Source organism: Coregonus clupeaformis, chromosome 35, assembly GCF_020615455.1.
Source record: "Coregonus clupeaformis isolate EN_2021a chromosome 35, ASM2061545v1, whole genome shotgun sequence".
Taxonomy (NCBI): Eukaryota; Metazoa; Chordata; class Actinopteri; order Salmoniformes; family Salmonidae; genus Coregonus; species Coregonus clupeaformis.
In genome coordinates, this window is record NC_059226.1 from 7585024 (window position 1) to 7729202 (window position 144179).

At 42.1% G+C, this 144179-nt stretch overlaps 5 protein-coding genes across 5 annotated transcripts in view; 3 read left to right on the plus strand and 2 right to left on the minus strand.

The window, feature by feature from the left end:
• The window catches only part of LOC121550607 (beta-1,3-N-acetylglucosaminyltransferase lunatic fringe-like), a 7946-nt gene extending 3413 nt beyond the window's left edge, over positions 1-4533 (plus strand). The window contains exons 2-7 of the mRNA XM_041862934.1: positions 1486-1534; positions 1831-1933; positions 2050-2203; positions 2321-2572; positions 2684-2769; positions 2915-4533. Coding sequence (XP_041718868.1) covers positions 1486-1534; positions 1831-1933; positions 2050-2203; positions 2321-2572; positions 2684-2769; positions 2915-2981 — 711 coding nt within the window. The 3' untranslated portion in view covers positions 2982-4533. The remainder of the gene's footprint in view (positions 1-1485; positions 1535-1830; positions 1934-2049; positions 2204-2320; positions 2573-2683; positions 2770-2914) is intronic.
• Positions 4534-18289: 13756 nt separating this feature from the next.
• LOC121550608 (protein tweety homolog 3) lies at positions 18290-73881 on the minus strand. The gene is made up of 14 exons (XM_041862935.2): positions 72790-73881; positions 55660-55829; positions 49269-49380; positions 48804-49024; positions 47199-47294; positions 41356-41428; positions 40676-40751; positions 36396-36451; positions 35252-35344; positions 34187-34279; positions 30517-30653; positions 28565-28741; positions 27825-27903; positions 18290-21942 (listed from the first exon to the last, which is right to left on the minus strand). The coding sequence occupies exons 1-14, from the start codon at positions 72913-72915 to the stop codon at positions 21772-21774; spliced, it is 1680 nt and encodes a 559-aa protein (XP_041718869.2). The 5' UTR covers positions 72916-73881; the 3' UTR covers positions 18290-21771.
• A 719-nt stretch (positions 73882-74600) lies between these two features.
• Positions 74601-101271, plus strand: LOC121550609 (sorting nexin-8-like). Its single transcript, XM_041862937.2, has 13 exons — positions 74601-74635; positions 89584-89711; positions 90417-90546; positions 95102-95292; positions 95771-95891; positions 96775-96911; positions 97031-97111; positions 97213-97373; positions 97632-97761; positions 97863-97931; positions 98141-98290; positions 98873-99022; positions 99232-101271. The coding sequence occupies exons 1-13, from the start codon at positions 74614-74616 to the stop codon at positions 99319-99321; spliced, it is 1560 nt and encodes a 519-aa protein (XP_041718871.2). The 5' UTR covers positions 74601-74613; the 3' UTR covers positions 99322-101271.
• Positions 101272-101375: 104 nt separating this feature from the next.
• LOC121550611 (7,8-dihydro-8-oxoguanine triphosphatase) lies at positions 101376-102846 on the minus strand. Its single transcript, XM_041862940.2, has 4 exons — positions 102682-102846; positions 102260-102416; positions 101842-101987; positions 101376-101639 (listed from the first exon to the last, which is right to left on the minus strand). The coding sequence occupies exons 2-4, from the start codon at positions 102409-102411 to the stop codon at positions 101467-101469; spliced, it is 471 nt and encodes a 156-aa protein (XP_041718874.1). The 5' UTR covers positions 102412-102416; positions 102682-102846; the 3' UTR covers positions 101376-101466.
• Positions 102847-103528: 682 nt separating this feature from the next.
• LOC121550610 (rRNA methyltransferase 2, mitochondrial-like) lies at positions 103529-117465 on the plus strand. The gene is made up of 2 exons (XM_041862938.2): positions 103529-103888; positions 115715-117465. The coding sequence occupies exons 1-2, from the start codon at positions 103588-103590 to the stop codon at positions 116140-116142; spliced, it is 729 nt and encodes a 242-aa protein (XP_041718872.2). The 5' UTR covers positions 103529-103587; the 3' UTR covers positions 116143-117465.
• The last annotated feature ends 26714 nt before the right edge of the window (positions 117466-144179 follow it).

Consider the following 144179-nt stretch of genomic DNA (forward strand, 5'->3'; position numbering starts at 1 on the left):
CAAAAGCCATTTAGCCCTTTGGAGACTTCTCTTTAGTTAACTGCTGCAGCTGTATGCAAATGCCAGCAAACATATTTAGAATTTACCCAGTGGAGGACTTTAACCAGAATGAAAACACCCGGCATTGTTCTATTGAAGAGGGCCAGCGTATGGGGTGGTGAGAGACAGGGGGAAACAGGGGATGGGTGTGGGGGTGAATGACCACACACAGATTTCGATTTACTAATCAGCAGTGAGATCCCCCCTCTCCCCCCTCCATCAGACCCTTTCAGTCAGTACCCGGGCTGCTCTGGCAGCTGCCTCAGTGATTAGGCTGTCCATTCAGCGGGACTTAAAGCAAACAGCGCCAGCCTCTGATCCCCTTACCAGTGAAACCACCACCCTTCCTTAAACAAACACAGGCCCAGGGCCCCGCAGCATCCATCGCACAACATCTGCTCCCAGTTTGTTGTGCAAACAAATCAGATAAAGCTTTGGCACCGATGGCAGATAGTACTGAACTGTAGAAATTGGAGTGTAGTTATTAGAAAAGTGAATGTCTTTGCCTTATCGCCCTCTGGCATGAAGTCAGCCAGCCCCACTGTTGAGATCCAGATCTCAGATGGCTGTTGCTGCTCAGCAGTCAGTGGCGGCAATCAATTAGTGGGAGTGTGGGGTTGGTTCAGTTGGGCTGAGTGGGCGCTGCTACCTGGCGTGTTGGGGCACGCGGCGGAGATAAGGCAGGTGCTGTCTCACCTGAGGGGAAGAGTAAACTGGCAACGGCAGACACACACAGGGCATGGGGGTGGGGGCCCTTTCATCAGCCCTGTTTGACTGACTGAGGGAGGGCTGCCTAGCACCTGCTAAACCCTACCCACCATAAAACAACTCCTAATCCATACCTGCTCTTTTAAGTGTGCCACTGAGGCTGCCTTTTGTTGTTAACTAAACACCAGCCTGCAGTATTTTAACCTTGACAGCTTTATTCTTTGGCTGCTAAGACCTTACTCTGTGCCACACAGGTGGTGCTGAAATTATTATTGGTGATGTCCCCAATGATATCTGTATGATGTGGCCGTCCATGATGTTTGTATTTCTATTCAACATGTTGGAGCTAGGGAGTGGGTCTTAAGGGTGTTGGGGGTCAGTGGTGGTGGGGGTTGAGGGGTTAGGTGTGGGGGTAGATGGTTGCCTCCCTCTTTGTTCTATGTCTGAGATGCTTTTGGGGGGCCTGCACAGTTGCCATGGAGAGAGGGGAACATCGCACAAGAGGCCTTTATTAGAGCGTGGCTTGTTTAACTCCATGTGTTTTCCACATGCATAAAAGACTGCTGATAGATGGTCATCACATTGAAGTAGATGTATGGTGACCAAGGACATCAGACATACTGTAGTTTGGAGTCAAGTTGATTCTTGTGCCACCATTTGTTCTGTGAGGGGCTTTGATTTCCTGGATTTCTTCTCCGACAACGTGAGCTGATGTATTTTCCATCTTTGTCTTTTCAGACTTACATCTTCACAGACGGAGAAGAGGAGGAGCTGAAGAAGAAAATGGGTGAGTTTGGGATTTTTCTGAAGCATTTTAGTTCTAATTTTATATTTATCTTAACCTGAACAGTAGCTGGGATTAGTTAACCATTAAATGTCCAGATTTGATAGTGTGAGAAACCAAGCCCCTATTTTAATCCTCATGGAAATTGTTGCTTTGAGCTCCTGACACTAGTCTTAGTGTCAGATGGTGTTAAGCTGTGTGAAAAAGGCTCTAACAGCGCTATAGTTCCAATTATTTGCATTAGCTAGCCAGTAAGATACTAGTTTAACTCACCATCTCCTCCCTCATTGTTCCTACAGGGAGTCACGCCATCAACACCAACTGTTCAGCAGCACACAGCCGCCAAGCTCTATCCTGCAAGATGGCTGTGGAGTACGACAAGTTCATTGAGTCTGGGAAAAAGTACGAGTCTATTTAAAGTGATGAATTTACCCAGGTTCTATGTCATTCTAGATTTGATAGGGATTATAGTTCTGATTGAAATATTATAACGCTTTAACACTGTTTTCCCCTCTTAGGTGGTTTTGTCACGTGGATGATGATAACTACGTTAACATGAGGACTCTGGTGAAGCTGCTGTCCCACTATCCCCACACCCAGGACATGTACATTGGCAAGCCCAGCCTGGACCGGCCCATCGAGGCCACAGAGAGGCTAGGAGACAACAAGATGGTAGGTGGACTCCTGGCCTGTGACAACTTTCCAATTGGTTATTAAAAGTTTGAGATTCTTCAGAAGGGTTGCATTACAACAACCTAACATGCTTTCTGTCTTTTTTTCTCTCTCCAGAGACCAGTAAACTTCTGGTTTGCTACTGGGGGAGCCGGCTTCTGTGTGAGTCGAGGTCTGGCTTTGAAGATGAGCCCATGGGCCAGTGGCGGCCATTTTATGAACACGGCAGAGAAGATTCGTCTGCCTGATGACTGCACCATCGGTTACATCATCGAGTCGGTGCTGGGGGTGCCTCTGACCCGCAGCAACCTCTTCCACTCCCACCTGGAGAACCTGCAACAGGTGTCCAGATCTGAACTTCACAAACAGGTGAGATATGAACGTGTGTCAGTCCGTTTCACTGTGAGAATAGAGTTTCAGCATTTATCAGAACTTATTGGGCAGGGTTGCTAATTTCTTTCCCGTATTTGCTTATTCCAGATCACATTGAGTTATGGAATGTTTGAGAACAAGAGGAACATCATTAATATGAAAGGGGCTTTCCCTGTGGAGGAGGACCCATCAAGGTGAGACATTACCCTCTGCATGACTACTAATACAGAAATGGAGATCCTACTCTACTTTAACTATCTTGACTGTAAAGATGGTATATATTTTTTCTCTGTTAATCTAACCTCCATGTCTCTCTCTCTCTCTCCCCTTGTGTTCCAGGTTTAAGTCTGTGCACTGTTTGCTGTACCCAGACACCGCCTGGTGCCCGCCTCAGGTTGCCTACTAGGTGACTGGCTCCTTTGGTATCCTCGTCCCCGCCGTGCCTCGGTATCTGAAAGGCTGGTGGGGACCCGTGTTTGGTATTGGACTGTGATGTCACTGTATTTTTGTTGCAGTGGCACACGGACTCTGATAGTTTTTCTGGGCTGCTGTGCGGCCCGCCTAGGGACATTTCCTTCCTGTGTGGTGTCTTGGCTTCCTCCCTGGCATAGGGGCAGAGGAGCCTGGCAGGCATTTAGTGCGATGGAGCTTTCTGCATTATGGCTTTGCAGGCAATCAGATGTGCTTTGTGTTTTAAATGTTGCTTGTAAATGTATTTGCAATTCTTATAGAATGTACTACTTATATATCCAAGCCTTTTGCCAGCTTTACATTATTAATTTGTTGAATTTCCATTGAATTGTTTGCCTTATTGTTCAATTCCTTTTTGTTTCTTCTGGATTTTGGAAGCCATTCAAGGTGATCCTTTTAGGTTCTATTGAAATAATCAGATGGTCAGAATTTCTGAGATTGTGGAGGAAATGGGTTTTCATTTTGGGCTTTTTGGTTGTTGTTTATTTTTGCTTGTTCATTTCAGAAGACTCCGGACAAAAACAATAATATGAAGATATTTTGGTGCTTTTTGTTAATGATTTGTCAGTGTTATTACTAATATGATTAGAGCTGGCAGTAGGCAGTTTTCCAAATGTACCCTCAGGTTATAAAATCTGAGGTATATCAGGAATAAGCACTTTTTCCCTTATTGATAGTTTTTAAATGAATTAATTGACAGAATTGACATCCTTAGATATGTTTCACAGCTGTGTCAAAAACAACGGATGTAATGACAACCCCAAAAATATCAATATCTCTAGATTTGATTGTATTTAATAACATTCCTTGCATTTGATAGAATCAGGGAACATAATATATAGCAAAGATATTGATTTTTAATGTTACAATCAACTGTTGATTTGCTTGAAGATGTTCTTGTTTAAAAATTGCACAGCTGGGTTTCAAATGGACTTTTGCTTGCTCTTGTAAAGTAGCTCAATTACCTCCAACTCTTCCACTGAGAGTTTATATTTACCTTTTAGATTACCACCAACACATGTTATACTCTGATACTTTTTGCACAAAATGGATTGATGCAGAGCCATTTATACTAATCTACCTTATTCCTCAGTGAGTATGTGGGTTGGTTTTGTATTGAGCTTTGCAAGAGCAACACCAGTGTTTACACACAGAGGTGTTCTTCCTCTGTAAATGACCCATATTGGGTAGGATTGTATATGTTGATTAAAAGCAGTATTTGTGTACTGTGCCTTTTTGTTGAAATGCTAAATGTGTATATTGATGATTAGAATGTAAATGCTTTTGATGACCTTGACATGTTTTTTACTGCTTGTTGTAACTGCTCTAAATGGCTGTTATTTATTCTCCAGTATCTGGATGGTTCTAATGTTCTATTTCAAATGTTTGCTTCTCAGGGATTATGATCAAACCCTGATGTTATTACCACAGGAAACACTGTGGTGCCTGAACATGATGCTTTGAAATAAAGTTGGATAACTGCTGAGAAACATAACAATCTTTGTTTCGTATTTTGTTTTCTATTGCATTCCATTCATAGCATGAGATTACAGATGATCTACTTCTACATAAAGGTTAGAATGGAATAAGCCATGTCCTTGTATCTTACAGATAGTGTGTGAACAAAATATAAGCCTATTCAATCAGGAAATAGGATGACCTTCAACTTGTCATGCTTTTATATGTCACTTTTTAATTAGAGGGCACACCGAGGCATGGCATAAAAACTATCATTGTGAACTCTGTCATCTCTCACAACCATGCCAAAGAAAAGGGCTAAATAGAAATGTAAATGCCCAAGTGCTTATTTACTCTCTCTAAAGCTCTGTGCTTTAAATGCTAAAGCATTTAGGCAAACATCTCCCAGTGAGTCTGAATGTTGGCCCAGGGTGTAAATTATAATGCTAATGGGACACACTTAAAAGCGACAACTCGGTCAGACTTTATTTATTGTTCTACAACACTGGGTATGGGAAAGGACATTGTTGCAATCGAAAGGATTGCGAGAAAATAAACAGAGAACCGCAGTGTGGAACCGCAGTTCTCCATGTGTCACAATATTAATTTGACTGAAGTTGTGATCAGACGTGACATTTCTGTGTCTGACAGATGGAGCCAATGCTTTTCTTCAAACATTAGAATTCTATGCAAAAGATGAGGGAGGAAATCGTACAGTGTGACACAGAGCCTTAAGAAAACATTTTGGCAATGATGAATTGTGGGTAACACATTGTGTATCCCCTATTGTCCCCCTCTTACTGTACATAAACAGTAGCCCTGCCTGATCTGAAATATATTCGACCCAATTAACGTCCATCACTCAGTCAATGCAGTCTCACCTATAACAGCTCAGAAAAACTTCTCAGAAGTTTTAATCACTAGGTTTTGAAATTACTGACCAAGGTAATGTTTGTGTAACTGTGTGTCAGACCAGACTTTAGAGCCAAAGTTGTAGGAGATCACATTACACTTCAATTAAGGATTTGTTATTCATATAAAACCTTTGTTTTTCTAAGTGAAAGATCAAACTGCTGTCGGTGCCGAAAAAGACGTTATTATGAGGACACATCCGCGACTTACCACTTAATTGTATAAGAGTTTATATACTTTAGCCATTTTTCTGCAGTTCACATGGGTCCAGTGCCAGTAAATAACCCCTTCCTTCCTCTGGTTTACAGTCTGGATACAGTTTTACCCAACCAATAGCCACTGGTTAAATGGATAAGGTTACTAGTGATGGCTTTAACATACCCGTGTCATATAATATATTTCACTCTCATTTCAAACCTCCATAAAGATTGGGGGGGCAGTTATAATTTCATGTGTCACTGGAGAGGAGAGAACAGAGAGAGAGAGAGAGCTTGATGACAGATGTCTGTTTGAAACTGAGCTTCAGACACATTAAGGGCCTGTAACTTTTCCCACTACATCTCACCAAGCCAATCTATGATTATGGCCTTGTGGTCTGGATGTTTCTCTGGTCATTTGTCTCACATGCTCAGCTTCATTGATGGGTCCTTTATCCCTTGTTTACATTAAATGTTTTCTAAATGGACAAATTACTGTAAATGTAAAGTGGCTGAGTCAAAATATTAAAATGCTTTGAGAGATAGGCTACAGTCCCACTGAATGGAAGTCCTGAGAGCGTGAGACAGGCAACCATAGACATGTATTTACAGACACATAGCAGGTGACAGATGACAGACAGAAATACATGTAACTGGTGAGATGGTTATCAGAGAGCAACAACAGGATGCTACAGCCCTGTAACCTCATCTCTTCTGGTGACTAGACATAATGTTGAAATAGAACCGGGGATGTTGTTGTGCCTCATCCTGTTATCACTGATAAAGAATGTAGGAACCAAACCAGTCCACTATCCAAATTCAGTTTTTAAATGAAGAATTGTCTGCATAGTTGGTGTTGTTTCTCCACACACTGATGCCAGTCGACACTCGATCTCCAGTCTTCCTTGTGTTAGCTTCTCCAGAATCGTGCCAGTCAAACTGTCTGCCCTCACCCTCCCTGTACTTGTGGCTTTAACCCTGGGAGTCAGTCATTATGAATAGCTGATGTATCTTGTCTGTCTGTCTGCTCTGCCACAATATTAATGATAGTCAGTTCTGAGAACTCCCAAGTGGCAGTTGACATGAATTCATAAGTACTTTAAACACACATTTACTTAAGGTTTATATTTGTTTTGACTGGTTCCCCTCCACTTCAGAGGCTGCAGACAGTTCCGCCTTTTCCCAGACGGTCCATTTAATGGGTGCTTCCTGTCTGAAAAAGCTCACAACCTACTTGAGAATGTGTAGGCCAATAATAGAACAAGTAGGATTTCAAACATTACAACTATATTTAAATCATGAAATCCAAAAATCATGTTCTGCAATGTAAAGGACAGAACAACTGGTGCCTTGATAATCAAAAGCAAACCTGTTAAAACACTTGAGGTAAGGTAGTTGCATTGTGACTCACTGACTCATTTGGTGAACACATTCAACAGTTAACCCAACTATCATTTTATCTAAAGGGAAGGAAGTGTCAGAGCTGACTATAGATGGTGATGACATGGAACTGTCTGTCCCCTGCTAAGACAAACAAACACTGCAACACCTTGGAGAATCTCTAGCCTCATAGGTGTTACTTCTAGCACCTCCCTGCTCGCTGTTGGTTCAAACGTGTCAAACTACACACGAAAATTATGTTTTAGTAGGGAGGTCTGCCTTTTTTTCATTCATACCTGCTGTTTCCACATCATTTCAAAGAAATTACCTTGAACCAACGTGGAATAGACGTTGAATTGACGTCTGTACCCAGTGGGTATTATTTACATGTATATGTCAATTAATAAATGACTGTCTGACAATGGAATGGCCTTTGGCAGTGGTGGTGTGGATTAGGAAACTCCTGCAGTGATGGTCATGGTGAATCGTGGCACAAGGCTAAAATCTGGCGAGGTATGGAAGGCGTCCAACGTTGAAACAACTGCCAGGAGACGAACATTCCACAGCGCACCGGGGATTACGGAGACACTGGTGACTCGCACGCTGTCACCGTGACTTTCCCCTGCAGATCAATTAACAGCCCACGGTGTCTGTAGGATTAGAAGCTGCTGGAGTGGCGGGACGGTTCTGCATTGCCCCACTGGGAGGGAGCACTCACAGCAACTGGCTGAGGGCTTCATCCGCTTCCTCAACATGTACTCAAAGGCTGGGAAGGCTGTCTTTACCATAATCCATGTATCACATATCTCTAGAAGTGAGAACTTGCTTGAACTTCAGAGTGGCCATTATTTGTGAAGACATTGTCCTTGAACAGACTATAGTGAAGATCCAGCTTTAGAGGGGTGCTATAGGCTCCTCCCAGACCAGTCCATCCATATACCGTAGCCTCTTGTAAGGTCCATTGGGTAAGGTAATACATGAGGGACCTTCTACAGTGTCCCACAGCAGGTAAAACACTTCCTGTGTGTTCAGCCAATAGCTTGATCTCACCCATCCATTCCACACTGACTCGGAATGGCTGTGCCTGTAACTCATTATGATCATTGAATTATTTGATCTGTGCTGGGCAATTAATTCCTGTTGACACAAGCTGTAATTGAATTATCCATCAACAGTCTTATAGTGACAATGATAATCTACTCAAACACTTTCCATGACATTGTCTTAATTGAATCATTTTAATTATCTGCATTTTAATTATCTGAAAACACCCACTTATTATTTCATCAAAGACATGAAAGACTGTCAAGATCTTGAAGATCATACATTGTGCTCCCACCTATTCCTCACTCATATACAGTGGGGGAAAAAAGTATTTAGTCAGCCACCAATTGTGCAAGTTCTCCCACTTAAAAAGATGAGAGAGGTCTGTAATTTTCATCATAGGTACATGTCAACTATGACAGACAAATTGAGATTTTTTTTCTCCAGAAAATCACATTGTAGGATTTTTTATGAATTTATTTGCAAATTATGGTGGAAAATAAGTATTTGGTCACCTACAAACAAGCAAGATTTCTGGCTCTCACAGACCTGTAACTTCTTCTTTAAGAGGCTCCTCTGTCCTCCACTCGTTACCTGTATTAATGGCACCTGTTTGAACTTGTTATCAGTATAAAAGACACCTGTCCACAACCTCAAACAGTCACACTCCAAACTCCACTACTATACAAAATTGTAGACCTGCACCAGGCTGGGAAGACTGAATCTGCAATAGGTAAGCAGCTTGGTTTGAAGAAATCAACTGTGGGAGCAATTATTAGGAAATGGAAGACATACAAGACCACTGATAATCTCCCTCGATCTGGGGCTCCACGCAAGATCTCACCCCGTGGGGTCAAAATGATCACAAGAACGGTGAGCAAAAATCCCAGAACCACACGGGGGGACCTAGTGAATGACCTGCAGAGAGCTGGGACCAAAGTAAAAAAGCCTACCATCAGTAACACACTACGCCGCCAGGGACTCAAATCCTGCTTAAGCCAGTACATGTCCAGGCCCGTCTGAAGTTTGCTAGAGTGCATTTGGATGATCCAGAAGAGGATTGGGAGAATGTCATATGGTCAGATGAAACCAAAATATAACTTTTTGGTAAAAACTCAACTCGTCGTGTTTGGAGGACAAAGAATGCTGAGTTGCATCCAAAGAACACCATACCTACTGTGAAGCATGGGGGTGGAAACATCATACTTTGGGGCTGTTTTTCTGCAAAGGGACCAGGACGACTGATCTGTGTAAAGGAAAGAATGAATGGGGCCATGTATCGTGAGATTTTGAGTGAAAACCTCCTTCCATCAGCAAGGGCATTGAAGATGAAACGTGGCAGGGTCTTTCAGCATGACAATGATCCCAAACACACCGCCCGGGCAACGAAGGAGTGGCTTCGTAAGAAGCATTTCAAGGTCTTGGAGTGGCCTAGCCAGTCTCCAGATCTCAACCCCATAGAAAATCTTTGGAGGGAGTTGAAAGTCCGTGTTGCCCAGCGACAGCCCCAAAACATCACTGCTCTAGAGGAGATCTGCATGGAGGAATGGGCCAAAATACCAGCACCTTGTGAAGACTTACAGAAAACGTTTGACCTGTGTCATTGCCAACAAAGGGTATATAACAAAGTATTGAGAAACTTTTGTTATTGACCAAATACTTATTTTCCACCATAATTTGCAAATAAATTCATTAAAAATCCTACAATGTGATTTTCTGGAGAAAAAAAATCTCATTTTGTCTGTCATAGTTGACGTGTGTACCTATGATGAAAATTACAGGCCTCTCATCTTTTTAAGTGGGAGAACTTGCACAATTGGTGGCTGACTAAATACTTTTTTTCCCCACTGTACCATTGCTGCCCCAGGCCCAAAGTACTTTCTTACACTTACAGAAACATACACTGAGTATACAAACCTTCTCTTTCCATTACATAGACTGACCAGGTGAATCCAGGTGAAAGTTACGATCCCTTATTAATGTCACTTGTTAAATCCACTTCAATCAGTGTAGATGAAGGGGAGGAGACAGGTTAAAGAATGATTTTTAAGCCTTGAGACAATTGAGACATGGATTGTGCATGTGCGCCATTCAGAGGGTGAATGGGCAAGACAAAATATTTAAGTGCCTTTGAACGGGGTATGGTAGTAGGTGCCAGTCGCACCAGTTTGTGTCAAGAACTACAACACTGCTAGGTTTTTCCACGCTCAACAGTTTCCCATGTGTATCAAGAATGGTCCACCACCCAAAGGACATCCAGCTAACTTGACACAACTGTGGGAAGCATTGGAGTCAACATGGGCCAGCATCCCTGTGGAATGGTTTTGACACCTTGTAGAGTTCATTCACTGACGAATTGAGGCTGTTCTGAGGGCAAAGGGGGGAGGGGTGCAACTCAATATTAGGAAGGTGTTCCTAATGTTTGGTATACTCAGTGTATAAGGGAGCTCCATTGTGAGGGAGGAAAGCTAACTCCATTATACTTGGGGAACAAGGATTAGTTTGTGAAGTCAATACTGTACGCCCTGAGGTTTAATACTTTTCCCACTCCAGTGTTCTACAGTGATAACATTGGCACCTGCAGGGCTGTTGAGTGATGCTTGGGCCCACACCCTCTGTGTTAACATCATAACGGTAACAGCAGAGGAGATCAGTATTTAAATCTTGATGCTGCTATCAGATATGCAAATATCACCGTCAGCGCTTACACCCCAAGTTGTATCGCATAAGACTTGCTGGATGTGGAGTTCTGTTGGGGAGATGAAGACTGACCATCATTACCAGTTGAACACTAGGTTGACACGCCTATAGTCATTTGACCTCCATTACAACACATTCTTAAATGTACACATGGAAGGAGGCCTATTCTTATAACACCAAATAGATATTTTGCAGAGATATGCAAGAAAGGTTGATTTGATTGTGGATGCAACACAATAGAACACTTATTTTACACATTTAGGGAAATAGTCCTAACTTAGGGACTCAAGCACATATTGAACTGAAGAAATCTATTTTCTTGTGTAAGTGTCCTGGGGTGTGCGAGACACAAGCTTTTGCATGGAATGCAAATCAGGATGCAAATTAATTTTCCAGACAGACAGCACCTTCTCCAGATCTCTGCCCCAGACACTCAGAGAGATATGACTCCACGCTACGAGCGTTGACTGAAGCTTGGTTACTGGCATGTTTTATTTTTATTTTATTTTTATTTTATTTCACCTTTATTTAACCAGGTAAGCCAGTTGAGAACAAGTTCTCATTTACAACTGCGACCTGGCCAAGATAAAGCAAAGCAGTGCGATAAAAACAACAACACAGAGTTACATATGGGGTAAAAAAAAACATAAAGTCAAAAATACAACAGAAAATATATATATACAGTGTGTGCAAATGTAGCAAGTTATGGAGGTAAGGCATGTGTGCCTCATAGCCACCTGTCTGGAGATTTTCAGTTAAATACAGTATAGTACAGCTATTGCATAACATTGTTTATTCATAATAACCTATACCAAATCCAAATAATGCATCTGTAATCCAGGATTACTGTTATAGGTGTGCCACACTTCAAATGGGGCTCAATTCAATCATTACATTGCAGTATTTATGTATTAGGCCTAAGAACCAACCAGCAAAAAAAAACAACCAGCAACAAGACAATCGCCACCACAGAGGAAGACCAGTTCTTTGTACCGAGATACAAGTCACCCTGCCTTCTAACGCAATAGCTCTTTCTGTAAATGACATTTCCAGCCATTGTTGCTTCTACAGGAGGAATGTGGAAACATTCACGGCAAGTGTGGCAAACTAATGTGAAAATGTACCTTGTTACCTCAAGACATTTGTTTTGCAGAGGAGGCAAGACGCCCCTCAAAGCCTAGGAATGAAAAGGGATACGGTAGGACACAGTGAGAGGGAGAAGTTAACTACCCTGCACCAATACCAATGCTTGCTTCTGAAAATGACTGGTTTTCCACACAGCCATGGAATAAAAGGTTAGGGAGGGGGCAACAGGGTAGCTCCAGCAATCCCTCATTCCCCCTCCTGGTGTGTGTGGGATGTGTTTAAAAGAGCTGCTGGGGTGTGAGTAACACAGACACACCCCCCCAGGATACAGCTGCCTCTCTCTTTTGAGTCCAGCCACAAAGGAGAGACAAGCAACACACCCTGTCTCCTTGACTCCCAGGCACCCCCCCATTACTGTAACTACAATGTGCCTGGTAGGACGTCCCTCCAGTCAAAGATGCCCAGAGACCTGCATTCACTGCTCTTTGCCTGGGTCAGTCCCACAGGACACTACTGTACATTATGTTAAAAAAGGGTGAATCAGAATACACTGAGAAATCCTCTAGAATTAGACTTTTCTTTACAGAAGTTAAAATGGATGACAATTTAGAGAGGCATCTACACTAATAGGCTTCTTCCGTCTGGTCTGTCATGCAGCTGCTTTGAGTCCTGGAGAGATAGCTAGGGTTAGAATCCTCCAGAGGAGAGAGAGCTGTGCTAGTGTAGGAGTACCTGGCAGCGCGCCCAGGCCCGATTCAGGAAGTGTCTGCTGGGGGTCAGAGGGCCCTGGCACCATCTCGCCCCGCTCCGCTATTCAGCCCTCCACCTCAATGCATTAGCAATGCATTCCTCCAATCCAACAATGGGGAGTAATTCAATTTCCTCAAGTAAGACTGTGTGAAATTTCATTAGCGCGCTCCTTCTTGCTGAATACATTTCCGGTACATTTGTGAAAAACCTGGCTGCATCTTCAGGAGAAACAATACTCTATTTAAACACCGTTCTGCTTTGTTTCTTACTTCTCAGTCAAACTGAAACTTTGAGAAGCAGGGAAGGAAGGAGGTAGACGTGATTGCTATATTCATTTGTTATAAGATAAGAATATTGAATTAGAAAAAGTTTAATTTGTTTAGATTATTTTTTCCATTGAATATCGTAAGCATCATTAACCATTTATTTATAATACCAAAATAATAGATTCTGATAGGCACGGTTGTCTCCATGCCGACTTAAAGTATATCATAAAGGGCTGCGGTGTAAAGTACTTAAGTAGTACTTTCAAGTATTTTTACTTAAGTCGTTTTTTTGGGTATCTGTACTTAACTATTTATATGTTTGACAACTTTTACTTTTACTTCACTACATTCCTAAAGAAAATGATGTACTTTTTACTCCATACATTTTCCCTGACACCCAAAAGTACTCGTTACATTTTGAACGCTTAGCAGGACAGACAATTGTTCAATTCGCACACTTATCAAGAGAACATCCCTGGTCATCCCTACTGCCTCTGATCTGGCGGACTCACTAAACACAAATGCTTTGTTTTTAAATGAAGTCCGAGTGTTGGAGTGTGCCCCTGGCTATCCGTAAATCAAATAAAAAAGAGACAATTGTGCCGTCTGGTTCTCTTAATATAAGGAATTTTTAATTATTAGTACTTTTACTTTTGATACTTAAGTATATTTAAAACCAAATACAGTGGCTTGCGAAAGTACTAAATTCTCATACTTGAGTGAAAGTAAAGATAACTTAAATGGAAAATGACTCCAGTAAAAGTGAAAGTCACCCAGTAAAATACAAACGTTACTTGAGTAAAAGTACAGTGCCTTGCAAAAGTATTCACCCCCCTTGGCATTTTTCCTATTTTGTTGCCTTACAACCTGGAATTAAAATGGATTTTTGGAGGGTTTGTATGATTTGATTTACACAACACTTTGAAGATGCAAAATATTTTTTATTACGAAACAAACAAGAAATATGACAAAAAAACAGAACTTGAGCGTGCATAACTATTCACCTTTCCAAAGTCAATACTTTGTAGAGCCACCTTTTGCAGCAATTCCAGCTGCAAGTCTCTTGGGGTATGTGTCTATAAGCTTGGCACATCTAGCCACTGGGATTTTTGCCCATTCTTCAAGGCAAAACTGCTCCAGCTCCTTCAAGTTGGATGGGTTCCGCTGGTGTACAGCAATCTTTAATATCACAGATTCTCAATTGGATTGAGGTCTGGGCTTTGACTAGGCCATTCCAAGACATTTAAATGTTTCCCCTTAAACCACTCAAGTGTTGCTTTAGCAGTATGCTTAGGGTCATTGTCCTGCTGGAAGGTGAACCTCCGTCCAAGTCTCAAATCTCTGGAAGACTGAAACAGGTTTCCCTCAAGAATTTCCCTGTATTTAGCGCCATCCATCATTCCTTCAATTCTGACCAGTTTCCCAGTCCCTGCTGATGAAAAACATCCACCCAGCATGATGCTGCCATCACCATGCTTCACTGTGGGGATAATAATATATAATAATATGCCATTTAGCAGACACTTTTATCCAAAGCGACTTACAGTCATGCATGCATACATTTTTGTGTATGGGTGGTCCCGGGGATCGAACCAACTACCCTGGCGTTACAAGCGCCGTGCTCTACCAGCTGAGCTACAGATGGTGTTCTTGGGGTGATGAGAGGTGTTGGGTTTGCGCCAGACATAGCGTTTTCCTTGATGGCCAAAAAGCTCAATTTTAGTCTCATCTGACCAGAGTACCTTCTTCCATATGTTTGGGGAGTCTCCCAAATGGCTTTTGGTGAACACCAAACGGGTTTGCTTATTTTTTTCTGACCACTCTTCCGTAAAGCCCAGCTCTGTGGAGTGTATGGCTTAAAGTGGTCCTATGGACAGATACTCCAATCTCCGCTGTGGAGCTTTGCAGCTCCTTCAGGGTTATCTTTGGTCTCTTCGTTGCCTCTCTGATTAATGCCCTCCTTGCCTGGTCTGTGAGTTTTGGTGGGCGGCCCTCTCTTGGCAGGTTTGTTGTGGTGCCATATTCTTTCAATTTTTAAATAATGGATTTAATGGTGCTCCGTGGGATGTTCAAAGTTTCTGATATTTTTTATAACCCAACCCTGATCTGTACTTCTCCACAACTTTGTCCCTGACCTGTTTGGAGAGCTCCTTGGTCTTCATGGTGCCGCTTGCTTGGTGGTGCCCCTTGCTTAGTGGTGTTGTAGACTCTGGGGCCTTTCAGAACAGGTGTATATACAGTGGGGAGAACAAGTATTTGATACACTGCCGATTTTGCATGTTTTTCTACTTACAAAGAATGTAGAGGTCTGTAATTTTTATCATAGGTACACTTCAACTGTGAGAGACGGAATCTAAAACAAAAATCCAGAAAATCACATTGTATGATTTTTAAGTAATTAATTTGCATTTTATTGCATGACATAAGTATTTGATACATCAGAAAAGCAGAACTTAATATTTGGTACAGAAACCTTTGTTTGCAATTACAGAGATCATACGTTTCCTGTGGGTCTTGACCAGGTTTGCACACACTGCAGCAGGGATTTTGGCCCACTCCTCCATACAGACCTTCTCCAGATCCTTTCGGGGCTGTCACTGGGCAATACGGACTTTCAGCTCCCTCCAAATATTTTCTATTGGGTTCAGGTCTGGAGACTGGCTAGGCCACTCCAGGACCTTGAGATGCTTCTTACGGAGCCACTCCTTAGTTGCCCTGGCTGTGTGTTTTGGGTCGTTGTCATGCTGGAAGACCCAGCCACGACCCATCTTCAATGCTCTTACTGAGGGAAGGAGGTTGTTGGCCAAGATCTTGCGATACATGGCCCCATCCATCCTCCCCTCAATACGGTGCAGTCGTCCTGTCCCCTTTGCAGAAAAGCATCCCCAAAGAATGATGTTTCCACCTCCATGGTTCACGGTTGGGATGGTGTTCTTGGGGTTGTACTCATCCTTCTTCTTACTCCAAACACGGCGAGTGGAGTTTAGACCAAAAAGCTCTATTTTTGTCTCATCAGACCACATTACCTTCTCCCATTCCTCCTCTGGATCATCCAGATGGTCATTGGCAAACTTCAGACGGGCCTGGGCATGCGCTGGCTTGAGCAGGGGGACCTTGCGTGCGCTGCAGGATTTTAATCCATGACGGCGTAGTGTGTTACTAATGGTTTTCTTTGAGACTGTGGTCCCAGCTCTCTTCAGGTCATTGACCAGGCCCTGCCGTGTAGTTCTGGGCTGATCCCTCACCTTCCTCATGATCATTGATGCCCCACGAGGTGAGATCTTGCATGGAGCCCCAGACCGAGGGTGATTGACCGTCATCTTGAACTTCTTCCATTTTCTAATAATTTTCTAATAACAGTTGTTGCCTTCTCACCAAGCTGCTTGCCTATTGTCCTGTAGCCCATCCCAGCCTTGTGCAGGTCTACAATTTTATCCCTGATGTCCTTACACAGCTCTCTGGTCTTAGCCATTGTGGAGAGGTTGGAGTCTGTTTGATTGAGTGTGTGGACAGGTGTCTTTTATACAGGTAACAAGTTCAAACAGGTGCAGTTAATACAGGTAATGAGTGGAGAACAGGAGGGCTTCTTAAAGAAAAACTAACAGGTCTGTGAGAATTCTTACTGGTTGGTAGGTGATCAAACACTTATGTCATGCAATAAAATGCAAATTAATTACTTAAAAATCATACAATGTGATTTTCTGGATTTTTGTTTTAGATTCCGTCTCTCACAGTTGAAGTGTACCTATGATAAAAAATTACAGACCTCTATATGCTTTCTAAGTAGGAAAACCTGCAAAATCGGCAGTGTATCAAATACTTGTTCTCCCCACTGTATACTGAGATCATGTGACACTTAGATTGCACACAGGTGGACTTTATTTAACTAATTATGTGACTTCTGAAGGTAATTGGTTGCACCAGATCTTATTTAGGGGCTTCATAGCAAAGGGGGTGAATACATATGCACGCACCACTTTTCCGTTATTTATTTTTTTGAATTTTTTGAAACAATGATTTTTTTTATTTATTTCACTTCACCAATTTGGACTATTTTGTGTATGTCCATTACATGAAATCCATTTAAATTACAGGTTGTAATGCAACAAAATAGGAAAAACAACAAGGGGGATGAATACTTTTGCAAGGCACTGTACTTTTACTCAAGTAATGTTTGTATTTTACTGGGTGACTCACTTTTACTGGAGTCATTTTCCATTTAAGTTATCTTTACTTTCACTCAAGTATGAGAATTTAGTACTTTTTCCACCACTGATAAAGGGTTACCAAGAAGTTGACGTCCGGTGTGAGATACTAACTGGACCATCCAGACTGATGACAGTGCATTGAGTGGCCAGAAGGAATGCACAGCTGCTGAGTTCAACTACTTCTCCAGCTGTTCACTTATCATCATCCTACTATCCAGGAAGAAATGTTGACCAATTTTCTTTGTTAATACCATGTTGGAAGAACACATCACAACTGATTTGATTTAAAAGGATTTGTTGGACATTTCTGTAATGTTTGTTAAATTAATGTATTGTATAGGCTGAGTTCCTTACATTATATTTGTAGTAAAATGGGATGAACAAAATAACAGGATTAAATGTACTTTGGCTCATGATCTTTCAGGATCGAGGGACCATTCAATCTTCATTCATCCATGTCCCCATCCCATCCCTCCAACCCCCCTAGACTAGACTGGACGCCAGACTTGGAGAGACAGCAGCTGCCTGACGGTCTGCCCTACAGGAAGGAGACAATGCTGGACGTCTGTCCTGTTTGTGACACTGACCTCTCGCCTGCCGTCAGCCCAGTGAGGTCACACACACACAACACAACCTTTCTCCTCCAGTCAACAGGACATCCAAGCCTTTCTATCTGCAGACTTCAGAGAACAATAGCACATCCCAGAAATAGACAAATACATTTGAGCTATATTACTGCCTGCAACAAAGCCTGATGTGTTGAATATCAATATATTTGTATCAACAAACAACCATCACCTCAGAGTACTATAGCACAGATACATTTACTGAGACACACTGTGCAGTTCTGCTGCTACCCAGTGTTACTAGTCACAATGTCAGCCAAGTGGGGCAAGCAATCTGTTATCTTTGTTTACATTTACATTTTAGTCATTTAGCAGACGCTCTTATCCAGAACGACTTACATGAGCAATTAGGGTTAAGTGCCTTGCTTAAGGGCACATCGACAGATTTTTCACCTAGTCGGCTCGGGGATTAGAACCAGCGACCTTTCGGTTACAGGCACAACGCTCTTACCCACTACGCTAACTGCTGCTTTTGTTGTACCGTTGATAGCAGCACATAGCCTAGATTATTTTACAGTGGAAGCATAAATTAAAATCAAACTCTCGTATAAATCATGCATTTCTGTCCATTTGGAACAGTTATGATCAACATTCTCTATGTAAAGACAAGTCAGGGTTCAACAGTTAAGGTTGGTTTATTTTCAAAACACTGAGTTCAAGATCAATAAAACCACAGGTTTAACATGTACAATATTTTAGTAATTGCTTTAAAATAATATAAAAACAATGAGTAAATCTACAGTGAAATGTTATCAAAACAAAGCAATGAAAGACAAAAACTAAATCGTATTCACATAATTAAAAAAAAACATTTTGTGTTTGCTACACACCGTAATATATGCAATGAACACTAAAAAGAATCAATGGTAAATTACTTTTTTTTTTTTATGAAGCAAAGAGATTTCATCACAATGAGAAAGGAAATGTCAACTTCACCAGCTCATTTAGCAAACATGTTTTAAAGGGATACTTCAGGATTTTGGCATTTAAGCCCTTTATCTACTTCCCCAGAGTCAGATGAACTCGTGGATACTATTTTTATGTCTCTGCGTACAGTTTGAAGGACGTTTCTAACTAGCATTAGCACCATTGCTAGTAGATACCATACACTTCCACTCATTGCACTATCGCTAGTTAGCATTGGCTTGCGAAACTACCTATAACTCATACTGAATGCAGAGACATACAAATGGTGGTCCATTAGTTCATCTGACTCTGGGGAAGTAGATAAAGGGCTTAATTGCCAAAATCCCAAAGTAGCCCTTTAAAGTCTGTACATTGGTCTAGCATTACAACATTAACAAAGAGAATATGACTACTCCAAAACAGTAAAAATGCATCATCAAGTTCAAAATGTAGGGCTCATTTTCCTCATTGGGTTGCTCAGGCAACCACAGTGCTGTGAACTGTACAAACAGGCCTTAGTGAGACATAAAAAATATAATAGTAAAGGTAAGGTGTTGTGTTTGGTTATTGGCACAGTCTGAAGAAAGAAACACACCTCTCATTGATTACAATGCAGAACGAAGTGGCGCCAAGAGAAGCGTCAGTAGCAACAATGTACAACAATATTTCACTATACATTTGAAGGGTCACCATGCTTTAGGAGTCCACAGAAACGTAGGATGCTCTTACTGAAAAGGTGAATGGTACAAATGAACCCGTGTCACTACAGCATTTCTTCAATTTACCAATTGTGAAACAACTCCCGCAGTTTTCATTTTTTCTCCAAGAGTTCTTTATGCTAAAACACATCTTTGTGACAATGAAATGCTGGTACATTAGGATGTACATTTTGCAGTTCTCTTGGCTGTTGTAACATGCATAACTGTACACTAGAACACATTTATTCCACACCTCGAGAGGAAATACATACTGATTAATGTACACAGCCTCCAGACACTCTGGATGTAATGTGATGTTACAGTCTGTGACTATATCCATAGGGTTCAGTAGAGGAGAACGTTGCGAGGCGGTCGGAGATAGGAGTGGACTAGCTGCTGCTGTCCAGATCTGTTGGGAGGACAGGAGACGGCAAGCAAACACAACGACCACTGTACGCAGAGGAACACCAACACTAGCACAAGATATTTGGCTAATAGAACAGCACTGCAAATTATATTTTGAATGAGTCTTATAATGGTGGAGGAAAACTTCTGTTTAGTTTAGTTTTGTCTCTCAGCAATCAGGAACCAGTCCTCAGCTGTCTGTTGAAAAAACGCTTGTGCTTCCGTTAGTTTAAAAATGTTTCCTTTCCCTTGTCTGAATAGTCTTCTGTTTGGGAACAAAACCTTACCATAGACATCTGAACATTTTGCTAAGCATATTCTCAATTGACCAAACTCTTCAATGTAATGAGAATTACAGTACTGATAATAGCAGTCTGTGGTATTGATGAGAGGACAGTGGGTCCCACCATTTACAGCTCCTCTTCTTTAGTGACCTTTATCAGTCTTTTCAGCTCACATCATCCAAGAGCAGACACTGGAATCGCAAATGAACTCCAGTTTTTCACAGCAAAACTCTCCAGTTCAAAATCCATGTAGCTTCAGTCATTTTTCTGGAATAGTGGCATACTGCATTACTCCAATGGAAAACCTCCCTCTGGGGGGGAACAACAGCCACAAGCATGCAGGTCAGGACTAATATAAGAGTTAAGAGCTCCCAGTCTTTTCCAGTCATAGACCTACTACTATAAGACATTATGAAACAAGATAACTGAGATTTAAGACAAATGCAATAACAAGCTGATGTCTACCTAGATAAGAAATAAGTAGTCTCAGCTTGTTAGGCAGTAGTAATGATATGTCAATGTGATCTCGTCAGACACGTATTAAGAGACAGGATAATACAACTGATGTTAATTCTTGGATCAGGCGTTCTACTGGTCGTGTTGCAAGTCCTCCAGATAACAGGATTACATGAGGAACTGAGATGTTCCACTGTTATGAAGAACACTCACACGGAATGCTTGAGAAACACTGGTCTTTAAGACATATCATTGCCTTAGTATTGTTGCGCTACATCCAACCTTTGAGGAACTGTGCCTGCATCACAACTTGCTATGACAGAGGCCTAGTTCTGGAAAGGGTGTGAGGGAACAGTAGTTTCTAGGCCTTTCCACTGCTCTCTGTGTAAGGCATTGCTCAACATCTCCTACAGCAATGAGAGAGAGAGTACAGTACGTAGCAACATATTGAACAAAATCACTATCGATAGTTAGAAGTGCTAGCCTAGACATTCCCATAACTCTCTCAGTCCTCACCAAAGCAATGGCAGTTTAGTTTCATTATCTATTCAGGTGTTCTCTCCTTCACTACATTCACAGCACCATAAATAGCAGTTTTTGCAGTTGTAAAGATGGACATTTGATTGTGGATATCTCCTTCATACAATATCAAACACAGGGAGACCCCAAAAGTGGGAGAAAAATAAAAGCTTGTTGTTTGAGCAATATATCCTCACATTAGACATTATCACTCAGTTCAAGATGATATTTGGTGGACTGAGCAGACAGAGGAGTGGAAAAGGAGCAGAGATCCTTCATGAAGAGCTGGAGGCCAGTTGCTTCATTAGTCTCTATTGTCTCTGGGCCACATGAGGATGGCCCAGCACAGAGACGAGGCGGTGGTAGGGGGTAGCAGGGGAACAAGGGCCACCACTCAGTCAGTCCAATAGCAGCCAATGACAGCAATCACACGATGCTGAAAATAACCTCCTCCTGGCCCTCACAATGCACTGGCTAGCTGCTCCGCTCTGTGTGGCCCAGCCCAGACTGACCATCTGGAAACATCATGAAAGAGCCTCCGGAACACATTGTAATGACGACAGCACTATTTACATGATGCGTCTGCCTTGCATGTCCCTTTCTAAGCTCTGATATCAAGCACACTTCAAATACATAGTTGGCTCCGATGTTTGAAGTTGTTGCTGGGGGAGAGGGCTAGTAAGGGTGAAAAGGAAAGCAGATCTGGACTGTAGACTGGATGGGAATGGAGATGATGTCCCAGAAATGTTGAAGGGCATTGGAAAAGAGGTTCCAGAGGCTAGGTGGTTCCACGCTGGTGTGTCTGTAGGTGGGTCACGCCCCGGTGTTGTCTAGAGCTGTGCTGTAGGGTGAAGTGGTGGGCGGTGTGGAGTGTGCTGTCGTGAGTGGTGTGCCGAGTCGTGTTCTTGGTGCTGTGATGGGTGCTGTGGAGGTATGGGTGTGGAGGTACTGGGACCAGGGCCACTGTTGGCCAGGTACTTGGCCCTCATGCTGGAGGTGTACTGTTGAGAGAAAGAGAAAAGTAGGCGTAACAAAACAGCATGGGATGACCCATGTATACACAGATAAAGAATTACAGTTTTCATCCAATAGAGAACTACAGTGCCTTCGGAAAGTATTCAGACCCCTTGACCTTTTCAACATTGTTAGGTTACAGCCTTATTCTAAAATTGATTAAATTGTTTTTTCCCCCTCATCAATCTACACACAATACCCCATAATGACAAAGCAAAAACAGGTTTTTAGAACTTTTTGCTAATTTATATATATATATAATAAAGAAACATCACATTTACATTAGTATTCAGACCCTTTACTCAGTACTTTGTTGAAGCACCTTTGGCAGCAATTACAGCCTCGAGTCTTCTTGGGTATGACGCTACAAGCTTGGCACACCTGTATTTGGGGAGTTTCTCCCATTCTTCTCTGCAGATCCTCTCAAGCTCTGCCAGGTTGGATGGGGAGCGTTGCTGCACAGCTATTTTCAGGTCTCTCCAGAGATGTTCGATCGGGTTCAAGTCTGGGCTCTGGATGGGCCACTCAAGTACATTCAGAGACTTGTCCCGAAGCCACACCTGCGTTGTCTTGGCTGTGTGCTTAGGGTCGTTGTCCTGTTGAAAGGTCAACCTTCGCCCCAGTCTGAGGTCCTGAGTGCTCTGGAGCAGGTTTTCATCAAGGATCTCTCTGTACTTTGCTCAGTTCATCTTTGCCTCAATCCTGACTAGTCTCCCAGTCCCTGCCGCTGAAAAACACCCCCACAGCATGATGCTGCCACCACCATGCTTACCCGTAAGGATGGTGCCAGGTTTCCTCCAGATGTGACGCTTGGCATTCAGGCCAAAGAGTTGAATCTTGGTTTCATCAGACCAGAGAATTTTGTTTCTCATGGTCTGAGTCTTTAGGTGCCTTTTGGCAAACTCCAAGCGGGCTGTCATGTGCCTTTTACTGAGGAGTGGCTTCCGTCTGGCCACTCTACCATAAAGGCCTGATTGGTGGAGTGCTGCAGAGATGGTTGTCCTTCTGGAAGGTTCTCCCATCTCCACAGAGGAACTCTGGAGCTCTGTCAGAGTGACCATCGGGTTCTTGGTCACCTCGCTAACCTTATCCCCCGATTGATCAGTTTGGCCAGGCGGCCAGCTCTAGGATGAGTCTTAGTGGTTCCAAACTTCTCCCATTTAAAAATGATGGAGGCCACTGTGTTCTTGGGGACCTTCAATGTTGCAGAGATTTTTTGGTACCCTTCCCCAGATCTGTGCCTCGGCATAATCCTGTCTCTGAGCTCTACGGACAATTCCTTCGACCTCATGGCTTGTTTTTTGCTCTGACATGCACTGTCAACTGTGGGACCTTATATAGACAGGTTTGTGCCTTTCCAAATCATGTCCAATCAATTGAATTTACCACAGGTGTTCTCCAATGAAGTTGTAGAAACATCTCAAGGATGATCAATAGAAACAGGATGCACCTGAACTCAATTTTGAGTCTCATAGTAAAGCGTCTGAATACTTATGTAAATAAGGTATTTCTGTAAAAAAAATATATATAATCTAAAAACCCGTTTTCGCTTTGTGATTATGGGGTATTGTGTGTAGATTGGTGAGGATTTTATTTTTTAAAATCCATTTTAGAATAAGGCTGTAATGTAACAAAATGTGGAAAAAGTCAAGGGGTCTGAATACTTTCCGAAGGCACTGTATAAAAATAGTTACGATAGTGGTGTATATTTTATATTTGCTATGTTTGAAAGTGCAGGTGTTTGCCCTGACATCAATGTAAAAAGCTTAGAACAACAAAAACAGGTCACCTTAACAAATCAATAGAGAGGGTTTGGCTGTGAGGGCTTGAGAATGAACAAGCCTCACACATCACATATGACAGCACCAACACAGAGAAAAACATTCAGGGTCCGATTCTGACGATGCAGAAAAATTAGGTACTAGTGTGAAAAAAAAAGAAGAAGTAAAAACTCGTAGGACCATTCGTTTTAAATTCAGTAACTGTGCAGAGTCCATGCGGAATACAGCGCTGCGGTTTTGCATTGTGGGAATGCCACCCTGGGAGTCATTTGGACAGCCTATTGTGGACACCTAGGATCAGCAGTAGGTTCAGAATATCTCAGATTCCCCTACCCTCAGATTTGACTCTGAACAATCTGTGTGTGAGATCAGAAATCTAACTGCTTGGTGCATAAAATCAAGTTTCAGTCTGCATTTTGGTTGGCAATGGCAAAAATGAATTGCATATTCAGTCTGTGATGGGAGGTAAACCTGAACTACAGATCATTTTGTCCCTCAACTGCCTTACCTGTATACAATTTGGAATTCTACCAGGTAGAGATAGAGATATATATATATATATATATATATATACACACACACACAGTATATATATATCTACTGTATCTATCTATCTATTGTATCTATCTATTGTATTTATATATCTATTGTATCTATTTATCTACTGTATCCATCTATCTATCTACTGTATCCATCTATTTATCTATTGTATCTATCTATTGTATACAGTGGGGAGAACAAGTATTTCATACACTGCTGATTTTGCAGGTTTTCCTACCTACAAAGCACGTAGAGGTCTGTAATTTTTATCATAGGTACACTTCAACTGTGAGAGACGGAATCCAGAAAATCACATTGTATGACTTTTAAGTAATTAATTTGCATTTTATTGCATGACATAATTATTTGATCACCTACCAACCAGTAAGAATTCCGGCTCTCACAGACCTGTTCGTTTTTCTTTAAGAAGCCCTCCTGTTCTCTACTCATTACCTGTATTAACTGCACCTGTTTGAACTCGTTACCTGTATAAAAGACACCTGTCCACACACTCAATCAAACAGACTCCAACCTCTCCACAATGGCCAAGACCAGAGAGCTGTGTAAGGACATCAGGGATAAAATTGTAGACCTGCACAAGGCTGGGATGGGCTACATGACAATAGGCAAGCATCTTGGTGAGAAGGCAACAACTCTTGGCGCAATAATTAGAAAATGGAAGAAGTTCAAGATGACGGTCAATCATCCTCGGTCTGGGGCTCCATGCAAGATCTCACCTCGTGGGGCATCAATGAGCATGAGGAAGGTGAGGGATCAGCCCAGAACTACACGGCAGGACCTGGTCAATGACCTGAAGAGAGCTGGGACCACAGTCTCAAAGAAAACCATTAGTAACACACTACGCCGTCATGGATTAAAATCCTGCAGCGCACGCAAGGTCCCCCTGCTCAAGCCAGCGCATGTCCAGGCCCGTCTGAAGTTTGCCAATGACCATCTGGATGATCCAGAGGAGAAATGGGAGAAGGTCATGTGGTCTGATGAGACAAAAATAGAACTTTTTGGTCTAAACTCCACTTGCCGTGTTTGGAGGAAGAAGAAGGATGAGTACAACCCCAAGAACACCATCCCAACCGTGAAGCATGGAGGTGGAAACATCATTCTTTGGGGATGCTTTTCTGCAAAGGGAACAGGACGACTGCACCGTATTGAGGGGAGGATGGATGGGGCCATGTATCGCGAGATCTTGGCCAACAACGTCCTTCCCTCAGTAAGAGCATTGAAGATGGGTCGTGGCTGGGTCTTCCAGCATGACAACGACCCGAAACACACAGCCAGGGCAACTAAGGAGTGGCTCCGTAAGAAGCATCTCAAGGTCCTGGAGTGGCCTAGCCAGTCTCCAGACCTGAACCCAATAGAAAATCTTTGGAGGGAGCTGAAAGTCCGTATTGCCCAGCAACAGCCCCGAAACCTGAAGGATCTGGAGAAGGTCTGTATGGAGGAGTGGGCCAAAATCCCTGCTGCAGTGTGTGCAAACCTGGTCAAGACCTACAGAAAACGTATGATCTCTGTAATTGCAAACAAAGGTTTCTGTACCAAATATTAAGTTCTGCTTTTCTGATGTATCAAATACTTATGTCATGCAATAAAATGCAAATTAATTATTTAAAAATCATACAATGTGATTTTCTGGATTTTAGATTTTAGATTCCGTCTCTCACAGATGAAGTGTACCTATGATAAAAATTACAGACCTCTACATGCTTTGTAAGTAGGAAAACCTGCAAAATCGGCAGTGTATCAAATACTTGTTCTCCCCACTGTATATCTATTGTATCTATCTATCGTGTATATATAGTATGTTTCTACATGGGAAAGTAAGGGCTTATCATACTGTACTTAGAGATAATAAACCATACTGGCATTGGGTTGGGTTGTCACATCTGTATACATTACAACATATTTATTGCAAAGGAGCAGATAAAACCAGGTGCACTTGCAGTACATACTCTGTGAAAGGATATGTGACAGGTTTACAGAACTAAAGCTCCTAACACCTTATTCCACTCGCCTATAGCTCCTATATAATATATATGCCATTTAGCTGATGCTTTTATCCAAAGTGATTTGCAGTCATGCGTGCATCCATTTTTAGTGTGGGCGGCCCCAGTGGGAATCGAACCCACGATCCTAAGCGTTGCAAGCGCCATGCTCGGCCAACTGGATATAACCACACGTTATATCCTGCACACAGTTGTGCTGAAAAGTGGCCTTGCCAGATCAACATGATTTTCAATGGGAGTCTCTTAGACTTAGTGGTAAAGTGAGGTGGAGACCATCCCACTCCACACTCAGGAGCCATTCTACCCGCTATACTGTACATCTATGAGCTCTGAAGGCCAGGAGAGAGAGGCAGAGACATAGGTGGAACAACTTGACAATAGCAGAAGGATGTTCTGGCTCACAGAAGAACTCAAGACTTCCAAAATGAACTAGTACAGGTTCTGGACCAGTGGAATGTTCTAGCAACAAACTGCCCAGATCTATCAACAACTGGATAAAGTTGTTCTCTTCTACAGTAATTAACTTGTTCCTTTTTCAAAACCGTCAATCCCTAAAGAAGTCCACTGTGATGTAATTCACACAGTAATAACTCCTTTCCCTGTTTCAGGTGGAAAGGGGAATGCAACACTTAGTCTAAAGGGCTCGGAACAAAACGGAATGCAACGCAGTACGTGAATGTCGTTTTTTGTCGGATGTAGGCTTAAATGTTCATGAAAGGAAGGCCATGATGGGCCTGAAGGCAGGACTAGAACGTGACATGTTCAGTGCAGTGCTGGGCGATAGGATGACATGCTGCCCAAGGCCACAGTCAGGGGACATGTGTTAGGTGCAAGACACAGGAGGGCAGTGGGGTGGCAGGTAGCTCTGGTTAGGGCGTGGGTGGTTGGGGTGGGGGGAGTAGACTTGGTTTGGGGGAACACAGGCCAGTAAGTGAAGGTGGGGGGGTGGGGGGGGGCATTGTCTGTACCTGTTAGCATAGCGGAGGAGGTTACCAAAACGATCTCTCACTCGCCGAGGGCTTTAACTGCCAGCTGTAACTTTCCATGCCGGCAGTCAAATACAACTGTGTGGGTTTGCAGGAAAGAAAACAACAGCGACAAGACAGTATAGAGAAGATACACAGCGCAGAGTCTAGGTCCAAGCAGACACACTGACACCGAGGAGGAGGGGCTCACTCTCCAGGACAGGAGGGCAACCGGCCAGGGAGGAACAGGGACCACTGACGGAAGGACTCAGGTTGACTTACAACACACAACCTATGGAGACTGGTAGCTAGGATCGTCATGTTGACTAGCTCTTACTGTGAGCCAAACTAACTTCAATATGTCAAAATCAGAGGCAAAAATACTGCACTGAGACATCATTTCCAAAACCAGGCCCTGTTGGCAGACTGTTTACTTTTAAACAACAAGATCTCATTGGAAAGATCTTTGTCATTATCCTGTCCTACACAACGGCTGCCAAATGACCCAGTCAGTGGAGGTGTTCTGTCCATCAGTGTATAACGTAGACATTGGGACACTTACCGAGGGAGGAGGGGACTCTCTCTCTATCAGTGGAGTGTTCTCACACCGGGGGTTCTGGAAGGCATTGGCATTCTGGGTCCTGTGTAACAGAACAAACACACACTCCAAGGTTAAACACAGGCGGGGAGGGAACTACAGCTGCAGAACATGCACACACACAGAAACAGGTTCACAAACACGTCCATGACTTATTGACCCTCAAAATAACCTTTCCATGCCACAGAAGCACGTACACCCACATATACAAATCTTTCATGATACCATTTAAACCCCTACAGGCACCACAGACAGACCCCCACAGTACATCCATGGCTGTACTATACTGTACAATCCACCAAAACCAGAGTAACACCAAATCCCCTCTCCCAGGCAACCCAGCCCCCATCCCAATCCTAAGAGGTCCATTCATAAAGCTGTTGGCCTTGGGTTTCAAAGGGCCACAGCTGGAGAGCAACAGCTGCATCGGTCGCGGCCGCCAGAATGTGACCCTCTATGGGAGAGCAGAGCACGGCTCCTCTCTCTCAGCGGTGCCCTAAACGTGGAGGCTGTGCTAGTACAGCCCTGGGTCACATGGTATCTCACATTCCTCATCCCTCACCACCACAGCCTGCTTTGAACCTTTCAACACTGAGAAAGTGGAGGGAAAAAACAGATCCCCTAACACTTGTAACTGCACCCACTGTTCCCCAGTGATTCTCTTTGAGATGAGTGTTCCATGTGACTGGTGTTACTGTACTCACATGTACTCTGTGACGGGGGCGTTGCTGACGGTGTGTGCTGCAGCAGGGATGCTGGTCTCGCTGCCGTAGCTGCTGCCACAGCTGTACAGGCTGGGCATGTGGACCCGGTACAGGTTGTCATGGTTCTGCAGTCTGCCTCCGTGGGCCATGGACTCCTCCTCGCTGTCCGCCTCGTTCCTATAGGGACACAGAGAGAGAGACACACACTGCTGAGTCACACAGGTCCACCAGGAAACATACTACCAGGAAAATCATTGAGGACAAGGCAACAGAAAACATGTCGTCCCCAAAGAATGATGTAGGGACCCCCCCCCTGGGCCAATTGAGATATTGCGTGTGACTAACACATTTCAGTTCATTACTATAGCTCCCACCTTGGGCCAATCAGTGTAATTTTGTAAATGCTGGATCTCTATGGCAAGACGCATCATTCACCTAAGTTTAGTCAAAATCAGACCAGTGCTATCTGAGATACTGTGTGTGACGAACATACGGAGACAGATCCACAGTCCCCTCCCTGATTTCATAGTTGGGGAGATAATGTGAATTTCAGTTTACTTCCAAATTCAAATGGAATTGACCACAACCCTGCAGAGTGACAAACGGCCACAAGGGGGAGCCCTCTCCCACTGACGGGGAGAGCAGCTGCAGCACAAAAGCATGCACATTCATGGTCACGTTTTGTATTCATTCACGGCCACGTTTCTATTCAATTTCTTCACTGCCCAACGGGAGACGAAAGATGTGTTCTCTTTGAAAAAGGGAAAGCAGCAAATTCCCGCTGAGCTTAAGGAATGAAACCACACTCCAGTAAGATAAGAAGGTATTCAGTTTCCACAGGAATATTACAGATTGATCTGCTACAATATGGATTGGTTTACTTTGCCATTTCTGTTCAAACATGAACTGTGATTGTGACTAGTGCAAGGGCACCACTGAAAGCCCACATTATCAAAAAACTAAGACATTTCCCCCTGAAGCACAATGGTTAAGATATAAAACCTGGATAACAAAAAGAAGACAGAAACAGCCCTGTGGCGCTGAAGGGAATAGAGCTGATGATGACATGGTGGAGCTTGTATCCCTCTAGTGTTCAACACCACCACCCATAGGCTTTTCCTCCACACAGCTAATTAATGACATCATCCCATTCAGCGCAGCATGCATTCACCCATACAGAACATTACAAAAGACAACTGCAGAACATAACATATCCAGCCGTATCCTCAGTTAGAACTCTGCTAATTACATAGTGGAGTTAAGCTGGAGGCGTTGCCTGGGACAACTAATTCTCGCCTCTCTTACAAGGCATTATGTTTAATCCTATCCATCTGCTGCTAATAGGGTCACCCAGTGGAGGGAAATCAGATGGATTTCATAAAGTACAATGCTCAACCTTGAAAATTACACCACTCCATGCAATGGTTGCAATAGATTTAGGCAAAGCTTTGCATGATAAGGGAGAGGGGGATAACAGGAAGTGATATATCTGGGGAAGCAGCTGGGCCCTGCCGGCCAGGTCCAATGGAACAGGCTGCCAGTGTTCTACACACTAGCAATGGAAGACTTAAAGCAGCTAACAGATTTCGTCAGGGGTTTAGAAACTCTTCACAAAAAAACAATTATATTCTATAATAGTATTGTGTCTTTCTGTCTGTCTACAGGCAAATCATTATCATTGGAGTCATTTCTGTGTAATGTAAAAATGGGACGCAGAGGCTACAGTCCGCGGGTTCAGCGAAAGCTCTATTAACTAATGTATGAGTTCTATTGGAAGCAATTCTAAACGGTTTCTCAAACCCTGAAATACCTAAAACATCCTTTATTTTCTGAACCATTTTGCTCATAGACATGGAACACTAACAGAGAAACAGAAATAGCATTGAGGTCCAATTGGACTGACTGTATGTGGTACTGGAGGATAGTGGTGTGTATGGGAGATGGGTTCTTACCTCTTGTTGTTCCAGGTGTGAGGCACGCTGCAGACGATGGAGCTGAACATGAGAGCCGTGACGAAGGAGAAGAACACCAGGTAGATCAGGCCCTCTAGTCCATCATAACACAACCCTGTTATAGCCTGGACATAGTCCTGGAACACAACACAGCAACACAGTTAATAACACACACAGACACACAGACACACAGACACACAGACACACAGACACACAGACACACAGACACACAGACACACAGACACACAGACACACAGACACACACACACACACACACACACACACACACACACACACACACACACACACACACACACACACACACACACATACATACATACATACATACATACATACATACATACATACATACATACATACATTTCTCCTTGGGTTCGATCCCCGGGACCACCAATACACAAAAATGTATGCACGCATGACTGTAAGTCGCTTTGGATAAAACCGTCTGCTAAATGGCATATTATTATTATTATTATTACATGCACAGTAGGCCTGTATGACAGGACATTGATGCAATTGTGCATGTGCAAATGTGAAGTGTTGCAATGCCTGGATAAAAAACCACTTACATGGTCACAGATCTGTAGGGCGATACTTAGGTGCCGATACCATATGTACTGCGATTCTATATGTACTGCGATTCGATACTGTGATTTTATTGCGATTTGATCATCCAAAAATATTGCTGCTGCAAAATGAGTTTTGATCAGTCACGGAAATAAAAGTGCCGAAAACCAATTGGCTCCCTATTTAAAAAGAAGATGGAGAACAAACTATGAAGGACAAATACTGGAGTTTTGGTGCAGGTACAGCCAACTAGCGCAAAACTATTATTGCGATATTGTCAAAACTATGCAATATATCGTCAACAATAACACCCCGATATGTTACTATATCGATCTTTCCTCCCATCACTACTGTCTGGTTCATTGTCATGTCATATGCATGTGCAGTTGAAGTCGGAAGTTTACATACACTTAGGTTGGAGTCATTAAAACTCATTTTTCAACCACTACACACATTTCTTGTTAACAAACTATAGTTTTGGCAAGTCGGTTAGGACATCTACTTTGGGCATGACACAAGTCATTTTTCCAACAATTGTTTACAGACAGATTATTTCACTTATAATTCACTGTATCATAATTCCAGTGGGTCAGAAGTTTACATACACTAAGTTGACTGTGCCTTTAAACAGCTTGGAAAATTCCAGAAAATGATGTCATGGCTTTAGAAGCTTCTGATAGGCTAATTGACATCATTTGAGTCAATTGGAGGTGTACCTGTGGATGTATTTCAAGGCCTACCTTCAAACTCAGTGCCTCTTTGCTTGACATCATGGGAAAATCAAAAGAAATCAGCCAATACCTCAGAAAAAAGATTGTAGACCTCCACAAGTCTGGTTCATCCTTGGGAGCAATTTCCAAACGCCTGAAGGTACCACGTTCATCTGTACAAACAATAGTACGCAAGTATAAACACCATGGGACCACGCAGCCGTCATACCGCTCAGGAAGGAGACATGTTCTGTCTCCTAGAGATGAACGTACTTTGGTGCGAAAAGTGCAAATCAATCCCAGAACAACAGCAAAGGACCTTGTGAAGATGCTGGAAGAAACAGGTACAAAAGTATCTACAGTAAAATGAGTCCTATATCGACATAACCTGAAAGGCCGCTCAGCAAGGAAGAAGCCACTGCTCCAAAACCGCCATAAAAAAGCCAGACTACGGTTTGCAACTGCACATGGGGACAAAGATCGTACTTTTTGGAGAAATGTCCTCTGGTCTGATTAAACAAAATTATAACTGTTTGGCCATAATGACCATCGTTATCTTTGGAGGAAAAAGGGGGTGCTTGCAAGCCGAAGAACACCATCCCAACCGTGAAGCACGGGGTGGCAGCATCATGCTGTGGGGGTGCCTTGCTGCAGGAGGGACTGGTGCACTTCACAAAATAGATTGCATCATGAGGAAGGAAAATTATGTGGATATATTGAAGCAACATCTCAAGACATCAGTCAGGAAGTTAAAGCTTGGTTGCAAATGGGTCTTCCAAATGGACAATGACCCCAAGCATACTTCCAAAGTTGTGGCAAAATGGCTTAAGGACAACAAAGTCAAGGTATTGGAGTGGCCATCACAAAGCCCTGACCTCAATCCTATAGAACATTAATTGAGTGTATGTAAACTTCTGACCACTATTATTCTGACATTTCACATTCTTAAAATAAAGTGGTGATCCTAACTGACCTAAGACAGGGAATTTTTAGTAGGATTAAATGTCAGGAATTGTGAAAAACTGAGTTTAAATGTATTTGGCTAAGGTGTATGTAAACTTCTGACTTCAACTGTATCTATGACAACTAGTGCACAGGCTAGACGTCCACATCATGTCATTAAAATACAACTAACCTACCAAACAGATGCTTCATATTGCCTGTCTGTTTGCTACACAGGGTTCCTGTACGCAGTGCTCTGTCTGACACACATGCTACACATGCTGGAAGAGGAAGGTTACTATTTAATGACACATCTCCCCCTAACTCAACCTCGTGTCGAGGAGTGAAAGCAGGCCAAGACGGTGCTTTTCCTGTGCCTTGCTTCAGAGCCATGCAAATTACAGTCATTATTGAGAGGAAGTAGCTCGACAATATGTGCATTACCCAGGAGAGCTATTCAACATGACAAAAGCACAGAGTAAATGGGGAATAATATAGTCCAGCTTTTAAAGAAAACCTTTAATGATGGGCGCTTCTGCTTCCTGCATTTGCATTGAGAGACCTCTTGGTTGTTCCTTCTAGGTATAGCATGTTTACATGTGATGTAGTAGCAGACGTGTTACGGCATCCTCCTGGGTCATGCTCAGCACAATGTTCAGAAAGAAATATATGATGCAGAACAAACATCCCTCTCTGTAGAAGAACACATTACATCAGCTCTATTCATGTCATGACATTTCGATCTGCAACATTACACAACGTTTGCCTACTGAAAGTGGCCCTGGTATAGGCAGAATGTGAGCTCCTGGGCTACTGGTTGATTGGCTCAGGTTCTCCTGCCCTCTGCGGTGAGGGCTGTGAGTGGTGGGGATGAAAGTGGGAGTGACAGTAGGAACAGTGAGACCCAGGCAGGGTTCTGAGTGTGACAGTGGGCCTGGCCACATAGGGGTTAACAGGGGAGGATGTGAAGAGCTGTCAGGGAGGGCTGCTACTACAGATCATAGAGATATGCTGCCCAGCCCAGGGCGGCGGGTGCCCTGCAGGCAGAGAGGAGCAGAGCGGGGCTGAATACAGGGCTGAACCAAGAGCAGTGGAGCAGAGTTGAGCTCAGCTGAGTGGTGCACAGATGCACGTGCACAGGAGTGTGAACTGTGAACGTGGTCCTCTCCACCACACAGGCAGAGGGAAAGCCAACTGCAAGTCATGCAACGGGCTCACTGGACCGTTTACACAGCTCGCATACACATCTGCAAACATCATCGGACTAGACGTGCACTGAATGTACTGTACATGCTAAAATCACATCACAGAGAGGGATATGTACACATGTAGACCATGAACATACAACACAGAGACCATACAAACACCCCCTGTGGAGTAAGGATGTTAGCCATGGTTCCCCTGTAGTCCCAGGCAGGGAGGCAGCTCACCATGTGCAGGCTGCGGCAGTCCACCAGGGCAGTGAGCTGATGCAGGCCAATCTCTGTGGTGTTCAGTACCCCCTGGATCTGTTCTAGATTCCCCTGCAAGACACACACACACACACACACCACACACAGTTTAAAAACAGGGCCAGGTCTCCATTTAACACAGTAAATTAGGCCAGACCACTGTCTCAGTGAGCGTGTGTGTGTATGAGAGAGATACTTGGAGTACTTATTTAGGTGTCCTACTTAAACTAGTAAAGAAGGTTTGTATGAGGTCAACAAAAGTAGAATTGGCGAAACTTTGAGAAAACTCCCAAACCAAAACAGAGTCAGCAACCCTGACGCCGCTTGCAGACAGACTCCAGAGTTTTAATGGTGCGCGCCACATTCCATTAAAACAAACAAAGGTACTTCCTCCGATTCACAAATTTAGGCTATACCGCAGTCTGTCTGCACGAGGAGTAATAACAAACTACGTTCGGATTACATTTTCTTATGGATGTAACGGTCGGTAGAGAACAGCGTTTGTCCAGAGTTGCATTTTAAAATGACTAAATAGGACATGAGGGCTGTTGAGTGTTGGCAGAGTTATACATCTCTGATAGCCCTACAGTACGTGAAACGTTTCCATGAACTCAGCATTTTCTCTCTTCACTGTGCCACTGAAGTATGCCTGCCTGCCTGCATGCCTCTATTTTCCAACACGTCCCAAATGTCAGGCATCATTTGTTCCTCTGTGTACACAGTGGAAGGATCATCGCTGGATAATACAACACAGGGCTGTACAGGAGGCCAGTGAAAGTAACATGAGCATAATGCAAAGATGACGTGTCAGCAGACTTTTATGGCCAGGTGTCATCTCCTCTCTCTCTGCCTGTTGGTCCTTTGGTTCCATTCAACCCTTAGAATTGCTACAATAGTACAGCCAGTGTAGCCAGACCAGGGGGAAGGCAGGGTGTGTTTGTGTAGAGTGAATGAGCCAGCAGGTATACTGTAATATAAGTACACTGGGAGGTGGCATTCACAGCAGGAAGTAAAGTGATAGATCGCAAGAGTCAGGACACTCACCTTAGTTTGGGGGTACTCTCTGGTGGCCGAGCGGAGCAGTTCAGACACGTCGTCCTGCATCTCCACTAAGGCTTTGTGGCTCCCGGACAACTTCTACAACACAAGAGGAAAACACAACCGTCTGAATCAGACATTGCCTTGAGTACTACACTACTTGTTCAATGTCTTCATGAGAAACCTCACCTGACCCTTACACAGAAAATCTAAACCCCCTGCTAGCGAAAACTAGTCCTTTCTGATAGCCAAATATGTCCCTTTACACTCAACCTAATGTCGGTACATTGACACCCTGTACCTGTGAGATAAATGGCATGCATTATGTATCAAACCTTTTTCTTTCAGATGTACCTGTGATAGCTAAGCCTGGGCTTGTCCTGCACTAAGCCATTTGATCAATTCATGAGAAGAGAAAAAACAACTACAGTCCATTAAAAGCAAGTCATGGAAAGGGTCTTAGGGTAGGGTCTTCAAATCACATTCATATTTCACACTGGCAATTGCCTTAGTGGCCGTTTCGCAGTTCTACATTTAAACCTCCATGAAAAGCTGACATGTCCTTGAGTGGCCCATCCAGAGCCCAGACTTGAACATGATCGAACATCTCTGGAGAGACCTGAAAATAGCTGTGCAGCGACGCTCCCCATCCAACCTGACCGAGCTTGAGAGGCTCTGCAGAGAAGAATGGGAGAAACTCCCCAAATACAGGTGTGCCAAGCTTTTAGCGTCATACCAAAGAAGACTCGAGGCTGTAATCACTGCTAAAGGTGCTTCAACAAAGTACTGAGTAAAGGGTCTGAATACTTATGTAAATGTGATATTTCCATTTTAGAATAAGGCTGTATCGTAAATTTTTTGGGAAAAGGTCAAGGGGTCTGAATACTTTCCGAATGCACTGTATGCAGTGAGATGCATTAGCTAGATGAGAGTCATCTCACTGTTCAGCCTCATTAGACCAGATAAATGATGGCCTGCATCAAAGTTACATATCAGCCTGATTCACGCATATACTGTCTACTGAAATAGATGATATGAATACTAAACATATTATAAAACCAACACATCCTTGGTGTCTGTGACGCCAATATCAAAGCTCTTTGCTACTGAAAATATGATGGCCAGTAAAAGTTAGTTTGAAGTAGCCTACCTGTTGGAATGGGTTGGTTTGGTCCACACTGCATCTCATGTAGTACTGCAGAATGTCTGTGGAAAAACACATACAGGAGGACTGGATCAGATGATGTGAGCAGTACTGCAGACAATCTCAGTGTAGTTCGTTATAGTACAGTGACAGTCAATTGTTCAGTAAGGCGAATTGCATTAACCCATTCTCACAGAGGACATAAGGTTTTCTCCAACCATTTCACCCATGAAACCAGGTCCTTTAGAAGCTTCAGTGGAGGTCTCATTTGCCACCATGATGACTTACTGACCTTGACATCCCATAGCCTTTATATGCCACTGCCTGAAGCAGTGCCCAGTCTACTTGAATGTCAGGTGTTGAACCCCATAACCTACAGTGCTGTGGTATCATCTCAGGTCAGCTTCCCCAGAGACAGAGACGGACAGAGATTGGGTTAATGAGTTAGCTAGCAGCACGGTCAGGCACACTGTGCCAGTAGGATTAATAGTATCCTGCTTTAGGGAACTCAATCTGGCATGGTGTAAGAAGGAGGCACGTATTCTCACCCACACACACACACCCACCCACATACAATTTAATAAATAATGATATTTGGGAGTGCGTGACTCAAACATAGCACACCATGGCACAGGCTTGAATCAGAGTGCCTCTCCTTCTGGTCCCCAGCATTAATCAGAGAGAATATCACCAACACCACCAACACAACACATGGCACCCTATCCCTTACGCCACACTGGTCTGTAACGTCCACTGACTCCCACAAAGTCAAGTGGGTTCCAGACATTACAATTCTCTGTGAGGATTCCGCAGAGCTGTCAACTGGTTCCAAAGTGTGCTTTTCCATTTCTCTCGGAAACCTCCCATCTATCTTGCGCGCACGCACATGCACAGTGAGTGGTAGAGAGAACAGCAGCAGTCTGCTCTGGTTATGGATGGGCCAGTTCACATCTGCCGTAGCTACTCGAAGCTGAGCTGAGCTCCCTCCCTGTGAGTCTCATAAACAGTGTAATTATGACTGGGAAATGAACTGCTCATTCAATTATATCATTGGATGGCCATATACAACAGGCTGAATGGAAGACCTCTCATTTACGGCTTGTAAGTGTTTAAAGCAGCCAGTCAGAGATGACAAACTCATAACTTCTCTTTGTTGGAGCTGCAATAATTGGGTTCAGGATTTTACTACTAAAATGTCAGAGTGATGTAAAAGAGAAACAATGGCCGAAACATTAAGCAGATAACAGGAGAATAGAACAGCCTTTCTGTCGGGGCTAGGACAGGGCAGTAAAGAACAGCCTTTCTGTCGGGGCTAGGACAGGGAAGTAAAGAACAGCCTTTCTGTCGGGGCTAGGACAGGGCAGTAAAGAACAGCCTTTCTGTCGGGGCTAGGACAGGGCAGTAAAGAACAGCCTTTCTGTCGGCGCTAGGACAGGGCAGTAAAGAACAGCCTTTCTGTCGGGGGCTAGGACAGGGCAGTAAAGAACAGCCTTTCTGTCGGGGCTAGGACAGGGCAGTAAAGAACAGCCTTTCTGTCGGGGCTAGGACAGGGCAGTAAAGAACAGCCTTTCTGTCGGGGCTAGGACAGGGCAGTAAAGAACAGCCTTTCTGTCGGCGCTAGGACAGGGCAGTAAAGAACAGCCTTTCTGTCGGCGCTAGGACAGGGCAGTAAAGAACAGCCTTTCTGTCGGGGCTAGGACAGGGCAGTAAAGAACAGCCTTTCTGTCGGGGCTAGGACAGGGCAGTAAAGAACAGCCTTTCTGTCGGGGCTAGGACAGGGCAGTAAAGAACAGCCTTTCTGTCGGGGCTAGGACAGGGCAGTAAAGAACAGCCTTTCTGTCAGGGCTAGGACAGGGCAGTAAAGAACAGCCTTTCTGTCGGGGCTAGGACAGGGCAGTAAAGAACAGCCTTTCTGTCGGGGCTAGGACAGGGCAGTAAAGAACAGCCTTTCTGTCGGGGCTAGGACAGGGCAGTAAAGAACAGCCTTTCTGTCGGGGCTAGGACAGGGCAGTAAAGAACAGCCTTTCTGTCGGGCGCTAGGACAGGGCAGTAAAGAACAGCCTTTCTGTCGGGCGCTAGGACAGGGCAGTAAAGAACAGCCTTTCTGTCGGGGCTAGGACAGGGCAGTAAAGAACAGCCTTTCTGTCGGGGCAAGGACAGGGCAGTAAAGAACAGCCTTTCTGTCGGGGCTAGGACAGGGCAGTAAAGATATACATATTACGGCCAGTGAGGAACAACAGATAAGATTAAGAATGGCAACAGAGCTGTTGAAATTATCCACAGAGAGACCTCAGTGCTACAGAGTGAGGTATAGTCTGTGGCGTTTGTTTACCAGGGCAAAATAAACAGTAATGGCTTGTCCAGGACGGCAGGTATGAAATAAGGACAGAATGGAATAAAGGTAATGAAAAGGCTGCCATTGTAGATCAAGACAACCTAGGGGTGGAAGGCAAGGCCATTCTTAGGGGTCACAAACATGTACTGGACACCATGTTGAAGAGAGAGAGAAAAAAAAAAAATATATATATTTATAGAGTCATATTACCACTAGCGTAATAATTTACATTTTAAAGTTTGCAATGTCACATAAATGTTCAGCTCCCTTGTAAGTCTAAACCACCTTATATTGTCATTACATAATTTACATTGCTGCTGATAAACACACAGGCATGTTAACATGCAAGGAAAATAGAACACACAAACACCCCTGGTTGCCTGATTCCAGCCTCAAGGCAGTGGAGGAAGCTACTGTACTGAGGAGGAGATGATGCACATAGGTCAAATGAGTCTTAACAACAATAGTTACACCAATCAGGATCTACAGTTAATGTAGGCTTTCTTTACTAGAGTTCCTCCTCTAGTATTCCTATTGAGAGTAGGCAGAGAGGGCTTCACAATGAGAGGGTAGAGAGCTCTATTCTACCCAGCAACTACTTGACAATGGAGAGTGAAAGCTGGAGTGGTGATTTAGAGAGAGGATGACTAACTGGGCACTAGTGATGGGGGAAAATTGTTAATCGATACAGTTACATATTAGGGTATTTCTGACGATATATTGTATGGTTTTGACAATATCGCAATATTATTTTTGTGCTAGTTGGCTGTACCTACACCAAAACACAAAATGTTTCCTTCATAGCTTCTTATTTTGTGAAATAGTGAGCCAATTTGTTTTCAGCACTTTTATTTCCATGACTGATCAAAACTTGTTTTCTCATGGCTCCCTTGTGAGAATTGTGAAAATCGCAAGGCACCTAAGTATCATGATGATATCGTATCGTGAGGTCCCTGGCAATTCCCAGCCCTACTGGTGACTGTGTTAAATTATGCAGTACTTTTCCACAGATACGTCGACTACAGAAGGAACAAACACACACACCCTCACTCAAACACTCTGCCTGCCTGCCTCCTCCACCATAGCATGTCTCTCCTCACCCCCCTCCTCCACTGGTCTTATCTCATTCACACACTCCGGGCTCTATCCCTCTCCTCTCAGACCTCTTTCACCTCATCATGGGACCAGATTGGCCAATTACTCCACGGGCCGCATTGGACACTTAAAATGCAGCGCAGCCCGTCACCCATGGCTTGTCTGCCCGGCGACAGATGCTCTGGGGGTAATTTATTGAGTCCTATTACAGGTTTGAGGAGGTAGCTCATGCACTCTAGCCCAGGTCCATAAATCTGAAAGCAATACATTTTACCGCTTGCCAGAGAATAGAAACAGGTTTATATATCTCCCCAGGGTGGGATGGGGGATCGATTGAGCATCACAGTGATTGGGCTTGTCTGGCACATATTAAAGCGCTTTTGGCATTTGTGTCGTTGCTCTGTCATTATTTCTGCATCATATCTCAGTGTGCATGCTACTGATGAGAATGAATCCAAATCAATAATTTCTCAGAGCTATCAAAACATCCTCCAGATGAGAGTATCCCTCGACAAAAGAAACACTCATATTTTATCACAAACAAACAGACAGTGTTAGAGCCAGACTTGTCATTGGTGTTATGCATTTCCCCTACGACGATTTTCTACAACTGTTGTAGTGTTCTGTCAAGTTGAAGAGATTCATAGTCAGCAGACGGTTCTCCTCCAAAACAAACAGGATATGAAAGCTTATGTGACTGTGAGACATCTCTAACAAAAACTTGCCTCTCAGAATTCTTGCACAAAACAACTGTTAAAAGTAGAGTTAGACGTGAGTCTCATACAGCGCAATGTCTGTATTTCACTTTATGATTGATCTCACAATAAACATGACAAGTCTCTTAATGAATCTTTACCTTTATTGAGCACTCCATACTGTTCTGTCATTTGGGTGACAAACATGTCAGGAGCAACGCAGAAGTCACTGGAAGTCTGCAAAGAGCGAGCAAAACACATTCACACAATCTGAAAAACATACCCAAACAGTCAGAAGCACAACAGGACATTTCACAACACCACAGTATTTAGAATCATGAGAATGTTTAGTCTGTAGGATAATCAGTCTCCATCTGGAGGTAATAAATATCATAGGCACCACCGTGTTACGGAAGGAAGACGAGGCAGGGGGTCATCTCTGATTCATATGCAGGGGAGGGAATTATCCATTTTAAATGGTGTGGGAGGGGGATTTGCATAAAGACAGATCCCACTGGGTCCTATATATTTGATAAAGGCATGCTGCGCACAATGAACGGCACACTGAACGTCACACTGAACCAGCTATAAACTGTAGTAGCTAGTCTGCCTCGCAATTATCCCTAGATAAACTTAGCAAGTGTTAACAAACCTAACTTCATGACTCATACTGATAATAGTACCTTATGCCAAACATTCTATTTTGTTCAGTGTCAGCTGGCCCAGCGCAGTGATTCAGGTAAAGGTTGTACAGGTTCTAACTCCCACACTACTGGGACTGAGCTCTGGGTTCCAGACTCAACATAGATATATAGAGCCATGTTCCCATGGAGATACTCACGGCAGAAACAGCCAACTCCAGACCCAGGGAGGCCCAGCTGATAACCAGAGCCAGCATGCTCAGAAGACACACTCTGGGGACGGAGAGAGAGAGAGAGAGGGAGGGAGGAGAGAGGTTAGAACAGGAGAAATATCAGCCCCCGCAGAGACGCACAACACTGAACTTCACTACAGTTTCACCCCGTTAGTTTACACTATCAACGTTTCCCTCTACTGTGGGAATTGGGATCGAATCAACATAATATTAGCCCGTTTCTCGGAGATTTTGTTCTAGGCAGAGCGCATCGGAGGAGGATTCTATTGCATTAGCAGGCACGAGCAGTCGCGAGTAGATGCGCTTGTTTTGAGATGAAAGTGAAGAACTGCATGTATCCGCGTGCACATTTTAGGGCTGACCCCATTTAGTCGACTGGTCGACTGTTTGGTTGATAGGCTGTTGGTCGACCGAGATTTCTTTAGTCGAGTAGTAGCAAAAATATATATAATAAAATAATGTGTACAAGACTCCTGTCTGACTCGCACCTGTCTGAGTGGACTGATCCATTCTGGAGGCCGTGGGGATGGCACAGTCCATCACTCTAAGATGTGCAACTGAAATTGTATATGGTTATATTACGTAAGAACAATGGTGCAACATTAATACAAATATTATTATTTTATAACAAATGCGCTTTCTTCTGCGTTGGATAGCGGTCGCTGTCCGTGTTTCTGAAACACATCAGTGCGCTGTTGAATTGGCACCTTTTCCTAGACCATGTTGCTATGTGCATAATATCAAAGTTAACCAGCATATTGGTGTTGAAAACAATGCGGTGGAGGCAGCAGTGGAGTTAGGAGACGAGAAAACAGCCCTTGCCTTAATTGTCTAAGAAAAGTGAGGAGAGAGAAAACTCAAACTTAATTAGGTCTACAGTGAGGGATTTTTTTTTTTTTAATGCATTTTAATGAGGGAAATAAGTATTTGACCCCCTCTCAATCAGAAAGATTTCTGGCTCCCAGGTGTCTTTTATACAGGTAACGAGCTGATATTAGGAGCACACTCTTAAAGGGAGTGCTCCTAATCTCAGTTTGTTACCTGTATAAAAGACACCTGTCCACAGAAGCAATCAATCAATCAGATTCCAAACTCTCCACCATGGCCAAGACCAAAGAGCTCTCCAAGGATGTCAGGGACAAGATTGTAGACCTACAACACAAGGCTGGAGTGGGCTACAAGACCATCGCCAAGCAGCTTGGTGAGAAGGTGACAACAGTTGGTACGGTTATTCGCAAATGGAAGAAACACAAAATAACTGTCAATCTCCCTCGGCTCCATGCAAGATCTCACCTCGTGGAGTTGCAATGATCATGAGAACGGTGAGGAATCAGCCCAGAACTACACGGGAGGATCTTGTCAATGATCTCAAGGCAGCTGGGACCATAGTCACCAAGAAAACAATTGGTAACTCACTACGCCGTGAAGGACTGAAATCCTGCAGCGCCCGCCAGGTCCCCCTGCTCAGGAAAGCACATATACAGGGCCGTCTGAAGTTTGCCAATGAACATCTGAATGATTCAGAGGAGAACTGGGTGAAAGTGTTGTGGTCAGATGAGACCAAAATCGAGCTCTTTGGCATCAACTCAACTCGCCGTGTTTGGAGGAGGAGGAATACTGCCTATGACCCCAAGAACACCATCCCCACCGTCAAACATGGAGTTGGAAACATTATGCTTTGGGGGTGTTTTTCTGCTAAGGGGACAGGACAACTTCACCGCATCAAAGGGACGATGGACCGGGCCATGTACCGTCAAATCTTGGGTAAGAACCTCCTTCCCTCAGCCAGGGCATTGAAAATGGGTCGTGGATGGGTATTCCAGCATGACAATGACCCAAAACACACGGCCAAGGCAACAAAGGAGTGGCTCAAGAAGAAGCACATTAAGTTCCTGGAGTGGCCTAGCCAGTCTCCAGACCTTAATCCCACAGAAAATCTGTGGAGGGAGCTGAAGGTTCGAGTTGCCAAACGTCAGCCTCGAAACCTTAATGACTTGGAGAAGATCTGCAAAGAGGAGTGGAACAAAATCCCTCCTGAGATGTGTGCAAACCTGGTGGCCAACTACAAGAAATGTCTGACCTCTGTGATTGCCAACAAGGGTTTTGCCACCAAGTACTAAGTCATGTTTTGCAGAGGGGTCAAATACTTATTTCCCTCATTAAAATGCAAATCAATTTATAACATTTTTGACATGCATTTTTCTGGATTTTTTTGTTGTTATTCTGTCTCTCACTTTTCAAATAAACCTACCATTAAAATTATAGACTGATCATGTTTTTGTCAGTGGGCAAACGTACAAAATCAGCAGGGGATCAAATACTTTTTTCCCTCACTGTATATAGGTTGAGAGCTTTTGTGAAAGAGCACAGTTAGAAAGATAAGGCATATAGAAGAAAACCGGATGGACATCATGAAAATGATCGGAGAGGTTGAGGGTAGAGGAAGTTCAGGAGTAAAAACAAACAAAATAGAATTATTGTAAAATTGACTGTGTCCATAAAATGTATAAGCTGGAAGTAGAGGCCTAAGCGTGGTTGTTCACTAGTTTACTCCAATTAGGGAAGGGGTGGTGGGGTAGGAAAGTAATAAAGGGAAATATATTTTTTTAAAGGATATATTTATGTATTTGTATGTACATACATACATACATACATACATACATACATACATACATACATACATACACTACCGTTCAAAAGTTTGGGGTCACTTAGAAATGTCCTTGTTTACGAAAGAAAAGCTATTTTTTTATCCATTAAAATAACATCAAATTGATCAGAAATACAGTGTAGACATTGTTAATGTTGTAAATGGCTATTGTAGCTGGAAACTGCAGATTTTTTTATGGAATATCTACATAGGCGTACAGAGGCCCATTATCAGCAACCATCAGTCCTGTGATCCAATGGCACGTTGTGTTTGCTAATCCAAGTTTATCATTTTAAAAGGCTAATTGATCATTAGAAAACCCTTTTGCAATTATGTTAGCACAGCTGAAAACTGTTGTGCTGATTAAAGAAGCAATAAAAATGGCCTTCTTGAGACTAGTTGAGTATCTGGAGCATCAGCAATTGTGGGTTCAATTACAGGATAAAAATGGCCAGAAACAAATAACTTTCTTCTGAAACTCGTCAGTCTATTCTTGTTCTGAGAAATTAAGGCTATTTCATGCGAGAAATTGCCAAGAAACTGAAAATCTCGTACAACGCTGTGTATTACTCCCTTCACAGAACAGCGCAAACTGGCTTTAACCAGAATAGAAAGAGGAGTGGGAGGCCCCGGTGCACAACTGAGCAAGAGGACAAATACATTAGTGTCTAGTTTGAGAAACAGACACCTCACAGGTCCTCAACTGGCAGCTTCATTAAATACTACCCGCAAAACACCAGTCTCAACGTCAACAGTAAAGAGGCGACTCAGGGATGCTGACCTTCTAGGCAGAGTTGCAAAGAAAAAGCCATATCTCAGACTGGCCAATAAAAAGAAAAGATTAAGATGGCCAAAAGAACACAGACACTGGACAGAGGAAGATTGGAAAAAAGTGTTATGGACAGACGAATCGAAGTTTGAGGTGTTCGGATCACAAAGAAGAACATTTGTGAGACGCAGACCAAATGAAATGATGCTGGAGGAGTGCTTGATGCCATCTGTTAAGCATGGTGGAGGCAATGTGATGGCCTGGGGGTGCTTTGGTGGTGGTAAAGTGGGAGATTTGTACAGAGTAAAAGGGATCTTGAAGAAGGAAGGCTATCACTCCATTTGGAGCCAATTTCCTCCTACAACAGGACAATGGCCCAAAGCACAGCTCCAAACTATGCAATAACTATTTAGGGAAGAAGCAGTCAGCTGGTATTCTGTCTATAATGGAGTGGCCAGCACAGTCACCGGATCTCAACCCTATTGAGCTGTTGTGGGAGCAGCTTGACCGTATGGTACGTAAGAAGTGCCCATCAAGCCAATCCAATTTGTGGGAGGTGCTTCAGGAAGCATGAGGTGAAATATCTTCAGATTACCTCAACAAATTGACAACTAGAATGCCAAAGGTCTGCAAGGCTGCAATTGCTGTAAATGGAGGATTCTTTGACGAAAGCAAGGTTTGAAGGACACCGTTATTATTTATATTAAAAATCATTATTTCTAACCTCATCAATGACTACATTTCCTATGCATTTTGCTATAATTCCTATTCGTCGCAATAAAAGAACAGTATCGAATCGCTAATACATATAGAATTGTGAGAATCGTAATACATATCGTATTGGCACCTAACCATGAAAATATCGTATTGTGAGGTCTCTGGCAATTCCCAACCCTACACAAAACGTGTACATTTCTAGAAATCTTTGAAAAGCGAGTCAGGTAAAGAGCTTTTTTTTCTGGCTTAAAGGGGCAGTGTTGTATTTTAAGACAGGCTTGAATAAGCTAAGTAGCCAACATGCAGAGGGTAGCATACACTTTTGTCTGATTCTCTGAAATAAGAATACTGGTATAGGAATAATAATGCATTTTATTTTGTAAAGTGGTCTCTTGCATCAAACAACACAATACAACAACAGTTTCAGTCACCTCCTTGTCTGAAGGACAAGTGGCTAAACAGGTTGATGTCAAGCCATGCATGTTTTCAAAAGTCTCATGGAATGTAGGCTGTATCATAGAACAGTTATTTCAATAGTTATTTCCATGTTAAAATGTTATGGGATGCATTTTCTCCATTGTTTTTTATGGTAGGCCACTCTGGTAGGCCTACATTATGATCATATAGCCACATTAGCCTACTTGGCCACAGTAGCCTACTTGGCCACTGTTAAAACTAACTTAAAGCGGGTACAGCCTCAGTTTTCACAGTAAACACGTGCCAGAAGTTGCATCGAATTTTCATTACGTTCAAGTTTGCTCTCAGCAGACCAAAATTGTGCTCAATGCCGGAAAAAAATTGAGGGAACATTGCCTTGGACTGGAAGTTGCTTAGCCTTAACCCCAAATGATGGCTATTACACATTTTGACTGATGTAAATAAAATGCTGGAGGGTTTAATGTTGAGCTATAAAAAAGGAAACCTTGACTTCAACCCTGTTGAGCTATAAAAAAGGAAACCTTGACTTCAACCCTAAACACCCACAGGGACTTGGGATAATGTTTCCCTCACCTCACAAAGAGAGTTAGGGTTAATTATGTCAGAGGATGTACCCCTTCATTGGTCTCTGGGCAGGGCTTGAGAATGACCTTGGTCTGATTCACTGACGATGAGTGAGATGACAGGACAGGAGGGCTAGGAGAGGGGGACCTGGGGGAACCATGATGCCTAATGCTCTTGAACTGACTCAAATGACAATGAGACACCCAAACTGACCCCGCTGTATCCACAGACACAGATCATTACATTAATTAGAAGGGGAGGGACTGAAGAGGAGGACAGGCAGTGCTAAGCCTGTGTCCTTGATGCCTTTTAAAAAGGATCTAACATACTTACCTGCAGAGTTGTCAAGAGTTGAGACCGAGAGGAATTTTCTGAGAGATTAGTTTTAATGCACATTCCAAATGGACTGTGACTAGCTGACACTTTATGAAGCGTGAATTCGTCTCACATAATCGCAGTGACAAGGTTGTTCAGCGTACAGTCAAAAGTAATTTGCAACGGGCGAATAAAGTGATACTTGAGATAAAACTTGACACGTTGGAGGCTTTAATTTTGTTTAAATCATTCAATAGCATGACAATTGCTATAAATATATGGCCTAGCAGAATATCGTCCCCCTCCCCACTGGTCTTACTGTTTCACTCCCTCACATGGTCACATGGTTGGACTTACCCAATAAGCGTTCCCTTGGAGTTGCGAATGAGGCCAAACAGCACCAGCAGGCAGATGAGGACGTTGAACAACAGCAGGCCCAAGTAGCCCAGCCACCTGAGGTGGAAAACAACAACACCCAACAGAACTATAGACCAACTGACTGAAGAAACCCCAACACCTGCTGACAAACGCAGCACAGTACAGCAAGAAAAAGGAGAAGTTATCTAGGACCACTGTACAGTTCACATTGGTACTGTTAAAGAAATCTAAAAGGATACAAACATGGGGATTGCTTTAAACATACACAAAACAAAAAGGAGATGTGATTTGAAGTCCACTTCCCCTGCGAGATGCTGAGAGAGGCAGTGTTTGAGATCTCAAGAGGAAGCAGCAGCGAGGGTCGGCTGCTGAATCAGACTGATTTAACTGTAAGGGTGTTTCCACTGTTGACTCCAGTTGTTTCACGGTTTCACCAGGAGAGAGATGAACTATTCAACTGTGAAATGTACTGAGGATATAGAATAAACTCTACCTTACACTGCAGGGGTGTTAACACGAGTTACAGGAGGAGGGATGACTGTGTTGTGTGTTTTGGGTTTCATCCAGTATCTCCTCCCACTAAATGGTTCATTTGAGGGGTTTTCCCAGAGAAATCTGATGTCTGTTCAAGTTCATATTAGCTTAGTCACTTTCTGAGTATTGATGGGTTCTGACTTATAAACTAGAAATATCCTTAATCATGTCACAGAGGAAGAGAGAGGAATGCAGGACATGTTATTGTTAATTATCAAATATCCTATGGAAATGAGGAGTGCCATAGTCTGGTTTCTACACCGGAAGTTAATGGTTATCTGTTGGAGGCATGTATATGGTGGAGGCAATCACATGGTTGCAGTCACTGATAAGGGTGGATAGCTGTGGATCCGTGAGGAGTGAGGAATTAGGTCAGGTCAGGTCACATTAAGGGAGAAGGAACAGTTTATTGCCTGCATCACTTAACTTCCTGCCTAGCAATAAACATGTAATGTTTAGAGGGAAGGAGGATACTTCACCCAAATTGGGGTATATATACTTGTGCTGGTGGAAACATGCCTTTGTCTTATGCAGCTGTGGCACCCAGTGGGTGAATAAACTTGGTTGAGCTTTACTAATCGTCCGTCAGTTTTCCTTGGTTCGTTTAGAACCTAACAGTATCAACTTTGAGATGATTCTCTCTAAAAGGCCTAGCAGTAGAATTATGCGGGACGACATCGGCGTAATTATGAGGGACGACGTACTGTTCACTTAAACTGCTAATCCTGTATTGCAGGATTCCTCTCAGAGTGGAAGCTGTGTAGTTCTGTTCACACTCCATTAAACCGAGGTTGCTGTGAGCTCCTGTATGTAAATGAGGCAGCAGCAAATGTAGCTAATAATAACAACTCACTAATCCTTACCTTGAAATACAAGCAATGTATCATACAACATGACAGGAAAACAAACCTGAACTACATTCACCTACAATAGCCGAACAAAGTAATGAAACAAAACAAGCCTCAGTTCTGGTAATGGTTTTGGTGAACAATATAAATGTTATGTCCTGAGATGTACTGTATTGAGACTCCCTGTCTCTCAGTCTCTCACCTGTACCAGTCGTAGAGCTCGATGTTGACGGCCAGCTCCTCCAGGGAGATTTCTCTGTTGTCCCAGAAAGGGATCTCCACCATCTGCCTCACCAGCTCGTCCAGCTGGCCCTGCAGCTTCTGGATGATGGACAGGTAGTCTGTGTGCTTGGCGTACTGGCCCTCCAGCTGCCCCAGACTGCCATCCACCGTCTGCTTCAGGGACCCCGTGCTGTCTGATACCTAGGTAGTAGGCACAGGGAGGGACACGCAAGGTCACAAACAACCCGCTCCTTATGGGGATAGACAAAATGAATCATCTTTATTATAGTATATCGTATCTATGTGGGGTTAGCAGGGGAATCATAGAACCTTATAGTGATCAACAGTATGATAACTGTGAATGGTAGGCCCAGCCCATGTTATGGCTGTGACAGTAGAGATTTTGCTGGGGTGTCATTATTTCGACGGGAGTTCTGAGTCTTACCAGTTTCTGCACTCCTGCCACCGTGCGGTTGGCGTGGCGCAGGGAATACGTCAGCCTGTTCACTCCGTCACAGGTCTCGCCGTTCCCATAGAAACCAACAGCAATGCCGGCGCTAAAGGGAGACAAAGGGGAGGAGAGGAAGTGGTTAGGAGGAAAAGGGATCGGAACAGCACGGCAGACAGACAGACAGAGAGAGAGAGAGAGAGAGACAGAGAGAGAGAGAGAGAGAGAGAGACACAGAGAGACAGAGAGAGAGGGGGGTAGGCGTGTGAACCCTGCATCAACCCTGCCTGGGATAGATCCCACTGAACAGGCAGCATTGAGCTCCAGCAGAAAGCCTCTCTATACAGAGTCCATAGCAACCAAGAGGAATGGGTCAGCAATGCCCAGAGCCCCACACCAGAGCTGACAAAGGCTGCACTGACACAGGAGATCAACCCTTGCCCATTCATGGAGGCCGGAGATTATTGGGTGAGCCGTCCTGGCAATCACAAAGACCTACTGCCAGCCAGCTAGCGCTAGACCAGTGGTTCCCAACCAGGGGTACTAGGACCCCTGAGGGTACTTGGCCTATCCACTTGAGAAGACTCATGAGACCATAGGCCTACTGGTAAAATACACATGAGGGGGTACTTCAGGGGTACTCCGGGCAGAGCAAAATTCAGGTGGTACAGTAACCAAAAAAGGTTGGGAACCACTGCACTAGAAAGGCATGGGAACCAATGGAAGCAATGAGCTAACCTATAAACAAGTGGTATCAAATGCATTACAGGTGGCAATATCCAACGCTACATTTCTGATGCAAGTATCATCTAATTACTTGCATAAACATTCAGAATATTATAGTGGTCATCACTTCCAACTTACTAGCCACCTATCAAATACTGCTACCAGTAGGCCTTTTGAAGTCTGTGTTGTCCTTTAGAATAGAATGCAATACAATTTTGCGCAACAGTGAAACCCAAGAAACTCAGTAGGAAATGAAGACCAAGGGAGATGTTGCTTAATACATGTAGGGGGTAATCAATTGAATCAACAATGATATCACTAGGTCTTCATTTCCGTGTGAATCAAGAATGGTCCACCACCCAAAGGATATCCAGCCACATCTCCCTCTGGGGACTGGTAACTGTGGTGGAAACTTGGAACAGGAAACACAGCCAGAGATGAAATACACAACAACCCCACTAGTTTGTTGGCTTAGTGTTCTCTTTGACCGCCCTGATAGTTTAGGAGTTTCTGTGTCTAGAAAACATTAAATCCGGTTTGTGTCGTCCATACTACACCCCTGTGCAGTTTCACAGAAATGTACAGAGCGTTGTTCTTTCTCTTACTGTACTGTCAGTGATTCAGGACTGCCAAAGCAGGCAGATAACACGACTTTTTAAGTGCTTTATGTTTAGGTGTTCAAAAAGACAATGCCAGAAATGACATATCTGTCCAGATCTAATCTCTAATGCCTGCCTGAGTTCCATCCCCCTGTCATCGACCAGCAAAGTGAGTTTACAGCAGGCTGAAGACAAACCAGAGAGATGTTATCACACACTCAATGTCAAGCCTAAAACAGATTTACATGAAAAGCAGTTCTGCTTCCTAGGCTATTGCCTGGGATTTCCATAATCTTTAATTATGCAATAACACAGCTAAAATGTGCAAGCAGCAACAACAACTCTCATCTCGACAACCTCAAGTTTTGCAGCCAAAACTTAACAGAGTGACAGAGGATGGGCATGTGACTGTGAGGACTCCCTCAAATCATGAGCCTTCAGTAAAAAATGCATCAAGATTCTCTCAAGTTTCATGACAGTTGGACCATGAACTTACACTGCCTGTCATTCATGTGGCATCAAACTGAATTGAAATACTGCATGCAGGTTTTTTACTCACACACACACACACACAGAGAGAGAGAGAGAGTAATTGTCATGCAGCCCACATGCTCATCAAGTCTCCATGCTTTTGTGAACCGCTCTGCAGTGATTTCAGCTGAATCAAACAAGATGGCTCTGAACTGACCCAACTCAGGAGAAGTGAAAACAGGATTCAGCGAAGCCCATTGTTAAAATGGATGTGACAAAAACAGGAAGATTCCACAACTGAGTCAGCAAGAAGGTCACAAGCTCTCAGAAATAAATTAACTCTTTATTGGGGATATGGAAGCTTTTAATGTGTCTCTCTCTTGGGCGTCCTCCATTTGTAAGACATTTTCAACTTTCTGTATGCGTGGGAGTACTTTGTGCTCTGCTCTCATGTTGTTCTTCCCTTTCTCATGGCTCCTCTGAGACTGCATGCATATACAAACATCTGGCCTAACAGTCAGATCCCAGAGGATTAACTTACATAGTATTATACATGAGAGAATAGGGCTTTGTTTCCAGGCAGATTTGTTTTTTCACCTTCACATTGCTGAACATAAACTTCACAAAGCAGATGGTTGGATTCTTAAAAGGTGTCCTTGAACGCAGCGCAGCACAGAAAACCGCCTTAAATAATTTATTTGGGTGGATCCATGAAGAGCCATAGCCTCTTTTCCCATGTGGTCAGCAGGCGAACAGAAATACATTGAAAAATATGAAGTTATCGGCCCTTTTTGTCTGTCTGTCCGTCCTTCCTTCCTTCTCCTGTCTTCTTGCCATGAGGCCATTTTGCTGTGCCTTTGTGGCTGCTTTCCTATTTCCCCTTTGATCATGTATGTACCAGCTACAGACAGTGACTGTCTACAGTTCGCTGTCTGTCCATCTGTCTGTCCCTAGATGAGCAGAAGGACTTCCATTTCAGCGCCTTGAGACTCGTGGCTGGGCTTCTGTCTAGACAATGATGCCTTAATCTGAGAAGTACTAAACAAATAGAGGAAACAGATTAAACTGTTTAATTGTTTAGGTGGCCTGGGGGCTGAACCCACAACACAAAACTCATGTTTTCTAAATTACAGCTGAAGGAGCTGTTTCCTCATCCTCACAAATCTTTATGGGCAGATTATTAACCCACATCAAAGTGCATGACAGTTAAGATTCACTTTTGGCATCACAGCAGGTCTCTGTTACCAAACCACCCACTACTACGGTTACCGTTTATATAATTAATGGCAAACTGGATTTATTTTCTCCTCTTCCAACAAGGCTTCCCTGCACACAGACTATGGATGGGCATTTGAAATATGATAATGTATCCGAAATACATTATCATGGTATATACTTGTATGTAGCAATGTCACATCATGCATCATTTTAGTTAATGCAGACAAAGCTTTTTCATTGTTAAAATAGGCCTATCATTTTTTTGTGCCAAAAAATGTACACTCGCAAGTAATCGAATACTAACATTCGTTCGGATATTCGATTATCGATTAACCGTGCCCATCCCTAGCACAAACCACATTAATTATACATTAGCATGAAGCACAGAGAGTCATGCTCAATTCATGATACCTCTGCTGCTTATTATGGGTTGTGCTCCTTCCCAACGGGGAGAGACCCTCATAGCCCGTGAAAGGAGGGCAGGGCGAAATGAGGTTTCGATTAATATCTTCTCCCTACCAGCATAGATGGGAGTTGATAAGACTCCCGCAGTCTTGAAGAAATCTTTTAGGCTGCCTGGGCGTGCAGAGACTTGCATCGTGTGGATGGATTATTTCTCACAGGAGGGCCAGGGCCAGAGAGGCAGCAGAGAGACTCCAGAAGCTCATCGTGATGGCAGCAGCAGGTGCTGACTGTCATTACTCACTGGGGGTTCAAGGAGGCGAGAGATCCATCATTCAGATTCAGCCAGAGATGCAATTACAGTTCAGGGAGAGGTACCATCCTCCATCTGGGTCACAGCCCCTTGAAACAGAAGGCTGGGAAGTGCCTATCCCACAGACAGATGGAGGGAGACTGAGGAGGGAAGATGATAAACCCTTCATCAGTCATAAATACTGGACTGTGCCCCAGACACTACAGGAGCGGCCATTCTGGCCAATAGCTTTGTCTTAAGAGATCACTCACAAAGGGGCAGCATAATCGAAAAGGAAGGTTTTTCTAGGATTTCTAGGTCCATTATTTTGACAGACAGCATTGTTCATTCCCTTATCTGTCACTGCCCCTCAGAACATGACCCTTTGTGAGACCAAGGGATTCCAAAGCTTGTCTGTGTGACTGTGGTGGACTCGCCTGTCGTTCTTCCAGACAGCCGTGTAAATCAGTGGTTGGGAGGGACTCTGGAGGGAAGCACTCAGAAACAGACAACAGTTTGGTCTGGTTTCCCACTGGACTAGACACAGAGCGACTCTTTGATAGTGAAAGGGCATATTGTCCTTAGCAATTACCCCAATGTGATACTTTGCCATCCCATTGAAGTACACTGAACAAAAATATAAAATGCAACAATTTCTAAGATTTTACTTAGTTAGAGTTCAAAGAAGGAAATCAGTCATAAATAAATTAGGCCCTAATCTATGGATTTCACATGACTGGGCGGGGGCGCAGCCATAGGAGCCATGCCCAGCAAATCAGAATGGATTTTTCCCCATAAAAGGGCTTTATTACAGACAGAAATACTCCTCAGCAACCCCCCCCCAAATACTGCCAAATTCTTTAAAATGACGTTGGAGGCGGCTTATGGTAGAGAAATTAACGTTAAATTCTCTGGCAACAGCTCTGTTGGACATTCCTGCAGTCAGCATGTCAATTGCACGCTCCCTCAAAACATGAGACATCTGTGGCATTGTGTTGTGACAAAACTGCACATTTTAGAGTGGCCTATTATTGTCCCCAGCACAAGGTGCACATGTGTTTAATCAGCTTCTTGATATGCCACACCTGTCAAGTTGATGGATTATCTTGGCAAAGGAGAAATGCGCACTAACAGGGATGTAAACAAATTTGTGCACAACATTTGAGAGAAATAAGCTTTTTGTGCGTATAGAACATTTCTGGGATATTTTATTTCAGCGCATGAAACATGAAACCAACACTTTACATGTTGCGTTTATATTTTTGTTCAGTATAGTAGGCCATCTAGTATTGCTAGCTCTGCAAGATTTACACTTCTGCAGAATTTTTGGTGTATCCTAATTCCTGAAAAGATACCACCTATTTTACTGTGCAGTTCAAAGGGTTCTAACTCTAAACCACTGAGTCCCTGAGTATCCCTCTGCCTGCTCTGTTCTGAGCCAGTCCTGTGGGTCTTCTTCTGTGTCCTGAGTTGGCTTCTGAGAGAATGTTGCCATGGAAACTACAGTGGGCACTCATTTGTAGCATGATTTCAGTTTGAATGTGGGAAATCCTTTATTTTCTTAACTTTTTCATTACTTTCCAGTACATTGCTTGATGACTACGTGCAGAGACGAGGCCTCAAAAGCTCACGGTTATCATGTCTGTCCCAGAGCAAAAGCTCTAGTTGTTTTTAACAGAATAGTCTGAAATGTACTCAAGAGGCAGAGGACTACAACGCAGTGTAAGCATAGTCTATAGGCCTAGTGTTTTTATTTTGTACTGTAAATATGTTTTTTTATGTATTCATTCGGGTTCACAGTACGGACCGAACCGAGGTACCTGTACCGAATGGTTCGGTATGAATACGTGTACCATTAAACCCCTAATAAATTCCCTCCGGCAGACTAGGCATGAGGTCTTAATGCCAGTCACCTATGACACTGTGGGTGGTGCTCATTCATCTCAGAGGAAGGCTGCTGGCTTTGTGCTAGATACCAAAGGCTTCAAGGAGGAGATTAAAGGCACAAACTGCTCCCTCATGCATGGAGTACGCTTATGTCTGTGCACTACAGGTCGAGGAGGTTAAGGGGTGATGGTGAACATGGCTAATCTGAGGAGGTTAAGGGGTGATGGCGAACATGGCTAATCTGAGGAGGTTAAGGGGTGATGGCGAACATGGCTAATCTGAGGAGGTTAAGGGGTGATGGCGAACATGGCTAATCTGAGGAGGTTAAGGGGTGATGGCGAACATGGCTAATCTGAGGAGGTTAAGGGGTGATGGCGAACATGGCTAATCTGAGGAGGTTAAGGGGTGATGGCGAACATGGCTAATCTGAGGAGGTTAAGGGGTGATGGCGAACATGGCTAATCTGAGGAGGTTAAGGGGTGATGGCGAACATGGCTAATCTGAGGAGGTTAAGGGGTGATGGCGAACATGGCTAATCTGAGGAGGTTAAGGGGTGATGGCGAACATGGCTAATCTGAGGAGGTTAAGGGGTGATGGCGAACATGGCTAATCTGAGGAGGTTAAGGGGTGACGGTGAACATCGCTAATCCTTGCATTGTTGTCTGCAGTCCCAGGGCTTTACATGTTGAAATTAGAGATGGCCCACCTCATTACAGCTAGGTCTATATTTTGGGTAGTGAACCAATGGTCTGTTGAGTGATCAAAGCCTTATGTCTTTCCACGTGGGACTCACCTGCAGACGAGCGTGGCGATGATGACACACCAGGCGGTGCAGCAGCAGTCGGCGTTGGGCTGCTCCTCGCTCTTCTTCCGCCGGCAGCACAACCAGAAGGAGTAGAAGAGCAGGAAGAGGAGGTCCAGGGCCAGGCAGGCTAGAGCCACGCCTCCCAGCAGCAGGATGGACTGAGGGGGGAACAAGAGGAGGACGATGAGACGTCATCTCACACACAATGAATAGCAAAGGAAGGCTTTCAGAGGTTATTACACACATACAACCGATGGTGAAAGCTTTCAGAGAGACAATGGCATAGCTGTTGCCCGTTAAGAGTGATATTGGGGGAAAGGGGATACCTAGTCAGTTGCACAACAATGCATTCAACCTAAATGTGTCTTCCGCATTTAACCCAACCCCTCTGAATCAGAGAGGTGCGGCGGGGCTGCCTTAATCGACGTCCACGTCATCGGAGCCCGGGGAGCAGTTGTTGTTGGGGGTTAACTGCCTTGCTCAAGGGCAGAACGGCAGATTTTTCTACCTTGCTGGCTCGGGGCTTCAAAACAGCGACCTTTTGGTTACTGGCCCAACGCTCTAACCGCTAGGCTATCTTGCACATCAAGTCTGCAAGGAATGAGAAGCTATTAAAGCAGATATACCCTTTGACCAACCAGAGGAGTCACAAGGTAATGAGATGGTCTCTCTGATTATTAGCTATGCCCTTTGGCTCGTCATAGCTCATTTACACCAGATCACAGCTAATTAAGGGTTATCATCATAACTTTGAGAATAACGGAGAAGACAGAGGAGAAAAACCTCAAGCCTCATTAAAAGTCCCCCATCATGAACAAGGACAAACACACCGCCATAAGGCGCAAACACTGACATAGCCTACTTAAACTGTCACGGTTTCGGCCGAGGCTGCTCCTCCTCCTTGTTCGGGCAGGTTTCGGCGGTCGTCGTCCCCGGAGTACTAGCTGCCACCGATCTATGTTTCATGTTCGTTTGGTTTTGTCTTGATGTTGTACACCTGTGTCTAGTTAGTCCTCATTAGTGTCCTATTTAGTTCTCGTTGTGTGTGTCAGGTGTTGTGTGTGATTGCTCTTCTGTTTGGTGTTCTGTGCTACGTGTTTCCCTCCGTTGTTTTGGAGAGGTTTTCGCACATGTTAGTGCGCCTTTTGTTTGACGCCTGTGTGCGCCTTTATTTCGCCTCCGGGCTTGTTGTGCTCGTGTACTACGTGAATATTTCACTAAAGTCTTTTGGACTTAGTTTCTGCGTCCTGCGCTTGATTCCTGCACCACCCCTGACATAAACAGACATATAGAAACCATATAATCCTAGTACCTAACATCATCACACATGAATAATGTGTTTATTTCTCTAGCCTCATTTTGAAGATTCACTTAAAGCCAGTTCTCATATGCTCCCAATCTGTCTGCTTTACAGTAACTTCTGTCTTATGATTCATAGTAATGGATATATCCTGTATGAAATTTGGGCTTGGCTTGATATGAAATAACTAGATTTTTGTGGACCCAGTGAACTCCTGTTTCCATGTAGCACTTCAAAATGACTGGAATCTTGAAGCTCACAAGCTGCCATCTTTCCCTTTCAATGTGTGCCATGTATCTCCTACTCACCTACTCTGTGTGGGAATACAGTACAGGGGGCTGGAGAGAGCATTGTGTTGGCTCAGGCCAGACCAGAGAGCTTGTGACTTTATAGGAAGTGGGGTAAAGAGAGTCAGGGTTCGTGTGAGGAGTGACTTACTTCTCCAGAAGTGGGAAAATAGAAGAACGTCTGGAGAGGAGTGGCACGGGTCTTGGGTGACCAGGGCCGTGGGGTGACTGAGGGGAAGGCCACTGTTTGGGCTTAGCACCGCTCACTCGCTCTTTGCTGCTGTCAGATGTAAACTTGCAGTGATTTGCCGATTGCAATACTGTATACGATTAAAATGGCCAGATAGTAGTGGTCATGATTTGGCTTCACTACCTCATGGATATCAAGTTGAGAACAAACGTGCATAGGAAATGGTATTTTGTTCTTCTCCACCTTTTCCTGTTGTTGTAACGCCTTAAATGAGAATTCATCCAGTATTACTGTACATTTTCCCTCAACAACAGCTGCTCTGTGCTCCTATGAGATATCAAATGATTTCCAAAATGCAAGACAGCCCAGTTCCTTTAGGCAAATGCTAAATATATTTTTTTATACTGGCCCCCCGTGGGAATCAAACCCACAACCCTGGCGTTGCAAACGCCATGCTCTATCAACTGAGCTACATCCCTGCCGGCCATTCCCTCCCCTACCCTGGACGACGCTTGGCCAATTGTGTGCCGCCCATGAGTCTCCCGGTCGGCTGCGACAGAGCCTGGATTCGAACCAGGATCTCTAGTGGCACAGTTAGCACTGCGATGCAGTGCCTTAGACTTCTTGAATTTAATGAGTTTTTAGATGCATTTATTTATCTAGCCCAATGGCATTCATTTTTGCACATGAAAAACAAAATAGACTTTATACTGCCAACTGTATGCCAAGTAAAAATTGGTTTGAAAACAAATAATTTTTTCAGTCCTTAAATGAAAAAGGATCTTTGCAGAAGTTGGTAAGTTAAATGAGCGTCGGGTTACTGTTTATTATCTATCCCGTTGCCAAGTCACTTTATCCCTATCTATATGTACAGTTGAAGTCGGAAGTTTACATACACCTTAGCCAAATACATTTAAACTCAGTTTTTCACAATTCCTGACATTTAATCCTAGAAAAAATTCCCTGTCTTAGGTCAGTTAGGATCACCACTTTATTTTAAGGATGTGAAATGTCAGAATAAAAGTAGAGAGAATGATCTATTTCAGCTTTTATTTATTTCATCACATTCCCAGTGGGTCAGAAGTTTACATACACTCAATTAGTATTTGGTAGCAATGCCTTTAAAAATGGTTTAACTTGGGTCAAACGTTTCGGGTAGCCTTCCACAAGCTTCCCACAATAAGTTGGGTGAATTTTGGCCCATTCCTCCTGACAGAGCTGGTGTAACTGAGTCAGGTTTGTAGGCCTCCTTGCTCGCACACGCTTTTTCAGTTCTGCCCACAAATGTTCTATAGGATTGAGGTCAGGGCTTTGTGATGGCCACTCCAATACCTTTACTTTGCTGTCCTTAAGCAATTTTGCTACAACTTTGGAAGTATGCTTGGGGTCATTGTCCATTTGGAAGACCCATTTGCGACCAAGCTTTAACTTCCTGACTGATATCTTGAGATGTTGCTTCAATATATCCACATAATTTTCCTTCCTCATGATGCCATCTATTTTGTGAAGTGCACCAGTCCCTCCTGCAGCAAAGCACCCCCACAGCATGATGCTGCCACCCCCGTGCTTCACGGTTGGGATGGTGTTCTTCGGTTTGCAAGCAACCCCCTTTTTCCTCCAAAAATAACGATGGTCATTGTGGCCAAACAGTTCTATTTTTGTTTCATCAGACCAGAGGACATTTCTCCAAAAAGTACAATCTTTGTCCCCATGTGCAGTTGCAAACCGTAGTCTGGCTTTTTTATGGCGGTTTTGGAGCAGTGGCTTCTTCCTTGCTGAGCGGCCTTTCAGGTTATGTCGATATAGGACTCGTTTTACTGTGGATATAGATACTTTTGCACCTGTTTCCTCCAGCATCTTCACAAGGTCCTTTGCTGTTATTCTGGGATTGATTTGCACTTTTCACACCAAAGTACGTTCATCTCTAGGAGACAGAACGCATCTCCTTCCTGAGCGGTATGATGGTTGCGTGGTCCCATGGTGTTTATACTTGCGTACTATTGTTTGTACAGATGAACGTGGTACCTTCAGGCGTTTGGAAATTGCTCCCAAGGATGAACCAGACTTGTGGAGGTCTACAGTTTTTTTTCTGAGGTATTGGCTGATTTATTTTAATTTCCCATTATGTCAAGAAAAGAGGCACTGAGTTTGAAGGTAGGCCTTGAAATACATCCACTGGTACACCTCCAATTGACTCAAATTATGTCAATTAGCCTATCAGAAGCTTCTAAAGCCATGACATCATTTTCTGGAATTTTCCAAGCTGTATAAAGGCACTGTCAACTTAGTGTATTTTAACTTCTGACCCACTGGAATTGTGATACAGTGAATTCTAAGTGAAATAATCTGTCTGTAAACAATTGTTGGAAAAATTACTTGTGTCATGCACAAAGTGGATGTCCTAACCGACTTGCCAAAACTATAGTTTGTTAACAAGAAATTTGTGGAGTGGTTGAAAAACAAGTTTAATGACTCCAACCTAAGTATATGTAAACTTCCGACTTCAACTGTACATATCTACCTTTATTACGTCGTAAGTGGGTTCAATACTGACGTAAACTCACTAGTGACAAGTGGAGTCCTGGCTAGGCTGCAAGGCAGATGTCATGGTCTGGGATCAGATCTTACGATATAGAGCGTTGATGTGAAAAGGCACCCATCTGCTGAACCTTGGAAGTCTTAGGGTGAATGTGTGTGTGTGAGAGAGAGGTGAAGAAGAGTGTGTGAGAGGTGAAGGAGAGAGAGAGAGAGAGAGCGAGCAAGCGAAAATGCGAGGTATGTTTGAGTAATGAAAAGGCATGTCAGTGAGTGAACGAGTGAACTAAGAGACTGAATAGCCTAAGTGAACCAGCTTAGGCTAAATATGATCAAACAGAAACAACATAACATCTATTATCAAATCCATCTCAAGGCCTGATGACATGTTAAGTATTGTGCTAGAGAAACGGGTCTATTGCTGAGTACTGTAGGTCCACCACCAGTCCCATACTTCAGCCTGCAGCACACAGGGAGAGGGCAGGCACTTCATATGTAGTTCACACAGTCAGTGGGCCGCTCTCTCACGTTTGTATTCCTGTGGGGGAATCCAGGCAGAGAGTTCACTGTAATTACACAGATTTAGATCCAGACAGTTTTTCTTCCCATAGTCGTCTGATAGATTAAACAGGAAAATACTGGCACTCTTGTTCTCTAAACAGATGCATATTTCAGTAAGATCAGCCTAATGGGCCGCCCCTGTGCTCTTGGTGAATGGAGGCCTCTCCATTGAAGCGCTTTATTGAGACGGTTTCCACGCCCTGGAGAAACAATATCTGACCTCAATTACAGTATCTCACTGAGCTCCATCTCCTGGGCAGCCATCTTGTTACCTAGTGCTATTATACCACTACTTCATGGATACACTGTGCAAACATTTTCAAATACTACATCTGCTGAAATGCAAGTATGGACAATTCATACAGTGAGTGGTTAAATAAATGGAAAATAGGCAATGTCACTGTCTGACTTAGTGAAGTTCAAATGGGCTGGAGAGGAAACGTACCATCCTGTGCACAGGATGCTGGCATATTTCCACCCCTACTCATCTTCCCAGCTTCTGATCCAAGACAATGGGAATAGGAGTTCAATGCTGACTAATAATGACTTTCTTCCATTTCAAAGTCCTTCTCTACCTTTTAGTCATGATTTCTTTCATATTCACTCTCCACTGTTGTGATTCAAATTTCAGGAATGGGAGTTTCGTTTTTCACATACTGGTAGTCAAAATAACAAATCATGGTCCATATGTGTTCCATTAAAGGGCACTTAAGTTTGGATTTGAATAAGACACATTGCCATGAAAGAATAGCAGACCCAAATCACAAGTCAAGAAGGGAAGAGAGGAAGTAAAAAGTGCTGACTCAACTGTCACTCTGTCCTTTACAGTCAGGTTTCACTTCCAGGTCAAACAAATTCCCCACATCCCAAATTAACTGCTTGATGAACATAGGCAGAAGGATGCAGTGACAAAGAGGCTGTTTCCTGTAACAGCTAGGAGTCTTGTGTCACACCAGGTGAACAAGCTGACACAACAGATTAGCACCTTGTTGCCCTTTTCCACTTCCTGTGCATCAAGGTACATCATTAGATGACACTATGTAAAGACAAAGTAATTGGATAAATACCATTGCAGTTTAGGCTAATGTGCACAAACACTCCAGCACACCAGGTAAACAAAAATTGGTTTTCTCGTACATCTCACTGTGCTATTGGCAGTGTGGATGTCAACATACTTGCCCTAACCAAAGTAGCCTAGTTAAAAAAAGAGACATTTATGGCCAAGTATGGTCTAAATCAAAAATATATATTTTTTCCCACTCCTCTGGCCAGCCTGGGCTCTCTCCTGGTTCTCTGACCCAGGTAGGAGAGGCTGAAACCATGCTGGCCCTGTCTGCTCTCCTCACCCCAGTCTGCCCACACCCAAACAAACCCAGCTCCTGTCCCACTCCCATCCATCACAATGGCAATAGACTGCCTCTCTTCTTCCACCTCACAAACTTTGGCTCTGGTCCACGACTTACAAAAGCTGCCTCTTGACAACCCCCCTCCATGTTGGCCTTCAGAAGAGAAGGAATTTTTGTCAGACAGCCATCTTCACTCGTTTCTCACTACTGGCAAAACGTTTCTAACTCCTTTATAATGCACCAATGAAGAAAGTGGATGACTGTCTGTCATCATTAAGACATCATTGGATATCAGAATGAACAGCATGAAAAGCGTGATTACTGTAGGTATGCCTCAGGACACATTTTGGATATATGCCTGGTTAGGCCTATAGATAACCTCTGATTTGGCTCACAGAGGTTAAGGGGAGAATTGGCGTACTTCGCAACACAGGCCTACTCAAAATTGATGTGGACACTCGAGGCGGGGGAAAAACAAAGCATTGACCAAAACAAATCCTGGCTTTTGTCGTACCCTGTCGACAGACTGGCAATTATCTCTGATTTTGAAATCCACTTCAACACTAATTTCTTAGCGCTTGCCGTTAAAAAGAGAAATGGGAAAAAGTTCACTGATAAGCGCATCAAGGACACTCAAAGGGAGGGTTGAGCTAAACCCTTAACTAAATGAGTTGAGAATATCCATTAATTCTGACCCTGTGGACAAGTGCCATGCTGCAGAGTGCAGGAGGTTGGTTCTCCCCTCCCCCATCTTCAGCTGTGCAGCTCGCTTGCCTGGGCTGCTGCACTCACTCATCATTTACATTTTTAGTCATTTAGCAGACGCTCTTATCCAGAGCGACTTACAGTTAGTGAATGCATACGTTTTGTTTTTTTTCATACTGGCCCCCCGTGGGAAACGAACCCACATCCCTGCCGGCCAAACCGGTAATGTGATAATGTATGCAAATGATAATGTATGCACTCACTAACTGTAAGTCGCTCTGGATAAGAGCGTCTGCTAAATGACTAAAATGTAAATGTTGAATGTTTTGTCATTCAGGTCCAAAAAGTCACTTTCTGAGCACTTCTACAATGGGTATGAAAGGTTGCATTCACATCAAAAGGGGTGCTGTCAAAAAGTGATTGAATTCAAATGAATTTACCCGCTACAGTAGTATGCCTCATCGCCATTACCCTGCTGCTTGAACCAGGCAGAGCACTACAGGTGCAGAAATTAGGAATTAGGAATCCTGATCATCATATACTGTATGTTCAATAATGTTTACAATAGTCAGGTGTGAGGTATGGCCTAAGTAGATATAGATAAGAGATGGGTTGGTGAGTAGAAGATGGGTAGAATATTATAGGAGGCGTCAAGAAAGACTGTGGAGAGAGGGATGTTGGAGGGGGGTAGCCCTCAGTCACCAGGGACGGCAAGAATGTCAGCATCAATAATCTGTCCGACTGTCTAATTATTTCCTGACATACTTGGCCCATTACCCTTAAAGACCTTTGAAGACTGAAAGCAGATTATAGCCTAGTGAAGAGTGTGCTGGACAGCATAAAGCCTGCCCTGCTAACACTGTCTGTAACATCCAGTGGTGTAAAGTACTTAAGCAAAAATATTTTAAAGTACTACGTAAGTCGTTTTTTGGGGTATCTGTACTTTACTACACTGAATAAAAATATAAACGCAACATGTAAAAAGTGTTGGTCTCATGTTTCATGAGCTGAAGAAAAGAAAAAACGAAATGTTCCATACGCACATAAAGCTAATTTCTCTAAAATGCTGTGCACAAATTTGTTTACATCCCTGTTAGTGAGCAGTTTTCCTTTGCCAAGATAATCCATCCACCTGACAGGTGTGGCATATCAAGAAGCTGATTTAACAGCATGATCATTACACAGGTGCACCTTATGCTGGGGACAATAAAAGGCCACTTTAAAATGTGCAGTTTTGTCACAACACAATGCCACAGACGTCTCAAGTTTTGAGGGAGCGTGAAATTGGCATGCTGACTGCAGGAATGTCCACCAAAGCTGTTGCCAGAGAATTGAATGTTCATTTCTCTACCTTAAGCTCCAACGGCATTTTAGAGAATTTGGCAGTACATCCAACCGGCCTCACGATCGTAGACCACGTGCAACCATGCCAGCCCAGGACCTCCACATCCGGCTTGTTCACCTGTGGGATCGTCTGGGAGGGGGTAGTGAGTAGTTCTGTCTGTAATAAAGCCCTTTTGAGGGGAAAAACTAATTCTGATTGGCTGGCCCTCGCTCCCCAGAGGGTGGATCTTGGTGCCAAGTGGATGGGCCTATGCCCTCCAAGGTCCACCCATGGCTGCACCCCTGCCCAGTCATTTTTGCATGTTGCTTATATATTTTTGACAACTTTTACTCTACTACATTCCTAAAGAAAATAATGTACTTTTTATTCCATACATTTTCCCTAACACCCAAAATGACTTTGAATGCTTAGCAGGACAGGAAAAGGGTCAAATTCATGCACGTATCAAGAGAAGATCCCTGGTCATCCCTACTGACTCACTAAACACAAACGCTTCATTTGTGAATTAGGTCTGAGTGCCAGCAAATACAAAAATAAATACAATTGTGCCATCTGGTTTGCTTAATATAAGGAATTTGAAATGATTTATAATTTTACATTTGATAGTTACAGTGGGGAAAAAAAGTATTTAGTCAGCCACCAATTGTGCATGTTCTCCCACTTAAAAAGATGAGAGAGGACTGTAATTTTCATCATAGGTACACGTCAACAATGACAGACAAAATGAGATTTTTTTTTCCAGAAAATCACATTGTAGGATTTTTTATGAATTTATTTGCAAATTATGGTGGAAAATAAGTATTTGGTCAATAACAAAAGTTTCTCAATACTTTGTTATATACCCTTTGTTGGCAATGACACAGGTCAAACGTTTTCTGTAAGTCTTCACAAGGTTTTCACACACTGTTGCTGGTATTTTGGCCCATTCCTCCATGCAGATCTCCTCTAGAGCAGTGATGTTTTGGGGCTGTCGCTGGGCAACACAGACTTTCAACTCCCTCCAAAGATTTTCTATGGGGTTGAGATCTGGAGACTGGCTAGGCCACTCCAGGACCTTGAAATGCTTCTTACGAAGCCACTCCTTCGTTGCCCGGGCAGTGTGTTTGGGATCATTGTCATGCTGAAAGACCCAGCCACGTTTCATCTTCAATGCCCTTGCTGATGGAAGGAGGTTTTCACTCAAAATCTCACGATACATGGCCCCATTCATTCTTTCCTTTACACGGATCAGTCGTCCTGGTCCCTTTGCAGAAAAAAGCCCCAAAGCATGATGTTTCCACCCCCCATGCTTCACAGTAGGTATGGTGTTCTTTGGATGCAACTCAGCATTCTTTGTCCTCCAAACACGACGAGTTGAGTTTTTACCAAAAAGTTCTATTTTGGTTTCATCTGACCATATGACATTCTCCCAATCCTCTTCTGGATCATCCAAATGCACTCTAGCAAACTTCAGACGGGCCTGGACATGTACTGGCTTAAGCAGGGGGGACACGTCTTGCACTGCAGGATTTGAGTCCCTGGCGGCATAGTGTGTTACTGATGGTAGGCTTTGTTACTTTGGTCCCAGCTCTCTGCAGGTCATTCACTAGGTCCCCCGTGTTGTTCTGGGATTTTTGCTCACCGTTCTTGTGATCATTTTGACCCCACAGGGTGAGATCTTGCGTGGAGCCCCAGATCGAGGGAGATTATCAGTGGTCTTGTATGTCTTCCATTTCCTAATAATTGCTCCCACAGTTGATTTCTTCAAACCAAGCTGCTTACCTATTGCAGATTCAGTCTTCCCAGCCTGGTGCAGGTCTACAATTTAGTTTCTGGTGTCCTTTGACAGCTCTTTGGTCTTGGCCATAGTGGAGTTTGGAGTGTGACTGTTTGAGGTTGTGGACAGGTGTATTTTATACTGATAACAAGTTCAAACAGGTGCCATTAATACAGGTAACGAGTGGAGGACAGAGGAGCCTCTTAAAGAAGAAGTTACAGGTCTGTGAGAGCCAGAAATCTTGCTTGTTTGTAGGTGACCAAATACTTATTTTCCACCATAATTTGCAAATAAATTCATAAAAAATCCTACAATGTGATTTTCTGGATTTTTTTTCCTCAATTTGTCTGTCATAGTTGACGTGTACCTATGATGAAAATTACAGGCCTCTCTCATTTTTTTAAGTGGGAGAACTTGCACAATTGGTGGCTGACTAAATACTTTTTTTCCCCACTGTAAGTATATTTTAGCAATTACATTTACTTTTGATACTTAAGTATATTTAAAACCAAATACTTTTAGACTGTTACTCAAGTAGTATTTTACTGGGTGACTTTCACTTTTACTTAAGTCCTTTATTATTAAGTATGACAATTGGGGTACTTTTTCCACCACTGGTAACATCGATATAACACTGTTTTCATGCACATTTAATACATCATATATGCTTGACACTTGACAGCTGCCAAGTCAAAAATAAAGATATGCCTACCTTGTCCTTGTCTGTCGGCTTTTCTGCATATAACATTTTCTAATACAGATCCTATTTCGACGCACAAAACCATTCAAGTCCGATGGGTTTTCTCCCACTTCTCCCTAAATAGCCGCAAAACGTCACAAACCCTGCAGCTTCGGTCATTCGATGGCAGTGGCATTGACATATTTTCTTCAAAGATGACGCCGTATTGAGAGAAATAATGTTGCCTAAGCTACTGAAAACAGGCCTTTCACAAGATTAAATCAAGACAGGAGCGTTTGACTCTTATTAAAAGAGATGGAGTCCAGACAGGCTACATAAATGTGAATTACAGGCCGACACTGTATAGCCTAGGCTACTATTCTATTTGCGGGGATAGGAGGGCGGCAATATTTTTTTGTTCCGCCTAGGGCGGCATATTGGCCAGGACCGGACCTGATCAGCGTTGATTAGTCTATAAATTAAGAAAATATTCTGTATCAAATTATACCATGCCAAATTGGAGAGGATTGGCACATTCATTGTCCATTTGACACAACATTAGGCACATGTCCAGATGTTGGAGCAGCCTTAAGGGCAGTAAGTAGCAGGAGGCAGCAGGATCAGGTGCAAAATAGTGTCCAGTTTATTAGCAGTGAAAGGTGGTTCCAGGTGAATGACGAAAAGTAATGAATATTTACATAACTGTCACGAACGCTGAGTGTGGATGTGGTGTAGGGAATCAAGCGCAGGCACACAAGAGTTCGTCAACAGTCTTTTAGTGGTGCAAAACAACTCCAAACAGGAGAAAATAGCCAACCCAACCGGGAGGCAAGAACGACAAAAACGCACACAACACAGTGCGTAAAACAAGGAAAAGCGCACGCAGTGCGGACTCTCAAAAATACACAGAAAGAGAGCAAAATCCCATGAACACGAACAGCTGACAAAAACAATCACACATAACACCTGACCCAAATGACGAAACTAAATAGGGAACACAATCAAACACTAACAAGGGACAGGTGTTACAAACAGACAAAACCAAACAAACATGAAACATCGAACGGTGGCAGCTAGTACTCCGGAGACGACGACCGCCGAAGCCTGCCCGAACAAGGAGGAGGAGCAGCCTCGGCCGAAACCGTGACAGTAACCTACAAAGGTATTTACAAAATGAACAGACTCAAAATACAGGTTTGAATATAAATGGAAAACCTAAGCCTCAATCAGGCCTACCCTGCCAACCAACTATAGCAGGTTGGGGTATACCAGGCTATGGACAGCCTCCCACACAGCTCACATAGCAGAGCTAGAACATAACTGAAGCTCACAGGTGAAACAGCTACCTTTATACCTATGGCCCCTCCATATGGCCCATACCATTAACCATGGAGCTCTTTACCCAAATATGGCATTTTAAATCATGTAACAGACATCTTCATTATACCTACATTTACATATTCTGTCTAAATAAACATCTTAAACATTCCTGGCTTATCCTCAAAGCGGGAATACTTTCCATTAATGAATACACAATTCATAACAATAGTTCTGCAGGCCAACAGGCGGCAGAACGTATTACTTATGGAGCTTCCGAGACACGCAAACTTCAAAATACAGGACACATTACAATATGGAAATAAACTAACTTCTTTCTCGTCAGTGTAGCAAGTGTTCATGTGCACCTGAACATTGCATCCACCGGGAGGATTGCAAAATGGTAAATTACTGCATTTAAATATGAAACTGAAATGTGTCACAATGCAACTAGACCAAACATTTCCTCAACACATAATTAGCCTTGGGCACAGTAAATACCAATGACACTGGCAAAAGAGTAAGCAACAGTAAACACATTTAGAATAAATTAATTACTAGATATACAGAGAAACGCGAACGCACTAAACTATTTATGAGGGGAAATAAATAATGCGCGTTTGTGACGAGAGCTACTGAGTCAGCATCGTCACGACACAACATTAGATAACATTAGGCCTCAGAGCCAGAACAACCTTGTATAACATTAGGCCTCAGAGCCAGAACAACCTTGTATAACATTAGGCCTCAGAGCCAGAACAACCTTGTATAACATTAGGCCTCAGAGCCAGAACAACCTTGTATAACATTAGGCCTCAGAGCCAGAACAACCTTGTATAACATTAGGCCTCAGAGCCAGAACAACCTTGTATAACATTAGGCCTCAGAGCCAGAACAACCTTGTATAACATTAGGCCTCAGAGCCAGAACAACCTTGTATAACATTAGGCCTCAGAGCCAGAACAACCTTGTATAACATTAGGCCTCAGAGCCAGAACAACCTTGTATAACATTAGGCCTCAGAGCCAGAACAACCTTGTATAACATTAGGCCTCAGAGCCAGAACAACCTTGTATAACATTAGGCCTCAGAGCCAGAACAACCTTGTATAACATTAGGCCTCAGAGCCAGAACAACCTTGTATAACATTAGGCCTCAGAGCCAGAACAACCTTGTATAACATTAGGCCTCAGAGCCAGAACAACCTTGTATAACATTAGGCCTCAGAGCCAGAACAACCTTGTCGACTGCTGTCGAATAATGAATGAATAGTCAGACACATCCAACCTTTTTTAAAAGAAGATCGATTTCTATAATTACTAGCAAGCAATGAAAATGTGCATTGTACAAAAGAAAGTCCACACATCAAACACATTTATTGACTAGTGCCATAGCCCTTAGCGCACTACACCCCCGCGCATCTAGCGATTAGCAGCTCAAGCATCAAAGGAAAGTTGGAAAGAGGATGAGATGTATACTAAACTAAAATATAAAACGCAACAATTTCAAAGATTTTACTGAGTTACAGTACATATAAAGAAATCAGTCCATTGAAATAAATTAATTAGGCCCTAATCTATGGATTTCAAATGACTGAGAATACAGATATGCAGTCAGTATCTGGTGTGACCACCATTTGCCTCATGCAGCGCGACACATCTCCTTCGCATAGAGTTGATCAGGCTGTTGATTGTGGCCTGTGGAATGCTGTCCCACTCCTCTTCAATGGCTGTGCGAAGTTGCTGGATATTGGCGGGAACTGGAACACGATGTCATACACGTCGATCCAGAGCATCACAAACTCAATGGGTGACATATCTGGTGAGTATGCAGGCCATGGAAGAACTGGGACATTTTCAGCTTTCAGGAATTGTGTACAGATCCTTGTGACATGACGCCATGCATTATCATGCTGAAACATGAGGTGATGGCGGCAGATTAATGGCACAACAATGGGCCTCAGGATCCCGTCAAGGTGCACCTGTGTAATGATCATGCTGTTTAATCAGCTTCTTGATATGCCACACCTGTCAGGTGGATGGATTATCTTGGCAAAGGAGAAATGCTCACTAACAGCAATGTAAATAAATTTGTGCACAAATTGAGAGAAATAAGCTTTTTGTGCGTATGAAAAAACATGTGCACCTTGTGCTGGGGACAATAAAAGGCCACACTAAAATGTGCAGTTTTGTCACACAACACAATGCAACAGATGTCTCAAGTTTTGAGGAAGCGTGCAATTTGCAGCCTGACTGCAGTAATGTCCACCAGAGCTGTTGCCAGAGAATGTAATGTTTATTTCTCTACCATAAGTCGCCTCCAACGTCGTTTTAGAGAATTTGGCCGTACGTCCAACCGACCTCACAACCACAGATCACGTGTAACCACGCCAGCCCAGGACCTCCACATCCGGCTTCTTCACCCACAGGATCGTCAGAGACCAGCCACCCGGACAGCTGATGAAACTGAGGAGTGTTTCTGTCTGTAATAAAGCCCCTTTGTGGGGAAAAACTCATTCCGATTGGTTGGGCCTGGCTCCCAAGTGGGTGGGCCTATGCCCATGGCTGCACCCCTGCCCAGTCATGTGAAATCCATAGATTAGGGCCTAATTTATTTATTTCAATTGACTGATTTCCTTATATGAACTGTAACTCTGTAAAATTGTTGCATTTATATTTTTGTTCAGTATAGATTTTCCAAAGCTGGTATAAGCAGGTCCAACTCCGCGCAGCAGAGACACTTGTATTCAGTGGGCATCGCTTGGCATTGCCCACAGGTATACCACCAGATCCCAGATGTCCTGAGTCGCATCTCAGCTGCTGGTTGAATATATGCCTGAGCTCCTGCCTGCTCAGTCTCTCCCTCTACTTTCTCCGTCATCCTCCATCTGTTGAAGATCTTCGTCTGTGTATGCCGGTTCAAATAAATAAGGCTTGCCTGCAAATTCGAACATTTCCGCCTTGTATTTTCTAGTCAGACATGTTGGTAGCATAGTAAAAAAGAATTAGCTTGCATGGTAGATTAGCGAACGGCAGCTAGCTAGCAGCTCTGCGTTTACTGTGGACACGTGGTTGTGGACTGCCTAGTGCGTTTATGAACCACGCCCCCCCTCCCCCAAAGTATATGTGCGCAGTAGCCACTGAGGTATAGGCAGAAGCGTGAGGAACAAGGAAGTACATGCACGCACGTCAATATGTGCACGCTAGAAATTATCGCTTGAGGTAAAAAATATATATTATAAAGTTGCGGATAAAGTTTGGTATGACAAAATGTCATGTGTCCAACATCTAATGACCTGCATTACATTTACATTTGAGTCATTTAGCAGACGCTCTTATCCAGAGCGACTTACAGTTAGTGAGTGCATACATTTTCAAAAAAAAAAAAATCATACTAGCCCCCGGTGGGAATCGAACCCACAACCCTGGCGTTGCAAACGCCACGCTCTACCAACTAAGCTACATCCCTGCATCAGGATACTGAGAGCGTTGCCATTTGTAAAAGGACATATTTGGGTGTTTTTGGAGCATCAGTTCATGTTTTCTGGATGCCCTGTAACTCCAGGAAGTCAATTGCTGGTAGGATACGTTTCTCAAAAACAAGTGAAATTGCAAATTAAACAGTCTGGAACCTTCTATAACATACAGATTAGGGTCCTAAATAGTGAAATTCCCAGTTAAGATGAATGCACTAACTGTAAGTCACTCTGGATAAGAGCATCTGCTAAATTATTAAATGTACAATCAGGCAGCCAGAAAACACAACTTCAGGTCAAAGGTCATACATCAAGGTCTTAATGACCTATTGGTGCTGGGCTCTGTCTCCTGAGGAACAGAGCTCCAGTATGACAGGAATGCAGAAAAGAATGCCAATAATGCCTAACAGACTAATCATCAGCTAACACATGGCACATTACAGACATAACCGAGTCTCATTCACACTGACATGGCCCACAGCTTGCCTTGGTTAGGACAGAGTTACCTCAAGAAATTTGAGAAATAACTTTGTAGGTTGGGGATAGTACATTAAATTCCTTCAGCATGACTTCATCTAGGGTTATCTTGAGATGTGTAGGCTGGATGAAGTGTTTTGTCAGCAGGCCCACGGCCCAGCCCAGCATTAAGTCTGATAACTGACAGGTTATCTTGGCCCTAGAAGCTGTGAATGAGCAGCTCTGGCAATCTCCCTTTCCCTTCTCCCTGAGCACTCAACTGACAGTCACACCCAGTGCCAGAAAATACAGCCCTCTTTTTTGAGCCTGTTGTGACAACTCTGTCGTAGTGATACCCACAGCAGCTGAGAGAGAAGGGGAAGCCATCTGTTAATCTCTTGTCCTCCTCCATACACTTTGGAAGCAGACAAGCTCGTTTCGGAAATCCCCATCTCCTGTGATTAGCTAGTTAACTTAAAATGTCCATAGTTTCTGTTTGCTGTTGCACAGGCCAAAGCCATAATGGACACAGAGTAAATGGGCACTATGCTCCCCCCCACATACACTTAATTAGGAGAACCAGAAAACAAGCCTAGATGAATAGTTATGATTATGCAGCATTTTATGACATATGGGATCCCTGTTATGACATGAGTCGGTTTAAAGGCCACTGTCTTTAATCCATCTCCACCCATTCCTGGAATCCATACATGTCATGTATTGTCAGAAGGCAACAGTGGCTGTTTCTGCAATGGGAAATCAACATGACAACAGTTTGAGGAATATAGCCTGCAAGAGTAGTTGTCAGTCACCCCCCAGTCTCAGCAGGGACTAGGTCTAGGCCTATGTACTGTACCACACCTAGGGAATTACGGGTTAATAAGGAGTCTTGAGTATTCTTTCAAAGGCTCTGCACCAAACAAGTTTAATAAGCATTGTCAGTGCACGGGGGTTTAACATTGCATTGGTCTGTCCTGATGCCTGCCCCATTTGTTCAACTCCCCAAAATCCTCTATCAATTGCATCATCCCAGAATATTTTCATACATCAAACAACAGCAACCAACTGGCAACTCCTTTGTTTACAAACGTATAATATTTGACTGAGACATATATTGCTTCTGATTCACAAGGCACAGTTCAAGTAAGTGCATGTCATAAAGTTACCTGTTGATATGACGAGTCCTCGGGGCGAAAATCACTGCTTGTCTGTTCGAATTGAAGGTTGAAATGAGGGAGTCGGTGTAGCAGGTTCACCCACCATGGTGGTGAGTAGTTGACAAACGATGCCATGGTATGAGGGATGTGGAAGCTTTAGGGAAACTGTGACCGGTGTGGTCAGTCAAAAATAAAATAATGAATTGAGCCCGCGTCATAAAGTTTTTGTTAGCAAGCGGTCCAGCAAAACCAAAGAGATCCCTATGTCCGAATGCAGAACGTCAGATCTACTGCATTGTAGTCCAATGTTACTGTACCTGAGATATCGGTTGTCACTTCTTTCCTACTGTCCTGCCAAAACGGTCGCTAACTATATCCATTGTCCTATAACACTCCCATGTTCACTTGTCATTTCGTAATACTAAACTGTGTCGAAAAAAGCTGAAGGAGGAATAATGGGCTACCCAGTCAACTAACTTCACCAGCACCCACACGCAGGTGACAGTCCATCCACCTTATTGTAGTTTTCTGCCTGTAGTTGCCTGCCTGCCTGGGTAACTAGTGTACAGATGACGTAACGTTATTTGGTTAACTGGATTGCTTCCCAACTCAACATGCAAGTAACGTTAGCTAGCTAGCCGGCTAGCTATTGTTGTTGAGCAATTCTACAGACCGCATCCATTCCATTCAAATACTTTCGCAATAAAAAAATGCGTACCTAAAACATTTGATTGATTCTCAATAATTCCTTCTGGACTACAATTTGACTGTCCTTTCCTCGTTATTAGTCATAGCCAGTTGATAGTTCATCGTGTTCCAATTTATCAAGCTAGCAGCAGGCTAGTTGGCTTAGCGAATATATCCGTGCTCCGTCCATGGTTGCTCCAGTTCCATTTGCGCCCTTTGTCTTTGACATCTCGGTTTTCTTCAATTTTCCAAAATGCTCGGATGATGGCCAAGTCTTTTACTGTATTGCAAAGTAGTTTAAAGTCGACGATTCCTGTTCATGCACTAAACATAAACAACAATCCGGTGAACTGTTCAGGGGACAACAATGCAGCAACCTCCACACCATCCGATGCAGATTGCAGTCCCGCTCGCACCCACAACCCCACTCCTCACGCATCGCAGCTGTCTCGTGCAAATTATTTGTGTGTAGTGACCTCTGTTGGCGAGTTGGTGAAGCTACACACACCCAGGCATTTTTGAGTAAACGCGAATTGTCGAGTCTGCTGAGTAAAGGGAAGAATGAATAAATTATTGGGCTGTATCCAGGAAATCATTATGACACACACATACTGTACAATTACACCATCCTTCGGGATCTATTGGAGGAGACAAACCCACAAATCACCCTTCAACCTTTTAGACCGTCTGAACCCATTGAGTGACCAACAGGTACAAAATAGGTTACAATGTAATCATATAAAAATGTGTATATCAATATCCAATAAATAGATTTGGTGCAATGGTCCTCAAAGAGATGTTCTTTGATTTATTTGGCTAGAGTTTTTTTTCAAATCAAGTTAGGGTTAGGCTATAATTGAGGAGGGGGGGGGGGCACATATACAATGGCACATATACAATAACACTTGTTCACCTATGCTCCTATGTTCTGGATTCCTAATATCCCGTTTGCAGTAATCCAGGTCTAGTTTAATGCCTACTGTGCCTTCAATCATGTATGGACATATACAGTACTGCTGCATAAGGTCTGAAATCTGGCAAAAATCCAAAGTTCACTACAACTTTAAGAAATAGGAAATTCTTCGGGGTTTTCTTCTTCAGGAAATCACATGGAGGTGCATTCGTGCTCACATGACAATCTGAATTATGGCAGGCGAGCTCAATGAAGGTAATTTGCTAAATGCATGTTATGTTCCGCATCTTTATGTTGGATTTAAGAATGTGTTCTCGACTTTTTGTAAACGTTGTACGTGGCGACATAATGTTTTTTTGGGGGTTATGTTTGTTGATTGAATTCAGACCAAGAGAACGCGGTGTGAAGTGTTCAGAGCCATATTATAGCCTACGATTCGTGATGTAACGATACAACCTGTCAACTTTAAGATAAACAGTAATATAGTAGATTTACTGAGAATTGTAAAATATAGGTTACTAGTCTGAGTATTAGATTACAAGTTTAGGAAGGGTGTTTAGTATAGTTTAGTTTATTAGGATCCCCATTAGCTACTCTTCCTGGGGTCCACATGAAACGTACAAATACATGACAAAGTACAGAACAGTAATAGACAAGAACAACATAAGATATTACATTCAATACAAAAGTGTAATTAAGGGTGGTTTGACCGATACCTGTGGTTTTTTTTACAGGGTAAACTACTGTACTGTTGCATTGGTCTGCTCAGTCCCATGTTCTCACCTGTTATGGATGTTACCTGTCCCATAGAATTACAATCTAGATTATATTTCTATGACCTGTTCAACTCGCGTATTCAACGTTCCATAGCATAGGACTAGCTTGGTTGTCGTCTCTGTTTAGCTATTATATTCCACTCCTTGCCTATCCTGACATTTGCCTAAGAGACTAGCCTTTCGGCAATCTTCGTATGAACATTCTATTATTAATGAGCTCGAGGAGATCAGAGGATTTGATCCGGATTCGATAACCCTCACAGCTATCATCCAATCACAATGTTTATGCAAATTAGACTGATAGGAAAACGTTCTAATGTAATTCATACATTTGTTTAGAAACATTTTAACATTGGGTATTCTGACCTAATACATTTAATTGTAAACATAACATTGGGCGTGGGGAGAACAGAGGATTCCCGTTTTACTTTTTTTTTATCAACATATTGGCAAATGACATGAGTGGAAAGTTAGCTAAAAAGACTGTTACCCAGACTAGCATAGGAAAGTTGTCGACAGTTTTGTATTTTTTATGAAAATGACATACAATTAAAAGTTTACTTTGTAAACATGTTTGCCAATACAAAAATACATTATTTTAAGCACTGTTTCGCCCATAGATTTACAGGTAACTGCCAAAATAATGTAAACACTTGAGTATATGAGGGATACAAAGTATATTGAAAACAGGTGTGGCTCCTGAGTTAATTAAGCAATTAACAACCGATCATGCTGTATAAAAATGCTGGGGGGCCATTATTTTGGCTACCAAGGCTATGCTATCGATTACAATGACTTCATCCCACAGGGCACAAGTGGCCACTGAATGGTTTGATGAGCATGAAAACGATGTAAACCATATGCCATGGTCTTCTCAGTCACCCGATCTCAACTGTGGTATCTAAATAATGATGCTAATTATGCTGTGAGAACAAGGAGTCCGCTTACACTGTACTTTGATTATAAAGGTTTATTATTTCAAAGGATTTCAGCGTAAGTTTACAGACATCTGCAGGCATCTGGAGAACAACAAACTCAAAATAATATGTTGTTCTGTCCTCCTTTGTTTTAACCGTGGTATTTATATCCTATGCCCTATGTAACATAATATGGGTGTTTTCCCATAAACCAATCCCAGGAGGCCACCTAACAGACTTCCTCTAACACACCATTTGCAAACATCAACAAAGTCATAAACTGTTTAAACACTACATATTTCCCCCCTTCGAGACTAATTAAGTCTCGAAAACAAAAAGAATAGGATTATGACAAATAACTATTTATCTTATTGAGTATCTTTAACAATAAACCAAAAAACACTTTTCTATGGAGTGTAAATACATTTCTATGAAATATGAACAAATCTTTATGGAGTGTGAGAGCGAAAAACCTGTCTGGCAGCTTTCTTTCCAAATATCCATCAATCAATCAAGACAGTAAAATTCTCTCACGGCCCCTCTGCCCCAGGCAACCACCTAAGTACTCCAGATCAATTCATAAATCTTTATCAATGCATTTTAAACTATGATGCAATTTGAATACACATGAAAGCCTCAGCAAACAAAATACAATCAAAAATGTCCACATTCAGGCTGGTCGACCCATCGGACCCTCCTGTGGATTCTCTCTATCCCTGCCTAGACCCAATATCCCTAAGCATCCACGAAATAAACAAAAACATCTGAGATCCCCACATGTACCCAATAACAGCAAATATCATTCTTCAAAAATTAATACAGAAAGAATATGACACAAATTATGTATTACACATGCAAATATGTCTATATATCATTGCAGACACTGGAATGTAGTCCACTACACTTCATCTCCTCAGCAGTGTCGACTTCCAATGCAACGTCGATGATGGAATCTGAACATTTCCACACCTTCCTTGTTCCACTTCCTCCAGTCCATTCATATTGTCCCTTCATATTGTCCATGTTTGAGTATTTGAATCCCCTCTACACATTCCCCCATATGCTTCTGGAAGAAAAGAAAAGACCAAACAGTATCTTTTGCAAAACAACACATTCAAATTAAAACATCAATATCAACTAAAAATGATATATAAAATGATATATAAAATGAATCACATTCCATTTCCCCCCTTTGATTCATCACAAAATACAAAATAATATTTAAAAACATGTGAAAAATGATCGGATATTCAAAATGGATATCTATCCATCAATACTCCATCCAGTCCCACTTGTTCATCTTCATCTAGATCAGTAACAGTTAACAACAGCATCTGAGTGTTTTCTCCAGGCATCACAACTCCAACCCATCTCAATATCATAGCCTTCGCAAAAGTCAATAACAAAGTACAAAAGCAAAACATCACACACAGCGCTATCAGAGCTGCTACTAAAATCTGAACTATCACTGCTCCCACTGGGCCTAACTGATCTTGCAACCAAGCCTTCGCTGACCATCCAGCTCTTTCAGATCTACCAAACGCATCCCTTATATTCTTCAATGCATCTATAACACTAGTGATATTATCGGAACTATCTGGGATCAAAGTATAACAATCATCCCCCGTCAAATTCATAGCCAAACATAAGCCACCTTGTTTTGCTAAAATATAGTCAAGAGCCATGTCATGTTTCAACAGCGTCAGTCTGTGACTTCTTTGAGTATTCGACAGAAGGTTAAACCCTCTTATCGTTTCATTTGCAAAACCCTGCAAAGTATAGGTAATATTATCAATATGATCTGCCAAAAATGTTACACCATACCATGGAAAAAGTCCCAGTCCCCACTTCTCTCCTAGACTTATCCTCCAATGGTAGGCTTCCAGACTATGAAATTTCGCCATGTCCCTTTTCACCCTATTTCCAAACCTAGATTCTGATTTATCTGTGTCCGGTGCTTCCCCTCTTTTAATGGTAAAAACCTCATATGGAAGCTTCAACGTCAACATGTAACAACATCCTGTCCATCCATAGGGTAAGAATATATACGCTTTATCACCACAAACCCACCAAATATCTCAAAGATTCCCAATAGTCACATTACCAGGCAAAAGCTGATCTTTCACCATCAAAGTCCTGCTCTTCTTACTAACTGGAACATAAAAAGTTACATTATATTTCTCATTACTAACCTTATGTTCATGCTTACCCAAAGTCATCATATAATCATCACAATCTGATATTCCCATAAACATACCCTTTCCATCATATGTTTTATTAGAACAAAAACAGCTTTTAGCCCTCACTGGTTTCACCTCCAATGTTTCAGGAATCACTGTTAACTGATTTTCCTTCCCATCTAACAAATTCACATAGAGTAATTCACTTAACCAAGAACACGTAAACCTAGGCCTAAACAAATGCTTCGACAACGACATTATTGTATATGTTAATGATTGTTGCTGATACAACAGCCATGATAAAGCATAAGATTGACACGTACTTGATAGAGGTTGAGCCACCGTCTCTAAGATTGAACCCCATGTGCCTGGTGCTGGAATTCTCAACAGACATGGACCCTCAAGATTCCTCACTGATCTTACAGAATGAGTTAACTGCTGGAACCAAAGATTCCTACCTGCCCATCCATCTTTAATTTGCAAAACAGAAGAATCAAATCCATATGCCTTCCATTTAGTTTCTCTCTTCCCTAACGAGCGGTATTGATCAGATATATCTTCTTGTCTTCCATTAAAATCAAAGAACTCATCCTGTACCTCCATGATAGTATTCTGCACTATTTCAGATTAATCTACATCATTCTCTACTACCATCTGCTCTCCTATTTCAACACTATCCTTACTACCATTGACAGCACTCTCCATCCGTATCATAAACTCCTGAGTCACTCTTGCTACATCCTTTAGTTTCAGAAAAGTTGTTGTTGGTGTCTGTGTCATATTTCCTAAATTTGTTATTGCCGTCGTACCATTAATCTCTTTCAAAGTTACTATTAAAATAGTTGCTTTAGTTGATGTATTAACACTCTTAACTATTTCCAGTGGGAAAGTGACAGATATCCTCTGTGTATTATTTACTGTTGGAGTGGCTACTGTAATATACTTCTCATGAACTCCTTTGGTGACTGTGGAAGCTTCAACAGACTTCAAATCTTCCATCATAAGCGTCACCTTACGAGTTACATAGCCTTTTAACCAATAACTCTTAACCGGAACAAATTTTAATGCTTGCACTAAATAAGTACACATATATTCTCCCTCATCTTTCCATGTAACATTATGCAAAATAAGTGAGCAATCACTCATACCCCTCTTCCACTTCATATCGTTGTACAAAATATACTTCCTTTGACTAGGGGGCACAGCTTCTACTTCTGGTCCTGATAACAACACTTCTTCTCCATAATTATCTCTCCACTTAACTCTAAATTTCCCTTCACCACTGTTCTCTCTCGTGCACTTACATTGGAGCTGAGCTGACTTTCCTAGAGTTACTTCAACCTTAGTTTTCTTAACTTTTTTAATCTGACTTTTTTCTCCTAACTTTTCAAAAACCATTTCACTGATTTATCCACAAATTCCTTTCCCACTAATTTTAGGATATGTGATCGGGTAGTCCCCACCTGCTTATGACTTCTTTACACAAGAACTTGGCAAACGACTGAGCATCTTTTAGCTTAGTTTGACATCTTATTCACCTCTTGGTGTAGGAATGTAACCATGAATAACAGTCACCCCCTGTAAACATTATTTTTCAGACAGATTATGCACCTTCCTATGATATAGTCAATCTGTTCAAGCAAATATGGTGCCCAAAAACCCTACTCCTTTGTGATCTTTCTCCTAACCTTAGCCTTCTTTAAAGAATCTTCACTGAGATTTCCAATCCAGAATACTAAAGACAAATCCATCTCTGTCATCATCAACAATTGGTAAACCTTTTCCTTTGGCACTTCTACCAGACAGCTGTCTGGGGTACATCTTATTGTACAGTTCAACTTACACAATGCATCTCTTCCCAACAATGCAATAGGTGTATGTTCTGATACCAGTATGGGTATTGTGATTTTCAGATTTTTATAGCAGAGCTCAATTGGTTCCGTAAGAGGAATCAGCTGTTTTACTCCCTCAAATCCGATTGTCCTAATTAGTTGATTGGACATAGGGAGATGTGTAGCATCTTCAGGCCGAACGCAGGTAAAAGCAGCTCCGCTATCCGCCATCACTTCCAATGGTCGGTTGTTTATTTTCACCTCAATTGTTGGATCTTTTTTTCCGGTCCTGATGCTACCAGCTGACACCCCCCTTTCGGATCTTCTGGGCACCCCTAGAATCCTTGCTCCTTGCCCCTATAAGGGTTCACCTGTCCTCCAGATGATCTTCACTGACCCCTGTATCTTCCTGTGAAATTCCCTCTGATGTTTCCTCCTGGCCCATTGCACTCACGGGCAAAGTGACCAACCTGTCCACAATTATAACACACTTCTGAAGATTGCTGGAAGTATGGCTTAAGTCTTCCTCCTCTTCCTCTTTCTAAGCCTTCTCGTCCTCTTCCTCTCCAATTCTGTGTCTGTCCAGAAACTGGCTGTGGATATGAAACAACTGGTACCGCTATTGGTGGCTGGTACAATTGCAGTTTGAACTGGCCCAGTTGAAGCTGTAGCAGTGATTGTTGATTTGGTGCACACTGATTCTTCATAACCAAAGCTTATTTCTTCTCCTTCTTATTCTCCCCCAGTTGTATTTGATTGAGTTTTCTGAGAGTTTCTTGGTCCTGTTCTTTCTGGTTGTGTTCCTTTTTCCTGTACAGATCCACTTGATGGGCTATATGATCTGTATAGACGCCTTTTGTCATGCTTCCAAGTCCAACCACCTCTGCCAGTTTGCTCCTTACTGGTGAGGGCAGTCCCATCTGCAGTTTAGCTCTCAAAATTGACTGCTCAATTTGACTCATATCTGGATCATTTCCGGTAATATTTCTCCACACTTGATGAACTCTTGACACATAGGCTCTCTGATTTTCTTGTTGTCCTAGTGGGTCAATCAGAATGTTGTCAGGATGCACATTTGTTGGAAACGTATCTTTCAGTGCTCTCCACAGCCGATTTCTACTTGCAGCCAACAATTCAGGGTCATTCACTGCAGTCCCCACATATCTATTGAGTCCAGCTCTCTGAAATATTTCTTCCATATCTGGAATCCCAAGGAGATTAGCCAAAAGTATCTTAATGTCTCCTATGGCTGACTGTGTTCCCACCGTAATTTCTTCCACAATTTTTTAATCCAAGGATATGCTCCATCTTGAAGAGTAGGCAGCTTCTCAAGTATATCTGACATATCGGTATTTTGAAAAGGCTTATATTCTAGGTTTTGACCTCGAATGATCACTGGCATCATCTTCTTACTGGTGCCCTCTTTCCTTGGCCTCAATGTATACTTTTTCTCCAATTCTTGGGATCCTTTTCTCAGCAGTTTTTTCTTCTGTATCTTCAGCTTCTTGAGTTGTTCTTCCAGTTCTCTTACTTCTTCTAAATTATTCGCTTTATCCAGGCATGATACGCATCGGTCTATATCTCTTTCTATTTCTTCTGTGCTAGTCATTGTAGGATAAAATCCTCTTGAATATGAAGCACCTTTAATCTCCAAATCTTTATCGCTGTCTTCATCTTCGCTTTCATCAGAACTAGAATATTTTGTATTCTTCTTCTTCAAACATCCATCACGCCTTCTTTCCGCTCTGGCCAACCTTCGTCTGATCACAGGGTCATATCCACCCATGATCTCTTCTGAATCACTCTGATCATCATCATCTTCAAGTTCCAACCTCCTGAAACTCACTCCACCCTTAGTTTCCAGACGTCTCGTTTTCTTCTTACTTTTGGAATTTGGATTCATCTTTATGGTCGTTTCTGCTTGTCCTCTCTCTATTATTCAATCACTTTCATTATGTTGATGACGTCAGGGTTAAGAGTCCCTTCCACTGGCCATGGTTGTTCAACGTCAGGCCAACATTTATTCAATTTTCCAGATAACCTTGCAATACCATTAACTAGAGGATTACTATTTTGTACTACATCAACAGGAGTAATTACTTTAATAGTTTTTATGTCATTTTTCCCCATTGTAACGACTCTTTTATATTCCTTTATTGTGAAATATTTTATTATTTTAGACTATATAGCTTATGGTTCCCTCCCTCCTCTTTTTTTTTTATATTTTTTATATTTTTAAATTAAACAATTAATTAATTAATTAATTAATCAATCAATATATGTATAATGTATTTTTAAAAAAAAACAATTTATTAATTAGTGGCAATCTTACCACATCCGATCAGGAAAAGTAAAGGAAAGTAGTCAACTTCAGAGCAATCCAAAAAAGAAAGACCTACAGTGGGGAGAACAAGTATTTGATACACTGCCGATTTTGCAGGTTTTCCTACTTACAAAGCACGTAGAGGTCTGTAATTTTTTATCATAGGTACACTTCAACTGTGAGAGATGTAATCTAAAACAAAAATCCAGAAAATCACATTGTATGATTTTTAAGTAATTAATTTGCATTTTATTGCATGACATAAGTATTTGATACATCAGAAAAGCAGAACTTAATATTTCGTACAGAAACCTTTGTTTGCAATTACAGAGATCATACGTTTCCTGTAGGTCTTGACCAGGTTTGCACACACTGCAGCAGGGATTTTGGCCCACTCCTCCATACAGACCTTCTCCAGATCCTTCAGGTTTCGGGGCTGTCGCTGGGCAATACGGACTTTCAGCTCCCTCCAAAGATTTTCTATTGGGTTCAGGTCTGGAGACTGGCTAGGCCACTCCAGGACCTTGAGATGCTTCTTACGGAGACACTCCTTAGTTGCCCTGGCTGTGTGTTTCGGGTCGTTGTCATGCTGGAAGACCCAGCCACGACCCATCTTCAATGCTCTTACTGAGGGAAGGAGGTTGTTGGCAAAGATCTCGCGATACATGGCCCCTTCCATCCACCCCTCAATACGGTGCAGTCGTCCTGTCCCGTTTGCAGAAAAGCATCCCCAAATAATGATTTTTCCACCTCCATGCTTCACGGTTGGGATGGTGTTCTTGGGGTTGTACTCATCCTTCTTCCTCCAAACACACGGCGAGTGGAGTTTAGACCAAAAAGCTCTATTTTTGTCTCATCAGACCACATGACCTTCTCCCATTCCTCCTCTGGATCATCCAGATGGTCATTGGCAAACTTCAGACGGGCCTGGACATGCGCTGGCTTGAGCAGGGGGACCTTGCGTGCGCTGCAGGATTTAAATCCATGACGGCGTAGTGTGTTACTAATGGTTTTCTTTGAGACTGTGGTCCCAGCTCTCTTCAGGTCATTGACCAGGTCCTGCCGTGTAGTTCTGGGCTGATCCCTCACCTTCCTCATGATCATTGATGTCCCACGAGGTGAGATCTTGCATGGAGCCCCAGACCGAGGTTGATTGACCGTCATCTTGAACTTCTTCCATTTTCTAATAAATGCGCCAACAGTTGTTGCCTTCTCACCAAGCTGCTTGTCTATTGTCCTGTAGCCCATCCCAGCCTTGTGCAGGTCTACAATTTTATCCCTGATGTCCTTACACAGCTCTCTGGTCTTGGCCATTGTGGAGAGGTTGGAGTCTGTTTGATTGAATGTGTGGACAGGTGTCTTTTATACAGGTAACGAGTTCAAACAGGTGCAGTTAATACAGGTAATGAGTGGAGAACAGGAGGGCTTCTTAAAGAAAAACTAACAGGTCTGTGAGAGCCGGAATTCTTACTGGTTGGTAGGTGATCAAATACTTATGTCATGCAATAAAATGCAAATTAATTACTTAAAAATCATACAATGTGATTTTCTGGATTTTTGTTTTAGATTCCGTCTCTCACAGTTAAAGTGTACCTATGATAAAAATTACAGACCTCTACATGCTTTGTAAGTAGGAAAACCTGCAAAATCGGCAGTGTATCAAATACTTGTTCTCCCCACTGTATAATATAGCAGCACTACAGCACTCACAAACCAATTGCTTAATAAGCACCCAATGACCTTAATTTTACAGAATAATGTCAGTACTCGATTCCCAACACAACTCTAATCAAACCCACTTATGCACAAAAACTCCAATATGCAATTACATCAATTGATCAGTCTGTTGCCAAGTCCCTGCCAAATTGTCACAACATGAAATATGCTAGGCACACAAAATATCCTGTATGGGAAGGTACGTTTTGTAAATAGAACAGTACTGGCCTTAATTTGACTTGATCGTTGCAGCACACCCTGTCACGTGATGTACTTGTCAGCACCTCCTCTCTCTCTCTCTGTCTCCTTCTGTCATATGAGAGACGAGAAGGAGAACAAAGAACAGACAAGAATTTAGTATTTTATGCACTCACTGAGTTATTTCAACCATTCAATATTCCTCTGTTCACATTCGCACTAAGAAATAAGCAAACAACTTAACTCAGGAATATTTATAGATAGCTCAATAACATTTTTATTTTTTTATTTTTTTTATCCGTCAACATATCTCTAGTTTATCAATTCAATAGGTCTCAAGCAAATAGTTTCATCGTTAAACAACAGCCGATTTAACAAACAGACTACACTATTAGTGTCTAAATCTCCCCCTTCTTCTCTGTCTGCTCTGAGTCTGCGTCTCCCAGCAGCTCAGTGCAGGCAGGGGAGTGGCATATTTGCTCTACGTAACTCTAAACTCATAAAATCCCACGCATGCGTAGTTCATTCACCAATGCGATTTTAGAGTGGAAGGAGCTCTCTCCCAGCTAAACAACAGAAAGTAGACAGACCAACTTTACCTCCGTTCTTTCCCCCAACAGACAAACAGTAACACTTAACAGAGCTCACAAACCAACACAAAACATAGAACACAAATCCTACTTTGAAGTTTCTTAACTTCACTTATCCTAATCTGCAGATTTATAGTTATTTTCTTATCCATTACAAAACATCTCTATACACTGTTAAAAACTCCTCCCTGTAGGCTCATGATATTCTAATAGTTAGTAAACGTTCTCTTTTTATAGAGACTCATAACATTTTTAACCTTAACGTCCTTCCAGGGGGCTCATATATAGTTAACAATTATTAACGTTCTCACCCACGGAGACTCATAAGATTTTTAACCTTAACTTACATATTTCCTTATAAAAACAAAAACCCCTGTCCTCAATATGTATATATCTCTAACATAAATCTTATCCTAACATGAGTCGACACACAGTTTAAACACAACAGAGACGTCTTTATTTTATTATTTTTCTCTCTCCCACACACACATACACAGTTTTTAAGAGGCTTTTTCCGTTCCTACGGACCCCTAAGGCAGTATTCTACCTCCATTGCGCCGTTTTTTCATTGTTCCTAAATTTATGCTACCACGAGTTCGCGGACATCCAATGAGCGGTTACATCAAACATATACTTCGTCAACTATAAGTTGAGCGGTAACTTGCAATAGAATGTATATACCACAACCTCCAGTCCCCGGGACTAACCTAAATTCACCTAATGTGCTTTTAGGATTTTTCGGCCCATCCTAATGATCGCCTCGTTTGAGGGCTTAACATAGATTCGCAATGTCCTAATTTGTATAAATTTTTCCTTGGCCTTATTCCTTCATTCTATTCTTCAATAGTTATAGACACTCCCCCCTGTTTGCGTTGTTACCAGCGCAAACAAATTTAGAAATTTAGAACGGACTCCTATCCCACAGCAAATAACAGCAAAATTGCACACATACAGTGGGGGGAAAAAAGTATTTAGTCAGCCAACAATTGTGCAAGTTCTCCCACTTAAAAAGATGAGAGAGGCCTGTAATTTTCATCATAGGTACACGTCAACTATGACAGACAAAATGAGAAATAAAAATCCAGAAAATCACATTGTAGGATTTTTAATGAATTTATTTGCAAATTATGGTGGAAAATAAGTATTTGGTCAATAACAAAAGTTTCTCAATACTTTGTTATATACCCTTTGTTGGCAATGACACAGGTCAAACGTTTTCTGTAAGTCTTCACAAGGTTTTCACACACTGTTCTGGTATTTTGGCCCATTCCTCCATGCAGATCTCCTCTAGAGCAGTGATGTTTTGGGGCTGTCGCTGGGCTACACGGACTTTCAACTCCCTCCAAAGATTTTATATGGGGTTGAGATCTGGAGACTGGCTAGGCCACTCCAGGACCTTGAAATGCTTCTTATGAAGCCACTCCTTCGTTGCCCGGGCGGTGTGTTTGGGATCATTGTCATGCTGAAAGACCCAGCCACGTTTCATCTTCAATGCCCTTGCTGATGGAAGGAGGTTTTCACTCAAAATCCCACTTCTGGTGTCCTTTGACAGCTCTTTGGTCTTGGCCATAGTGGAGTTTGGAGTGTGACTGTTTGAGGTTGTGGACATGTGTCTTTTATACTGATAACAAGTTCAAACAGGTGCCATTAATACAGGTAACGAGTGGAGGACATGGGAGCCTCTTAAAGAAGAAGTTACAGGTCTGTGAGAGCCAGAAATCTTACTTGTTTGTAGGTGACCAAATACTTATTTTCCACCATAATTTGCAAATAAATTCATTAAAAATCCTACAATGTGATTTTCTGGATTTTTTTTTCTTTTTAAGTGAGAGAACTTGCACAATTGGTGGCTGACTAAATACTTTTTTTCCCCACTGTATATATATATATATATATACACTACCGTTCAAATGTTTGGGGCCACTTAGAAATGTCCTTGTTTTCGAAAGGAAAGCATTTTTTTTTGTCCATTTAAAATAACATCAAATTGATCAGAAATATAGTGTAGACATTGTTAATGCTGTAAATGGATATTGTAGCTGGAAACAGCTGCTTTTAATGGAATATCTACAGAGGCATACAGAAGCCCATTATGCAGAGTTGCAAAGAAAAAGCCATATCTCAGACTGGCCAATAAAAATAAAAGATTAAGATGGGCAGTCTGCCATATGGCTTTTTCTTTGCAACTCTGCCTAGAAGGTCAGCATCCCGGAGTCGCCTCTTCACTGTTGACGTTGAGACTGGTGTTTTGCGGGTACTATTTAATGAAGCTGCCAGTTGAGGACCTGTGAGGCGTCTGTTTCTCAAACTAGACACACTAATGTATTTGTCCTCTTGCTCAGTTGTTCACCGGGGCCTCCCACTTCTCTTTCTATTCCATTCATGCTGTTCTGTGAAGAGAGTAGTTCACAGCGTTGTACGAGATCTTCAGTTTCTTGCCAATTTCTCGCATGGAATAGCCTTCATTTCTCAGAACAAGAATAGACTGACGAGTTTCAGAAGAAAGTTATTTGTTTCTGGCCATTTTTATCCTGTAATTGAACCCACAATTGCTGATGCTCCAGATACTCAACTAGTCTCAAGAAGCCTTTTTAATTGATAAACTTGGATTACCAAACACAACGTGCCATTGGAACACAGGCCTGATGGTTGCTGATAATGGGCCTCTGTACGCCTATGTAGATATTCCATTAAAAATCAGCCGTTTCCAGCCACAACAGCTATTTACAACATTAACAATGTCTACACTGTATTTCTGATCAGTTTGATGTTATTTTAATGTTTCAAAAACAAGGAAACTACCAGTCAAAAGTTTGGACACACCTACTTATTCAAGTTTTTTTTATTTATTTGTACTATTTCTTACATTGTAAAATAATAGTGAAGAAATCAAAACTATGAAATAACACACATGGAATCATGTAGTAACCAATAAAGTGTTAAACAAATGAAAATATACTTTATTTTTGAGATTCTTCAAATAGCCACCCTTTGCCTTGATGACAGCTTTGCACACTCTTGAAATTCTCTCAACCAACTTCATGAGGTAGTCACCTGGAATGCATTTCAATTAACAGGTGTGCCTTCTTAAAAGTTAATTTGTGGAATTTCTTTCCTCCTTAATGCGTTTGAGCCAATCAGTTGTGTTGTGACAAGGTAGAATGCAAGGTATACAGAAGATAGCCCAATTTGGTAAAAGACCAAATCCATATTATGGCAAGAACAGCTCAAATAAGCAAAGAGAAATAACAGTCCATCATTACTTTAAGACATGAAGGTCAGTCAATATGGAACATTTCAAGAACTTTGAAGGTTTCTTCAAGTGCAGTCGTAAAAACCATCAAGCGCTGTTATGAAACTGGCTCTCATGAGGACCGCCACAGGAATGGAGACCCAAAGTTACCTCTCCTGCAGTGGATAAGTTCATTAGAGTTACCAGCCTCATAAATTGCAGCCTAAATAAATGCTTCACAGAGTTCAAGTCACAGACACATCTCAACATCAACTGTTCAGAGGGGACTGTGTAAATCAGGCCTTCATGGTCGAATTGCTGCAAAGAAACCACTACTAAAGGACACCAATAAGAAGACGAGACCTGCTTGGGCCAAGAAACACGAGCAATGGACATTAGACCGGTAGAAATGTGTCCTTTGGTCTGGAGTCCAAATTTGAGATTTTTGGTTCCAACCGCCGTGTCTTTGTGAAACGCGGTGTGGGTGAACGGATGATCTCCGCATGTGTAGTTCCCACCATAAAGCATGGAGGAGGAGGTGTTATGGTGTGGGGGTGCTTTGCTGGTGACACTCTGTGATTTATTTAGAAGTCAAGGAACACTTAACCAGCATGGCTACCACAGCATTCTTCAGCGACACGCCATCCCATCTGGTTTGGGCTTAGTGGGAGTATCATTTGTTTTTCAACAGGACAATGACCCAACACACCTACAGGCTGTTTAAAGGCTATATGACCAAGAAGGAGAGTGATGGAGTGCTGCATCAGATGACCTTGCCTCCACAATCTCCTGACCTCATTCAAATTCAGATGGTTTGGGATAAGTCGGACCGCAGAGTGAAGGAAAAGCAGCCAACAAGTGCCCAGCATATGTGGGAACTCCTTCAAGACTGTTGTAAAAGCGTTCCAGGTGAAGCTGGTTGAGAGAATGCCAAGAGTGTGCAAAGCTGTCATCAAGGCAAAGGGTGGCTATTTGAAGAATCTCAAATATAAACACTTTTTTGGTTACTACATGATTCCATATGTGTTACTTCATAGTTTTGATGTCTTCACTATTATTCTACAATGTAGAAAATAGTAAAAATAAAGAAAAACCCTTGAATGAGTAGGTGTTCAATTTTTTTTGACCGTTAATAATTATTTATATATATATATATTCTAGACTCTGACATTGCTCATTCTGATATTTCTTAATTTATTCATTTTAATTATTTGGAATTTGTGTGTTTTGTATTGACTGTTGGAGCTAGAAACATAAGCATTTCGCTGCACCTGTGAGAACATCTGCAAAATATGTGTACTCGACCAATGCATTTGGTTTGTTTAGGTTAAATGAAATGGATTTTGCCATGATGTTTAACAACAAATCATGCAATTAATAAAAATGTCTATTCATCCAGATAAATCCATGCCTAATGGTTTGTGCTCCTCCTCTCTCAGGATCAGTTCCTCCATACTACAGGGAGGTGTATGAGGCCATCCGGAGTAAGATAGATGAACGGGTGCAGGTGGAGGTCTTCCAGAGGTTGCTCAGCAGGACAGATCTTCCCAGTGCTGTGCAGGGCCAGGTGAACACAAAACGTTTGCTTTACTTGTCACAGCTATGATTAGAATGCCCACCAAATGTGGAAAGGAAGTTTGTGGTTTGGTTTTTTAGGCTCATGTTTTTGTTGTTATGACACAGAAGCACAGACTGGTTTGTTATGTATTAGGGTTTTCTATCCGCTTCCCTTCTTGGAACTCCAAGAAAAGTGAACAAGACATTCTTCAGAATAGGATGTAGACACTAGACAGAAAATACTTGAAAAACATCTAGCGCTCTTTGATACAAACCATTCAACTCTATCCAAAGACCCTCTCAAGCCTATATTTGTTTTACCACTAAGTACTAAGGGGGTAATTACAATACTAGTTCCAACACCAGTTATTAGTAAGGGTGTTTTCTCCAAACTATCTCCTTGCTGCCTTTTAATTATTGGTATTTGCTTCAGGAAAGCTTACTCGAAAGTGATGGTATTTGAGGGGATGACGTTTAAAGGTTGTGTTATTAAGTGCACATGGACATGGAAAATATAATGTGTTACACATTATCCATGGAAACACTTCATAGATGTATTTCAGCTGAGGCCTCATGGTTCAGTTTGATGTGTCTTACTGTAATATATCATTACTAAAGTGTTTTCTGCATTTTCTTCTCAACCACTGCTGGATTTAGACCTTGGATTGAGCAACGACCTTTTAAGAGAGTCATATTATGTCCTTGTCTTTTCCAGATTGCTGAGCATGTTGACTACACTGATGGATTCTTAAGCAAGTTGTCCCTCTATAAAGCACTGGCGTTGATTGCACTTGCTCAGCAAGGAAAGCAACCAAGCCCGAAACTCTTGGAGAACTGCATACAAGGTAAGCCTTTGAACTAGTTGTTTTCAAGTGAGGACACCGTCGAAAATGTGTAGCTTAATGAGTAGCTTGACTGTTTAGTATCTAAGGTCAAGAACCCTTATGACTCCTATAAGTTCAGTTCACTATATATTTATTGTGTGAAGTTGAATATGCATGTGACAAGCTAAAGTACTCATTGCATTTGCACACAAAGCAAGCAAGTGTGCTGTGCCAAAAAGGTGGTCCTAGTTTTATCATAGTGTGTTGTATGTGTTGGCCGGTTTCCTCTAACCTCTGGGCATTGCGTCCGGGAATACACCAGCTCCCCTCCCATGTCTCTGTAAAAGACATGGCTCACAACCTTTCCCTGCCCTTTCTTTCCTCTAGAACAGCTCTGTGAAAATCACAATGAAAGTTACAGGAATAACTCTTCCCTCTCTCTCATGTACACTTGTATTTCTTGATTATATGAATCAATTTACTTTCACATTCTGCGGCTAGGTTTTTGTTACAGTGTACAGTACCATTAAGTTGGAGAGGAGGATGAGTCTTTGATTTTTCAGAGGTAGCCATTACTCCGAACGCAGCCCTGAGTTAGAGCTCTGTTCCAAAGCTCATATGATTATTTAGGGCCCTCTGTGTTATTTCAGGTGCTGCCAATATGGCAGCTGACTGCTTTCTGTGAAACTGATGTCATGTTTTCTCTGCTGAGCTATGGTAGAACTGGTTTCCTGGTTGTTGTAGGAAGTTGATTAACTCTGCTCATACCTCTCTGTGAAATGTGCAAGGAGGATTGAATTCAGGATCACATTAATCACACCCTCATCACTGTTGTTTGAAAGACTAAAGAGACGTTTGAGTTTATGGAGAGGCATTTATGCTTTCTGATGGCGTCAAGTCTAGTTTCCTCAATATTACGAAAGGTGTACTGCAGAGGTCGAAATTGGGACCTGTTCTCTTTACTATTTACAGTGGGGAAAAGTATTTAGTCAGCCACCAATTGTGCAAGTTCTCCCACTTAAAAAGATGAGAGAGGCCTGTAATTTTCATCATAGGTACACGTCAACTATGACAGACAAAATGAGAATTTTTTTTCCAGAAAATCACATTGTAGGATTTTTAATGAATTTATTTGCAAATTATGGTGAAAAATAAGTATTTGGTCAATAACAAAAGTTTCTCAATACTTTGTTATATACCCTTTGTTGGCAATGACACAGGTCAAACGTTTTCTGTAAGTCTTCACAAGGTTTTCACACACTGTTGCTGGTATTTTGGCCCATTCCTCCATGCAGATCTCCTCTAGAGCAGTGATGTTTTGGGGCTGTCGCTGGGCAAAACGGACTTTCAACTCCCTCCAAAGATTTTCTATGGGGTTGAGATCTGGATACTGGCTAGGCTACTCCAGGACCTTGAAAGGCTTCTTATGAAGCCACTCCTTCGTTGCCCGGGCGGTGTGTTTGGGATCATTGTCATGCTGAAAGACCCAGCCACGTTTCATCTTCAATGCCCTTGCTGATGGAAGGAGGTTTTCACTCAAAATCTCACGATACATGGCCCCATTCATTCTTTCCTTTACACGGATCAGTCGTCCTGGTCCCTTTGCAGAAAAACAGCCCCAAAGCATGATGTTTCCACCCCCATGCTTCACAGTAGGTATGGTGTTCTTTGGATGCAACTCAGCATTCTTTGTCCTCCAAACACGACGAGTTGAGTTTTTACCAAAAAGTTATATTTTGGTTTCATCTGACCATATGATATTCTCCCAATCCTCTTCTGGATCATCCAAATGCACTCTAGCAAACTTCAGACGGGCCTGGACATGTACTGGCTTAAGCAGGGGGACACGTCTGGCACTGTAGGATTTGAGTCCCTGGCTTTGTTACTTTGGCCCCAGCTCTCTGCAGGTCATTCACTAGGTCCCCCCGTGTGGTTCTGGGATTTTTGCTCACCGTTCTTGTGATCATTTTGACCCCACGGGGTGAGATCTTGCGTGGAGCCCCAGATCGAGGGAGATTATCAGTGGTCTTGTATGTCTTCCATTTCCTAATAATTGCTCCCACAGTTGATTTCATCAAACCAAGCTGCTTACCTATTGCAGATTTAGTCTTCCCAGCCTGGTGCAGGTCTACAATTTTGTTTCTGGTGTCCTTTGACAGCTCTTTGGTCTTGGCCATAGTGGAGTTTGGAGTGTGACTGTTTGAGGTTGTGGACAGGTGTCTTTTATACTGATAACAAGTTCAAACAGGTGCCATTAATACAGGTAACGAGTGGAGGACAGAGGAGCCTCTTAAAGAAGAAGTTACAGGTCTGTGAGAGCCAGAAATCTTGCTTGTTTGTAGGTGACCAAATACTTATTTTCCACCATAATTTGCAAATAAATTCATAAAAAATCCTACAATGTGATTTTCTGGAAATTTTTTCCTCAATTTGTCTGTCATAGTTGACGTGTACCTATGATGAAAATTACAGGCCTCTCTCATATTTTTAAGTGGGAGAACTTGCACAATTGGTGGCTGACTAAATACTTTTTTTCCCCACTGTATATACAGTGCCGTGAAAAAGTATCTGCCCCCTTTCTAATTTTCTCTACTTTTGCATATTCTTTATACTTAATGTTATCAGATCTTTAACAAAAAGCTATATTAGATAAAGGGAACCTGAGTGAACAAATAACACTACAATTACATATTTATTTCATAAATAAAGTTATGCAACACCCAATGCCCCTGTGTGAAAAAGTAATTGCCCCCTTACACTCAATAACTGGTTGTGCCACCTTTAGCACAACCATGAACCAAACGCTTCCTGTAGTTGTTGATCAGTCTCTCATGTCGCTGTGGAGGAATTTTGGCCCACTCTTCCATGCAGAACTGCTGTAACTCAGCGACATTTGTGGGTTTTCAAGCATGAACTGCTTGTTTCAAGTCCTGCCACAACATCTCAATTGGGATTAGGTCTGGACTTTGACTAGGCCATTCCAAAACTTAAAATGTGTTGCTTTTTAGCCATTTTTATGTAGACTTGATTGTGTGTTTTGGATAATTGTCTTGCTGCATGGTCCAGCTGCGCTTCAGCTCACAGACGGATGGCCTGACATTCTCCTGTAGAATTCTCTGATACAGAGCAGAATTCATGGTTCCTTCTATTACGGGATGTCGTCCAGGTCCTGAGGCAGCAAAGCATCCCCAAACCATCACACTACCACCACCATGCTTGACCGTTGGTTTGAGGTTCTTACTGGGGAATGCAGTGTTTGGTTTTCGCCAGGCATAATGGGTCCCATGTTGTCCAAAAAGTTATACTTTTGAATCATCTTTTGAATCAATCATAGAACATTCTTGCAAGAATCTTGATGATCATCCAGGTGCTTTTAGGCAAACTTGAGTCAACTTTTTGGACGACATGGGTGCCATTATGCTTGGCAAAAACCAAACACTGCATTCCACAGTTGACCAAGCTATGTTAGAGCTGCGATCTGATTTTGTTGCATTACAGAAAGCCCTTGTTGATTCAAAACTTGTACTTAATGCGGGCAAAACTAAATATATGTTGTTCTCTAAGATGAGCTGCATATCCACTAATTGGATGGTTCTCTCACCGCCTATAAATATCGGAGCGTTTGGATTGATAAAGATCTAACGTTTAAAAAACATACTGATTAGCTAGTTAAAAAGCTAAGATTTAATGTGGGCTTCTTTTTTAGAAATATATCTTGTCTCTCCATGAACAACAGGAAGCAGATTGTGCAATCAACTTTCCTGCCAGTTCTTGACTATGGTGACACCATTTACCAGACTGCAGTAGCCACTACTCTTAAATCATTGGATGCCATCTACCTTAGCAAGCTTCACTGACAGTTTTAATACTCATCACTGCATCCTGTATCAGAAGGTTGGCTGGACCTCACTAAAACCCTGTAGATCACTTAATTACTCCCTTATTCTTTACAAAGCTCTGCTCCACAAGTTTCCAACATACCTCACTTCCCTGTTGAAATATTAAAATATAAGATTCCAATCCCGTTCTGAAGTTAACTCTTGAGGTCCCAGTTGTCTCCACAAAGTTTGGTAAATTTGCTTTTAGTTTTAACGCACCACAGTAATGGAATACCTTACTAAACAAATTACACCTGGATTCCTTGGTGCCGATAGGGCAGTTTAAAACTCTGTTGTTAAATGAGTTCACTGAAGTGTGCAGTTGTTTCAATTGTCTATTATAACTTGTTGTAATAATCTTATGTAATGTAGTTTATTTTTTATCTTCTGTTGTTGTATTGATGACATTTTTGTCCTCAAGGATCCTTCAGATACTTGAATTCTCCCATTCACATAAAGGAGGTGAAATGTCAAATGTACACTGGAACATGCTTGCTTTTCCCACACAACATGGATGTGTGTAGTAACATTTTTTAATTCAAACCTGCACTACAGGGAATCATAAATGTTGTCTAATAGTTCAATACAGCTGGATGTGTACACTTTGTCTGTGAGCATAGCTGTGCTGATTGCCTTCTAGATAAATAAGTAGATGAGAGCATTGGTTACTCATGTTTGACTTGGTGTTTGTTTGAAAGAGTTCCCTAAGCCCCAACTTGGTGAGTTCAAGGACCTCCAGAATCTGAGGATGCAGCCAACTAAGGAGAGCCCCCTCACGGTGTCCCAGACCCTGGGCAAGCTGCTGGCCAGGGATACAGTCCAGGTGGAGCTAATTCCTGAGAAGAAGGGTCTGTTCCTCAAACACGTGGAGTACCAGATCACCAGCCAGGTGAAGGCTGCATTTAATTATATATGATCGTAACAAAAATGGGCTTCGTTAGAAGAAGGAAATTATTCATAGAAAAGGTCAAGTACATACTTTACCATGTATTTACCTTTTTACTTTTACTAGGAATTTTGATCATAACTCCAAAAAGCCAGTAATTCACTCTGGCTCTATTGCTGGCTCCTCAATTATTTCTGGATTTTTGGCTTGGTGAAACTAATGGCTTTAATCCACGTTATAAAGGGTCCATCTAAGAATTAATGTATACATACTGTACATTGCATCGTTTACACTTGATGCCTCAGCTGAACAGAGCTGGTGTTGTTTCTGTGCAGTGAGCATTCACAATCAGTATGAACCAAAGCCAACGCATGACAAACACATCCATTGTCAATATATTTGTTGAATTTACAACCCAAAGCATTATGTTATTTTGTACATCTCGGTTATTCACTGATAATGTTTGTTTTAACTTTTGTAGCATTTTAAGATATCCGTTTACCGGCGGTACAGTGATTTCGATGTCTTCCACGAGCTCCTGCTGCAGAGGTTTGCCTACAGAATGGTGCCTGCACTGCCGCCTAAGAGAATGCTGAAAGGAGGTATATATAGGATGTCAGTCAGAACATTTGCTTATTAGGAGGAGAGTGAGGCTTTGATCTATAGATAATAGTGTTCCAATCTGCATCAGAGCTGGGGTCCCGCTGCCCCAAGGGAACTCCAATGGTATTAATCCAACTTCACTCCGTGTTCCTACAGCAGATATGAACTATGTCTTTATATTATCATTATTAAATACAAATGTTATTACTTTATGACTGTATTCAGGGTTGGGCGAATAACTTGAAAAATGTAATCCGTGACTGATTACAGTTACATTATAAATAAAGTAATCAGTAAAGTAATCCTTTGGATTTCTCAAAATTAGTAACCTAATCTGATTACATTTGGATTACTTTTGCATTACTTTCACTTCTAACACCCAGACATATTTTTAAAATGCTTAAAAATATAGCTTTTTTTTTTCTTTTTTTACATGGGTATTTCCAAGAAATAAATAGTTTATTCTAACATCATGTTCAAGCACAAATGCATGATTCCAGATATTTTTATGTGCAACCTAAACCAGTGATTGTCATGAATTTGGGGTTTGGCAACTAGGCAATTGTTGTTATTATTTTACTATGAAAATATGGTTCCAGAATTTTCATATTTATTTTGTTCAATAGATAATTATTTGTCTACATCTTTTTGGGCACTAATATCATATAGGCTAATTTATTTGGGACTAATTCCCCAACTGAGAAAGTGGTTAGCTAGATTGCTAACTCAAAATATAGCCTATTATAATCCCAGTTATATGTAATCCGTTATTACCCAACCCTGACTGTATTACATAAAACTGTAAGACATCATCTGTTCTCTTTTACGGAAGCAGAACAACTGATTATTTTGGCTCTTTAACTGACCTCTGTCTTTCTACAGTCCTGACCTCCATGTCTGAGCGGGACTTTATAGAGGGAAGGCGGCGTGCTCTGGCCCGGTTCATCAACCTAGTGGCACGACACCCCTTCTTCTCAGAGGACGAACTGGTCAAGACCTTTCTCACCTTCAACGGCTCGGTATGTCTCTGCTACTGAAAAGACCACCTTGCATCATCTCTGCTAGTTGTCTTCGCCAAGATCACTTGTTATTGGGTTTGCCACGTACTGCTCACACAACTTTACTCTCTCTCTCTCAGGACGTTCAAGTGAAAATGCGTGATGCTTGCAAGAAAATGGGAGATGAATTCATGACGAATAGAATGGCAACTCTGGCAAAGGTTTGTGTTGTTTCTATTATGAAATACTTGATCAAATGACTTAGCTATTTGAAATCCTACTGAGATGCAGCAGTGTGAGTCTTTGTACATCTGTGCAATAGGAATATCTACCAGCTGATATCCAGGCCCAGTTTTCATCAAGCAGGGAACTGATCAAGAATATCCACAACAGCTTTCACAAGCTGCGGGACCGGGCAGAGAAGATGGCCGAGCGCTCCAAGGAAAACGCCACTGATTTGCTAATGTTTGGAAGGGAGCTCAGGTACAGAACTCAGCATTTAAGGGCATAAAGCGCTCTTTCTCTATCGCCACTCTCTACACAAGTGTTTTGGCCCAAGGAAACGTATTATGTTAGCTATCCCACCCATACAACGTTTGTGGGGGGGGGTTTGGGGAAGAAAATGTTGGCAATTGTAAAGGATTTGTTTTCTTTTCCTTTTCATGGTTCTCACTTCAAATCGTTTTTGTCAGCCGAGACACAGTACTGGTCCAGCTTCACTAGATATGCTTTCTGTTGCAGTACACTGGGCTCCGATGGTTCACCCATTCCCTCTCTGGCCTCATCCCAAAGCACCTGGAGCATTCTCCGTCAGTCTCTGAAAGGCCTTTCCGTGGAGTTTGCTCTGCTAGCCGACAAAGGTGCTCAGCAGGTACAATCCAGCCCACTGTATACATACCACCTGCTCTACTGTGCTATTGCCAAACTCTACCTGCGTGCAAAACATAATAATTTATTCATTGATATCTTAAGGGGAGGAGAGAAGAGGACGATGTTGTGGAAAAACTGAATCTATTCTTGGATTTGCTGCAATCATACAGAGTAAGTTTGTTTGAGAAATGAAAAAATGCAGTTACTGAAGAACTATGGAACAACATGTTAAAACAATGTTACTAGTGTAATTACAAATGTACTACACATGTATAAGAGCAACTTAATTTAGAGTGTTACCTATATATCTTTGTCCCGTGTGGCTCAGTTGGTAGAGTCATTTCTTACCCAGTGTGTGTGTGTTGTGTTGTGTTCCATAGGATCTGTGTGAGCGGCATGAGAAGGGAGTATTGCACGAGCACCAGAAAGCGCTGCAGAAGTATGGTATGATGAAGAGGCAGATGATGAGTGCCACAGTGCAGCCCAAAGAGCAGGTGTCTGTGGAGCAACTGGAGTCTCGCATTGTGCAGGTTTTCTTTCTCATTCATTCTCTCTTTCCCTTCCCCGTTCTCTCTCTCTCTCTCTCACTCACTCTCTTTCACTCAGTGTGCCTGAAAATACTTCCTCATTCACTCAGGGTTGTCACACGTCAAATCAACACTGTTTTGACATTATTAATACAGCTTTGTCAGCTTCATAGCACCCCTGCCAACATGAACACTATTCAATCTTCATTATGCTGAGACCAAACATCACAGGCCAACCCAACCTCCCTCGGAGAGACTGTGTCCTCTCTGACATTGAGAGGAAGGAGGGAACAGCATTTTCTCATATGCCATCATTGGGGAGTTGATTGATACCCTGGTATAAGGATTGATATCCTGGTATATCCTACCACATTTCTCATACTAAACCATCTTAGGACGATATTGCATTTGACAGTTGGGCATTTCAGCCTTTAGAATGGATCTCATATGTCATGTTTTTCAACACACTGACTCCTACAGACAAGGCCATGACAGCATAGTCTTATGATCAATGACTTTGTTCCTCTTGATAACCATCATATGGTTGTGGTTTGTGAAGTAATGGTTTGTATCCTCCCCTAACAGCAAGAGAACGCCATTCAGACCATGGAACTGCGGAACTACTTCTCCCTGTTCTGCCTTCACCAGGAGACTCAGCTCATCTTCACTTACCTGCCCATCACCTCTCACATCCTGGGAGCCTTCGTCAACTCACAGGTCCAAGGACACAAAGAGGTGAGACTCACCTGGAAATATACAGTGTCATGCATGGATTTCTAAGGATTGAGTTGAAGCAGTAGAGGTCACAGTTCATTAGGGGTGTGTGTGGATTGTAACTAGAATTGTAATATTTAATAGATACACAATTATAAGATGATCGTCTTGGAATTTTGGTCAGAGGATGCTTTCACTATAACAGACTTTTTTGTTTGTTCGATAACTAGATGGGTGCAGTGTGGAATGATCTCCAGCCGAAGCTTGGGTGTCTCTTTGGTGTCAATGGAATGCAATCCCCTCCTCTTACACCCAAGTAGACTCCCATGCTCTCTCAACAAACAATGAAGATGCTGCTTTGCAAGCCAAGATACAGTCAAAGTCTCAGAATGTACTGATGGTGAACTGTTTTCATAAAACCTTGAAAAACACTACAAACTGTGCCTTAAGTAACAGTGGTGTGGTGGAGGGTAAACGCAAGTAGCCTAATGCAGTTTACTCACCTTTTTTTCTTTATGGAACAGTTTATCCACCTTTTGCAGAAAAATGCATTGAAGTATAGGGAGTGTTACTTTTTTCTCTGCTACTGGTGATCAGTTTACCCGCCTTTTTTTTTTACCACTGCATCACTGATTTCAATGAATGGATGTGGTCTGCAGCTCATGATAAATTATACTGTATGTGCATCCTCATTAGGGATGTCACAGAGGTTGATCAAAGGAGCTCATTGGGAAGTGGAAGAGTGCTTTGAAGAATGTGTGGTGCTGATGCTGCACCATCGTTGATGCTGCTTTGCTGTACGAGAAGAGGACAATATTGCTTTCATAATTGATATACGGGGAACGTTTTGTTGAAAAGAAATCCACAAAAAGCTGGACCTTTCTGTGTTATTTTGTAGCTCACTGCCTTTACCATATGAGGGACTTCTTACCTACACTTCTTGGAGGATTATTCAGCTATGTTGAGGTATAATGTAGTGTCTTATTGCAGGCAGACAAATGTAAGAATGTATGTGCATGTAAGAAAACACTAATTAAGCTGATTGAAGATGTTGCCACACAGGGAAGATGTGTTTCCTGGCCGCAGCCAGGGGGTGGCAATATACCCTTTGTGTTTAAAATTACTAGTGTAAATGTTTAAGATGTTTAGAAAGATTCTAATCAGGGAACAGACTCATTTCCAAAAGACAGGCAACCCAATATATATTTAAGGAAATGTAGTAGCAGCATGCTATTCAATGGTTTGTTATAAAGTACAACATAGGTATTAATCATCCTACTGACCACACTTGTGCAATTGGGCTTGCTAGCTTGTTGTCTTTAAATTCATGCAAAGGACTTCAGATTCTTTGCTTCAATCGAATCTTAGTTGCAATACTGTGAAAAGCTACTTCAGTTTCTACGCCTGAGCCGAGCAAGCTATTAAGAGGAAGAAGAGGTTTGATCAAATTAAAATAATGTGTGATTTATGGCTGTTATAACACTCCACGTGAACATACCAAAGAAACATGCTACAGTGCCACATAGTCATTAGTGTAATTATCATGTAATGTTTTATTTCAGGTAGAAATTAAATGTGCTCTGTGTTAATGCTTCTAACCTGTTTGCAATGTTTCAGTTTCAATTAAGATATGGTGGTTCAGTGTTTTCTCAATGTAGATTTAAATAAAACTAGATTTAATATTTTTCTTTGTGTATGTAATATTCTGATTTATCTTGTCCGCTTTGTCAAGAACACACCCAAAGATTTATCTTGTCCTTTTATTCAAAGGTATACATTACGATTCCATGTCTAAAGAATAAGATTGTTGGTAAAGTTTGTCATTATTTTATCTGATTAAAAGTTAAACCAGCAATTTTTCACTAACAATTGAAGGTTTACGTAACCACCCTCTTCTTGCAGGATGGGCAAATTGCATGTGTTTTACACGTAATGAATGTACATGAATGAGGCTGTGTAAGAAAACAAAATGTATCCCTATTACAACTGAGTAATATTAGAGAGCTCCGGGGCAATACATTGTTATTCTATGCATTATTTTTAGTCTTCTCTGTGGAACTGTTAATTGGTTCCTCACAAGTTCGTATTATTATGTCATGAGCTTATTTTTGGCAAGTCTCAGATAAGAGGAACAAATGTTTTATATGATCTTTGAGAAAGAAAAGCGGAACTAGGTGAAGGATGTAGATACAGAAAAGTTTAACTATTGTACAGTTTTATGTTGAATCTCACTTGACATTAAATAAAAGGTATCAGATACCGGCCTCATTATTACCCTTATGATACTAAATTGAATTAAACACGATGTTGAACAATCAAAATCATTGTCATTCCAATTTACCATACCACCTTTTTGAGAAAGTAACAAAAGAGGTGCATTCGCACATACTTCAACAATTTATTATAAACACAATAGGGAATGATCTTTGATACAGTATGAATGAGTCAGAGGCCAGTAGTCTGTCTTAAAGCTTGTCTACCACCTCCAACTTGTGATCGATGATTAAGTCATGACCTTGAAATTTGAAGTAGCCCAAGAACTTCTTATTTTGAAGCATCAGTGGAAACCACAGAACATCATCAACCCACATTTGACTGAAGGGTATCTTGTCAGAGTCAAACCACTGTGGCCTCATCTCTATAAGAGAAAAAGTATAAGTTAGTGAGCTTTGTCAGACATCAGTCTTAAGAAATGTCCATAAAAAGGCATGTAGTATAGGGTCAGCAGTTTTTTCCAGGAAAACTATGGGGTCTACGATTATAACCTATTGGGCCATGAGTTTATCCTGGTCACAAACCTCCTGGCCCTAAATAGAATGCATGAGATTGAGAATGAATACCATCTGACTCTGTTGGCTCCCCGTTGTAGTTTTCAGCTCGGAAAACATGGACGTCAAGCAGCTCTGTTTCTCCGATGAATTCAAATTTGATATTTCCAATCTTATTAAGTGCATCCACTGTGAGGCCACATTCCTCCTGCAGTTCTCTGGAGAGAACAAAGAGTTTGTAAGTAGAGAGAAAGTAGCAGGAAAGTGTGTTGCCTTCAGACCAAAGTAGGAAAAAACTAGATAGCAGGCCTCATAACAGGCATGCCTACTGTAACGTCACAATATGACATGTATGAGGGTATACCGTGTTAGATACTGCCCAGTGCTGGAATCTGGTTACATGATTTTACATGCAAATTGTTAAACACAACTGTAGGAAAAACTATTTTTCAAGACACATCCAACTACCGAGGACTGCAACCAATCTCACCGCCTGGCAGCCTCTTCAATAGTCTCCCCAGATTGGACTTTGCCACCAAACCCATTCCACTTCCCTGCGCCGAACCCTCTCTTCTTCATGCCCAGCAGCACCCGTCCAGGCTGCACCACCAGCACCAGGGTCAGTAGCTTGTTGGTAAACATTGTACCTGTAATATACATAATCACTGTGTAATAATCAGTAGACCACAATCCATGGATGATCTCACTCTCTTTGTTGCATCGAAGCTACAGTATCTCTAGAGATGATACACAGCAGATTATTGAGAAGCATTCTGTAAAGTTCTTTGCTGACAAAACACTCTATTGTAAGAGTTCTGGTATGCAAGACATCACAGCAGCAAACTTAAACTTGTAGCCTTTTATTGCCTTCTTCAAGTAGACTTGAAGTAAACCTCCATGCAAATAACTTACCTTTATAGCAACTTTTAGGTTGTCAATCTAGTCCTTAAGTGATTTTCATAGATTAGAGTTATCCAGAAGAAATAACGAATTTCTCCAATCCCGCTTTTACAGTAGCATGTGATTGTATTCAACATGTCGAACACTGACGACCTTCTTTCTTCTTCAGTGGGGTTTATCGGCGGTTGGCATCCAACGTTATGGTGCATTACCGCCACCTACTGTACTGGAGTGTGGGCCAGAGACAGGGAGAATCTAAATCCTACTTATCAGCCCCGTTGCTCTTAAAAAAGATAACAACATTTTTGAGACTATATCTAATGACGTTCTACTCAATTTACTCCTTAAACTAATTTCCTGTATCCCCTTCTCCCTCATACTAGATCTCATCCGGGCACTGAGCTGTAGTGTACGACATCGATATAAACAATTTAGGATAAGGTCGGTCGTTTTAGTTCAATATCTGTAAAAATGTGTTACCCTCAAATATTGTCGACTAGAAACAGAAGTATAATGCCACACCATTTCAAAACAATTCTATAGCTGGTGAGATCAATTGCTGTAGTATTACAGTAACAGCTTTAATTACGCAAACTCATAATTTAACAAATTTGAAAACAAAATTATTTTCACACGTTATAACTTTTCCTAAATAAGTAGATTTGCGTAGATTATGTGCATCCTTAACGTTCTCGGATACATTAATTAGCTGCGCTCAATTTAGCTCGCGCGGCGCGCCGGGTAGGCAGATCACGCATCATTCAATGTTGCCCTGCAGGAATACCGGGAGCGCTAAATCGCAGAGTCGGCAGCCTTTGACTAAATCGAGCGTATCCAAACAAAATCACGTGATCAGGAAGTGCAGCTATAAAGTCAAACTAAATGCTGTCTGCCAGCAGCATTACATCTAGCTAAACAATGTGGCACTCAGTGTTACAAAAATCATATCTACATACCTCTGTACATCTCCTAAAAAAGGCTGCGTATAATCTGAAAGGAAAGAGTACTGCTGATCAGCGTTGGATAGTTCGGCAGCTTAATGACCCTTTTGTGAAGGCTGCCCATGTGCACAACTACCGCTGTAGAAGCGCCTTCAAACTGCTGGAGATCGATGACAAATACAAACTTTTAAAACCTGGATTCAACGTAATAGATTGTGGTGCTGCACCGGGTGCTTGGAGCCAGATAGCTGTTCACAGGGTCAACTCAACTGGGGCTAGTGAGTGCATCTTGTATTTACCCAACTGACATATTAACACATGACATGCTGTTATAATTAAAATACCAGCCAGGCCAAATATATATTTCTCTGCATCTGACATTGTTCTGTCTGCCATGTTTATTTGTATTTATTTATTTATTTAACTTTCATTTTATCAGGGAGTCATACTGAGATGTTAGGTACAGTGGGACTTAATGGCTTTATAAATGAAAACATAGCAATGTATCAACCTACATTGACCTCTGTGTGGTCCTCTGTAGCTCAATTGGTAGAGCATGGCGCTTGTAACGCCAGGGTAGTGGGTTCGATCCCCGGCACCACCCATACGTTAAAAAAATGTATGCACACATGACTGTAAGTCGCTTTGGATAAAAGCGTCTGCTACATGGCATATTATTACGTGACATCAAAGAGGGCCAACCAACTTTCTGATAGAGAATGCAGTGATGAGTACTAAAATTGTCGCCCGTAATAAAGCATAGTACGCTATGATAAACTGTATCTAACGGCTGTAATGAAGTGGCAACTGCCTTCATATAGTCCCCTGTAGCTGGTAGAGCATGGCGCTTGCAATGCCAGGGTTGTGGGTTCGTTTCCCACGGGGGGCCAGTATGAAAATGTATGCACTCACTAACTGTAAGTCGCCCTGGATAAGAGCGTCTGCTAAATGACTAAAATGTGAACAAAATAGACTCTTAAGGATTAAGGCCTCTCTATACTAAAATGTAAATGTAATATACAGTGCCTTGCAAAAGTATACATCCCCCTTGGCATTTTTTCCTATTTTGTTGCATTACAACCTGTAATTTAAATGGATTTCAATTTGGATTTCATGTAATGGACATAAACCAAATAGTCAAAATTGGTAAAGTGAAATGAAAAAAATCACTTATTTAAAGAAAATTATAAAAAATAAGTTACAGAAAAGTGGTGCATGCATATTTTATTTTATTTTTTATTTCACCTTTATTTAACCAGGTAAGCCAGTTGAGAACAAGTTCTCATTTACAACTGCGACCTGGCCAAGATAAAGCAAAGCAGTGCGATAAAAACAACAACACAGAGTTACGTATGGGGTAAAACAAAACATAAAGTCAAAAATACCACAGAAAATATATATACAGTGTGTGCAAATGTAGCAAGTTATGGAGGTAAGGCAATAAATAGGCCATAGTGCAAAATAATTACAATTAGTATTAACACTGGAATGATAGATGTGCAAGAGATGATGTGCAAATAGAGATACTGGGGTGCAAATGAGCAAAATAAATAACAATATGGGGATGAGGTAGTTGAGTGGGCTAATTTCAGAAGGGCTGTGTACAGGTGCAGTGATCGGTAAGGTGCTCTGACAACTGATGCTTAAAGTTAGTGAGGGAGATAAGTGTCTCCAGCTTCAGAGATTTTTGCAGTTCGTTCCAGACATTGGCTGCAGAGAACTGGAAGGAATGGCGGCCAAAGGTGGTGTTGGCTTTGGGGATGACCAGTGAGATATACCTGCTGGAGCGCATACTACGGGTGGGTGTTGCTATGGTGACCAATGAGCTAAGATAAGTCAGAGATTTGCCTAGCAGTGATTTATAGATGGCCTGGAGCCAGTGGGTTTGGCGACGAATATGTAGTGACGACCAGCCAATTAGAGCGTACAGGTCACAGTGGTGGGTAGTACAGTGGGGGGAAAAAAGTATTTAGTCAGCCACCAATTGTGCAAGTTCTCCCACTTAAAAAGATGAGAGGCCTGTAATTTTCATCATAGGTACACGTCAACTATGACAGACAAAATGAGAGAAAAAAAATCCAGAAAATCACATTGTAGGATTTTTAATGAATTTATTTGCAAATTATGGTGGAAAATAAGTATTTGGTCAATAACAAAAGTTTCTCAATACTTTGTTATATACCCTTTGTTGGCAATGACACAGGTCAAACGTTTTCTGTAAGTCTTCACAAGGTTTTCACACACTGTTGCTGGTATTTTGGCCCATTCCTCCATGCAGATCTCCTCTAGAGCCGTGATGTTTTGTGGCTGTCGCTGGGCAACACAGACTTTCAACTCCCTCCAAAGATTTTCTATGGGTTGAGATCTGGAGACTGGCTAGGCCACTCCAGGACCTTGAAATGCTTCTTACGAAGCCACTCCTTCGTTGCCCGGGCGGTGTGTTTGGGATCATTGTCATGCTGAAAGACCCAGCCACGTTTCATCTTCAATGCCCTTGCTAATGGAAGGAGGTTTTCACTCAAAATCTCACGATACATGGCCCCATTCATTCTTTCCTTTACACGGATCAGTCATCCTGGTCCCTTTGCAGAAAAACAGCCCCAAAGCATGATGTTTCCACCCCCATGCTTCACAGTAGGTATGGTGTTCTTTGGATGCAACTCAGCATTCTTTGTCCTCCAAAAACGACGAGTTGAGTTTTTACCAAAAAGTTATCTTTTGGTTTCATCTGACCATATGACATTCTCCCAATCCTCTTCTGGATCATCCAAATGCACTCTAGCAAACTTCAGACGGGCCTGGACATGTACTGGCTTAAGCAGGGGGACACGTCTGGCACTGCAGGATTTGAGTCCCTGGCGGCATAGTGTGTTACTGATGGTAGGCTTTGTTACTTTGGTCCCAGCTCTCTGCAGGTCATTCACTAGGTCCCCCCGTGTGTTTAGTCTGGGATTTTTGCTCACCGTTCTTGTGATCATTTTGACCCCACGGGGTGAGATCTTGCGTGGAGCCCCAGATCGAGGGAGATTATCAGTGGTCTTGTATGTCTTCCATTTCCTAATAATTGCTCCCACAGTTGATTTCTTCAAACCAAGCTGCTTACCTATTGAAGATTCAGTCTTCCCAGCCTGGTGCAGGTCTACAATTTTGTTTCTAGTGTCCTTTGACAGCTCTTTGGTCTTGGCCATAGTGGAGTTTGGAGTGTGACTGGTGAGTTTGTGGACAGTTGTCTTTTATACTGATAACAAATTCAAACAGGTGCCATTAATACAGGTAACGAGTGGAGGACAGAGGAGCTTCTTAAAGAATAAGTTACAGGTCTGTGAGAGCCAGAGATCTTGCTTGTTTTTTAGGTGACCAAATACTTATTTTCCACCATAATTTGCAAATAAATTCATTAAAAATCCTACAATGTGATTTTCTGGATTTTCTTTTCTCAATTTGTCTGATATAGTTGACGTGTACCTATGATGAAAATTACAGGCCTCTCTCATCTTTTTAAGTGGGAGAACTTGCACAATTGGTGGCTGACTAAATACTTTTTCCCCCCACTGTATGTCTCTATAAGCTTGGCACATCTAGCTACTGGGATTAGCTCCAGCTCCTTCAAGTTGGATGGGTTCTGCTGGTGAACAGCAATCTTTATAACCCAACCCTGATCTGTACTTCTCCACAACTTTGTCCCTGACCTGTTTGGAGAGCTCCTTGATCTTCATGGTGCTGCTTGCTTAGTGGTGTTGCAGACTCTGAGGCCTTTCAGAACAGGTGTATACAGTGGGGAGAACAAGTATTTGATACACTACTGATTTTGCAGGTTTTCCTACTTACAAAGCATGTAGACGTCTGTAATTTTTTATCATAGGTACACTTCAACTCTGAGAGACGGAATCTAAAACAAAAATCCAGAAAATCACATTGTATGATTTTAAAGTAATTAATCTGTATTTTATTGCATGAAATAAGTATTTGATCACCTACCAAACAGTAAGAATTCCGGCTCACAGACCTGTTCGTTTTTCTTTAAGAAGCCCTCCTGTTCTCCACTCATTACCTGTATTAACTGCACCTGTTTGAACTCATTACCTGTATAAAAACACCTGTCCACACACTCAATCAAACAGACTCCAACCTCTCCACAATGGCCAAGACCAGAGAGCTGTGTAAGGACATCAGGGATAAAATTGTAGACCTGCACAAGGCTGGGATGGGCTACAGGACAATAGGCAAGCAGCTTGGTGAGAAGGCAACAACTGTTGGCGCAATTATTAGAAAATGGAAGAAGTTCAAGATGACGATCAATCACCCTCGGTCTGGGGCTCCATGCAAGATCTCACCTCGTGGGGCATCAATGATCATGAGGAAGGTGAGGGATCAGCCCAGAACTACATGGCAGGACCTGGTCAATGACCTGAAGAGAGCTGGGACCACAGTCTCAAAGAAAACCAATAGTAACACACTACGCAGTCATGGATTAAAATCCTGCAGCGCACGCAAGGTCCCCCTGTTCAAGCCAGCGCATGTCCAGGCCCGTCTGAAGTTTGCCAATGACCATCTGGATGATCCAGAGGAGGAATGGGAGAAGGTCATGTGGTCTGCTGAGACAAAAATAGAGCTTTTTGGTCTAAACTCCACTCTCCGTGTTTGGAGGAAGAAGAAGGATGAGCATTGAAGATGGGTCGTGGCTGGGTCTTCCACCATGACAATGACCCGAAACACACAGCCAGGGCAACTAAGGAGTGGCTCCGTAAGAAGCATCTCAAGGTCCTGGAGTGGCCTAGCCAGTCTCCAGACCTGAACCCAATAGAAAATCTTTGGAGGGAGCTGAAAGTCCGTATTGCCCAGTGACAGCCCCGAAACCTGAAGGATCTGGAGAAGGTCTGTATGGAGGAGTGTGCCAAAATCCCTGCTGCAGTGTGTGCAAACCTGGTCAAGACCTACAGGAAACGTATGATCTCTGTAATTGCAAACAAAGGTTTCTGTACCAAATATTAAGTTCTGCTTTTCTGATGTATCAAATATTTATGTCATTCAATAAAATGCAAATTAATTACTTAAAAATCATACATTGTGATTTTCTGGATTTTTGTTTTAGATTACATCTCTCACAGTTAAAGTGTACCTATGATAAAAATTACAGACCTTTACATGCTTTGTAAGTAGGAAAACCTGCAAAATCGGCAGTGTGTGTATATATATATATATATATGTATTTCTGTTGTATTTTTGACTTTGTTTTGTTTTACCCCATATGTAACTCTGTGTTGTTTTTATCGCACTGCTTTGCTTTATCTTGGCCAGGTCGCAGTTGTAAATGAGAACTTGTTCTCAACTGGTTTACCTGGTTAAAAAAAAAAAAAGTATCAAATGCTTGTCCTCTCCACTGTATATACTGAGATCATGTGACAGATCATGTGACACTTAGATTCCACACAGGTGGACTTTATTTAACTAATTATGTGACTTCTGAAGGTAATTGGTTGCACCAGATCTTATTTAGGGGCTTCATAGCAAAGGGGGTGAATAAATATGCACGCACCACTTTTCCGTTATTTATTTTGTCTAATTTTTTGAAACAAGTTATTTTTTTCAGTTCACCAATTTGGACTATTTTGTGTATGTCCGTTACATGAAATCCAAATAAAAATCAATTTAAATTACAGGTTGTAACGCAACAAAATAGGAAAAACGCCAAGGGGGATAAATACTTTTCCAAGGCACTGTATGTAAATAAGGTATTTCTGTTTTTCATTTTTAATACATTTACAAAAATTTCTAAAAATCTGTTTAGACTTTGTCATTCTGGGGTATTGTGTGTAGATTGCTGAGAATTTTTATTTATTTAATCCATTTTTAAAAAGGCTGTAACGTAACAAAATGTGGATCTGAATACTTTCCGAAGGCACTCTTAAATTGATCTGAGGCTGGGGATTGCCAATCCAGATGAAAGTCCCCTAAAATGACCAACTTCGAGGACAAAAAAGTTGTTAAACACTCAGATATAGCATCCGCCATGGAAGCAAGGGGTGGGGCGGTAAATCCTAGCAACAAATAAATGTGTATTCTGGTTTATGGACACATACAACCAGGAGCTCAGATTTCTTGGGAACAGAAATATTTAAAGATTGGGACACCATGAAATTAGATTTTACATACAGTACCATTCAAAAGTTTGGACACACCTACTTATTCCATGTCTTCACTATTATTCTACAATGTAGAACATCAAAACTATGAAATAACACATATGGAATCATGTAGTAACCAAAAAAGTGTTAAATCAAAATATGGTTTATATTTGAGATTCTTCAAATAGCCACCCTTTGCCTTGATGACAGCTTTGCACACTCTTGGCATTCTCTCAACCAGCTTCATGAGGTAGTCACCTGGAATGCATTTCATTTAACAGGTGTGCCTTCTTAAAAGTTAATTTGTGGAATTTCTTTCCTTCTTAATGTGTTTGAGCCAATCAGTTGTGTTGTGACAAGGTAGGGGGGGTATACAGAAGATAGCACTATTTGGTAAAATACCAAGTCCATATTATGGCAAGAACAGCTCAAATAAGCGAAGAACAACAACAGTCAATCATTACTTTAAGACATGAAGGTCAGTCAATCCGGAAAATGTCAAGAACTTTGAATGTTTCTTCAAGTGCAGTCGCAAAAACCATCAAGCGCTATGATGATACTGGCTCTCATGAGGACCGCCACAGGAATGGAATACCCAGAGAGTTACCTCTACTGCAGAGGATAAGTTCATTAGAGTTAGCAGCCTCAGTAGCTCAGTTGGTAGAGCATGGCGCTTGCAATGCCAGGGTTGTGGGTTCGTTGCCCACGGGAGGCCAGTATGAAAATGTATGCACTCACTAACTGTAAGTCGCTCTGGATAAGAGCGTCTGTTAAATGACTAAAATGTAAAACATAAAAAAATGAAACTGGCTCTCATGAGGACCGCCACAGGAAAGGAAGACCCAGAGTTACCCAATGGAGTAAAGTACTTAAGTAAAAAATTATTATAAGTACTACTTAAGTAGTTTTTTTTGGTATCTGTACTTTACTATTTTTGACTACATTTACATTTACATTTTAGTCATTTAGCAGACGCTCTTATCCAGAGCGACTTACAGTTAGTGAATACATCTTATTTTTTTATACTGGCCCCCCGTGGGAATCGAACCCACAACCCTGGCGTTGCAAACGCCATGCTCTATCAACTGAGCTACATCCCTGCCGGCCATTCCCTCCCCTACCCTGGACGACGCTGGGCCAATTGTGCGCCGCCCATGAGTCTCCCGGTCGCGGCCGGCTGCGACAGAGCCTGGATTCGACCCAGGATCTCTAGTGGCACAGTTAGCACTGCGATGCAGTGCCTTAGACCACTGCGCCACTCAGGAGTGACTACTTTTACTTCACTACATTCCCTGACACCCAAAAGTACTCGTTACATTTTGAATGAAGGAAAATGGTCAAATTCATTTACATTTACATTTTACATTTACGTCATTTAGCAGACGCTCTTATCCAGAGCGACTTACAAATTGGTGCATTCACCCTATAACCAGTGGGATAACCACTTTACAATTTATTTATTTTATTTATTTATTTATTTTAAGAGGGGGGTTGTAGAAGGATTACTTTATCCTATCCCAGGTATTCCTTAAAGAGGTGGGGTTTCAAATGTCTCCGGAAGGTGGTGAGTGACTCCGCTGTCCTGGCGTCATGAGGGAGCTTGTTCCACCATTGGGGTGCCAGAGCAGCGAACAGTTTTGACTGGGCTGAGCGGGAACTATGCTTCCGCAGAGGAAGGGGAGCCAGCAGGCCAGAGGTGGATGAACGCAATGCCCTCGTTTGGGTGTAGGGACTGATCAGAGCCTGAAGGTACGGAGGTGCCGTTCCCCTCACAGCTCCATAGGCAAGCACCATGGTCTTGTAACAGATGCGAGCTTCAACTGGAAGCCAGTGGAGTGTGCGGAGGAGCGGGGTGACGTGAGAGAACTTGGGAAGGTTGAACACCAGACGGGCTGCGGCATTCTGGATGAGTTGTAGGGGTTTAATGGCACAGGCAGGGAGCCCAGACGGGAGATGACAAGTGCCTGGATTAGGACCTGTGCCGCTTCCTGTGTAAGGCAGGGTCGTACTCTCCGAATGTTGTAGAGCATGAACCTGCAGGATCGGGTCACCGCCTTGATGTTAGCGGAGAACGACAGGGTATTGTCCAGGGTCACGCCAAGGCTCTTCGCACTCTGGGAGGAGGACACAATGGAGTTGTCAACCGTGATGGCGAGATCATGGAACGGGCAGTCCTTCCCCGGGAGGAAGAGCAGCTCCGTCTTGCCAAGGTTCAGCTTGAGGTGGTGATCCGTCATCCATACTGATATGTCTGTATTCACACACTTATCAAGAGAACATCCCTGTTCATCCCTACTACCTGATCTGGCGGATTCACTAAACACATGCTTCGTTTGTAAATTATGTCTGAGTGTTGGAGTGCGTCCCTGGCTATCCGTACATTTAAAAAACAAGAAAATGGTGCCGTCTGGTTTGCTTAATATAAGGAATTTGAAATGATTCATACTTTTACTTTTATTTTTGATACTTAAGTACATTTTATCAATTACATTTACTTTTGATACTTAAGTATATTTAAAACCAAATACTTTTAGACTTTTACTCAAGTAGTATTTTACTGGGTAACTTTCACTTTTACTTGAGTCATTTTCTATTAACATATCTTTACTTTTACTCAAGTATGACAATTGGGTACTTTTCCCACCACTGGAGTTACCTCTGCTGCAGAGGATAAGTTCATTAGAGTTACCAGCCTCAGAAATTGCAGCCCAAATAAATGCTTCACAGAGTTCAAGTAACAGACACATCTCAACATCAACTGTTCAGAGGAGACTGTGTGAATCAGGCCTTCATGGTCGAATTGCTGCAAAGAAACCACTACTAAAAGGACACCAATAAGAAGAGACCTGCTTGGGCCAAGAAACACGAGCAATGGACATTAGACCGGTGGAAGTTTGTCCTTTGGTCTGGAGTCCAAATTGGAGATGTTTGGTTCCAACTGCCGTGTCTTTGTGAGATGCGGTGTGGGTGAATGGATGATCTCCGCGTGTGTATTTCCCACCATAAAGCATGGAGGAGGAGGTGTTATGGTGTGGGGGTGCTTTGCTGGTGACACTGTCTGTGATTTATTTAGAATTCAAGGCACACTTACACAGCATTCTGCAGCGATACGCCAGCCCATCTGGTTTGGGCTTACTGGGACTATCGTTTGTTTTTCAACAGGACAATGACCCAACACACCTCCAGGCTGTGTAAGGGCTATTCTACCAAGAAGGAGAGTGATGGAGTGCTGCATCAGATGACCTGGCCTCCACAATCCCCTGACCTCAACCCAATTGAGATGGTTTGGAATGAGTTGGACCACAGAGTGAAGGAAAAGCAGCCAGCAAGTGCTCTTCATATGTGGGAACTCCTTCAAGACTGTTGGAAAAGCATTCCAGGTGAAGCTGGTTGAGAGAATGCCAAGAATGTACAAAGCTGTCAACAAGGCAAAGGGTGGCTATTTTTTGTTTAATACATGATTCCATATGTGTTATTTCATAGTTTTGATGTCTTCACTATTATTCTACAATGTAAAAAGTAGTCAAAATAAAGAAAAACCCTTGAATGAGTAGGTGTCCAAACTTTTGACTGGTTTTGTATATATGGCCACTCCTCCCCCTTTCTGTAATCAGTCACATCTATATACATTATAATAATTTACTTCAATGTCTTTATCAGATACAGAACCATTTAACCATGTGTCCGAGAGAACCAGAATGTCAGGATAAGAGTCCTGTACCCATTTAGGTGCATTATCCCAAGCCCCCTATGAGATCTAAAGTCAGAGGGGGTATTCAGCTATTTCCCATAAGAGCTAACAGGCATAGGGTCTTCTGGAGCTATTTGATGAGTGAGCTGAGACTTTGCCAAGGTCCCTGGCCAACTCACATGAGAGCAGAGTAGACTGAGCATTTGACAGACCTCCCTCAAGTCGCTGAATGCTGGGGCAGGAACTGGGAGAGCAGTGTTGGCAGAGCTCAGTCCACCCTGATGAAGCTCCTGCCAAAGGAGTGGAGCTGCTGCAGGGGATCGGAGTGGAGCCAATGCTCCATTCTGGATATGCACAGGAGGCCTTGATGTGGCTCCTGTTGCAGGGTTGGGGCTGCCATGGGGGGCAGGTGTGTCCCAAGCCTGTCCTGTGGATGGGTCTAGGGAGGGTAACCAAAAGCCTGGGAGGGAGGTTGTGGGGGGAATTGAGGAGGGTGGTGTGGAGGCTCCAAACTCTCAGCATATGAGGGCTGATGATGTGAATGATACATGGTGTGGACTGCATCATATGGTGCACTACCCTCGACAGTGTTTTGCCAGACCCTAGGGTAGTGGTCGGTGCTTTGTAGAGCGAAGTTGAGGTGGGCCTGGTCTGGTAGAGCTGTGCTGTGATGGGCCGGGTCTGGTAGAACTATGCTGAAGCGAGCCTGGTCTGGTAGCATGGGAGGGAGGTTGTAGGGGGAATTGAAGATGGTGGTGTGGAGGGCAGTGTGGCTGGCGACGCTCCAAACTCTACATGGGGCCTCTTTGACTGAGTACTGTTTGGGCATTGCTCAGTGTATCTGCATGCAGTTCCTGGGAGAGAAGTGGTGGAGGGTGGTGTGGGGGGCAGTGTTGCTGGCTGTTCTCCAGGTCTAAAGGAGCATCTGATTTGTCTCAGGGAGTTGGTGACTGTTCTGTTGCTCCTGTGGGGTGAGGTGGACTGGCAACCCACTGCAACATCCTTTAACGTCCTGGCGAAGGTGGGGACTGCCTCTGTACAGGTCTACATTTTCGTAAAGACAGTCCAGGCTGAGGGTGAGATGGTGGGCCAGGTGTACGTTGGGCCATAGCACACAGTCCAGAGAGAGGCTGGCATTTACCCTCTGGATGGTGGCAGGATGGAAATCTCTCCTCTGGAGCAGGGTAGATATTCGCAAAGGGGAAGATGTTGGAGGCCCTCTCTATCAATCCCCTTAGTGACGTGGCCACCCTCTCCTGTTAGGTGCGCAGGTCATTGGTCCCTGTGTGATGATATGGCTTGGGGAGACAAGCTGGGCCACAGTCAAGAGCTCCATAGCTCTCTCTGTTGTGGGGCACCATAACTTTGACACTTTTATTTGGGAAAAGTTTATAAACTTTCCATTTGAGTCCATCATTAATATAATGTCTGGTTTCTCGTCAGGTCTATGGAGGATGGCAGGAGTGAGGGGAGAATTACATGCCGTGAGATGGGGATGGAGGTGGTCAGCTGGGTTGGTGCATTGGTTGGTGGGTTCTGATTCAGCGGTTGGCCTGGTCCTGGGTTTTTGTGGGATGGTGGTGGCTGAGAAATTCCTACCTTAGCTCATGTAGCTCCTTCTGCAGGTTGTGCATGTGGCTGGTGTTGACTGTGCTGGACAATTCCTCTCTAAGTCTGCGCACTTCCATCCTGAGAGCCTGGTTGTCCTCCTCAACATTTTTCATTGCACACTGCAGCTCCCGGATCTCATCCCTATGCTGAAGCACCAGGCTGATCTCCTCTAGAAGATGCTGTGGTACTGCAGGTGTCACATGTGAGAGAGGCATGCTCAGGGCTGTGTCTGCTGCAGGTGAGGGTGGGAGAGGGACACTGGGGACTACATACTAGGGCACAGAGGGAGTGGAGGCTGTTGTAGATAGTGACAGTGGAGAGGTTTTAAGTTCAGCAGCAAGAGGTTTTATTTGGTCGAAGTAGTGGACAAATTGATCCAGACTGGCCTCCAAACCTTGAACCGTCACAGTGCCGTTATAATAAATATGAATGTTACATTTGGGGGTGGAGTCAATGTACAGTTGCCTCATTGTTCTGTTTTCTGACATTTTAAGTTCATTGTTGGTCTTGTCGAGAGCTGTGTGCCAAGCATTAAGATCATCAGTGTGCCATCAGTGAAATAAATTGTCAAGGCTTGACAGTGTTATCCAATGTCCTTTTAGCACGAGAAGCTGTGAAAATGAGTTATGACAGTAGTTCTACACTGCATGACCTCTTGCATGTTTTGTTACTTCCAGATGGAGAATTCCCCCGTGGCACTGTGGTTGGGATTGACCTTCTGCGCATAGCACCTTTAGATGGAGCCCACTTCCTGTCCAATCATGACATCACTGATCCTGTCACACATACCAAGCTGCTTGATCTTCTCCCCGGTGCCCAGGCTCATGTCATCATGAGTGATATGGCACCCAATGCCAGTGGTTTCAAGGAGATGGACCATGAAAAACTCATCACAATGTCATTGTCATTGATTGACTTGGCTGAAAAGGTGTTGCAGACTGGTGGCTCTCTGATTTGTAAGTATTGGGACGGGGCATTAGCGCACCAGCTTCAGCAGAAGCTTTCAGCTGTGTTCCGTGAAGTCAGGACAGTCAAACCAAAAGCCAGCCGAAAGGAGTCGTCAGAGTTGTTTTTCCTTGCCAAGTCGTATAGAGAAATAAAATAGTCTGATTGTATATTTTCATGTGTATTGTAAGCTTTGTTGACCTGCAAAGAAAGGCTTTAGGTGCTATAGCACTTGAGGAGCCCCTCTATTTCTCCTTCCTGAATGTACTTTTTGTAAAAATCTATGAAATCTATGGATATTCTACAATGATTTACATTATTCAACATCTACAATTCTTGAAACCTTTCCTAAAATATTTTAGACATACTTTATAAGTACAAGTCGACTGTTTTTTCCCCATCCATTCCACATCTGTAAATCCAACAAGAAATGTGGATCAAGCATGCGTCATTCATTTGTCACTTGAGGTGAAATATTTAGCCTACCAGAAGATGGCGTCCTTGAGGCATCAATAAGCTGTGCATTTGCGGGCCAATAATTTCTCAGTAGGGGCTGTTTTCATCTTTACCTACAGACAAGGTGATACCAACATCTATGGGCCAGAATGTATTTTATGTATCAAGCCCTTATCATCAGAGGCACCATGTTCCTCAAGTTCTGTGCATGTCAGAACTATTATTTTCCCTTTGTCAGGCATGTTTGAAGTATTACAAAGTAAATGTGGTATTTGTTTGATAAGAAATATTCCAGTTTGCCATTTGTAATGCTTATAATCTGCTTTGCCAGCCATGTAGAAACATGTAATCATTCTCTCATTTAGGGCTTATAAAGGGGAAAAGGGCTGGATGAAAGAGCCATAGACAGCATGACTAATGAAAAGGCTGATGCCACTGAAGCTGTGCATTATAAATAGTGTTGGGCTTCGTTCTCACAGCGGGGATGTGCTCTTCAATACATCAGGTTGGCATTTGAATGCTCTGCTTGAAATGATGTGATTTTGAATTATTTTTGCCAAGTGGACTGCCACTGATTGAGATTTCCCTCAGATACAGAGCTAAATACCTTGGGATGAAGGCCCACAGTAGTGTTGATTTGGCACTATTTACTTTGCCTGTTTTTCTCTAGGCTTATCACTGACTACTTTCTGTAATTCTATGGCTCTCAGGGTTTGAAAGTACTCTGCTGATTTTACCAGGAACAAAGAAACAAATGTATCAGAACTGTGCAAAGGACTGAGAAGACAATTAAATGTGATGGGGACAGGAGAAACGGATACAAATGTCCCTTAAAATAGAAAATATGATGAAAAGAAGCTCATTCTAAAGATGGAAGGTTTCATATATTTGATGCTAAACATTGGTGGAGGGGACCTGTCTCCATGATACTATTATAAACCTTCATACAATTAGCCAGTGAGCTGTGACTTTCAAGCCATGGATACCTTCCTGTTATCTCCTCAGTTATATACAGTGGGGGAAAAAAGTATTTAGTCAGCCACCAATTGTGCAAGTTCTCCCACTTAAAAAGATGAGAGATGCCTGTAATTTTCATCATAGGTACATGTCAACTATGACAGACAAATTGAGAAAATAAAATCACATTGTAGGATTTTTAATGAATTTATTTGCAAATTATGGTGGAAAATAAGTATTTGGTCACCTACAAACAAGCAAGATTTCTGGCTCTCACAGACCTGTAACTTCTTCTTTAAGAGGCTCCTCTGTCCTCCACTCGTTACCTGTATTAATGGCACCTGTTTGAACTTGTTATCAGTATAAAAGACACCTGTCCACAACCTCAAACAGTCACACTCCAAACTCCACTATGGCCAAGACCAAAGAGCTGTCAAAGGACACCAGAAACAAAATTGTAGACCTGCACCAGGCTGGGAAGACTGAATCTGGAATAGGTAAGCAGCTTGGTTTGAAGAAATCAACTGTGGGAGCAATTATTAGGAAATGAAAGACATACAAGACCACTGATAATCTCCCTCGATCTGGGGCTCCACGCAAGATCTCACCCCGTGGGGTCAAAATGATCACAAGAACGGTGAGCAAAAATCCCAGAACCACACGGGGGGACCTAGTGAATGACCTGCAGAGAGCTGGGACCAAAGTAACAAAGCCTACCATCAGTAACACACTACGCCGCCAGGGACTCAAATCCTGCAGTGCCAGACGTGTCCCCCTGCTTAAGCCAGTACATGTCCAGGCCCGTCTGAAGTTTGCTAGAGTGCATTTGGATGATCCAGAAGAGGATTGGGAGAATGTCATATGGTCAGATGAAACCAAAATATAACTTTTTGGTAAAAACTCAACTCGTCGTGTTTGGAGGACAAAGAATGCTGAGTTGCATCCAAAGAACACCATACCTACTGTGAAGCATGGGGGTGGAAACATCATGCTTTGGGGCTGTTTTTCTGCAAAGGGACCAGGACGACTGATCCGTGTAAAGGAAAGAATGAATGGGGCCATGTATCGTGAGATTTTGAGTGAAAACCTCCTTCCATCAGCAAGGGCATTGAAGATGAAACGTGGCTGGGTCTTTCAGCATGACAATGATCCCAAACACACCGCCCGGGCAACGAAGGAGTGGCTTCGTAAGAAGCATTTCAAGGTCCTGGAGTGGCCTAGCCAGTCTCCAGATCTCAACCCCATAGAAAATCTTTGGAGGGAGTTGAAAGTCCGTGTTGCCCAGCGACAGCCCCAAAACATCACTGCTCTAGAGGAGATCTGCATGGAGGAATGGGCCAAAATACCAGCAACAGTGTGTGAAAACCTTATGAAGACTTACAGAAAACATTTGACCTTTGTCATTGCCAACAAAGGGTACATAACAAAGTATTGAGAAACTTTTGTTATTGACCAAATACTTATTTTCCACCATAATTTGCAAATAAATTCATTAAGAATCCTACAATGTGATTTTCTGGATTTTTTTTTCTCATTTTGTCTGTCATAGTTGACGTGTACCTATGATGAAAATTACAGGCCTCTCTCATCTTTTTAAGTGGGAGAACATGCACAACTGTTGGCTGACTAAATACTTTTTTCCCCCACTGTAGCATGAATAGTAATGTGGACATCAGAGCCTGCACAAAAATATTAGGTTTGTGCACGACAAATCAACCTTGTTTTAAAATATTGTCTACATGGTATTGACCACTGGACTCAACATTGAATTATGTTTTTCAAATACCTTCACTTTTCACAAATCATTGATGACCAAAGCCACAAATAATGTCCAGTTAAATGCCTTAGAACAGACTGAATGAGCAAGGCATTTCTATTCAATACTCCTCCAACCTCACTGCCATAAATGAGACTATCACTGACTATACAAATTCCATAGAGAGGTTTGTAGCCAGTCACCTTTACCATAAAACATTGTGCATTGGTAGGAGAGGACGTAATAGATGACATTGTACACTGCGTGAGCTGATATGCTGTCCTATTTCTTTCCACCTCCGTGGTAACCTCAAGTTCGGTTTGTTATTGCTGCTGACACAGAGGTCATTGTAGTACGATGAACCACAACCAGGGTGACGGTTTCACCTGCTCCAGCAGGAAAGTGTGCAAAGAACTTCTGAGTAAACTAGAAATGTTTAGAGGCGAAAGGTATAGGCCTAACACAATCATAAATACTTTTCATACATTGTTCTGACATTCCATGTTCCAATATTGGTGCATTGCCTTGGTAAGAAGATCCAGATATTTCTCGCAGTCTCCGTGTAGTTTAGGCTACCTTGTGTCTAGTCATTTGCCCTTCCATTCTTGTCTTTGAAGAGTCCTCACTTTCCAGCTTTAGGGACATGTTGCGTTTCACCAGTTTCTGTAATGTAGTGTAAATCCTCAATACAGGTGGTTTTGAAGTGCATGTGGAGTTTTACCAGAGCCCTGATAGACAGCTTTACCTGCTGTTCATAGCAATGGGTTTAGTATGCCAATTATAAGGCATGAATTAATTGGGAATGATTTCACATTCGTAAATGGGCGTTTATTTTGCTATCTTTACAAACCCTGATGTAAAAACGAATTCTGATGGCAGCTTTTGTGTTCAGCCATCCCCAAGTATAATGTCTACCAGCTGCTTTTCAGAATTATACATTCTTTACAAGTTACAAAAGACGTAAGTATTTTATGGGTCACAACAAAAGATAACCTCTTAAATTCATATTCTTATCAAATTGATTTTTCAAATAGAACTTTGACCGTATCTTACAATTGGGGTTGTTCATACTAAATTGGTGAAACAAAACATATTTCTTTTAACATAGTGCCTAACAGTGTTTTAACATTTCTACTGAATAAAAGCTCTCAACGGTTTAATTTTATTTAATTAATCAACTGCTCTCAGGCTTAGGCTGAATATACTCTACATGAATAAATGCCCTTCAAATTACCACTGAGTTAATATCCTTGTTGAAATCTGATTAAAACCTAAAATTGAGCTTTTTAAAGTCTGATTATCCCATGAAATTGAATTTTTTAACCTAATTATGACTTGATTTGCATGTATTTATGGCACCAATGAAATAGATAGTTCACGTTAATGTATTAATTAAATCTGCTTATTTGGTTTCCTTTAGGCAACCTGTCACTTTCTTTAGGAATGATGACTGAATATACATTGTTGAACACATTTCTGCTGAAATTACGTTAATAAAGAAGAAACCTTTAATCCCAATTGTCTGTCCGTTGATGGAGAGAAAAATTTGAAAAGCTGACCCATTTTTTTTCAGCTCATTACTTGTTGATCATCCACTTCTTCGATATTTAAATCACATTTTAATATTATTCCCAAAACACTGTGTGCTGCTGATACATATTTTAATGCAATCCTACAATCCCTTTGCACTTGTTACTTCTGTTGCTGAAGGGCTAGGCTAGGCATAATGCATTGCAGGTTAATTTACCTGTGTGGAGACAGCTGGTGGCTTTTATGTGAATACTAGTCAATTAAGCTAAAAAATATAATATTTTGGAGGCACTATAAATTCCTTCAAATTCAATTATGGAAATGAGATCACCTCTTTAATAATCTGGCTTGCGAACAAACTTCCACTGCTTTAGAGGAACTGTTTTGAAGTTAACTTTCTAATGTGTTTCTTTTCTTTCAGGCAGCACTAGGGATTTCCAATAAACTTTTTCATGGATTGTGGTGGAAATGTATTCCCACAGGGATTGTTAATAGATGTAGCTACCTGGCTCCGTCAGCAATGAGTTAATTTGCTCTTGTGCTAAAAGCCTGTATCCTGGAGATTAGGAGCCTCTCTTTTAGTGGTTAAATTCAGGAAGTGTTGGTTTGGGCCTGAATGTAAAGTGATGTTGTCTGTAGTCATTTGAGTTCAGAGTTGGATGACACATGAGGAATTGGTGCTTGTCAAGTTAGGATTCGACTAAGAAAGTTGCCAACCGAGCATTGCATGCAGATCCTGACACTTAGCTATTACATTTTTGTCATTTAGCAGACGCTCTTATCCAGAGAGACTTACAGGAGCAATTAGGGTTAAGTGCCTTGCTCAAGGGCACATCGACAGATTTTTCACCTAGTCAGCTCGGGGATTAGAACCAGCGACTTTTCAGTTACTGGCACAACGCTCTTAACCACTAAGCTACCTGCTATTACTTGTTAAAGGATTGCCTTTGCTTAACAAAATGTCTTATCCAGAAATCTCTTGATGATGTATGTTTGTCTTTCTTTGTGTTATCAATGACACTTACATTTCATAATTTTGATGGTTCAGCTACGTCAATTGACACAGAGACGCTGAGAGACTTGTCTGTAAACATCTAGGTGCAGGCCCTCCTGAAGGATGTGGGAGGGTACAATGAGGCATGCAATTGAATATTCATACCTGTTCAGCATTAGTATGTGCTTAAGTGGCTCTCTCTACACCATGAAGTCTTGAAATCAGGCGAAAGGCTTTCAGACATGTGTCCGAACTGCTCTCTTCAATTAGACATTTCTCTTTCTAGCATAAATGTTCAAAATTACACCCGTCCGGGAGTACTCAAGGGTTAGCGCTCCACATCAGCTGTCTCCCAGGCTAGTCTAAGGCAGATCAATTAAATTCCATCTTGGAGAGAGGGAGGAGATAGAGACGCAGGGAAGTTTCTCCTTTAATTCAGGTAGTATCTGAAACCCCATATATAGTGGAGAGAACAAGTATTTGATACACTGCCGATTTTGCAGGTTTTCCTACTTACAAAGCATGTAGAGGTCTGTAATTTTTATCATAGGTACACTTCAACTGTGAGAGACGGAATCTAAAATAAAAATCCAGAAAATCACATTGTATGATTTTTAAGTAATTAATTTGCATTTTATTGCATGACATAAGTATTTGATACATCAGAAAAGCAGAACTTAATATTTGGTACAGAAACCTTTGTTTGCAATTACAGAGATCATACGTTTGCACACACTGCAGCAGGGATTTTGGCCCACTCCTCCATACAGACCTTCTCCAGATCCTTCAGGTTTCGGGGCTGTCGCTGGGCAATTCGGACTTTCAGCTCCCTCCAAACATTTTCTATTGGGTTCAGGTCTGGAGACTGGCTAGGCCACTCCAGGACCTTGAGATGCTTCTTACGGAGCCACTCCTTAGTTGCCCTGGCTGTGTGTTTCGGGTCGTTGTCATGCTGGAAGACCCAGCCACGACCCATCTTCAATGCTCTTACTGAGGGAAGGAGGTTGTTGGCAAAGATCTCGCGATACATGGCCCCATCCATCCTCCCCTCAATACGGTGCAGTCGTCCTGTCCCCTTTGCAGAAAAGCATCCCCAAATAATGATGTTTCCACCTCCATGCTTCACGGTTGGGATGGTGTTCTTGGGGTTGTACTCATCCTTCTTCTTCCTCCAAACACGGCGAGTGGAGTTTAGACCAAAAAGCTCTATTTTTGTCTTATTTAAAAAGCTCTATTTTTGTCTCATCAGACCACATGACCTTCTCCCATTCCTCCTCTGGATCATCCAGATGGTCATTGGCAAACTTCAGACGGGCCTGGACATGTGCTGACTTGAGCAGGGGGACCTTGCGTGCGCTGCAGGATTTTAATCCATGACGGCGTAGTGTGTTACTAATGGTTTTCTTTGAGACTGTGGTCCCAGCTCTCTTCAGGTCATTGACCAGGTCCTGCCGTGTAGTTCTGGGCTGATCCCTCACCTTCCTCATGACCATTGATGCCCCACGAGGTGAGATCTTGCATGGAGCCCCAGACCGAGGGTGATTGACCGTCATCTTGAACTTCTTCCATTTTCTAATAATTGCGCCAACAGTTGTTGCCTTCTCACCAAGCTGCTTGCCTATTGTCATGTAGCCCATCCCAGCCTTGTGCAGGTCTACAATTTTATCCCTGATGTCCTTACACAGCTCTCTGGTCTTGGCCATTGTGGAGAGGTTGGAGTCTGTTTGGTTGAGTGTGTGGACAGGTGTCTTTTATACAGGTAACAAGTTCAAACAGGTGCAGTTAATACAGGTAATGAGTGGAGAACAGGAGGGCTTCTTAAAGAAAAACTAACAGGTCTGTGAGAGCCGGAATTCTTACTGGTTGGTAGGTGATCAAATACTTATGTCATGCAATAAAATGCAAATGAATTACTTAAAAATCATACAATGTGATTTTCTGGATTTTTGTTTTAGATTCTGTCTCTCACAGTTGAAGTGTACCTATGATAAAAATTACAGACCTCTACATGCTTTGTAAGTAGGAAAACCTGCAAAATCAGCAGTGTATCAAATACTTGTTCTCCCCACTGTATGTTCTTATTGTATAAAGTACCTATAGGCCACATGGACTTCCATACAGTCCCCATTAGAAGTTTCTCTTTTAATTGCATGAGAGAGAGCTTTGAGAGAGCTATTAGGATCCTCTGCTATGGACCAATTATTCCTTTCATGGACAGTATAAATGAGAAGTTACAGCCGGAATGGAGCGTGTGGTGAGACAGATGGTGCAAGGGCTAGTTCTGGGGCATCTTGCTTCGTTACCTGTCAGACAGGGGAAATTATTTGGATCCCACTACAAGGAAAACATGGGAGATGTTGATTTATTCACAAAAATGTAGCAAGTACATTTATTATCTGCACTTTCTATCTGCTACAAATTAGCCCATGACATCTAATTTGAGCATGATATAGAAGGGACCTCTCAGGGCAAGCACTAAAATACTTGAACAAATTATTTATACTAAACCCTGATTGATTTGTAAGTAAGTGTACGGTTGAAAATATTCCTGTTTAAAATTAACTGATGGTTAAGGGAACTTATTTTTCCCCCAAAGAATATTGACGCATCACTGACGCGTACAAATGTTCATACCGTCACACCAAGTCTTAATTGCTATAAATGATCCCTGCATATCAAATCCAAACCGTTGAAGACAAATTCGCCCACTTTGCATCTCTGGTTATGGCTGGATGCCCTCCTGGATTACTTTGGAACCCACAGTGTAAACTGGGGAGTCTTTTGGACTACATGTAGTCATTCATCTCTCTAGAGATGATGAAGGCAGAATTTGACACAGCACTACAGTAAGTTCCACCATAGGGCCCGAGTCAGTATAGAGAGGTGTATGTTAACAGCCTCCCCTGTGTTTATGGAGCGGTGTTGGTTGCTAAACCGTTCTGACTGGCTGTCTGGAGAACCAGAGGGTTCCCATGGTACTCTGGTGGTCATTCCTGTTGACTCACCTTTGGTGATAGTTCTCAGGCTAACAGCTGGAGACATTACTTTTTGGTAAGACATCTAACATTTATCTCAGAATGGAAAGCAGCAGGAGGTCTACAAATGAAGGGGGAAAAACAACTCTTCTTGCTGTTACACAAGAGCTTTGAATTATACATGTGACCTGTTTAAATTACACTTTGGTCTTGTTTAGCTGTGATCTTTTAAAGATTAGCATTTCTGAGGTACAGCACCTCACTTGAATGGGACTTGAATTTAAACATGGCATGATCCATTTTTCTTCAGAATCAGAATGTGTCAGAATGTGCCAACACCATATGATGTACAGTACCAGTTTGTCATCACAAACTGCATATGGCTCAATATGAAGAAGTAAAAAAACAAGTTGCACATCACTACTTTATTCACCCAAAGTTTAATCAAATGGAGCATTTAATTAAGCTTAATCTGTCTTTAGCATTGCCTCTGCCAAGGATATTTTGATACATTTGCAAAGAGGAAAAGGGGGTAACTGCAAATTACTTCGTAATCTTAATATATTTGCCCTAAAATAAATAAAACATGCAGAGAAATTCAATTTCAAACCTGTTTTATCCTCGGGTAAATAATCAACTGGTGTTTAATAAGATATTCGGAAAGTGTGTATATACAGAGTGGCATAAACATGATTTGCTCAGGGATGTTTCTTGTTTTGTCTAATTGCCACAGGAACTTACAATAAAAGGCATTCGTTTTGGCTTTGAAGTTCACTTGCTAACAATCTAAGGCATGATCTTAATATTTATGAAATCTTTGAAAATGTTTTAATCCCTTAAAAAACATATCTGCTCTAAGTATACTGCAGCATTCCAGCACCATCTATTTTCTAATGAATCACTATTGCTGCCAATCATATAGCAAGAAGAAGGGGTTTAAAATGACATGATGAACAGAATTTACACTGTCTTTTCATCTCAAAAATGGAAATCAGCTAATTAGCTAGGCCTTTCCATTCCAGCCATGCAGAGTTGACAGCTTTGAAGATAGTTTACATCAAATTGTTATCTCATGGCACTGGGAGTAAAGAAATCAGGTGTTTCAAATCAAATCAAATCAAATCAAATCTTATTGGCCACATGCGCCGAATACAACAGGTGTAGACATTACAGTGAAATACTTACTTACAGCCCTTAACCAACAATGCATGTATTTTTTTATAAAAAAGTGAAATAAAACAACAAAGTGTTGAGGAAAAAAGAACATAACAGTAGGGAGGATATATACACAGTGAGGGAAAAAAGTATTTGATCCCCTGCTGATTTTGTACGTTTGCCCACTGACAAAAACATGATCAGTCTATAATGTTAATGGTAGGTTTATTTGAACAGTGTGAGACAGAATAACAACAAAAAAATCCAGAAAAAAATGCATGTCAAAAATTTTATAAATATATTTGCATTTTAATGAGGGAAATAAGTATTTGACCCCTCTGTAAAACATGACTTAGTACTTGGTGGCAAAACCCTTGTTGGCAATCACAGAGGTCAGACGTTTCTTGTAGTTGGCCACCAGGTTTGCACACATCTCAGGAGGGATTTTGTCCCACTCCTCTTTGCAGATCTTCTCCAAGTCATTAAGGTTTCGAGGCTGACGTTTGGCAACTCAAACCTTCAGCTCCCTCCACAGATTTTCTATGGGATTAAGGTCTGGAGACTGGCTAGGCCACTCCAGGACCTTAATGTGCTTCTTCTTGAGACACTCCTTTGTTGCCTTGGCCGTGTGTTTTGGGTCATTTTCATGCTGGAATACCCATCCACGACCCATTTTCAATGCCCTGGCTGAGGGTAGGAGGTTCTCACCCAATATTTGACGGTACATGGCCCCGTCCATCGTCCCTTTGATGCTTTGAAGTTGTCCTGTCTCCGTAGCAGAAAAACACCCCCAAAGCATAACGTTTCCACCTCCATGTTTGACGGTGGGGATGGTGTTCTTGGGGTCATAGGCAGCATTCCTCCTCCTCCTCCAAACACGGCGAGTTGAGTTGATGCCAAAGAGCTCCATTTTGGTCTCAACTGACCACAACACTTTCACCCAGTTCTCCTCTGAATCATTCAGATGTTCATTGGCAAACTTCAGACGGCCTGCATATGTGCTTTCTTGAGCAGGGGGACCTTGCAGACGCTGCAGGATTTCAGTCCTTCACGGCGTAGTGTGTTACCAATTGTTTTCTTGGTGACTATGGTCCCAGCTACCTTGAGATCATTGACAAGATCCTCCCGTGTAGTTCTGGGCTGATTCCTCACTGTTCTCATGATCATTGCAACTCCATGAGGTGAGATCTTGCATGGAGCCCCAGGCCGAGGGAGATTGACAGGTCTTTTGTGTTTCTTCCATTTGCGAATAATCGCACCAACTGTTGTCACCTTCTCACCAAGCTGCTTGACGATGGTCTTGTAGCCCATTCCAGCCTTGTGTAGGTCTACAATCTTGTCCCTGACATCCTTGGAGAGCTCTTTGGTCTTGGCCATGGTGGAGAGTTTGGAATCTGATTGATTGATTGCTTCTGTGGACAGGTGTCTTTTATACAGGTAACAAACTGAGATTAGGAGCACTCCCTTTAAGAGTGTTCTCCTAATCTCAGCTCGTTACCTGTACAAAAGACACCTGGGAGCCAGAAATCTTTCTGATTGAGAGGGGGTCAAATACTTATTTCCCTCATTAAAATGCAAATCAATTTATAACATTTTCTAAATGCGTTTCTCTGGATTTTTGTTGTTGTTATTCTGTCTCTCACTGTTCAAATAAACCTACCATTAAAATTATAGACTGATCATTTCTTTGTCAGTGGGCAAACGTACAAAATCAGCAGGGGATTAAATACTTTTTTCCCTCACTGTATATGTGTATGTATGTCATTGATGCCCTCAAAGCAACTATTTCATTTAGACAGCTCTGATGAGTCGTCAACCCAACATCTACCGTAATATCGTTTCCTTTTATCCTCCATTAGAGAGAATGACGCATGCATTCACTCAGGAAAGGTTGTCTAAGATGGCACATTTTTCCATTAGGATTAAGATGAACTATTATTCTCAGCTCAAACGTTAAGAGTAATTATATTTTCAACACGGCTTAAATGCATAAAATTACATTGAACTTTAAAGTTTAAGACATGCAATCGATTGTCAAGAAAAATGATGGATGGGTGACAGATGTAAGGGGCTGCCGAACACTCAGAAATGCCAGGAGTGAGCTGGATGAGAATCAAACCAGTCTCTCACTCAAGGTAATCACCCTGAAGCCCTTACTGAGGAATCCAGATATCCCTCCTAAAGGCACAATCTGTTATTTCAACAGTCTGACCTGGCTGGTATATATCATTAAGTTGCCATTGAACAGTGGGAAAGCTTACAGATTGTGCCTTTTTTAAATCACAGCTTAACAGAACACTGTTGGTGATAGTCAATGGCAACTGGCAAGTCAAATGAGCTTGCTTTTGCGTTGCATATGAGAGTTAAAAGTTGTAAACATTATTTACATTGAATGCATTAACTATATTGCTGCATTATTTACAGTGAGGGAAAAAAGTATTTGATCCCCTGCTGATTTTGTACGTTTGCCCACTGACAAAGACATCATCAGTCTATAATTTTAATGGTAGGTTTATTTGAACATTGAGAGACAGAATAACAACAAAAGAATCCAGAAAAACGCATGTCAAAAATGTTATAAATTGATTTGCATTTTAATGAGGGAAATAAGTATTTGACCCCTCTGCAAAACATGACTTAGTACTTGGTGGCAAAACCCTTTTTGGCAATCACAGAGGTCAGACATTTCTTGTAGTTGGCCACCAGGTTTGCACACATCTCAGGAGGGATTGTGTCCCACTTCTCTTTGCAGAGCTTCTCCAAGTCATTAAGGTTTCGAGGCCGACGTTTGGCAACTTGAACCTTCAGCTCCCTCCACAGATTTTGTATGGGATTAAGGTCTGGAGACTGGCTAGGCCACTCCAGGACCTTAATGTGCTTCTTCTTGAGCCACTCCTTTGTTGCCTTGGCCGTGTGTTTTGGGTCATTGTCATGCTGGAATACCCATCCACAACCCATTTTCAATGCCCTCGCTGAGGGAAGGAGGTTCTCACCCAAGATTTGACGGTACATTTCCCCGTCCAGCGTCCCTTTGATGCGGTGAAGTTGTCCTGTCCCCTTAGCAGAAAAACAGCCCCAAAGCATAATGTTTCCACCTCCATGTTTGACGGTGGGGATAGTGTTCTTGGGGTCATAGGCAGCATTCCACCTCCTCCAAACACGGCGAGTTGAGTTGATGGCAAAGAGCTCGATTTTGGTCTCATCTGACATCAACACTTTCACCCAGTTCTCCTCTGAATCATTCAGATGTTCATTGGCAAACTTCAGACGGCCCTGTATATGTGCTTTCTTGAGCAGGGGGACCTTGCGGGCGCTGCAGGATTTCAGTCCTTCACGGCGTAGTGTGTTGCTAATTGTTTTCTTGGTGACTCACTGTTCTCATGATCATTGCAACTCCACGAGGTGAGATCTTGCATGGAGCCCAAGGCCGAGGGAGATTGACAGTTATTTTGTGTTTCTTCCATTTGCGAATAATCGCACCAACTGTTGTCACTTTCTTACCAAGCTGCTTGGCGATGGTCTTGTAGCCCATTCCAGCCTTGTGTAGGTCTATAATCTTGTCCCTGACATCCTTGGAGAGCTCTTTGGTCTTGGCCATGGTGGAGAGTTTGGAATCTGATTGATTGATTGCTTCTGTGGACAGGTGTCTTTTATACAGGTAACAGTCTGAGATTAGGATCACTCCCTTTAAGAGTGTGCTCCTAATCTCAGCTCGTTACCTGCATAAAAGACACCTGGGAGCCAGAAATCTTTCTGATGGAGAGGGAGTCAAATACTTATTTCCCTCATTGAAATGCAAATCAATTTATAACATTTTCTAAATGCGTTTTTCTGGATTTTTGTTGTTGTTATTCTGTCTCTCACTGTTCAAATAAACCTACCATTAAAATTATAGACTGATCATTTCTTTGTCAGTGGGCAAACATACAAAATCAGCAGGGGATTAAATACTTGTTTCCCTCACTGTATAAGGCAAGTCATTCATTAATGCTTAAGGATATCAACCTATGGATGATATAGAGTCATGTAAATCTGAGGTATAATGAACAAAAGGACAATATAGGAATAAGGTGGAATCATATTACACAGGCTCCGACGCCCGCTGCATGTGGCAGGGGCTACAGTTTATACGGATTACAAAGGAAGACCCAACTGTGATCTGCCCAACGATGCCTCTCTACCAGACGAACTCAATGCATTTTATCACCGACCCAGAGGATTGGGTGTTCTCGCTCTCCGAGGCCGACGTGAGAAAGGTCTTTAATCAGGTCAACACCCGCAAGGCTGCGGGCCCCGGCAGCATTCCAGGGTGCGATCTCAGAGCATGCGCAGAACAGCTGGCAGGCATATTCACTGCAATTTTCAACCTCTCCTTGTCCCAGTCTGTAATCCCCACATGTTTTAAGATTACCACCATCATTCCTGTCCCCAAGAACTCTAAGGCTTCATGCCACAATGACTACTGTCCTGTAGCACTCACTTCTGTAATCATGAAGTACTTTGAGAGGCTGGTTATGGCACACATTAACTCCACCATCCCAAACACCCTGGACCCACTCCAATTTGCATACTGCCCCAACAGAAACATAGATTACGCAATCTCAATTGCTCCCCACACTGCCCTCACCCAACTTGATAAGAGGAATACCTATGTGAGAATGCTGTTCATTGACTACAGCTCAGTTCAACACCATTGTCCCCTCCAAGCTCATCACCAAGCTTAGGACTCTGGGTCTGAACACCTCCCTCTGCATCTGGATCCAACAATCTTTCCCTCAACATCAGTAAGACCAAGGAGCTGATCGTGGACTACAGAAAACGCCCCCATCCACATCGACGGGGCTGCAGTGGAGCAGGTCGAGAGCTACCAGTTCCTCGGTATCCAAATCACCAAAGACTTAAAATGGTCCAAACACACGCGTACAGTCATGAAGAAGACAGTGCCTCTTCCCCCTCAGGAGGTTGAAAAAGTTTGGCTTGGGCCCTCAAATCCTCAAAAAGTTCTACAGCTGTACCTTTGAGAGCATTTTGCTGTATCACTGCCTGGTATGGCAATAGCACCACCCTCGATCGCACGGCGCTACAGAGGGTGATACGGACAGCCCAGTACATCACTGGGGCCGAGCTCCCTGCCATCCAGGACATCTACAGTGGGGAAAAAAAGTATTTAGTCAGCCACCAATTGTGCAAGTTCTCCCACTTAAAAAGATGAGAGAGGCCTGTAATATTCATCATAGGTACACGTCAACTATGACAGACAAAATGAGAAAAAAAAATCCAGAAAATCACATTGTAGGATTTTTTATGAATTTATTTGCAAATTATGGTGGAAAATAAGTATTTGGTCAATAACAAAAGTTTCTCAATACTTTGTTATATACCCTTTGTTGGCAATGACACAGGTCAAACATTTTCTGTAAGTCTTCACAAGGTTTTCACACACTGTTGCTGGTATTTTGGCCCATTCCTCCATGCAGATCTCCTCTAGAGCAGTGATGTTTTGGGGCTGTCGCTGGGCAACACGGACTTTCAACTCCCCTCCAAAGATTTTCTATGGGGTTGAGATCTGGAGACTGGCTAGGCCACTCCAGGACCTTGAAATGCTTCTTACGAAGCCACTCCTTCGTTGCCCGGGCGGTGTGTTTGGGATCATTGTCATGCTGAAAGACCCAGCCACGTTTCATCTTCAATGCCCTTGCTGATGGAAGGAGGTTTTCACTCAAAATCTCACGATACATGGCCCCATTCATTCTTTCCTTTACACGGATCAGTCGTCCTGGTCCCTTTGCAGAAAAACAGCCCCAAAGCATGATGTTTCCACCCCCATGCTTCACAGTAGGTATGGTGTTCTTTGGATGCAACTCAGCATTCTTTGTCCTCCAAACACGACCGAGTTGAGTTTTTACCAAAAAGTTATATTTTGGTTTCATCTGACCATATGACATTCTCCCAATCCTCTTCTGGATCATCCAAATGCACTCTAGCAAACTTCAGACGGGCCTGGACATGTACTGGCTTAAGCAGGGGGACACGTCTGGCACTGCAGGATTTGAGTCCCTGGCGGCGTAGTGTGTTACTGATGGTAGGCTTTGTTACTTTGGTCCCAGCTCTCTGCAGGTCATTCACTAGGTCCCCCCGTGTGGTTCTGGGATTTTTGCTCACCGTTCTTGTGATCATTTTGACCCCACGGGGTGATTCTTTGTCCCCATACCTGGGAGGCAGAAATCTTTCTGGATTATTTTGTTGTTATTCTGTCTCTCACTGTTCAAATAAACCTACCATTAAAATTTTAGACTGATCATTTCTTTGTCAGTGGGCAAACATACAAAATCAGCAGGGGATCAAACACCTTTTTCCCTCACTGTAGTTATGTCACTATTTGTCTGAGTTTTGGGGGCACAATTAGTATGTATGTTCTGGTGCCAGACAGCCATTGCTTTGTTTTCCTCTATTGTGAGCGGTATCGTTCGTTTTTGTGATTAGACAACGTTTTTTGCTCCAGCGGCTGACACTGCTCAGAGATCCCTATGTACTTCACTCTATCTATCTGGATGGATTATCAAAGACGATCTGTTGTTCGGACTTCAATTAGACCCCACAGACTTGTTGTTGTTACACTCCGTGCTGTGCAATGCACACTGCTAACTGGTGGTAAGACTGTTGAAAAGCTAAACTGTAATTCTACTGCTATCAAACAACAAGTGAAAGCCTCTACAGGCAATGAGTACCGATGGGATGGTGTTTGATATTTCCCCTTCATTAAAGAGAAGTTTGCTGAATCCTCGAGGGGGGGAAAAGGTGGCCAATACTTTCCACACAATAAATGGTTTCCACAAGCTGCCTCAAACTCCGGTGAAAAGCTCCCTAACTCTTTGGAACCAGCACCATGCTTCTCAAAGACACATGTGACGAAGAAAGTGGGCTTGGAGAATCTCGTTTCAGCAGTATTCTCAAAGAGTTTGGGTTCTGAGATAGCTCTGGTTTTGTCTTTAAAAATGCTGTCCCAAAAGCCTTTGTGATTCTAAACTTTTCAGCTGTATTTGAATTGTATTCCCTTCAGGAATTTTAGCAAAAGGAAAAACATTTATCAAAAATACTCGACATAAATAAATCATTATTAATGCATGCTTTTTAATGTAATAAGCCAGTTATTATTTTGGTTTATTCTTTTCAAGTTCCATTTACTTTAATGTGCAAGGTTTCTCTATGATAGCCTATGTTTCAATTCAAATCCTGCCCTTCTCTGAACTTAATAATCTACTATACACTCTCTTTATCTTGACGCAATTATCCAAATGATGTGGCAAAGTTAGATACAATAACTGTGTAATTTATACAATTTGAACAGTTCTGGCACACAGATATGGCATGTCAATTTATTTCAAGTTCACCCATTGAGGTGAATTCACTTAACTGGACTTTGCATATTGTACTCTTGAGTCTTCACAAAATGGTCTCCAAATTATGCAAAACCATTCTTCTCTATTCTTATTCTATTCTTGCCTTTGCTGTCTGCAGCAGTTTGTGGTTCCTCCTTTACCAGCCAGGGGTGCCATGGTAACAACAGCTGAGCTGACAGTCAGATGACTTGGGAAAATCTTGCACCTTCTAATGTAAAAGACCCAGGCTCTAATGGCCAAGTCATCATAATACATTCAGTTCCACAGAATATATGCCTGTTAAATATACAAGACCATCTTCATTGAATAAAAAACGATTTGCATGGTTACGATGGCAAACACATAACGTTAGGAGCAAAGCAACATTAAAGACATAAGAACAAACTGAGCATTGTCTAGAGCCATCAACACATTTCCAATGAAACAACAGCAAGAGAGAGAGTGATATGGGCTGGAAAACAGTTTTTGATACAAGCAAAGTATGTAGAATTTATATACAGTTGAAGTCGGAAGTTTACATACACCTTAGCCAAATACATTTAAACTCAGTTTTTCACAATTCCTGACATTTAATACTGTTAACAATTCCCTGTCTTGGGTCAGTTAGGATCACCACTTTATTTTAAGAATGTGAAATAATGATAATAATAGTAGAGAGTGATTTATTTCAGCTTTTATTTCTTTCATCACATTCCCAGTGGGTCAGAAGTTTACATACACTCAATTAGTATTTGGTAGCATTGCCTTTACATTGTTTAACTTGGGTCAAACGTTTTGGCTAGCCTTCCACAAGCTTCCCACAATAAGTTGGGTGAATTTTGGCCCATTCCTCCTGACAGAGCTGGTGTAACTGAGTCAGGTTTGTAGGCCTCCTTGCTCGCACATGCTTTTTCAGTTCTTCCCACAAATGTTCTATAGGATTGAGATCAGGGCTTTGTGATGGCCACTCCAATACCTTGACTTTGTTGTCCTTAAGCCATTTTGCCACAACTTTGGAAGTATGCTTGGGGTCATTGTCCATTTGGAAGACCCATTTGCGACCAAGCTTTAACTTCCTGACTGATGTCTTGAGATGTTGCTTCAATATATCCACATAATTTTCCTTCCTCATGATGCCATCTATTTTGTGAAGTGCACCGGTCCCTCCTGCAGCAAAGCACCCCCACAGCATGATGCTGCCACCCCCATGCTTCAGGGTTGGGATGGTGTTCTTCGGCTTGCAAGCACCCCCTTTTTCCTCCAAATATAACGATGGTCATTATGGCCAAACAGTTCTATTTTTGTTTCATCAGACCAGAGGACATTTCTCCAAAAAGTACGATCTTTGTCCCCATGTCCAGTTGCAAACCATAGTCTGGCTTTTTTATGGCGGTTTTGGAGCAGTGGCTTCTTCCTTGCTGAGCGGCCTTTCAGTTTATGTCGATATAGGACTTGTTTTACTGTGGATATAGATACTTTTGTACCTGTTTCCTCCAGCATCTTCACAAGTTCCTTTGCTGTTGTTCTGGGATTGATTTGCACTTTTCACACCAAAGTACGTTCATCTCTAGGAGACAGAACGCGTGTCCTTCCTGAGTGGTATGATGGCTGCATGGTCCCATGGTGTTTATACTTGCGTATTATTGTTTGTACAGATGAACGTAGAACCTTCAGGTGTTTGGAAATTGCTCCCAAGGATGAACCAGACTTGTGGAGGTCTACAAAAAAAAATTCTGAGGTCTTGGCTGATTTCTTTTGATTTTCCCATGATGTCAAGCAAAGAAGCACTGAGTTCGAAGGTAGGCCTTGAAATACATCCACAGGTACACCTCCAATTGACTCAAATTATGTCAATTAGCCTATCAGAAGCTTCTAAAGCCATGACATCATTTTCTGGAATTTTCCAAGCTGTTTAAAGGCACAGTCAACTTGGTGTATGTAAACTTCTGACCCACTGGAATTGTGATACAGTGAATTATAAGTGAAATAATCTGTCTGTAAACAATTGTTGGAAAAATTACTTGTGTCATGCACAAAGTAGATGTCCTAACCAACTTGCCAAAACTATAGTTTGTTAACAAGAAATGTGTGGAGTGGTTGAAAAACGAGTTTTAATGACTCCAACCTAAGTGTATGTAAACTTCTGACTTCAACTGTAAGTGTTTTGTTTTTAAGATGAATGCTGAATAGATGTAAACTTATAGTGTCATTATGTACAGCGCATTCGGAAAGTATTCAGACCCCTTGACGTTTTCCACATTTTATTAAGTTACAGCCTTATTCTAAAATTGATTAAATGAAATTTTTACCGCGTCAATCTACACACAATACCCCATAATGACAAAGCAGAAAGTGTTTGTTTTTTTGCACATTCATTACAAATAAAAAACAGAAGTACCTTATTTACATAAGTATTCAGACCCTTTGCTATGAGACTTGAAATTGAGCTCCTGTTTCCATTGATCATCATTGAGATGTTTCTACAATTTGATTGGAATTCACCTGTGGTAAATTTAATTGATTGGACATGATTTGGAAAGGCACACACCTGTCTAAATAAGGTCCCACAGTTGACAGTGCATGTCAGAGCAAAAACCAAGCCATGAGGTCGAATGAATTTTTCGTAGAGCTCAGAGATAGGATTGTGTCGAGGCACAGATCTGGGGAAGGGTACCAAAAAATGTCTGCAGCGTTGAAGGTCCCCAAGAACACAGTGGCCTCCATCATTCTTAAATAGAAGAAGTTTGGAACCACCAAGACTCTTCCTAGAGCTGGCCGCCCGGCCAAACTGAGCAATCGGGGGAGAATGGCAGAGAATGGCCTTGGTCAGGGAGGTGACCAAGAACCCGATGCTCTGATAGAGCTCCAGAGTTCCGCTGAAGGACAACAATCTCTGCAGCACTCCACCAATCAGGCCTTTATGGTAGTGTGGCCAGACGGAAGCCACTCCTCAGTAAAAGGCACTTGACAGCCCGCTTGGAGTTTGCCAAAAGGCACCTAAAGGACTCTGACCATGAGAAACAAGATTCTCTGGTCTGATGAAACCAAGATTGAACTCCAATTTGACCTGAATGCCAATCATCACGTCTGGAGGAAACCTGGCACCATCCCTACGGTAAAGCATGGTGGTGGCAGCATCATGCTGTGGGGATGTTTTTCAGCGGCAGGGACTGGGAAACTAGTCAGCAGTGAGGGAAAGATGAAAGATGAACGGACTTGAACCCAATCTAACATCTCTGGAGAGACCTGAAAATAGCTGTGCAGTGATGCTCCCCATCCCAGTAAAGGGGTCTGAAGACATTCCGAAGGCACTGTAAGTATTCACAGCCCTGAGTCAATAAATGTCACGCCCTGGCTCTGGGGACTCTTAAATGTTGAGCCAGGGTGTGTAGTGTCTATGTTGTATTTTCTATGTTGTTGATCTAGATCGTGTAGATCTATGTTGGCTAGGGTGGTTCCCAATCAGAGGCAGCTGTTTCTCGTTGTCTCTGATTGTTCCGTAAGGTTTGTTTTGGTTTGTAACCTAGGACTTCACGTATCGTTTGTTTTGTTGTTTTGGTTCGTGTTGTACATTTAATAAAGTATGTACGCCTATCACGCTGCGCCTTGGTCCGCTTCATATAACGACGATCGTGACAATGTTAGAATCACCTTTGGCAGCGATTACAGCTGTGAGACTTTCTGGATAAGTCTAACATCTGGATTGTACAACATTTGCACATTATTCTTTTTAAAATTCTTCAAGCTCTGTCAAGTTGGTTGTTGATCATTGCTAGACATCCATTTTCAAGTCTTGCCATAGATTTTCAAGCTGATTTTAGTCAAAACTGTAACTAAGCCACTCAGGAACATTCAATGTCTTTTAGGTAAGCAACTCCAGTGTAAATTTGGCCTTGTGTTTTAGGTTATTGTTCTGCTGAAACATGAATTTGTCTCCCATTGTCTGTTGGAAAGTAGACTGAACCAGGTTTTGCTCTATGATTTTGCCTGTGCTTAGCTCTATTCTGTTTATAAAAATACAAATAATAAACCTCCCCCTAGTCCTTGCCGATGACAAGCATATTATCGTATATGAAGATTATGACGTTGTTAATGTTTTAAGTGGAACCGGAGAGGACGTTGATTTTAGTATCAAGAGGGAATGTTTTAGTGTAACGCCACATACAACAGACAGGAAGTGTGTTGTAGACAGGGGATTGGACAGTAGAGGGAGCCACCCACATCTTGGGGAGATTATATATACTGGGGGAAAAACGAAGAAGAGTCAGAAGCATTCAGATTAATTTGGGAAGGTGCTTCTCCAGACACCGCGGGTCTGTAACTTATGCTGTAAACGTGTGATATTAATAAAAGCCTCTAATCACGGTGCAGCCTAAGCGGACTCTTTGTTCATCAGCAATAATTGCCAGCATTCACCCGATACGACAAATGGCGCCCAACGTGGGGCTGGTCTGCATCTCTCCTTTGCTTCATTCGTAGCCGCCAAGCTAACTTCGGTCTGAAGTCATGGCCAGACAAGGGTGAGTGTTCCTCACAGCTTAGTTTGGATACTGCTTGTGTACACTGGAGGGGTGTACCATTACGACCGAAATGTGCCTCATGTGGCGTTATTGCTGTCGACTAGGAGTCTGTAATAATATTCTAAAATGTGATTCCATTGGTAAACGGCAGATAATTGGAATTTTAGAGCATAAAACGGTAGGAATTAAGTATTGGTAGGTGTACAATTAAGGCATATATGCATACATTAGGGCATTGTGAATCTGATAAAGACCCCAGGTTAAGGGGCCATCATATAGGGATGGGCCATAAATCCTGATTATGCATTCGGTGTTTCAGGTTAGTTCTCGGAACTATAAGGTGGACGGTTATATTGTAAGTTATTCTCATCTTATAGTCGACGGGGTATTTGCATGGGGTAACCGCTCATATATAATATCCATAACTTACGGCAGCATAAAGTTAGCAGGGGATAGATGGACAATGATTTAGGCACAATGCAGGGTTACTTAGGGCGTGGTAGGCCACAGTTAGCTAAAGGCTAATGTTAATGCTAAATGCTGGATTGGGTTTCATGCCACATTGTACATAGCGGCTAATGCTAAAGGCTAAGGCTAAATGCTAATTGTGTTGCGTGCTACATGCTAACGTGTCCTTAGAGGTCTCATTGCGATGAGATAAGCCTCTTAAATGTGTTTGTGTGTGGGTGGAATTCAGAGTTCTACGCAAATGTGAGCTCTGTTATGTGTAATTGTCTGACTATAAGTGTAAAATAGAGAACTGAGGTAGAACGCTGGCGTTCTATTGTTTGGCAATCGTATCGTTGAATGCATTTGCGCATGCGTTTAATTTTATGACACTACACTACAAAACGTGGGAGTTGGAGTTTGTGGCACGAGATTATGAGACGTTGGGTTACGGTACTAAAACTACAACAGGGGGATTGTGGGTAAAGGGTCATATTTCTGTGGGGTTACACTGCAGGGGGAGAAATAGCCACAGACAAGAGGTATTTGGACACGAATCTTCTAAATCGTTAAAGTGACAGTTGTTTGAAAATGAAACTATTTGTTGGGATGTAGTGAATTTATAAATTAGGTATATGTTGACGTAATAAATTAAATTAAATGACGGATTAAAATAAAATAAAAATGTTTTTGAGCGATCTATTTAGTCCTGAGTTAAGTCTTAAAGCGAATGTAAACGAAGGAATATTGAATGCTGGAAGTAACTCTAAAATCTACTAAAATCTTTTTCTGTTTCTCTGTTCTTTTGTCATATGAGAGGAGCAATAGGACGATACGACGGGAGAGAGAGAGAGAAAGACAGGGGGTGCTGACGTACACGTCACGTGACGCGACAGAGGATCGAGTCAAGGGGTTTTGGTACTGGTCTGTTACAAAATCTTCCCCTACAGGATGTTTGATGTTATGACAATTTCACATAGGCTTGGCAAAATACTGATTCATTAAAAATTGCATTTGGGAGGCTATGTGCATCACTGGGGTTGATTGGAGTTGTGTTGGGAATCGAGTACTGACATTATTCTGTAAAATAAAGATAATTAGGTGCTTAGAGAGCAAGGGGGTTTATGGGAATTGTAGTAATGGTAGGGTTACAGGCTTTGTTTATGGGTATTGTAGTCTGAAGTTGACTACTTGCATTTGATGGGTTGTGGTAAGATAGCCACCACTAATTGATAAATTGGTGACATAGGATGTAGAAATAAAAAATTGGTTTTAATTATTCATAATTTTTAATTTATTTTTAATTTTATTTTTTATTTTAATTAGAAATGGTTTTTGAATAGAAATTTTAATTGAATTATTTCATAGTCATATTTTTATTGATTTATTTAAAAAAAAATTGTTGTTTAGTTTATATTAATAATTAAAGGGGGGAAGCCATAGGCTATATAGTCTAAAATAAAATAATTCACGATAAAGGAATATAAAAGGGTTGTTACAATGGGGAAAAACGACATCAAGGCTATGAAAGTCATTACACCGGTTGATGTAGTACAAAATAGTAATCCTTTAACTAAAGTAGTGTTAGGTTATCCGGCAAATGAAACAAAAGTTGCCCTTCATTCTCAAACAAAAACTGATAAAAGATTCCAGCGATAAGATAAACAAAGGTATAGAGAAGGCGACAGGAAAACTAATGGCAGAAGTTAGTACACCTTTCTCACATACGGATTCAGCAAAAAGACACCCACCTTACGAGAAGGAAGTAGAGCTTAGGGATGTTTATCCTCAGCTTCCGGTGATCATCCAGCAGGGTGATTGTTGCATCGGAGAGGAAGATGAACGAATAATAGATAGTGGACAAGCAGAAACGACCAGAAAGATGAATCCAAAACTCCAGAAGGAAGAAAATGAGATGTCTGGAAGAGAAGAGTGAAGTTAAGGAAGATGGAACTTGAAGAAGATGATGAAGATGAAGATCAGAGTGATTGAGAAGAGATCATGGGTGGATATGACTCTGTGATCAGAAGGAAGTTGGCAAGAGAGAAAAGAAGGATACTAGAGATTTGATCTCTGATGGAAGTTGAAGGAAGAAGGATACAAGAGATTCGAGTTCAGATGAAGACAGCGATAAAGAGGAGACTAAAGGTGCTGTGTATTCAAAAGGAGTTTATCCTACAAAGACTGGTACAGAAGAAATAGAAGGAGATATAGACCGATGCTTATCATGCCTGGATAAAGCGACTAGTTTAGAAGAAGTAACACAACTGGATGAACAACTCAAGAAGAGAAGATACAGAAGGAGAAACTGCTGAGAAAAGGATCCCAAGAATTGGAGGAGAAGAATACATTGAGGAGGAAAAAGGCCAATAGTAAGAAGATGATGGAATATGATATTTCGAGGACAGAACTTAGAATATAAGCTTTTGAAGAATCCTGATATGTCAACAGCAAGAAAGAACAGGATCAAGAAACTCTCAGAGAACTCAAGCATACAACTGGTGGAGAAGGAGAAGAGAAGCTTTGGTTATGAAGAATCAGAGTGAACCAAATCAACAATCACTGTTACAGCTTCAACTGAACAATATCAAATGCAATTGTACCAGCCACCAAGGGGGGTACCAGGTGTTTCATATCCACAGCCAGTTTCTGGACAGACACAGAATTGGAGAGGAAGAGGACGAGAAGACTTAGAAGGAGGAGGAAGATTTCAGCTACACTTCCAGCAACTTTCAGAAGACTGTTATAATTGTGGACAGGTTGGTCACTTTACCTGTGAGTGCAATGGGCCAGGAGGAAACAACAGAGAACATTTTTAAGGAAGAGACAGGAGCAAGTCAAGATCACCTGTTCTCCAGGTGAACCCTAAGGATTCTAGAGTGCCTAGAAGATACGAAGGGGGGTGTCAGCTGATAGCACCGATTAGAGAAGAAGAGAAAATATCTAACAATTGAAGTAAAAATAGAGGACTATGAGAAGTGATAGTGAATAGTGTAAAAGCTTTTATCTGTGTTCAGCCTAAAGAGGTTAAACATCTCACTACGTAAAATTAAGTAATTAGGATAGGGATTTGAGGTAGTAAAACAGTTAATTACTCTTAGGGAACCAATTGAGCTATGCTATAAAAAATCAAAGAGAAATTAAAATAGACATACTAATATTAGAACATATACTATTGCATTATTGGGAAGAGATGCATTGTTTAAATTGAATTGTACAATAAGATGTACACTAAACGGCTGTCTGGTAGAAGATTTTTAAAAAAGTAGGGTTTTTGGGAATCATATTTGCTTAAAAATATAATATCATAGGAAGGATGATAATCTATTAGACTGCCTATTAGACAATCTGTCTGAAAAATAAAGTTAAAAGGGGTGACTGTTATTCTGGGTTACATTCTTACACCAAGGGATTTCAGGCTAGGCTAAAAGGTGTTTGGTCATTTGCCAAGTCTGTGTGTAAAGAAGTCAGAAGCAGGTGGGGACTTTCCCAATCACATATTCTAAAAATTGGTGGTAAAGGGATTTTGTGAATAAATCAGTGGGAAAAGGTTTTTAAAGGTTAGGAGAAAAGATTAGATTAAAATAAGTTAGGAGAACTAGGTTGAAGGGACTCTAAGACAGTAAGCTAAGTTTCAAAGTTAGTAGTAAGAGAGAGAACAGTGGTGAAGGACATTTTAGAGTTTAATGGGAAGATATGGTAGGAGTTTAGATCTGTTAGGAGCAGATGCATTGAGAAAGTATGTGTTGCTGAATGATAAGAGAAGATTGAGGGTGATTGATCTATATTTACAGTTCCCAGCAGGGAGATCAAGGTAATTATAGGTGTATTTTTTATAATCAAAAGTTTGAAAGTCAGGGATTAGAGGTAGGACTGAGAGTTGGGAAAAAGTGACACTAGTGGTGATAGATGGAAGTACAAGCAAAGACTTCAAAGCTTTGGGGAAAATGGATGAAGTAACTAAGGACATTAACACTTCAGTCTATTAAAACAACAGTGGGAAGCAATTTAACTCTTTCAACATTGATAGTTATTAAAGCCATAAATATATCGCATTTGATTATAAGGGAACCAATAGCTCCAGCACCAATTTTAGAGGAAAAATACTTATTAGGGTTAGGATGGGGACGTTCCTCCCACATGGAGAGATAATTATGGAGAATAAGTATTGTTATCAGGACCAGGAGTAGAAGCTGTTGCACCTAGTCAAAGGAGGTATAGTTTGTACAACGATATGAAGTGGAAGAGGGTTATGAGTGATTGTTCATTTATTTTGCGTAATGTTACAGAGAAAGATCAGGGAGAATATATGTGTACTTATCTAGTGCAAGCATTATAATTTGTTCCGGTTAAGAATTATTAGTTAAAAGGCTATGTAATTCGTAAAGTGACGCTTATAATGGAAGATTTGAAGTCTGTTGATGCTTCCGCAGTCACCAAAGGAGGTCAGGAGAAGTATATTATTACAGTAGCCACTCCAACAGTAAATAATACACATAGGATATCGGTAGAAATAATTAAGGTTAATACATCAACTAAATCAACTACTTTAATGGTAACTTTGGAAGGGATTAATGATACGATGGCAATAGCAAATGTAGGAAGTATGACACCGACAACAACTTTTCTGAAATTAAAGGGGGTAGCAAGAAGGACTCAGGGGTTTATGTTACGGATGGAGAGTGCTGTCAATGATAGTAAGGATAGGGTTAAAATAGGAGAGAAGATAGTAGTAGAGAACAATATAGATTCATCTGAAATAGTGAAGGATACTATCATGGAGGTACAGGATGAGGTCTTTGATTTTAATGACAGACAAGGAGAGGTATCTGATCAGTACCGCTCGTTAGGGAAGAGAGAAACTATATGCATGTGGTTTGATTCTTCTGTTGTGAAAATTAAAGATAGATGGGAGGTAGGAATCTTTGGTTCCAGTAACTCATTCTGTAAGATCAGTGAGGAATCTTGAGGGTCCATGTCTGTTGAGAATTCCAGCACCAAACATGTTAGAGACGGTCGCTCGATCTCTATCAAGTATGTGTCAATCTTATGCTTTGTCATGACTGTTGTATCATCAACAACAATCAGTAACAGATAAAATAATGTTGTTGTCAAAACATTTGTTTAAGCCTAGGTTTAGGTGTTCTTGGTTAAATGAATTACCCTATGGGAATTTGTTAGATGGGAAGAAAAATCAGGTAACAGCAAACCCTGAAGCATTGGAGGTGAAACCAGTGAGGGCTAAAAGTTGTTTTTGTTCTAATAAAACATATGATGTAAGGGGTATGTTTATGGGAATATCAGATTGTGATGATTATATGATAACTTTGGGTATGCATGACCTTAAGGGTAGTAATGAGAAATATAATGTTACTTTTTATGTTCCAGTTAGTAAGAAGAGCAGGACTTTGATGGTTAAAAGATTAGCTTTTGCCTGACAATGTGACTATTGGGAATTTTAGAGATATTTTGAGGGTTTGTGGTGATAAAGCATATATATTCTTACCCTATGGATGGACAGGATGTTGTTACATGTCAACGTTGAAGCTTCCATATGAGGTTTTACCATTAAAAGAGGGGTAGCACCGAACACAGATCAATCTGAAGCTAGGTTTGGAAATAGGGTGAAAAGAAACATGGTGGCATGTCATAGTCTTCAAGCCTATCATTGAAGGATAAATCTAAGGGAGAAGAGGGGACTTTTTCCATGGTATGGTGTAACATTTGGGAAGATCCTATTGATAATGTTAGTTATACTTTGAGTCCAGATAGTTCAGATATTATCACTAGGGTTATATATGCATTGAAGAATATAAGGGATGCATTTGGTAGATCTGAAGGAGCGGAAGTCAGCGAAGACTTGGTTGCAAGATCAGGTAGGCCCAGTAGGGGCAGTGATGGTTCAGATTTTAGTTGCAGCTTTGATAGCACTGTGTGTGAGGTTTGTAATTTGTTACTGACCTTTGAGAAAGCTATGATATTGAGATAGGTTGGAGAGTGATGCCTGGAGACAACACTCAGATGCCGT

Bases quoted from the DNA above. Each gene is read 5' to 3' on its own strand.
- LOC121550609 (XM_041862937.2), top strand. From the start codon at position 74,614: ATGGCAGGCGAGCTCAATGAAG. The intron at 89,712-90,416 runs GTGAACACAAAA...TGTCTTTTCCAG, and splicing joins CCAGTGCTGTGCAGGGCCAG to ATTGCTGAGCATGTTGACTA. The intron at 98,291-98,872 runs GTTTTCTTTCTC...CTCCCCTAACAG, and splicing joins TGGAGTCTCGCATTGTGCAG to CAAGAGAACGCCATTCAGAC.
- LOC121550611 (XM_041862940.2), bottom strand. From the start codon at position 102,411: ATGTTTACCAACAAGCTACTGACCCTGGTGCTGGTGGTGCAGCCTGGA. The intron at 101,988-102,259 runs GTGAGATTGGTT...TGTTCTCTCCAG, and splicing joins ATTGAAGAGGCTGCCAGGCG to AGAACTGCAGGAGGAATGTG. The intron at 101,640-101,841 runs GTATTCATTCTC...TTTCTCTTATAG, and splicing joins GGAGCCAACAGAGTCAGATG to AGATGAGGCCACAGTGGTTT.
- LOC121550608 (XM_041862935.2), bottom strand. From the start codon at position 72,915: ATGGCATCGTTTGTCAACTACTCACCACCATGGTGGGTGAACCTGCTA. The intron at 47,295-48,803 runs GTGAGAGACTGA...TTTCCACCTCAG, and splicing joins GAGCTCTACGACTGGTACAG to GTGGCTGGGCTACTTGGGCC. The intron at 34,280-35,251 runs GTGAGTGTCCTG...TGTGTCTTGCAG, and splicing joins GAGAGTACCCCCAAACTAAG to GGGAATCTAGAACAGATCCA.
- LOC121550610 (XM_041862938.2), top strand. From the start codon at position 103,588: ATGTGGCACTCAGTGTTACAAAAATCATATCTACATACCTCTGTACAT. The intron at 103,889-115,714 runs GTGAGTGCATCT...TGTTACTTCCAG, and splicing joins GGTCAACTCAACTGGGGCTA to ATGGAGAATTCCCCCGTGGC.